Source organism: Pipistrellus kuhlii, unplaced genomic scaffold (assembly GCF_014108245.1).
Source record: "Pipistrellus kuhlii isolate mPipKuh1 unplaced genomic scaffold, mPipKuh1.p scaffold_m20_p_17, whole genome shotgun sequence".
NCBI classification, from domain to species: Eukaryota; Metazoa; Chordata; class Mammalia; order Chiroptera; family Vespertilionidae; genus Pipistrellus; species Pipistrellus kuhlii.
The window spans coordinates 21,175,741-21,317,761 of NW_023425482.1; the positions used below are offsets into that span (position 1 = coordinate 21,175,741).

A 142,021-nucleotide genomic window follows, 5' to 3' on the forward strand; every position below is an offset into this window, starting at 1 on the left:
GATGCCATATTTTACAGTTTGGACTTTATCCCAAGGTCAGTGAGAAGTCTTTTAAAGGATTTCAGGAATGGAGGCCAGACAGCTGGTGAGGATGGAGAGAGAGAGAGAAGCCCAGGCTGGGCCAGTAGTAGCAGAGATGGAGGGAAGGGATGGACACAGAGTTGTTTTGGACAAAGGATAACGGGCCTGGTGGCAATGGAGAAGGAGTGAGGTGAGAGAGGACTCCAGAGTTTCTGCTTTGCAGTTGGATTAAAGGTGAGGCTTCTGCTGAAATGCGGGCGGGCCTCGAGGAGGCGAAGTGCTTGCTCTGTTTGGAACAAGTTGGGCATGATTTTCCTGTAGAACATCCAGGGAGAGTCTAAGGACAGCTTTAGTTTTGAGTTCAGCAGACGGTCAAGGCTAAAGATGCACCGATGGACAGAGCAGAGTGAGTAGGATGGCCCGGGGGAGGCCCTGATGGCCACTGACCAGGAAAGGAGCGGCCCCAAGAGCAAGGAGAAAAACTAGAGTTGGAAGTCAGGGGGATACCCCTGCTGTGAATACCCGGAGGCTGCGGATCAGTCAAGGACAAGGCTCCTGGGTGGGAGGCATTTCTAGGAGAGCCTGAAGCCAGATCTCAGCGGGGTTGGGAGGTGAGGCGGTGGGAACAGAAACAGAATAGCAGGCACCTGAGATGCCTTGATCAGGAAAGTGAGGCTCAGGAGGGAGGGTTTGCTTTTGAAGGGAGAACGTTGGTGGTAAGTTGTCAGGAGCAGGCATAGCCATTGGAAGGAGGATGGTGCTGGGTATTGGTGCTGGTTTCCATAGCCTGTCCTCAGACTTTGGAGCAGAGTGGGTTGGGGTGGGGAGGACTCTGCTCGAGGCTCCTCTGGGACTGAGTTCCAGGAAGAGGGAGCTGGCAGCAGAGCTAGGCAAGGACTGGGCCCTCAGTCTCCACAGTACCTCTCTGCCCACCTGGGCCCCAGATCAAACCCTTTGCTCACTGGCCTACTTCAGGAACTCCCCAACCTGGCCCGCAGAGGCCCAGGCTTGGTTATTTCTACCTGGAGGTTATGCTGGCCTGGGGCGTTAGGGACCTGGGGACTCAGAATTGCCTCTGAAGAGACAGTGCTCACCTGTGAAATTAATGGGTGAAACACAAACACACACACAGGGTTGGCCTGTGTTTTTTTAAAAATATATATTTTATTGATTTTTACAGAGAGGAAGGGGGAGAGATAGTCAGAAACATCAATGAGAGAGAGTCATCGATCAGCTGCCTCTTGCACACCCCCTACTGGGGATATGCCCGCAACCAAGGTACACGCCCCTGACCGAATCGAACCCGGGACCTTTCAGTCCCAAAGCCAACGCTCTATCCATTGAGCCAAACCGGTTTAGGCTAGCCTGTGTTTTTAATAAATTAATTTCACAAGTGAGCACTTAAGTCTGTCTCTTCAGAGGCAATGTGTTTCCAGGATGGATGGGGAGAGAGGCAAGGGAAGACAGAGTCCTGGACTGAATGCCAAAAGACCAGAGGCTGCCTTTTCCTGCCCCCGCTCCCTGAAAAGCAGATTTGGGGATTTTATATCCAGACCAGAACCCACCTCTCCGGGAATTCTCAGAGTTGCTTGCTAGGATCCCTCTCTGAGACTAGTCCCCACTCCGAGACGGCACTTCCCGAGTCGCCTGGGTGGAGCTGAACTCCAGCTGTCCGCGCGCACAGCTGGAGGGTCACGTGGCAGCAGCCCCAGCCCCCCCTCCTGCCAACGCTGCAGCTGGCCCATGGCCGCCCTCGGGACCCTGAGCTGAGCCCGGGAGGCCCCGGCGTCCGGGGCCCTGCCGCTCCCAAGGGCCAAGCGTGTGAGTGTCCGGATCACAAGGACCGACGTGGTGAGTAGAGAGAAGGGAAAGGGATTTGGCCTCAGCGCGGGGAAGGCGGGTGGGGGAGGCTGAGGCTGTCTCTCCCGGCCCGGCCTCGGCGCACCGTCCAGGACTGAAGCTGAGGGTGGGAGCCGGCTGCTTGGATGTCTCCTTGCCCTTTGGGGGTGGGGGGTGGGGGAGATGAGGGGAGTAACGGCGCCCAGAGGAGGGGGAGGAACCGCCGGTAGTTGGGGAAGCTCGGCGGGTGGCCTCCCGCCTGCCCCCTCCCTCGGGGAGGCCGGGCCCAGAACCCAGACAGTCTCTCCGCAGGGGGCGCGGGCGCCGGCCACGCGGACATGCGGCGGAGGCTGCGCCTACGCGGGGACGCGCTGCTCACGCTGGTCCTGGGCGCCGCCCTCAGCCTCCTGCTCTACGCGCAGCGCGAGGGCCGAGCGCCCACCACCCGGGCGCCGCGGGCGCAGGGGCGGGCGGCTCGGGGGCCCCCCGCCCGGCTCCGGGTGTTCCAGGCGCCGCACGCGGGCGCGGCCCTGCCGGCCTACGAGGCGGACACGCCGGAGCCGCCCACGCCCACGCCCACGGGGCCCTTTGACTTTCGCGGATACCTGCGTGCCAAGGACCAGCGCCGCTTCCCCCTGCTCATCAACCAGCCGCACAAGTGCCGGGGCGACGGCGCGCCGGGCGCGGGACCCGACCTGCTCATCGCCGTCAAGTCGGCGGCGGCCGACTTCGAGCGGCGACAGGCCGTGCGCCAGACGTGGGGGGCCGAGGGGCGCGTGCGCGGGGCGCTGGTGCGCCGCGTGTTCCTGCTGGGCGTGCCCCAGGGCGCGGGCTCAGGCCCCGCCGGAGCCGAGGGGGCCGGCTCCCCAGCGCGCTGGCGCGCCCTGCTGCGTGCGGAGAGCCGCACCTACGCGGACATCCTGCTCTGGGCCTTCGACGACACGTTCTTCAACCTGACGCTCAAGGAGATCCACTTCCTGGCCTGGGCCTCGGCCTACTGCCCCAACGTGCGCTTCGTTTTTAAGGGCGACGCCGACGTGTTCATGCACGTGGGGAACCTTCTGGAGTTCCTGGCGGCGAGGGACCCGGCGCAGGACCTGCTGGTGGGCGATGTGATCGTGCAGGCGCGGCCCATCCGGGCGCGAGCCAGCAAGTACTACATCCCGGAGGCTGTGTACGGCCTGCCCGCCTACCCGGCCTACGCGGGCGGCGGCGGCTTCGTGCTTTCGGGGGCCACGCTGCGCCGCCTGGCCGGCGCCTGCGCCCAGGTGGAGCTCTTCCCCATAGACGACGTCTTCCTGGGGATGTGTCTGCAGCGCCTGCGGCTCACACCGGAGCCTCATCCTGCTTTCCGCACCTTTGGCATACCCCAACCTTCTGCCGCGCCACACCTGCGCACCTTTGACCCCTGCTTTTACCGGGAGCTGGTTGTAGTGCATGGACTCTCGGCCGCTGACATCTGGCTCATGTGGCACCTACTGCATGGATCGCCTGGGCCGGCCTGTGCGCACCAGCGGCCTGTAGCCGCTGGCCCCTTCCAGTGGGGCCCGTAGTAACCTATCACAGACCCCAGCCCCACTCATTCAGATGCCCCTACTTGGGAGCTGATCTGGAACCATGCAATGACAAACCTTTGGGAGTAAGGGGGATGGTGTGTGTGGAAGTGGCAGGGACTCGTGGACTCTGACAACACAACTTGGTTTAAAACCCCGAGGATGCACACACAGGCCTTTCTCATAGCTAGATCCCACAAGGAGGGAAGCTGGCAGGCATGCTGTTAAAACTCAATCTGAAAGTAGGCATTTTGCTTCCAATCTGTCCCTCCAGATTGTATTTTCAGCCTTGTCAAGGTTGTTAGATCTCCTTTTGAGGAGACACCCACTTCCTGGGCCCTGGTTTGGTTGCAACAGCAGGGGCCGAGGCACACAGGGTCAACTAAGTCTTTCCCCACCTCCAACTACCCTGGGCACAAGGACCTATACCCACACAACTAGGGCAATCTCCTGGAGGCTGGATTTTTTTTTTTTTTTTAAGGCTGTATTGCCCCTTCAGAGGAGCCAAGGAACCTCTTCTAAGATGACTCCGCTATTCATTTTCCCACATTCTAAAAAAAGAGAAAGTCAATGACCCCACACTTATTTTAGTACAAACATCCCGGCAACAGCACGTGGTGAGCCATTGCTGAGGGCATAGGTCTTTATTGGAGGTGTGGGCCGGACATGAGGAAGGTTCCCCCATTCCAGGAGGATGAGATCAGTCCTGGCTGACCCAATAGTGGGGCTATGTGGACTGGGGGTGGGGGTGATGTCTCTGGCCAGGCTACAGTCCAAATGGGAAGACACCAGTCAGTCACAAAGTCATGAGAACGCCACACAAGCCTGGATGGAGGCCCAGGAATCATACAGGAACCTGGGGCAGGTCCCCTGCACATTCATCGTTAAACTATACAGGATGAGGCTGTACATGAGTTAATTACAAAAGTCGTATTTACAAAAATCTGTACACACATTTGAAAAACTCACAAAATTGTCATCTATGTATCACAAGTTGCTAGACCAAAATATTAAAAATGGGATAAAATTATACATTTCTCTTCTCAATTCTTTTCAAAAGGTTAATATTTTTAAAGCACATACGCTACTTTCCTTAGTAAGACCCATGGAGCGGCTGAACAGCTCAGCCCTCCTGGAGTCCCCAGAAGCCTTGAGCCATGAATGGGCCCAGCCAGGGGACACTGCCCAGGGTTGGGGCAGGGGAGCCAGCCCACAGTGCAGAACAGAATGCTGAAACACAACGAAGGAGGAAGATGTCTTTGGCTAAAACTTTGGCATTAAATAAAAGAGGCAAAAAGGATGGAAACATGCAGCCCTGCCAGCCAGGCTGGGGCATAGCGGGGCAGAGGCAACGTCAAAGGCTGGCTCCAAGGATGGGAACCAGGCCTGGGCACGTACCTGGATGGAAGAAAAGCTGTGTTTCAACCAGTTGGGTGTGCCTACTGGGCCTGGCAGGGATCGCGTGAAAGAAAGGAAGAAGGAAGGGCAGGTGGGCCACCTTGGCAACAGCCAGCTCATCAAGTAACTAAAGTGGATGTAGTGCAAAAGTTGCAACCAAGTCCTATGGATGTGCTACCTGCTTGCCTTAAGGGTCATGTGGCAATGTTGGGCCAAACACAGGGCCTTGTCCTCGTCCTGGGTGCCTGCGTCCTCAGCCACAGAGTCCCAAGTTTTCCCACATGTATGGGACAGAGGAGACAGAACCCTGCCTCCGTACGTGTTAGCCAAAAGCTTCTGGGTTCAGGTATCAAGGCTCAGAGTTTGTGCTTCTTTTTGCAGTCCGTGTCCCCTGTTGGCACCAGCAGGCTGAGGACGGACAGAAGAATATCTGGGTCTCTCCTCTCATGGCAGAGCACCCAGCCTGAGCCTCATCTCAGAACATCACAACAGCCCTTCAACACTGGCAAGGTGTCCAAGAAAACCCACAGGTGGCACACGAAGACCCGCTGAGGAGGATGTGACACACAGTTCGACGGGGGAGAGGGGCACGGGTGGTGATGTCCCTAGGGGAGCTCTGCTGTTTTCAGATGGGCACCGGGCCTGGGGGGGCCATACAGGGTCACCGAGGCAATGTGGTTATTCTGCATGACCTGATGTGAGAAGAGGACAGCAGTCAAGGGGACGGAGCAGAGCAAGCAATCAGACCCACAAAAACCACCGGTGGGATTAGCACTGGGGCTGAGAAAGGACCCAAAGAAGGCCCTGTACATGGTCATGGAGGTTGTGTGTACAACACAACTGCACAGGACTGGGCCAATCCCTCCACATCCCTTATCTCATGCTAGGCATCATTTCTGCCCTAGTGTCTGCCTGTGCCTCCTGGGATACATGAACCCACCACACCTATTTGTCCAGTTCTTCTGGAACTCCTCGGGAGCCTGCTGAAGGTTGTGACTCCAGAGGAGAAAACAGGGCAGCCCATTCTTCTCCGAAGCCAATGGGGCCTCAACAGCCACTTGAGCCCCACTTGCCCTGTGGTTTCTTACCCTGATGTACTGGTTTTAGGTATTGGGATTCCTGTTACCGCTCATCTTACAGGATCCAGAGCACTGCTTTAGCTTACCTGACCCTGAATTTCTCTAGCGAAATTTCTGAACCCTCATTGGAGAGGCTAAGTTCTCAGCAGAGTTGTTGGGAAGGATTAACCTGCCCAGCAGGGCCGTTAGGTCCTCCCCGATCTCTCTTCAGGACTTGCCTCTCCCTGCCAGAACAGCGGCCCCAGTCCCCAGGGCTTACCTCAAAGATCATCCGCTGAAGACCAAAGCAGAATGTGGAGCCAAATGGATTGGTGTTGTTTGGGGAGGAGGACCTGAGGCCGGGGAAGCCAGAATTAGAGGGGCAGGCCAAGGCCAGGCCAGCAGTCCCTTTTGGGAGTGGGAGCTATTGGCAGGTGGTCTGTAAGTCCCACACAGGCCCTTGGGGTCTTAGAGGGAGCAACAGGCCTCCCTCAGCCTAACATGGCACAGAAAGTTACTATGGAAATGAACTAGGTTGTGAGAAGTCAGGAGGCAGAGAGCTTCAGACAACCAGGTACTGGGGTTGGGCTGTGGACTATGGCTAGTAGCAGCTTTGATGGAAATAAGATCCTAGGGCAGTTGGTCACGACTGCCTCCCTTTCTGAGTAACTAGAGGTGAAAAGGCTCTCATATCTGGAGGTAGGTGGAGGAGGGGAGAAGCTATTCCCATTAGGCAACCTCTCTTGAACAGGCAAACATGCAAAAGTAGGCCCTGTATTAATGCACAGAGTTGGGGAAAGAAGTATAAACATGTCTGTAATTTATTTCTAAGCAATATCCACCGCTAGGCTTCCCTAGGCCTTCTGACAGGGTGGCCAGAGATAGTAACCTTCTCACTCACCTGTGAAGGACAACAGGCTTCTCCACAGGGTGACCCAGGAGCTCTTGGATGTTGTCCCACTGCAAGAGGCATAGAGGCGGCAGGGAGTTAGCAGGGCCTGACCACACCTGTGACCAATGACAGGCCCAGAGAACATGCCGGCATGTTCATGACCACCTCATTTTTAGGCTGCACCAGGTGGGAAAATAGGAGCTCACCTTGCTATAGGTTGTGCATGTTTCTGTCTGACCATCTGCATTTTCTGAAAAGAGAATAATACAGAGTGGTTGGCAGCTGGCCCAGCCCACCCATGACCTAGCCCTAGACAGAATCCAGATCTGGCCTCCCTTCGAACTGGGGATGGAGTATGGAGGGAGGAGAGACAGACGGTTTTATTCCTGAATGGAAGAAAAATAGAGGGTTGCAGGGAGGTCAGTCAGGTGTGAACCAGCAGTGGACAACAATCACAAGGCAGGGTGGGGAGCACCTGGATGACCATTGTAGCTAGGAAAACCTCCCTTCCAGAGACCAGCACTCCAGTTACAGGAAAAGCCCTGGAAGGCCTCCACGAGACTACAGACCAACCACTGTACAGAGAGCTTAGCCCAGAGTCGTCGAGGCTGTGGGCAGGATCAGGTGGCCAAGACTACATTAACCCACCTGTTACCATCCTCTCTACTTGGATCACTTGTCCCTTCTCATCGTGACTGAACCCAAAAGCCTTTTCTTATCCGGAGGACACTCACTACTCACCTTTCTTTATGGCTATTGGGATCTTGAACTCACAACGGTGATAACTAAGAGAGAAAAGGAAAATGGTTAAAGGCTTACCCACATCTTTACCTTGCACTCCAGGAAAACAGAACCAAGCACAACTATCCCAAGCCCAGCACTGGGCTTGACTCGGAATTCACTGGGGAAGGCCAGCTTTAGGAATTAAGAGTTCAACAGAAAAGGGTACAGCTCTGGAGTCTGAAGACTACCACCCTGGTTAAGACACCAAGCTTTCTGAACTTATTTCCATGTTTGTAAGCTGGGTACAGAGGGAGAGATGTAAGGTGTTGGACACTATACCAGGAACAGAATGAACACTCAGAAAATGTTCACTTCCCATGAGCCAGCAAGAATTGAGGTGTAGATAAATTAGTAAACTCTAAAGCCATAGGCTCTCTTTCCTGGGGATGTTTAGTCCAAGGCCCACTGCTCAGAGGGGCAGGTACAGGTATACTCACATATTGAAATTATAATGCCCAGGGTAATTGGTGTGAAGGACAAACTTCTTCACTTTGTGAGTGTTCGCATCAAAGAGGATGTCCTGGGATAGAAAACAAGGATGCCTGAGTCAGAAGTTACTAAGGCAGGGCAGCAGCCTTTCCCAGGACATGTCCAACTCAGAGACATCTATTCCACAATGAGGGTGCCTGCAGGCAGGAGCTTTCTCTCCAGCAATTATCAAGGGGACAGATGAGACCAAGCAGCCTTAACTGGACATTTTCGGGGAGGGGGTACCCAACATCTATAGGCCTCCCTATTCCAAATATGTGCCAGCAGTCCTGGCCAGCACAGGTGGCTGCTTGGGAACTCAAACACATCAGATCTTTTCTGTTAAGGACCAGGATAAAAAAATATGAGCATAGCCCTAACTGGTTTGGCTCGGTGGATAGAGCATCAGCCTGCGGATGAAAGGTCCCAGGTTCAATTCCGGTCAAAGGCATGTACCTTGGTTGCCAGTACATCCCCAGTAGGGGGTGTGCAAGAGGTAGCTAATTCATGTTTCTCCTCTCATCAATGTTTCTAACTCTCTATCCCTCTCCCTTCGTCTTTGTAAAAAAAATCAGTATATTTTTTTAAAAAGTTTAGCTTATAATAGTGCCATGCCCTCCTGGCACAGCCTAGCCCCAACAGTTTATGATCCCATTGCTCTCCCACAACTCCGGGCTCCTGTTTGGTCTTTCCCACATAGGCAAACCCACATCTCTCCTTTCACCTTCTCTGGAATCTACCCCAGGCCCTAGAGCGCTCAGAGGTTGGAAGATCCAAGGTCCAGGTTAGCCCTGCCTTCTGAGATGTATCCTGCTGGTGCAGTGTTTACACCATCATTTCTTACACACAAAACCCATCTACTAGCTGGACTGTCAGCACCCCGAGGTCCAGAGCATAGGGCTACAATGGGATGATCCCTTAAATACACAAACAGACTCCCACTGTTTTTGAAACTTTTTAATCTTCTAGTTTTGTGACTCCAGAACTCTAATTCCCAAAACATCTTAACCTGAATGATTCCCAGACTCCACGCATGGAGCATGCTTCTATCGGAGAAGACATACCAGGGAACTCAGTATCTCAGCAATCTTGGTGGCAGGAAAGTCTGACATACACAATAGTGGGCAAAGCCAGCTGGGGCTAGGTTCCCTGCTGCTAGGCCCAGTTTCGGCTGTATATGTGTACACAGGTGTGCCAAGGTACATTGCCCATGCCTGCAGAAATTAAACACTTTAAGAAATCATAACTTACCACTCCAAGAGTGAAATAGTTAAAAAAGTAGTCATTGCACTTGGATGGGACTTGTTTATGGGGGGAAGGAGAATGAATTTTCATCTGTTGGAGAAAAAAATAATGAATTAAAATCCACCCCCTTAATACAATCCTTGGATTAAATGATGCTATAAATTGTGTTTTTTTTTCTCTGACATTAAGCTGTTGGGTAGGCAAGAGTCTAGGAGTCCCAGCTGCTGGTGCCTACCAAGCCAGCCAGCTGTGGTTGACTATAAACTGGCCCTGGTCTCCAAGGAAAGGCAGCATAATCTGACCAACAAGTGTCAGAAAAGAGCTTTCAATTTACTTCTCCATCTGCTTTAACAGAACAGGTTCTATGAGAAAATAGCAAAAAGTTTATATTTACTCAATATTAAGTTAATGGTTTAAAAACATTAAGAGACCACTATTCCACTATTCACTTTATGAACACATTTCCCTTACCTTATCTTCTGATTTATAGAAGACTTTGTGTGGAGAACCAAGCATGCTAAGAACATCTTGGCAAGAATCACCAAAATATACAGAACGTTCAAATACCCGCATCTTGGCATCTGCTAACAGGCCAGGTCCACAACCTGCAGAGAACAAGGGAAAGGTATAATCAGTTCCAGGGGAGGGCCTGAGACTCTGGAGCCCAGGGCCTTGGGGGCTCCAGAGGCCACTGACTGCACACTGCATTATCAGGTCTGCTGAGAGGCAAAACTGCGTGCAAGGGCTTGAGATGCTACTAGAGATCATTACCTTATCTAAATAATGCCAGAGACTCATTCGATTCCACAAAAATGACACAAAGCTCTGGAAACACTATACACTCACTCACCAAGTATTTACTATTGACCATTAAAGGCTAGGGAATAGTTGGCTAGATATTGAGGAAACAATTGTGAGCAAAACAGGTGCCTACATGGAGTTTATGGTGTGATAAAGATCCTAATCAGGTCAGCACACAACTGAGGGACAATAAATAGCTCACAGGTGCTATTAAGTATATAGTAAAGTACTATGATTTCTTGACACTTTGCAGGTCCTGACAAGATAAAGGGTACTTACTGCTAGGAGGTACTTCTCAATGGTAACACCCAACAAGAGATTGGGCCTAAAGATCACTCAATAAAAGCCATGAGTGAAGCACACATTAACTCACTCCCTAATTCCACAAACACCTGACACACACTAGTACTCCAAGAGAAAACCAGGAAAGTAAAAAAATGAAAAAAATAAATTTAAAAAAATCCCGATTTGTCAAAAGTTTCTTCTTTGGGAAGAATATTTAACTCTTTGTCTAATACAGATTTCAGAAATGGCTCCAATTAAACACACACATAGTTGGGGAATAGCAATAGATATACCATTAGTAAAATTTCCCCCCATTTTGTGGATGGGAAGACAAAGTATTTTGGGGGGAAAAAGAAAAAAGGCCAAGATTGAGGTGGACTGCAATTCCTGGTACCATAATAATCACCAACATCACCTTACTCTGCACGGGGTTTTAGAGTTGACCAAACTCTTTTCATGGATAACAATCCATCTGTTACATACAGAAGACTTGAGGGATCCCAAATTTGAAATACTAGGTGCTGAGTTCTGCGATTAACCGGAGTCTTTATTCACAGCACATATACACTGAATAGCAAAATAAAACTTTGTTTAGGCAAACCTGGAACCCACCAAAAATGCTGTCAGGCTGGACTGTCTGCCCAAAGTCTCCAGGTACCAGGTTCTTATGATGCCCAGATGGGGCTATAGGGAAGGCATCCTGACAGGTAAGCTTTCTTTTTCTTCCTGAAACCTACCCAGGTGAAATGACCTTTAGTTTTAGGAGCTTTTCAGTTTCTGATTCCCAAGTAAGTCTTTCTATAAATTACTGCGGGGACCAAAACAGTTGAACTGTTTTTCCCTGTTAAAAGTATCACTGTAGGCCCTGGCTGCATAGCTCAGTTGGTTAGTGTTGTCCCCATCGTATGCCAGGAATCAACCAGAGAATGCATGAACAAGTGAAACAAAATGATCTCTCTCTCTCTCTCTCTCTCTCTCTCTCTCAAACAAACAGGCAACAACAAAAAAAAGCATCACTATAGCCATAAGAAAACAGAAGGAAGAAATAGGACAGTTGAGACAAGCTACCCTTCCACTTGCCAAAGAAAACTTTCAAAGAGTAAACTGGATTGGACAATAACTCAAGCCCTGAGATGTGACTGCTAGGGGTATGCTGTACAGGGTGGCAGTCAGAATTAACTGCGACACCACCCACTTCCAACAGGCTCCTCCTCCTGTCATCTGGGATAGCTGTGCCACCCTTGACTATTCTGCTGTTTCAAGCAGCAATCCTCTGGAGAAGACAGACCCTAAATCATTCAACTATGCTGCCGCATCACAATTCCTTCAACTCTCTCAAAAGCTATAGCTCAGGTGCAACATTCCTTTAAGGAGCTGTTATTCTGCCTTGGCTAGAAAATCACATTTTAAGAAATTTCTAATCTGGAGGTTGTGAATGTCTAATTTGTTCAGGGCAGTAGTTCAGTTTACGTATCAGATTTTTTAAAAAAATCTTTATTGTTGAAAGTATTATATATGCCCCGGCACCCCTCCTAGCCCACCGTCATCCCTCTACATACAAGACTCTTAACAGTTAAGAACCAATGCCCAGAGACTGCAAGACTCCAATTATGAACAAATACTAGCTAGACTATGAGTTCTGTGAAGGTACAATCTCTGTGTTGGCTTCCAGGCTGTATTTATGGAGGCAAGCTCCAACTAGAGATCCCTGTCCTACTAAGCCCCATCCAAGGTCCAATGTACCCGAGATTGGCCTGGCATAAGAACCACAAAATGAGGCGTGGATCCTAGAGAGACCAACTACTGAAGACAGCCACTCTTTTTGTTGTTGTTCAAAGCCAGCAAAATCTCAGCAGGGTGTGGCCAAACCACAATCCAACAAGCCCCTCCTGCCAGCCCACTCTAAGAACTGGGCTTAAAGGGCGGAGAACAGCCAGCACCGGAGCTCACAACATTCACCTCCAATAAACAGCTTGGAGACGCAAAACTACATATGCTGACAGAAGGCTTACGTCCATGCTGAGGAAAGCAGTGCCTTTGTTATTTAAGATATGCTAACGGTAAGACTATCTCTTGTCCCTGCACAAATTCAAATGAAAGCTTTAATCATAAGCATCTTTGGTTAGAGCGTGGTGCTAATAATCATAAGCATCTTCATCATTTGTCTTCTACCAACTATCCCTAAGCACGTGGGATTTTAGACTGTCTCAACACGAACAAGAGGGAATCCACCACCCCACAGCCAGTAACTGACCTGCAGCAAGTAGGCGAAGTCGTAAACCTGAGGGTCCAGTTCCATCTCGAAGAACGTCTACACTCTCAGCATACACGTTGCCCAGGAAACAGCTCAGGGGCATCACGGGAGCCCTGGGGGCAGGCACAAAGTAAGCACAGGCTTTGCCTTACCTACCGGGCCTTAGCATGAAGCTTGTGCTCCCTGTCACATACTTGGTATCCTGAAGGCTGTTTCCACTGTAGATGTACATTCGTTTCACAGTTGCTCCATGGGGTATCTGGAGAGAAGCTAGACCATGAGCAAAATTGGGCTGCAAACACAGAACAATCGTTTTACTAAGGGCGCACTGCAGGCCATGTGACTCAGGCTCTGGCATTTCCCCAGTACTCATGGTCTTCGTGAACCGGCTGGATCAAAGTAGCACATACTAGTTAAATATGGCTCTAGGTCAATAAGCTCACCCCAACCAGGCAAGTTCATGTTTAATTTTACTTTGTTTTTCTTCCCTTACTTTCATCAGTGAAGAAATGCAGGAATACCCCCTTTAATAAAATCTAAGCCTTAGGAAAAGCTATCATTTCATAACCCTAAGGAAGAATGAAACATTTTGCTGAAGCAATAGATAGCTAGAGGATATCTATCTAATCTGCCTGAATAGCACTGTCTGCTGACCTACATGACCTGGGGATTGGGCAGCAAACACTCGGGGAAAGGAAGGGCTAACCTCGTACTTGGGAGCTTCTGTCCACGAGTCCAACTGGAAAGAAAAAGACAGTCCTCTGAAGTTGAGGTGGAAGAGCTGCTCAGCAGAGTTGTATACTGTAGGAATGAGAAGGAAATGGCACGGTTGAAGTTGCAAACACAAACCAGCCTGGCAGGAAGTAATGACTGGCAACACTTCCCTGTGTCTCATTCTGAACTGACCTACTAGGCTGAAAACAAGGGGGAGGAGCTTTCCTTCACACTCCAGTACCTACCCCCATATACTACAGGAACTGGGCTTCAGGAGGTTGTGGTGGGGATGGTCCCACTTGCCAGATTTATCACTATGGGCTGCCAGAGAACCAGAGGAATCAAATGGACTTGGCTTACCACCAGGATGGGTTGCACCGAAAGATTGGTCAATCTGCTCAATGGTGGGAGCTATGGCCTGAGAGTTAAAATGGACTCCACTGAAAAACAAAGACATTTTTTAATACCAGGCTTCCCTGGTTGGGCTCATAGATCACTGGAGATGGTGGCTAAAAGAGTTATTCTTCAAAACACAGGTGGGTGAGTCTACAATTATGTCAAAATAAAAGTTTAATTAAAAAACTTTAAAATAAGAGACAATTAAAGAGGTCAGGACAAGTCAATTCTCCCGAGGCTTATACACAGAATTGGTCCTCTAGGGCCTCCCAAGACATCTGTTCAGAAGGAAATAAATCCAGTCTCAGCTCCAGGTATCCAAACTTAAAGAGTGACCTCAATTTATACAATGCAAATGTGTTTTCCTAGGATGCCTACAAATAGTTTGCTTGAAAAGGAACTTTCTTAAAAAGGGATAAACATCTTAAAAGAAGGGTGTAGCCAAGCAAGGCAGCTAATTTTCTAAAAAGCAGATTAATTGGGTGACTTGGCAGATGGGTGGGGGAGGGGTGGATCCCTCCTGGGAGATGGGCTTGGGAGTAGGGGAGCATAGGATTTCAGATGATGAGCATGAAGATAAGGCATTTATGACTTTCAGGAGAATGCTTAAAGGTTAAGAAATTTTTTTTGGAAAATTAGTATCATTTATAGAATACCTCTTAGTTAACCAGGCTCTGTGCTCTATGCTTTATTTTCCAGTATCATCTCATGCAATCTTCCTAACCCAGCAGCCACATTATTGGTTTCATTTATTTGATGAGGAAACAAAAGAGGTGAAGTGACTTGCCCAAGGTCACAGAGATTAATAAAATGATGAAGTCATAACTCAGGCCCAGGAGAGCCAGACCTTGGAAGCTTACTGAACAGAGCACTCTAGATGCTGGAATACCCTCTTGCCAAATGGGGGCCAAATATTTGTGCACCATACAGATATCATCCTAAAAAGCAGACTCGGGACCCCAAATAGTGGCCCGTTGGACATTTTCTTTAGCATAGGTTTTGGAGTCAGACCTATCTGTACTGTCCCAATTCTGTTGCTCATGAAAGCATAAAGAGGTGCCAAAAAAGACAAAGTGCAGAGGACAGCTGTGACCCAAGAAACAGTTATAATCACCTCTTAGCTGAGGTCCTGCTTTATTTGACATATATTCACAGCATATTCTAGCCCACTTGTACCAAGCTTGTGACATATACCAGCAAGGGAAAAAACTCACCAATATTTTAACTTTACTTTAGTCAAGTCATATACTTCAATCACCTAAAAAGAAAAAAAGAAAAAATTAAGAGTTGTTAATGCTCTGTAGTTGAAGAAGATTAAGAAGATGTTTAAAGAATAGCAAAGAAAAAAATAATCTATCACTAGCTGAAATTCTCTGGAAGCACTGCACAGTACCTGCAGCTCTCAGTGTTAAATCTGGGGGGGACCCGTACCACACACAGCAGAACCTCTCCTTCCCCCTCTTACAGTGGACTGAACAGCTGTTTGTGGATGCTCTGGGTCAAGATTCTTGTACCTCATCTACTGTCATATCATAGAGAAGACTGTACATACCATCCCTACAGGACAGCGAATCGCTCCACAGAAACAAATCCATGGGTTTGTTAAGGTTGTAACCTCAGAGCCCTGGCCACTGTGAGTCAGTTGGTTGAGTGTCAACCATGGACTGAAAGGTTGCTGGTTTCAATTCCCAGTCAGGGCACATACCTCCCTTCCTTTCTCTCTAAAAAAATTGATGAAAACATATTTTTCTTAAAAAAAGGTTGTATCCGCCGAAATCTGTTTCGCTCAGTGGACAGAGCATTGACCTGTGGACTGAAAGGTCCCAGGTTCGGTTCTGGTCAAGGGTATGTTATGTAGTGGGTGTGCAAGAGGCAGCTGATGGATGATTCTAACTCTCTATCCCTCTCTCTTCTTCTCTGTAAAAATAAAATAAAATAAAAAATCAATATATATATATATAAATTTTTTAAAGGTTGTATTCTTGGATATGGAGACTACTTCCTCATATAAAAACCCAAATCAAGTCAATTTCAAAAATAGCTTCAAAATACTGTGTTTACAGAACAAAAGAAATGGAGGGGGGGGTCTATCCTGCTAGAAAAAAAATACATTAGCTTAGGACAACTGTGACAATATTCAGATATATCCTTAATCCAGGGCATCTGGCTAAACCTGGAGAACCTCAGAACGCTGAAGCTCAAAGGAAATGTCCAGAATTCAGGGCAGAGCCAAAGGAAAAGTTATTGAACACACAGCCACTATTGGTACCAAGTAATAAGCACTATGAAGTCCTCTATGACAATGATGTCTAGGGACTGGCAGCCAGCAGAACATCCACCATTCTCCTGCTGGGAGGTCTTGGGGCTTGTTTTACTTTTTAAAATATATATATTTTTTATTTCAAAGAGGAAGGGAGAGGGAGAGGGAGAGGGAGAGAGGGAGAGGGAGAGAGGGAGAGAAAGAGAAACATCAATGATAAGAATGATTGGCTGCCTCCTGCACGCCCCACAATGGGACTGAGCCAACAACCCAGGCGTGTATCCTGGTCAGTAATCGAACAGTGACCTCCTGATTCCTAAGTTGATGCTCAGCCACTGAACCAGCCGGACGGACATTGGGCCTCATTTTAGAGGCCAAACAAGAGCTGGTTCAATGTCTGTTTGCCCTGACAATCTGGGTTTGATTCTGGAAGGGAAATTAGGTATAGGAGCATCTGCCTTTGTTACAGAAACTGAGACCTAATAGGCAATTCACTTTTGGCCAGACCTTGCCCGTAGTTTCAGAGATCACAACACAGAATTTACAACTTAGACATCTCTTAACTATAATGTGGCTATTTTGATCCTATCTGCTTCTAAGGATCACTTCCTCTGCTGGCCATCACAGCACTTCAATCAACCCTTTCCTACACTACTTGTGAATGCTGTCCACTGGTCCCACTAAGTTAAGGTCCCTAAGGTCTGGCTTATTAGTGTGCAAAGGGGGAGTACCCAACATATCAGGTCAGTGAGCCTGTTAAGAAGCTAGCTAAAGGCAACATGTAGCTCAAAAGCATGAAAAGAAATGCCAAGAGAAGTCATGCAAGGAAGGAAAGGGAAATAGCTATGATTCATAAGACACTAGTGTCCCCTTCAGGAAGCCTGGGCATGGCAGTCTATCTTGCCAAATTGGTATGCCATTTGACAGAGGCCAGGGCCCCAGGTTATATAGGAGAGCCCTGCTTATATAGTAGAAGCAGGCACTCTGCCTCTGATTACAACAGCTGAAAACCGCATCTCAAGGGCTGGTGGAACACTTAGCATGGGAGTGAGCCTCCAGAATGTTCCTCCTATGTCACTGTCATCCACCTGCTGCATTCAGACAAACACTTGGAGGTGGTTCAACCCTGCCTGCCCAGTGAACCAGTTAATGGCAGGGGGGCACTTGTGGCAAGGAACCCAGAGTGCTGACCATATGGGAATCCTTCATGTCACCAGTAGACTCTACCAGCAGCTTTTAGTTTATGGAGCTTGCTGGACCATAGGAACAGCAGCTGAGGAAATCTAAAGCCCATGATTTCCTAGCCTTGGGGCTGGAAAAGTCCTTGATTTCACCAGAGAGAAAAGGATGCATGCCAGCAGCCAAAATAGGAAAGGAAAAGACAGGTGGCTGTAAAGGTTGTGACTTGTGAAGCCTCATTCCACAGAGTTCACTCATAGGCAGCAAGTGAGAGACAGGGAAACTGCAGAAGACAGCATGAGAGAGAGATTCTAAAGCCCTTGGATGGAAGGGCAGGCAGATGGGTCAGATCAGACCGGATGCCAAGCAAGGGCACCTGACTGATTGCTTCCTCAGTTTCCAGAGGCTCAGGCAGCTCCCAGCCCCTCCTCCTCCTTCATACCGACCACACAGAGGCAGAAGGCTTTACCTTTTTACCCATCTAATGTACTTCCTGTTCTCACATTCTGCATAATATACTCACACTGTTTTCTTCAGCTTTTATCACTTCTATTTCCCATACCCAACAACAGAGCTTAAGCCACTGGTAATATAGGATTAAAAACTCCGTCAGGCAAGTCACTATCCTCTCCTCAAGCTGACTGGTAAACAGTACCTCACAAGTTTATTAGGATTAAATTGAGAAATGCATGGGAAGCACTCAGCCCTGAACCTAATATGGACCAAGTGCTCCCCAAAAATGTATATACACTTTTTAAAAAATATATATTTTACTGATTTTTTACAGAAAGAAAGGGAGAAAGATAAAGAGTTAGATGTCGATCAGCTGCCTCCTGCACACCCTCTACTGGGATGTGCCCACAACCAAGGTACATGCCCTTGACCAGGATCGAACATGGGACCCTTGAGTTCCCAGGCTGACCCTCTGTCCACTGAGCCAAACCGGTTAGGGCTGAAATGTATTGTATTTTAATAAACACCCTATACATGATTTTATCTTTACCATGCTGTGACTCTGTAATGGGCTGTCTAGCCACCCCCTTTTGTTGTCCACTTAGGTTACTTCCAGCTTTTTGTTACTATGAAAAGCCCTACTATAAATACCTGGCAATATTACCCTCCCCACAACCTTTTAAAGTTATGTTTCCTAAAGTGGCTTTACCAAGTAAAAGGCAAGTGACTCTCCGTAAAGGTGTTTCCAGATTAATATTCCCCAATTTGCGATGAAGCCACACCGAAGGCCATCCTCTCCCTTTTCCCAGTGTGAAACTTCGGGCAGTGAGGACAGGACAATTAAGTCCACAAGGAGAGGCAAGGAAGATGTGGGGCTAAGAATGTTCACATCAAACCCTGCTTTTGAAAAATCATTATAAATGAGGAATTCTCATTTCATGTAAAGATTCTTTTTCCATATTCTGTCTTATCTCCTCAGCAGCTCACCTGTGACGGGATGTCTAGAACTAGGAAGTATCTTAAGTCTTTTGGAAAGACAACTCCATATCATCACCAGGATGATGTCTTTGGCATGCCACTGCCCAGAGCCACATTCAACTTTGTGACTCTGGGGCATGAGACTGATGTCACATGACTAACCTGTAAAGCCCAAGCATTTGTAAATAGTATATTAAAAACATCCTGGACTTGAAGCAGGTGTTAGTAAATTGCACTTGAGCGCTAATTAAGACAACCCTGCACACCAGCAAGTTGTTTGTTTACATTTCCTCAAACTCATTGAGCCTTAGTCTCAGCATTTTAGGAAGAACTGCTCTAATTTTCAACTTCTAAGTCATGTTATTTGACCAAAGAATGAAATAAAGTAAGATATATAAACCTGACAAAAATCTTGTGGTCCTATCCTGCCATTAGGCCTTATCGTTAGCACCCCCTCCCCTTTTTTTTAAGGCGGTCCTTTGTGACTGTTTATTTCACTTAATTCTTTTGCATAATGTTTTTGAGATCTATCTATGTTGAGGCAGGAGTAAATTGTTCATTTTTTTGTCATATTATACTTCACTGCATGAACATAGTTCACTTTGCTCATCCACTCACCCACTGATGAACACTGGTTTGTTTTTCATCTTGTGTCTATTATGCTTAAATCTGTTAGAATCACTTATGTTTATGCTAAGTATATTTCTGTACAAATTTAAATTTTTATTTTATTTTATGGATGTGTTTTCATTTCTTGGGTAGACACCTAGGATCTGAATTGCTGAGTTTTAGAAGCTTTTTAAAGACTCAGGAGTATCTATGCCATATATTTAGCTCCTATTTAATATAAAAGCCCACTCCCCATACCACGTTACCCAAATCCTCAATACTTTCCCTTTCACCTCCAGAGCCTAGGAGTAGAGTCCTTCCCAGAATATTTCCAACTACCAGACCTTTACCTTTTTAGGGAAACAGGCAAGGCTACCTCCTTGCGGTCTCTGAACCAAGGAAGTTTATTCCCACTTTGGAGTTTCAGAAACATCTCACAACAGCGCATATTAATCAGACTGACATGAAACTTTAGTTACCTTAAGTCTCTGATTGAAAGCATCAAACAGTAGTTTGATCCCGTCCTGAGTCAGGTTAAGGATGAGGTCATGGCTTAGAGGAGACTACAAAATAAGAAAACACAATCCAAACAATTAATTTACTTACCAGCACCTGCTGAAAGCATTACAATATAAACGTAATACACAGGAAATATCTAAGTGCAGACTCCCTCCCCCAACTAACAAGGTTTGGAAGCCAGAAACAAACTATTGCATGAATGCAGTGTGCTCTATTTCCAGCCTACAGCTGCTACTTTATACTACTAGCTTGAAAAGAGCCTCTCTTTTCCAAAGCCTGTATTATTATAGGTTTTGAGTGATGATACTTTGGGGAAAAGGGCTAAAATTATGTGAGTATTTAGGGCACTTTCTTTTGAGGATACAGGGTACAAATCTATAGCATGGGTTTACTGCTGTCAAAAATACAGAACAGCCAAAACCGGTTTAGCTCAGTGAATAGAGCGTCAGCCTGCAGACCTGAAAGGTCCCAGGTTGAATTCCGGTCAAGGGCATGTACCTTGGTTGCAGGCATATCCGCAGTAGGGAGTGTGCAAGAGGCAGCTGATCGATGATTCTCTCTCATAGATGTTTCTAACTCTCTATCCCTCTCTCTTCTCTTATGTGAAAAATCAATAAAATATATATTTTTTAAAAAGTTAATACTGTTCTTCCCATTCCTTTCCAAGAAGAGATAGACTCTCCATGGCCCTAACCAGATTGGCCAGCAAAAGAAAAATAGGACCATCCAAAACGCTGCCCTTTCTTAAAATTGACACACAGTTCTCAAAAGGATTTAGAGAAGTTTCTTTTCTAAAAAAATATATTTTATTGATTTTTTAGAGGAAGGGAGAGAGATAAGAGTTAGAAACATCGCCGAAACGAGTTTGGCTCAGTGGTAGAGCGTCAGTCTGCGGACTGAGCGGTCCTACGTTAGATTCCGGTCAAGGGCATGTACATTGGTTGCAGGCACATCCCCGGTAGGGGGTGTGCAGGAGGCAGCTGGTCAATGTTTCTAACTCTCTCCCCCTCTCCCTTCCTCTCTGTAAAAAAATCAATAAAACATAAAAAAAAAAAAGTTAGCAACATCGATGAGAGAGAAACATCAATCAGCTGCCTCCTGTACATTCCTACTGGGGATGTGCCCGCAATCCAAGATACACGCCCTTGACTGGAAGAACCTGGGACCCTTCAGTCTGCAGGCTCACGCTCTATCCACTGAGCCAAACCGGTCAGGGTTAGATAAGTTTCTTTATAAAGCGTCTCAAAGTAGGCAGTGAATGACAGAAGTGTGGCTGTCTGAGAGAGAAAGACTGTGCCACTGCTGGTATAGGTCTCAGCAGAAAAATTATCTCCCAAGAGCCTTCTGTGATCAGCACAGACTGCTCCCGCCCACCCCGTTGATCTTTACAAATAGGACATGGTGGCACCATCATGCCTGGCAAACATTAGAAGAATGCTGTATGAATGCCTAAACCATTAGGTCTCAAGCAAGACAAGATAATGGACTTATGAATCCTGACCTTGTTCTGAACCTAGAACACACAGTTCCATTTCTGAGAGGGCCAGTCCATAGGGGAAGCAGGATGAAGCAACATTTTAGCATCTTTCAAGATCCATGATTAGAGGAAGAATGCTGGGAGGATCTGGATTTTCTTATACTATCCCAAGAACTGATCATTTTCTTCCTGGCATTATTACAACGCAGGACATAACTAAGCAAAATAAATAAATAAAAATGTAAAAAGAGTTGTTCGTGCAACTGAGCAATTTTTTAAAGGAAGCAAACAATTCATCTTCACAATGTTTTATTAGTACTTTATATCTCCAGAACAAAAAAAGCACGCACGCTATGTGGTGCTTAAGCAGGCACTATGCAGTCCTCCATATGAAACAGTTCAGTAAAGCTGTCTGTTGCAAGTTGATAACATCCTCTCTCTCTCTAAGAAAAATGGGGCTACTTGATATGCACATTAAATTTCCAAGGTGTGCCCTAGCCGGTTTGGCTCAGTGGATAGAGCGTCGGCCTGCAGACTGAAGGGTCCCAGGATCGATTTTGGTCAAGGACATATGCCTTGGTTTCGGGCACATCCCCAGTGGGAGGTGCGCAGGAGACAGCTGATTGATGTTTCTCTCTCATCGATATTTCTGACTCTCTCCCCCACTCTCTTCCTCTCTGTAAAAAAAATCAATTAAAAAAAATCAATAGGAGGAGGGCAGAAGAGGAAAGGACCACATGCAAGAAGCACTATATCAGAGCTCTGAGAGATCACTCCTCTTGATCCTCATCAAAAGATTATTCCATCATAAGGAAACTATATCCACTTCACAGAAGGAAAACCAGACTAATTATTAAATCCAAGTTTTCTGATTCTAGATGGTTAGGCAATATTGGGGAAAATTAGTTAAATGCTAAAACTACTATTTGTACTCCAAAAATGGACTGACAATAAAGTTAGTGATAAAAGAAATAGAACACACCCGGCCATCGTGGCTCAGTGGTTGAGCCCTATGGTCTGACCTATGAATCAGAGGGTCATGGTTTGATTCCCAGTCAAGGCATATGCCTAGGTCTAGGTTTCGGGCTTGATCCCCAGTGGGAGGCATGCAGGATGCAGCTAATCGATGTTTTCTTCTCTCTCAAATAATAATAATAAAATAATAAAAAGAAAGAAAGCCTATTTTCAAATGCATCTAATCTTGGGGTGCCCAAAATCTGATTAAACTAAGTCTGCAAATTACTTATAAGTTCAAGAAGCCAATTTCCTTTTCACACCCCCCCCCGCCCGCTAAATATATTTTTATTGATTTCAGAGAGGAAGAGGGAAAGAGAGATAGAAATATCAATGATGAGAGAGAATCATTGATCAGCTGCCTCCTGCATGCCCCTCACTGGGGAGCAAGCTCGAAACCTGGGCATGAGCCCTTGACCAGAATCGAACTCGGGACCCTTCAGTCTCCAGGCTAAGGCTATATCCACTGAGCCAAACCAGCTAAGGCAAGCCAATTTTCTCAAGCTGCTTCCCATTTTGATGCCTGCCACTTGTAATTCCCTCATGGTCTAACACTGAAAGTCAGATTAGGTTATGAATGACCTGGAACAAAGAGGAAAAGCTACTATTCTTCACTTTATAAATGACAGGTCACTTTGACTCTGTTGTTCCAAGAGCCTCTGTCCCCTCCTACAAGTCCCTTGTCCTGTGGTAATACCATAAGAATGTCCAAGCGCTTGCTTGAAGATGCAGAGGGGTACAAACAGTGTGAACATAATTTCTCAGTATAGGCGACAGGCTCACCTCTGACACTAAAGTAAAACTGAGAAACCTCACAGAAATCGTACCCACTTCTAATCCTTCATGCCAAAAATAATCTGTCACTTGCTTTAGGATCTGAAACTAATTGGGGGAAAAAATGCAACTAAAATAATCAAATTGGTACTTAAATGGCCTCAGAAAAGCCACTTAAGGACAACCTGTAGCCTGTATAGGAGCAAAACTATTCCCTGAGGTTTGTGACACATCACCACAAAGGTTGCTGCACATGGTCTGTCATAGAAGAATCACAGATTTCAAAAAAGTCAGTGGAAGGGAAATTGTAACTTTGGAGAGATGGGAAAATCCTATTTCTAAAGGCCTATGAAAAATAGCTTCTAAGTTTACATACCTAAAAAAATCAAATATTTTAAAAATTCTGATGTTCAAAAAATTCTTCTTTGGTGCTAACTTAAGCATACTCTTACTGGAAACTAAAAAAATTGTTTTGTTTGTTTTAAAAATATTTTTAGTGATTTTAGAGAGGAAGTGAGAAACATCCTATATAATCCTATCCTATATAATAAAAGGCTAATATGCAACTTGACCGAACAGCAGAACTATTAAGATGTGCACCGACCACCACCGAGTGCACAAATTCCGTGAACTAGGCCAGACTCCAGTCAATGATAAGAAAGAATCAGTGATAGGTTGCCTCCTGCACATATCACACTGGGGATCAAGCCCACGCATGTGCCCTGACCGGGAATGGAACTGTGATTTCCTGGTTCATAGGACAAGGTTCAACCACTGAGCCATGCCAATTGGGCTAAAAATGTCTTTGTAGGTACATGCAACATTATACTATAGGGGTTAATTCCTGGCACAATTGACCAACACTTAATAGAGACTACAATAAATTGGACAAGAAATAATAAATGGAAAGCAAGTACCCCAGAAGACCAGATAGTCTGAGGTGACCTCCCACTGAAAAGTCTCTGTTTAGGATAGATGGACACACACACACACACACACACACACATTCAATTATTGCTGCTCCTCAAAACCTGGCAGCACCAAGTTATCAAAACCAAAAGTTTTAGAATTAAAAAAAGTGCTTGGTAACTGACTAGTGCTGAAGAGTCTCCTATTCGCATACACCGCCCCAACAATCCCTGCGAGTCAGCCCCTCCCAAATCACCAAACTCTGGGGATGACTCACTGATTAGGGATGCTATTTCAGTAAACAAATCAGCTACTACTCACCTGATCACTGTAGAGAACCTGGACATTTTTGATGATGCGACAGTGCTTCTGAAGAATGGCTACTGCCTGAGCCAGAGGCATTCCTGAAATGAAGCAAGGACACCTGTGTGGGTCACTTGGTCTGTCCATTTACTAACACTGGTGCCTGCAGTAAAGACTGGGATTGGTATCACTAAGGTTTACAGAAATAAGACTAAGTTCCAAGTTCAGTAAGCAATAAGAGCTTGAATAAAGTTAGCAGCGAGCACTAAGGGAATAGTTGAATTGTATAAAGGGGGTTAGTACATAAATGGGGACTTTTGTGCTGATCCCAAGCAAAGAGCTTTCTTTGAGAAGGCAAAGTCAGCATGAACCCAGAGTGAGAAAGCACTGTCTGTATAACTCTGGAGACTGGGGCCTGGTTCTCACTGTGCCATGGACTACGTCTACCTAGGAAAGTTCCTTCCTCTCTTCCTTTGTGGCATCTGACTCATTTCTCAAATGAGAAGTGTCTGCAGAAACACATTGCTTGTAGGGGCTCATTAAGAGTTAAAAAATCACACACTTACCAGAATCAACTTATTTTACTAAGGATTTTTACTGGATCCTAATTTACCTACTCACAAATATCTTCTAAATCTTTTTTTTTTTTAATATATATCTTATTGATTTTTTATAGAGAGAAAGAGAGAGAGAGTTTGAAACATCGATGAGAGTCATCGATCAGCTGCCTCTTGCATACCCCCTACTGGGGATGAGCCCACAACCAAGGTACATGCCCTTGACCAGAATCAACCTGGGACCCTTCAGTCCGTAGGTTGACACTCTATCCACTGAGCCAAACCGATTTTGGCAATATCTTCTAAATCTTAACACTTGATTTGTGAACTGAAATTGATGGCCCATTATATATAAATACTTATATATGCTCCTGTTAAAAAAAACCAATAATAAAAAAAAAAATCCCAATTCCAATGGCCTCTTAAAAGTTCCAGGAACTTGCTGAAATCGGTTTGGCTCAGTGGATAGAGCGTCAGCCTGCAGACTAAAAGGTCCCAGATTCCGGTCAAGGGCATGTTACCTTGGTTGCAGGCACATCCCCATCTCATCAATGTTTCTAACAATCTCTCTCCCTTCCTCTCTGTAAAAAAATCAATAAAATATATTTTAAAAAAAGTTTCAGGAACTTGCAGGGAACACAAAAAAAGTATGTTTTCAAACAAAAAGACACATTATATTTCAAACAAGATACACACACACACAGGCAATTTAAAACAAAGTCCCAGACAATCCAGAAACAAAGACATAGCTTTATGAGTGCAAGGACAGTATGTGTGTTATTCAACTCTCTGATATCTGGCTTCTCTTCTACATTCTGACCTCTACATCTATCGTCATTCAAACCAGAACCTCTAGAATCCTCATCCTTCTCCATATTTCAAAATCTAGTCTCTAAACCCATCCCATAACAAACTTTACTCCAGGTATCTATCCTCTTTTCCAGCGAACCCAGAGACTCCTTGGTAGTGTCCCAGGCAGCTACTACCAAAGAGAACTGGGAATCTAGGGAACCTATTTTCTTCCAGTTATACATCGTGCTCTAATTATAATATCCAATTGCTTATGGTTCCTTACATACCATCTACCTTTCCCATTGTGTTTTTTTAAACATATTTTTATTGACTTTAGAGAGAAAGGGAGAGATAAAAATATCAATGATGAGAAAGAATCATTGATTGACTGCCTCCTGTACACCCCCTACTGGGGATAGAGCCCACAACGCTGGCATGTACCCTGACCAGAATTGATCTGTGGCACCTCCTGGTTCATAGGTTGATGCTCAATCACTGAAACACATGGGTCAGGCCCATTGTTTTTGTGTTAACTTGGTTGGAAGATTTATACGTATGGACAGTTTGGATAAGAAATCTGGCAGTAGCCTTCTGCTAGGGTTCTCCTGATGTTAGCTGCTCCAGGAATAGTACTGGCTCCTGTAATGTTTTTTTGTATGTGTGTGTTGTTTTAAAAAATAATAATAATAATAATAAATATATATATATATATATATATATATATATATATATATATAAATTTCAGAGAGGAAGGGAGAGGGAGACAGAAACATCAAATGATGAGATAGAATTATTAATCAGCTGACTCCTGAACACCCACACTGGGGAATCAAGCTCGCAACCCGGGCATGTGCCCTGATAGAGAATCAAGCTGGGATCTCTTGGTTCCTAGGTCAATACTCAAATCACTGAGCCACACTGGCCGGGCTCCTGTTGATTTTTTACAGGAAGCCTCCGCCCTGAACTTCGCAGATCAAGTGTCTTCTTTCCTTCCATAGCAACCTGTACAACTTCTACCCCATTACAATAAAACACACTATTTCTGTAATCTTTCCTTCCCACTAGACTAAGCTATTCAGAGTATATGTCCATTTCTTATTCAAGTTTCAATGTTTGTAAGCAGAGTCCAGAGGTACATGCTGCCTTCAACGAAGTGAGCATTCAGTCCCCCTGGAACAAGATAATCTCAGAGAAGGCTATTCTCTAGTGACCCTTTAAATCTACCCTCTTTGGGCATTTTCAACACTTATTTAAAAAATTTAAATTATTGATTTGAGAGGAAGGAAAGAGAGAGAGGGAGAGAGAGAAAGATACACACATTGACATTGACTTGTTGTTCCACTTATTTATGTGCCCTAACCAGAGATCCAGACAGCAATTTTGGCTTATGGGGACGACACTCTAACCAACTGAGCTACTTGGCCAGGGCTTTAACACAAATTTAAAAAACAAATTCAGACATGCCTCCACACCAATGCATTCTGCAAATGTCACTGAAAGCATCTCAAATTTGCACTGCCTTTACTCCACCACTGATCAAGCCACCAGTGGCATTCTCAGAGATTCCTCGTGGCCTAGGTTTTCCTGTCCCTGTGATGTTGGCATTTCTCTAATCTCCCATCAAACAAAGGCCAGGAAAGCAGCCAAGAAGTTGGATGCAGCTCCCCATTATGCCAGGCAGATAATGGCAAGGTCTAGATACATTTGCATTAGCACAGAGTCCAAAAAGAAACCTAGAAATAAAACTGAGCCTATCCTCAGAAGGTTAGAGCAGTGGGAGCAAAAAATCTTTTTTATCATCTCTACCTTTCCGAGCCTCAGCTGTCAAATGGAGATTACATTTCAAGGTTGTGGAGACTTGAATTAAGAATTGCCTGGTTCGGCCAAAACCAGTTTGGCTCAGTGGATAGAGTGTGGGCCTGCGGACTGGAGGGTCCCGGGTTCGATTCCAGTCAGGGGCATGTGCCTTGGTTGCGGGCACATACCCGGTGGGGGTTGTGCAGGGGGCAGCTGATCGATGATTCTCTCTCATTGATGTTTCTAGCTCTCTGTCCCTCTCTCTTCCTCCCCGTAAAAAAAAAAAAATCAATAAAACAAAAAAATAAAAAAACTGGCTCCTACAATCCAGAGGTTTGTAGTTCACACCAGCAGGGCCCTACCAGTTTCTCATGTACCCTGTGTCTCCACAGATGTGTCTTCCAGATTCAAGGATAAGTTATAGCCCAACAGAGCAGCTGACTCAGTCCAGCAGCTCAAATTAGTGTGACAAAAGTTCAGGCCTGCACAAACAAACAGCACCAGCACCTGCTCCCCACCCCTTTTCCTAGTGCTGGAACATCAAAGTAAACACATCCTGGGGTTACTGGATGCAAATATTTGTACACATAAAGGCAGTGGCACTGGGCATGAGGAAAACTGGGTCAAAAAAAACAACAACAAAAACACACACACACACACACACACACACAACAATCCCAGAACGACCAGATTGAATGTTCTACAAACTAAATGTTACTTTTCCTGAACTCCTATTTTTCATTCTCAGCGGAGGTCTGGGTTTAGAATTACCTCGCCACATCGACCACATTTAAAAAAAAAGAGAAGGAAACAAGTCAGAAAAGTTCCTTTAACACACAGACTCTCCTCAACCAACTCCTTTGACCAGATTCCCAACACCAGATTAAGGGATTGGGGGAGGGTGGGCTAGTTTTCCCCTTTCGAAGAGGGGAGTCACAGACCAGAAAAGCAAAGGGAGACACGCAGTTGTGGCATTTAGGAGTGTCAGTCACTTCTCAAACTATTTCATCAGTAAATAGCGACTAGGAATAACACCAGTAGCGACCCTTAGGCCCCCAGAAGGCCGACTGGAGATAATTACGCATCACAAGACAGAGCTAGTCTTCAGTGTTTGGGGCGTGTCGGTCATTGTTATTATTATTACTATCGCACCACCGTCCCGGGAGGGGCCCGGTTAGGGCCTGAGGCGAGGGCGTCTGGGCCCAGCCGAGCCAAAGACGGGCGGGTCGGGCCGGTCGGAGCGGGTATCTAGTGCCTGGAGCCCCAAAAGCCAAGAGGACGGAAGAGGCGACAGACGAGCCGCGGGCACTAGGCAGTGAGGGGCAGAGACCAGAGGCGGGAAGGGCCCCGGAGGGAAATAAGAACCAAGAGAACAGGGTCCTGAGGGAGGACCCCACACTTACCCAGCGTGAATTCCCATTGCTCGTTCCCCAGAGAGCGCTCAGGCACCACCTCCAGATCCAGCATTGGTTCGGCTCGCCGGGCCGGGGCGGCCTCCCTGCGGCAGCGCAGACGGGACCGGAGCTGAGGACAAAGCAGCAGCTAACCCGTCGTCCCGGCCGTCCCTCGGCCGTCCTGCTCCCCAACTCCTCCCCGGCCGCCGGCGACACCGGCCCAACACAGCACCTCACCTCACTTCACCAGCAGCAGCCGCGGTAATAGGGGCAGCGGCAACAGCGGCAGCGTCTGCCGTAAAAGTGGCGTGCGCGGCCGTAAAGTGCGGGGAGGGCGGGGCTACGCGGCAGGGGCGGAGTCTAAGGTGGAGTTGCGCATGCGTACACTCCGGATTAGCTGCTGGGACGGGCTGGGGGCCTGGCGGCACCGTCTGGAAGGGCTGGGACGGGGAGACACGTATTCCGTGAACCCCCACATCTGTGCGCCGGGACGCACACGTTTCACACGTCTAAACAAGAATGTGTACTCTACTCAGCACATGCATGTGACAGGGTTATACAATCCCCATCTGCTCTCTACACACGCATCCGATTCCCTTTCAGGGGGAGCAAAAAGCGCGTTCTGAGGGTGCACAGTCTGCGGCCCGGCAGGGAGGGAGGATGCGGGGTTCCGGAGTCCCACGGCCCGCGAGCGCCCTCCCACCTCCGGTTGGGCCGAGACTGACGCCGGCAGTAGCTGCCTCTAGTATGCAGGGATGACTCCCTCCCCACCCAGCTGCTCAGGGGCTGAGGTGGAATCAAAGCGAGTGAAGAATGTGCTCAAGTGTGTGTGTGTGACTTGTTGTGTTGACTGTCAATTATCCTCTAAGTAAGTGTCTATCATTTTAGCTCTGGCTAGAAGACCAAACTTCTGGTGCTCTTTGTGCCTCCGTTTCTTCATCTACAAGTCCAGTGAGAGGCTTCTCAAACCTGTTCATCCCGAGCTTTTGGCCGGTGCCCGGAAGCACGCTAAAACTAAAAAGCCTCTTCCTTTACGGAAGCGACTCTCACGACCACTTGGAGAGGAAAGCTTATACCTCACTTTACAGGTGAAAAAAGGAAGCTCAGAAAAGTTAGATCTGTGGTCCTAGGTGACAGAACACAAGTTCTTTCTTTTGCATTGTTTTTTTATACTAAATTTTCAAACTGGCTTAGTAGAAATGTAACTTGGAGGGCTTTATCAAAATCTGTAGCCACTACTGAGTTAAAACAAACAATGTGAAGGATGTCCATTGCGGCACTGAATGCCCAAACAACTAAAACTAAAATCCCATAAATAATAGGATATGTTTTAAAAATGAAGTTGTTGCCGAAACCCGTTTGGCTCAGTGGATAGAACGTCGGCCTGCGGACTGAAAGGTTCCAGGTTCGATTCCTGTCAAGGGCATGTACCGTGGTTGCGGCAGATCCCCAGTAGGGGGTGTGCAAGAGGCAGCTGGTCCATGATTCTCTCTCATTGATATTTCTAGCTCTCTGTCCCTCTCTCTTCCTCTCTGTAAAAAAATCAATAAAATATATTTAAAAATAAATAAAATAAAAATAAAAATAAAGTTGTTAACATAAAAACATTTAAACCTCTAGCCCTGACCAGGTTGGTTCAGTGGATAGAGCGTCAGCCTGTGGACTGAAAGGTCTCAGGTTTGATTCCAGTCAAGGGCATGTACCTTGGTTGCGGGCACTTTCCTGGTAGGAGGTGTGCAGGAGGCAGCTGATTGATGATTCTTTCTCACTGATGTTTCTAACTCTCTATTCCTCTCCCTTCTTCTCTGTAAAAAAATCAATATTTTTAAAAAACAAAACATTTAAACCTCTAAAGAATTGTTGTGAGTTTGAGCCAAACTTGATAACTGCCAGGAAGCAGAATTTCAATGGATTAGAATAATGCTGCAGAAAATGGCAGTTTTTCATCTATTTTTATATATTACTATCAAAGGAGGAGACACAGGTAGATTACATGAAATCCATTGGTGATAGAGAGGCAGGAAAGCCGAAGCCGGTTTGGCTCAGTGGATAGGGTGTCCGCCTGTGAACTGAAAGGTCCGGGTCAGATTCTGGTCAAGGGCATGTACCTTGGTTTGGGGCACATCCCCAGTGGGGGTTGTGCAGAAGGCAGCTGGTCGATGTTTCTTTCTCATCGACGTTTCTAGCTCTCTATCCCTCTCCCACTCCGTGGAAAATCAAGAAAATATTTATTTTTTTAAAAAGAGAGAGACAGGAGAAAGCAAGGTTGGGAAACCTCTGGGGTTGGATAAAGAGTAAAATGATAGACACTTACTTAGAGGATAATTAATAGTCAACACAACAATAACAGATAACAATCACAATGCCTGAGGCCCTGGCACTTTAAGTTGTGCACAAGGGGTTTGGAAAAAGGGAAGTTACAAATTACTCAGACATTTCAAGGATATGTTATCATAGATGCTAAAAGACAGGATAGGGTCAGTTAAGGTAAAGGTTGACCTTGTCAGTGAAGACACCGGCCTAGGACATAACTACCCACCATAACTGCTTTTAGTTCAAGTTTCATTTCAGGCCATGATTTGTGGTTACTTTAGGTCTTTGAGTTTGCAAGACTGACATGCAGATCTTCTCTGAGCTTGTCAGGTCAGCATGTGGCCCTTTTAGTCCACAAAGCTTATCCCTATATGCTAATGTGGAATGAGTGCTGAGAAAAAATCCAGGCGCAAAATTGTCTATTATGACCCCTTTTTTCTGTAAAAACAGAAATAAAAGAAACTGTCTATATCTAAAAGGGAGAAAGATAAAAAAAAACTTATCAATAATACCTAATATTGATGACATAGGCCAGTAAGTCAGGACTAGTGGAATAAGGAAACGGAAAGCAATAAATAGCAATTTGCAGCCATCTAATAAATACAATATTCCCTAAACCAGGACACTTAAGAGTAAATGGCCCACCCGGTGTGACTTGGTGGTTGAGGGTCAACCTATGAACCAAGAGGTCATGGTTTGATTCCCAGTCAGGGCACATGGCCAGAGTTACGGCTCAATCCCTAGAGTGGGACTTACAGGAGGCAGGTGATCAATGATTTTCTCTCATCATTGATGTTTCTCTCTCTCTCCCTTTCCCTTCCTCTCTGAATCAATAAAAAATATATACTTAAAAATAAATAAAAATCAATGGGAAAATATCCTCTGCTAGGATTTAAAAATAAAAATAAATAGAACCCCTCAAAATGAAGGTCTAGTGTGCTCTCCTTCCCAAGAGCACTCCCACACCCCCCATCCCTTCCTTCCCTCACAGGCATGCATCTCCTAAACTTTACAGGACCCCAGGATGCTTGTAACCCAGGCAATAATGGACAGCAGCAGTTCGTCCCGGAAAACCCCCTGAACCAGGCCCCCTTTTCTCTGACTTCTTCGTGAGCCAAAGCAGACTAGCCTAGACTTATTTCCCCAGCCCTTTCTTGTTTCTCTTTATGCAGCTTTAATAAATGTCCTCTAAAATTCACCTGGACTCATGTTGTGAAATTTTTCCTGCACAAAGTCAAGAACCCATACACTGTCGGCTGGCCCTAGGCAGACCCATTCATAGCCAGGTCCACTTCTCAGTAATACTGGGAGTATGACAGGGTCAGGGATTAGCGGCACATTACCTTTTACTCTGCATGACAAGCATTCAAGGTGTTTAGAAATAGTTGGACAGTTGGCTTAGATGGCATGCTAAGACCTGAAAAAAACACACACACAAAAAAACCCCTCCTACTGGGGGAAAAAAAACCTTCTAAGGTTGCCTGGCCGGTGTTGTTCAATGATTGAGCATTGACCTATGAACCAGGCAGGGGGTCATGGTTTGATTCCTGATCAGGGGTCAGGGCACATGCCCAGGTTATAGGCTCAATCCCCAGAAAGGGGTGCAAGAAGGCAGCCGATCTGATAATTGTCTCATCATTGATGTTTCTCACTCTCCCTCCCTTTCTCTTCCTTTTTGAAATCAAGAGAAAAAAAATTTCTTAAAAGAAATATTGAACTGCCTGCTGGTGCACTGATAAGAGTGTATTCAGGAAGTACAGGTATTCATCATGGCAGTCCAAACAAATTCCAGGGACTGGTTCAGGTCAGAGTATACTTGGTTTAAGTACATGAACTAGGAATTTTAATCCCAGTTCTGCCATTTAATAGTTTTGTGCCTTGAGCAAGTTGCTTCAGTTCTCTATGCTTTTGTTTCTTCATCTGTGAAATATTTCAAAGACATGTTAGGACTGCACTTACACACAAAGGCAAAACGCTTTGTGTGTTACAAAATTTTTAAAAAATCTAATAGTGACAGAATTAATGGAATTCATTGGTAAGATCTACAGATTGGATTTATGGGAATTGAGAGAGAAAAGGAGTCAAGAATTAGCCAAAACTGGTTTGGCTCAGTGGATAGAGTGTCGGCCTGCGGACTGAGAGGTCCCACGTTCCATTCCGGTCAAGGGCATGTACATTGGTTGCGGGCACATCCCCAGTAGGCGGTGTGCAGGAGGCAGCTGGTTGATGTTCCTCTCTCATCGATGTTTCTAGCTCTCTATTCCTATCCCTTCCTCTCTGTAAAAAAAATCAATAAAATATATATTAAAAAAAAAAAAAGAATCAAAACACAAGTTGTTATTTAGACAGGAAAGAGCCTGGGGGAACTGAAGTTGGAGCCTAGAAGGATGCTAATACTTCTGTTAAAACTGTCACTTGTGATAACTTAGAAGGCAGGAAATGTACTAAGTTTGAAGCCCTCGGTGAAAAGCTTAGAAAATAGAATCTTAGTACCACGGTTACTACTGGTTGCATTTGTCAAGGTTAAAAAAAATAAAAGTCAGTTTGAAAGCAGAAGTAAAAGGTAACTGCATCAGCAAATCAGGGGTGGGGTGAAGGTCAAGAAAAACAATGGATTTGTGAGTCCCTCCCCATCAACCTTACGAAGATGACTTCCCTCTCTTAGGGGAAGGGCCCTCAGACGGTGGCCCCAATGACATTTCATAATTGTTAGGCCATGACTTTATTCTTCCCTTTCTGAATGGAAATGTCTCCTGCAGTTTTCCTGTTCTAATTTCACCACCGTATACTGGCCGTGTAGAGTGCAGATAACCAATAGTTTAGAATTTTAGCTCAGTGCTTGACCAGCGGGGACTTTGAGGTTGTCTCCCAAGGTAAATATATTTTCTTGAGTAAAGGAAAACTTAAATATTTTATAATTGAAAGGGTGGCTGTGGCGTGCATATTAAGTCTTAATTTAAAAAAATAAAACAGAGTAGTTGACCCCACATCAGACATACTAAAAAAAAAGAAGACAAAAGAAAAAGAGTGGCCTGTGATAATCATTACAGCAATTCACAAATATTCTGACTCTTTCTTGGGCAAAAGGTAGGATAGCAGTTCCCTGTCTAGGTGAAGTTAGCTCTGTGAATTTCCAAGTTCAATAAAATGTAAACAGAAGTCATGTGTGTCAATTTCAGGTTTTAAAAGCCAGTGCTCTGCACTGACTGGTATTGTAAAATGGTTAGAGCACGAGGGTCATGGGTTGGATTCCTGATCAAGGGCGTGTATCTGGGTTGTAGGCTCAAACCAACAGGGGCATGTGTGGGAGGCAATCAATAGATGTCTCTCTCTTTCCGTTCCCCTCCCTCCCTTCTACTCTAACAATCAATAGAAAAAATGTCCTTGGTGAGGATTAACAGAAAACAAAACCAAGCCAGTGCCTTTCTCATTATACTATTCTCGGCTTTGTCACACGGTCGGCAATGTTCCAGGGACTGCTCTGTGAGCTTAGGCCAACCTCTGACGGGTATCTAGCAAATAAGAGTTGTCTTTAAGCCAGTAAAAATGTAGGAGTGTTAAGGCAACACAACTAGTCTATCATGATAAGAAAAACTGGGAAAATGGTCAATTATGCCTCCTGTACCTGCTTCTCGGCTCTAAAATGTTCATTAAGCTACCCTTAATCTACTGGGTGACCCTATGATCCATGGGACTTTCAACTAGTTTTTTTCTTTCCAATCAACCACCACTGCCAACTTTACATCAAGTAACTCCCTCAAACCCAACCAACCCAATGGCTTTGTGTCTGCCCTTGGAAACAGCCCCAACCGTTTAGCATGGCTGGAAAAGTCCACCCGGACTGCGCAGGACTCTCATGCTAGCCCCGGCAGACCCTTTCAGATTCTTCTCACTGCTACAGCCCCCTCCATTCCATGTTCTAATCATACTCAACTGCTTGGTTGCTCAATTTTGCCATGCTTTTGGCCTGGCTTCCTGTAATACTTTTGTCAGCTTATCTTTACTGGCACAGTGTCTACCATCCTTCAGATTTCACCTCAAATGTCTCAAGAAAGCCTTTTTTTGATCACCCAGACCAGGTTAGATGTACCCTGAGGGCAGAGACCAGTCTATTTTGGGCACTGAATATACAACCCCCACAAATGACCCTAGGGGATAAAATAATATTTTCTTTTCCTTTTAATATTTTTATTGATTTTAGAGAGAGAGATATAGAAACATTGTCTGCCTCCTGTGCATCCCTAACTGGGGCTTGAGCCCACAACCCAGGCATGTGTCCTTGACCAGAATCGAACCCGGGACCCTTTAGTCCAATGCTCTATCCACTGAGCCAAACTGGCTAGAGCTTGTTTTAATCTTAAAAACACACACACAAAAACAAAACAAAAAAACCAGCCCTGACTGGTTTAGCTCATGGGTAGAGCGTGGGCCTGGGGACTGAAGGGTCCCAGGTTCAATTCTGGTCAGGGGCATGTACCTTGGTTGTGGGCACATACCCAGTGGGAAGTGTGTAGGAAGCAGCTGATCAATGTTTCTCTCTCATGGATGTTTCTAACTCTCTATCCTATCCCTCTCCCTTCCTCTGTAAAAATAAATAAATAAATAAATAAATAAATAAATAAATAAAATATATTTTTTAAAAAAACAAAACCCAGTCATAGCACTGACTGATGTGGCTAAGCGGTTATAGCATAGCCCGGAGCACTAAGGGTCGCAGGTTAGATTCCTGATCAAAGGCACATACCTGGGTTGCAGATTTGATCCCTAAGCCCTGGTAGAGGTATGTGCAGGAGGCAACTAATAAATGTTTCTCTCCGCCTCCCTGCTCCCTAAAAATCAATGGAAAAAATATCCTTGAGTGAGGATTAACAAAACCCAGTAATAGTAAGCCTCAGTCTTCCAAAACTTTTCTCTTTTGATTGTATCATCTATACTTTGACCACTTAAAATTTTAATATTGATGTGAGCCAATATATGTAAATTTTTTCTAGTAGCCTCATTAAAAAGGTAAAATTTAAATATTTTATTTAACCAAATACATCAAATAATATAACTCAGTATACAAAAATATTTATATGTAATCAAAATAAAGTGACATTTTCTATATTCCTTTTTGGGGGGTACTAGATCTTTGCTCTCTGATATTTTACACTAGTAGTGCATCTCAACTCGAACACTAAATTTTCGAAGGCTAAAGTGAAAGGAAATTGATGTTATCTAGCGGGAATCGTGCCTTGAAATCTGCCTGCAAAATAAAATCTCTCTAAAGATGTTTGGGAGATCAAAACACCAGTGTTGTCTTGCATATGCACATAGATGTGGCAAAATGGCTGTGGTCGGTTTAAAATGTGTCCACAAACTCTGACATGCCTTCCTTCAGGAGATGAAGATTACTATTCCTTTGAGCGTGGGCCTGACCCAGTGACTCACTCTAACATACAGACTATTGCAACCCAAAGAATAAATTAAGAAGACTGTGGCTTTCGTCATGGGCATACACTTTTTCTTGGGTCACTTGCGCTGGGAGAAGCCAGCTGCTGAGCTGTGAGCTGCCTTATGGAGACACTCATGTGGAGGAGGTCTCCATTCCAACACCTTGCTAGGAATCAAGGGTTTTTTTGTTTGTTTGTTTTTTAAATATATTTTATTGATTTTTACAGAGAGGAAGGGAGAGAGATAGAGAGCTAGAAACGTCGATGAGAGAGAAACATCGACCAGCTGCCTCTTGCACACTCCCCACTGGGGATGTGCCCGCAACCAACATACATGCCCCTGACCGGAATCGAACCGGGGACCTTTCAGTCTGCAGACCTCCGCTCTACTACTGAGCCAAACCGGTTTCGGCGGAATCAAAGGTTTTCAACCAATGGTCTGTGAGAAACTGAGGCCAGTCAATGACCACATGAGAGAGCTTGGAAGGGAGCTTTAAGATGACCAAGCTACTAGACTGACAATTTGACTCTAACCTCAGGAGAGACCTTTGACCAGAACACCAAACTTAAGCTTCTTCCATTATGACCCACAGAATCTATAAAATAATGTTTATTTTATGCTAAGTTTTGGGGGCAATGTGTTATGCAGCAATGGAAAATCCATACAATGGCTTATGGCTTGAAAAAGCTCATTGCTTGCTGAAACCGAAGCGTCAGTGTGGGATCCCTTAACACGACCCGCGTGGTTCAGGGCCCACTCAGGGTCCGGTTTCTGGAGAAGGCCGCACACTAAAATGAAGAGAGAGACTGGAAAAGAGTTAATTTGGGAAAATGGGGGCCAGGCGGGAAGTCTACCTCTAGTGGGAAGACTAACCGCTCTCTAGCCTTTTACCATTCCTTTTATTGAGATTCTGAAACAAAGACATTTCTTAAGGAGGAAGTTCCAACAGCAGAAAATCAACTTACATTTACATATGATTAACAAATTAAAGTTGCCTCAAGCACCACTATCTCAACTATACAATGAGTTAATACCTCTGATCATTCAGAGCCATCAAGGTCAGCTAGCTCTTTTTACATTTTATCTCCAGTGACAATGCTAGGTTTTGGTTCCCTGTTCCTGGTTCCCGGCAAGTCAGTCTGCGGACTGAAAGGTCCCAGGTTCGATTCTGGTCAAGGGCATGTACATTGGTTGTGGGCACATCCCCAGTAGGGGGTGTGCAAGAGGCAGCTGGTGGATGTTTCTCTTTCATCGAGGTTTCTAGCTCTCTATCCCTCTCTCCTCCTCTCTGTAAAAAAAAAATCAATAAAATATATTAAAAAAAGAAAAGAAAAAGCTCATTGCTAAATGAAGCATAATCAAGTAAGATACTTCTCTTCCCAAGCGGCCCCAAATGAGCATATCTTGAATACATGATATAACAACTTTTGAAATTAACCCTGAGTATGAATCTTATTCTTTGGAATGTTGCTTAATGGTCCCAATTCAGCATTTAAAATTATCTGTCATTTACAGTTAAGTCTGGTGGTGAATAAATATTTTCACATGGAGCAAGCTTCAAGACTGCTTCTAAAATAAAAAAGGCTTAATTTTCAGGTACTAGCTTGAAAGATGATACTAATTTGGATATGTAATTTTTAAAATTCTTCCTTCCCTCCAAAATGACATCATTACTTTATAGTCATATCTCATTGGATGGGTAAATTAAGCCAGACTTTTGAAAACCACAATATACATAGGGAAATTAGTATTCTTTGTGATGTTTCATTAAACATTTTCTTTGGAATTAAGAGAAATGACCACTAGATGACACTGTTGTTTTTTTAAGGTTATAAAACAGGATGAAAGAACAGTTCAGAATAACAAAATCAATTTTCACATCATAATGAACACTAGAAGAGAAACTGTTGGACTATGTCCAATAAAAGAGCCAAGACCTTGTTTTCACTACAGAACTTTATTGTGAAAGTAAATTAAACATACAAACACACAGTATGGCTAATAGTGGCAAAAGCAATCTGGTAGGTTAAGGCAAGTTTTAATGGAGATGAATTTAGAAAAGATGATGCAATGGTGTAATTTTGTTTAAATATAAATTTTGAAAAAATATCAGATTGCATCAATAACTTAATAAAAGTAGTTTTCAAAGTCTGCACTATTGGAGAAAAAGGGCTCATGATCTTAATGCCAGCATTAAGACAGACAAAAGCAGCACAATGCTAAATGACAGGGGAAATTCAGTATTTACAGAAGAATGGCAACATGAACACTTAATAGCTTTTGATCATAATTACTGGTGGACTAAAAGCAATAGAGAATAATGTACCAACATCATCATTGTTATTAAAAAAAAATTTTTAAGTGCAGAAGTCAAAAACCAAGGAGCTTTGTGATAAAGTAACCTTAAAACACCACTGTAAGGACCACTTAAAAGGCGATTCCCTCAGGGGAAATTAGGGCACTGAGTGTGTAAACATGTGAGCTGTACAACATCAAATAACAACCAAATTCATTCATAGTACTTAGTTACACAAGATTAGCATGGTCTTTTATGATGTATTATTGTTTATAACAATTTAAACACACTCCTTTACCATGCATGAATTCAAATATAAAACAAACATTTTTATTCTGAGATACTGGATATGTTTATGAATTATAAGACCTATGTACAATGAAAGTCATACCTCCCTCATCAATCAAGTATATATATGAATATATATATCTATACTAGTGTATACATATATATATGTTTTAAATGCAATGACCTCATTCAGAATTCAGTTCATTTTCTGAACTGACCATGTCAGTTTTTCAAATTCTTTAAAATAATGCCATTCTATTATGATAAAATACATTTTTGCAAAAAATTCAGAAATGTAGTAACATTTAATGAATGTAACCATGAAAAATATTTGTAAGGAGTTGCCAAATGACTTAGCACTTTTTTCCAGTCTTGTATTAAAAACAAAACAAAACAAAAACAAGTTGCATTCACTTTGACAGTGAGCCTATTTAAAAAATATTCCCATACTAATTCATCTCAAAAGGTTCTACTAATAGTCCTTTTGGAAAATACCATATATATAACCTGTTAATTTCCCCCCCATAATAATTAATGGAAGAAAATGTATCCTTTGCACAGATGAACATTTTCTCTCTAAGACTAATGTTTTATCATCCAGCATTGTTTTTACAAAAGCATGCATTATAAAATACACATAAAAGCAGCTATCTTAAACATGATTTTAATACAATATTACCTTTGTAGCTGATTCATCACTGTCTCCAGTTTAATATGTTGTTACATACATGAAGAAGCTCCAGTATCCCTTTTTTGATTGACGTAAAAAAAAGAAAATCCCTGAATAAAACAGAAGCCAGCCTGCGACTTCTTTAGGCATTTCAGTAGAATATTATTATTTAAGGAGAATATCTCCACACAAACTCATGATTATAGAACAGAACCTACAATAAATCTGGGGAAGATGAGAGTCAATGCCAATTAAAAAATTTTATATTTAAGAAGGAAAGAAAAGGAGCTGATTATCAACATTTAAAAGGATACTGCAACTTTAACTGTAAACTTTGTTAGAAGGCTGTGGCAGACAGCTCTATGCTACTAGGGTTTTAGCTTGTAAATAATGCTAACACATCAGCAGTTTTAAAATGCCATAGACAAAATGCCAAAACACAAAAGAAAATGGGGAAACAAAACAAAAAAATAAGAATGCCTAGCTAAAATGCAGCTGTATAACACACCTAAAATCACAAAAAAGAAAAATTAGAGTAACTGATTAGGAATAAAACCCTCTGATAAAAATTTCAATTTCTTGACTTGTTTTTAAATGACATGAACTTTTAAATTAAGATGGAGGACAAATAAGAGCTTTACAAGTAGATAGTTTCAACTCACTAAAATAATGCCATCAAGGTAAGTTTGCATAGAAAAAATGTAAAATCATTACTGGCTACATGCATACAAAATTAGAAATTCAGGTATTATAATCATAGTGCAAAACCATGGCAGTTTGTGATGTCTTGTTACTGCCTAAGGTTGAGAGATAGGCTGTATGTAGTACCTCCAGTTATCACAGTTTCTGGTCTTTTAATCAATTATTTTTGTCGACTAGAAACAATGTACACGAAACGATTTGGGGGGCACATCTGCTGTGCTCCTAATTAACGAAGTTTGAAGTCATCACCACCTAGATTGGCACCAGGACTAGGGTCTTGTTGTCTTCTTGCCTGCAATGACAAAAACCATAGTTGGGGGTCAAAATGTGTTTGAAAATCCAAGTGCTAGATAAATAAGACAGTAGCACATAAGAAAAGTTTGCAAGTTAAATGTTTTCAGCCAATATGTATGAGGAAAATAACAATTTAAATTATGTATGAAATATTTGGCTAAAGTTTCCTTAAATACCAAGAATAAAAATATTGTTATATTTAAAAGAACATAACTGAAACATGTACCATGTATAAAAGAACAACAAATCTACATTTACTCTTTTGGAACTAAAGGGTTTAACTTACAACATAGTTGCTATTATTTCTCCATTTTACAGCTACAGAAAAATGGTTGAAAATGTAATGAATTTCATCTCTTATTGAATTTCTTCTCTGCCACCTGAACTTGAACTAAAAATCCCCCATCTCAAGAAATAAAATCCAGAATTACTATGGATAAAATATTGTCTTCCAAAAGCAAAAATAGGAATGTACAATTAGAGTTCTTGGCGCACTGTGTACCCGGAAGTAGCTTTACAACAACACTTCACAACTAAGGGGCTCGACAATTATAAACACTGAGGATTTTAAGTTTTACTTTATAATAAAGATTTCCTAGTTAAACTATTTATGGCAAGTTATAGAGAACATCTAACAGCTAACATACTGTGTATGATACTCTGATAATATAACATAGTGACCCTTTGGTCCACACACAATCTTTCAATCTATTTCAGTGCACACTTCCTCATAAGCTTTCTTTCTTTTTTTTTCTTTTTTTTTAAATATATTTTATTGATTTTTCACAGAGAGGAAGAGAGAGGGATAGAGAGTTAGAAACATCGATGAGAATCATCGATCAGCTGCCTCTTGCACACCCCCTACTGGGGATGCAACCGCAACCAAGGTACATGCCCTTGACCGGAATCGAACCCGGGACCTTTCAGTTCCCAGGCCGACGCTCTATCCACTGAGCCAAACAAGTCCCGGCCTCATAAGCTTTCTTTAGTGACTACAATGTCAGCCAGACTTAAACATCTGTTGGTATACAGAACGTGGCTCCTTCCACAACAGTTTTCCTATGTTAAATAAGGGCAACTCATTTTACCAGTTGTTTAAGCAAAAAACCTTGAGGTCACTCAAAATATCTTCCTCTCTCAACATCAAATTATGACAGTTCTACCTTTAATAAATAAATATACCCTGAATATGACTACTTCTGACTATCTTTACCATACTCACCCTAGTCCAAGCCACCATCTTTTTTCATCTAGATCTTGTTTTTAGCCCCCTATGTTACATACCAACAATAGGGATTAACTGCAATTATCCATGCAATCTTTTTTAAAAAAATATATTTTATTGATTTTTTACAGAGAGGAAGGGAGAAGGATACAGAGCCAGAAACACTGATGAGAGAAACATCGACCAGCTTTCTCCTGCACACCCCCCACAGGAGATGTGCCTGCAACCAATGCACATGCCCTTGACCAGAATCAAACCCGGGACCCCTCATTCTGCAGGCCGACGCTCTATCCACTGAGACAAACCGGTCTTGGCATATCCATGCAATCTTTAGCTAAATGAAATCATGTATCAATATCACAAGTGAATCTCCACTGTCTGTCAATTTTTAAAAACAAATTTAATAAAAAAATCAAAATATTTCAATTCTTAATATTAAAAAGTGATTAGAGCATTCTTGACATTCAAAGAACCATCTTAACAAGTCACACTTATACTGTTAAGATCAAGTTTAGTCAGAAATTCCAGCTAAGTCATCATTTCTCAAGAAGGTTATGTTATTTAGGCAAACACTATACTGCCTTATTCACTTTAAATAGAATCCAATACTAACTTATATAGTCTTTCTTATAAATTTTTATATTTCTCAAGCAGACTTTATTTTTTATTTTTGTCTTCCCTGAGGATGTTTACTAATTTGAGGGAGGGAAGGAAGTGAGAGTGAGAGGGAGGGAGGAAAGAAAGGGGGGGCAAGGGGCATCGCTAGGTTGCCTCCCAAACATGTCCCAGAACTGAGATCATACCTTGCAACCTGGGCATGTGCCCTGACCAACCTTTTGGTGCCTGGGACGATGCTCAACCAAATGAGCCACACAGGCCAGGGCAGACTTTACTGTTTTTATTAGCAGGCTGCACACTAACTTTTAGGGCATTCCTTTCATTGAACTAATCAGATTCAAGTTATGCTGCATGGTTACAGATTGCAAGGGCTATGGAATATACATGGGTCAGAAAAACAATTTATGTTCCATATGGAATCAATGTAAATGTAATATAAGGACAGATCAATTCTGCAAAATCAGAGATGATATAAATATCGGGTTTCAGTCAATGAAGGGTAGAAAGAGGCTGAGCAATGAAGAAACACTGAGAAAAAGCAATCCTAATTATCATATCTAATAAAGAGGTAACATGCAAATTGACTGTCACTCCAACACACAAGATGGCCACCCCCATGTGGACACAAGATGACCGCAACAAGATGGCCAGCAGAGGAGGGCAGTTGGGGGGTGGACCCAGGCCTGCAGGGAAGGGCAGCTAGGGGTGACCAGGCCTGTAGGAGAGGGCAGTTGGGGGGGGTTACCAGGCCTGTAGGGGAGGGCAATGGGGGGGGATCAGGCCTGCAGAGAAGGGCAGTAGAGTGGGGGGGGGGGGGGAACAGGCCTGCAGGAAAGGGCATTTGGGGGTGACCATGCTGGCAGGGAAGGGCAATCAGGCCGGTAGGGGAGCAGTTAGGTGTCGATCAGACTGGCAGAGAAGTAGTTAGGGGGTGATCAGGCTGTTAGGCAGAAGTGGTTAGGGGCAATCAGGCAGCCAGGCAGGCAAGCAGTTGGGAGCCAGCAGTCCTGAATTGTGAGCGGGATCTCAGATTGGAGATGGTGCAGGTTGGGCTGAGGGACACACAACCCCGTGCACAAATACAGTGCACGGGGCCTCTAGTATATTTATAAAGCACTACAAACCTACCAATAGCAATCTTATCTCACGACAAAAGCACATTTCAGCTTTTGTCTTAAGATAAGAGTCATTTTCAAATTATCTTAATAATAAAGGGATGAGCCCTAGCAGGTTTGGCTCAGTGGATAGAGCACTGGCCTATGGACTAATGGGTCCCAGGTTTGATTCCGGTCAAGAAAACATGCCCAGGTTGCAGGCTCTATCCCCAGTGTGGGGAGTGCAGGAGGCAGCCAATCAATGACTCTTTCTCATCATTGGTGTTCTCTTTCTCTCAGAAATCAATAAAAAATATTTTAAAAATAATTATTAAAATAATAATAAAGGGATGACTCCAAAGGAGTACAAAGAATCAGCAGCAGCAGCAGCAGCAGCAGCGGGAGTTCTCCCTGATCATGGCTATGCAGAGGTTACCATAGGTTTGTTTATATTTTGCTATTTATTTATGATTTTAGTTTCTATTTACATTGTTAAGAAGAAATGAGATAGATATGTCATGTGAAGGAGGGTCAATAGGAAAATTAAAAGAGAAATCTGGTAGTGTATGAATGAGAGCAGAAGAGGAGAGCTGGGAGCCTGGGAGGAAATTTAATGCTTGAAGAGATGTATGGGCTGCCACAAGGAGACAAATATAAAAACAGATTTAGGTTCAGTGAAATTGCTTCCACAGGACAAATTTAACAAATGTATGTGCTGTCTTAAGAAGCAATGCTTTCTACTACGGCAGTTTTCTAATGGAGGGTGGATGTTTTAGAATAGGGTTCTAATGTACATCAGATATGAAGCTGTTCAGAATACAGTGTCTTTAATATTTATAAATAAATACAGATAACTTTACTACAGATCTTTCTGTCAGTTGTCCTTGTTTTCTTTCTTTCTCCCTAATATATTTTTATTGATTTCAGAAAGGAAGGAAGAGGGAGAGATAGAAACATTGATGAACATCATTGATCAGCTGCCTCCTGCACACCCCCTTACTGGGGATCAAGCCTGCAACCCAGGCATGTGCCCTTGACCAAACCAAACCTGAGACCCTTCAGTCGGCAAGCTGACGCTGTATTCACTGGGCCAAACCAGCTAGCTGGGGCTTGTTTTCTTTCTTTTAAATCAGTGTTTCCCAAATTTTTGACATACGTGTACCCCTTCTATAATTTTCGTTACGCTGAGTACCCCTTGTACTCATGAGAACGTAGAATTAGGCGCAGCTAAGCACGGTGCAGTGCATATCCCCACCAAACTCCGGTGCAACGCATACCCCCACCAAACTCTTCCCCTACCCCTGGGGGTACGCGGACCACACTTTGGGAAACACTGCGAAATCATCAAATTAGTGAGTACTCTTCTTGAGAAAATGCCCTAATAATTAAAAATAGTTAAACAGGGGACTCTTTCCCCCTCTCCACATGGGAGTCTGTGTTTGTTTCTCAGTAAATTTCTATCTTTGCTATATAAAAAAAGTTAAACATTGTTGGGGGTGTGCAGGATAGGAGCAGTCTATTAATGATTCTCTCTCACCACTGATGTCCACCGCCCCTTCCTTTCTCTCTGAAATCAATAGAAGTATATTTTTTTTAAAAGTATACCATAAATATTTTAACTATAAAGTAAAAATAATCCACATTTCTGGGCTTGGATAGGGATGGCTCTACCATCTTAGCTATATGATCTTAGACAAGCTTCTTATCCTCTCTCAGACTCAGTTCTTCAAAATAGAGACACACTTTATAAGAGAATTTAAGAATCAAGGGTAAAGCAAATATTGTAGTGTATCCAGCTGTGTCATCATTTCTCATGTGTGGCATATACTTAGCATTCATGCTGCTGTTATTAGAACTAAGCTGCTCATCATGTCTCAATTTATCTATATGAACTTTTCAAAAGTTAAAAAAAAACCTGAATCCTACGATTAAGGGCAATTTTACGAACTAAAACAAGATTAAAACAAAATAAATTTTTAAAAATATATATTTTATTGATTTTTTGCAGAGAGGAGGAGAGAGGGATAGAGAGCTAAAAACGTTGATGAGAGAGAAACATCAACCAGCTGCCTCTTGCACAACCCCACTGGGGATGTGCCCGCAACCAATGTACATGCCCTTGACGGGAATCAAACCTGGGACCTTTCAGTCCGCAGACCGACACTCTACCACTGAGCCAAATCGGTTTTGGCAAAACAAAATAAATTTTAATAAAGTCTACATTTCCTACACCAGACAGCAAACTGAGATGCTCTCTCAGTGTGGGAGAAGACAGATTTAGTATCCTCTTCCTCACAAATCCTTTTTTTAGTCTCATTCTTAGTCCCAGTTCATAGTTCATATTCACTGTTTACTCTCATCTAATGCCTTTAAGCCAACACACACCTCAAAAAGGCCAGTAAAGACAGATGTTAATTGGTCCCTTCTTACCCAAATATGAGTGTTAGTAGAATTAAATGATTTGAAAACTGAAGTCTGTGGGAATTTAAAATGAGTAAGGTTGGGATTTTTTTTTTTTTTTGGACCACACAGAATAGAAGGCTCCAAAAACATACAAAACACAAATACAAAAAAACCACATAAAGCCTTTTGCCTGTTTTTACTTCCAAATAGTTTCCACATAAAATTCTTCTATGATTTGCTGAATTGCATTAAAATTGCCTAAAGTGGGACAAGCAATAATTATTTACCCATTCTGACATTAAAGATAACAACTTAGACGAAGCCAGTTTGGCTCAGTGGATAGAGCGTCAGCCCACGGACTGGGAGGTCCCAGGTTCAATTCTGGTCAAGGGCATGTACCTTGGTTGCGGGCACATCTCCAGTGGGGGAGGAGGGGGAGGATGTGTGTGCAGGAGGCAGCTGATTGATGTTTCTCTCTCATCGATGTTTCCAGCTCTCTATCCTTCTCTCTTCCCCTTTTTAAAATGTATTTTAAAAAAAGATAACAACTTATTTGCTAACACTTTATAACCTAACCAATACCATTTTCTAGATACTAGAGAAAATGTCATTCAGCACTGTCACTTTGCAGCTGAATTAATACAGGAGCATATTACAGTTTTATGTTAAGAGACCAATCAAGAAAGCTGTTTCTAGTCACAGGGTGCATACAAACCGCTATCAAACTGATGAGAGGTATATTTCCCATTTATCTATGACCAGAGCATGTAGCCTGTCCCTTATTAACCTCAATCTCCCTCAACAAAAGCCAAAAGTAAGGTATTTGAATTATAGTTACAGAGATATGTAACCTGAAGAGAACTGTCATAGGTAGCATGTCAACATTTTCAAATTAGGGGAGAAAAGGCACAGGGCTTCTTCTATGAGGCAACAGGCATTAAATGGCAGGCGAATTTCATAGAATAAATGTCTGTGATTATTTTATTTATTTATTAAAATATATATATATATATATATATATATATATATATATATATATATATATATATATATATATATTTCCTGTTTTCAGAGAGTAAGGGAGAGGAAGAGAGAAAGAGAAACATCAATGATGAGACAGAATCATAGATCGGCTACCTCCTGCACGCCCTCTACTGGGGATCAAACCTGCAACCCAAGCTTGTGCCCTTGACTGGAATTGAACCTGGGACCCTTCAGTCTGTAGGTCGATGCTCTATCCACTGAGCCAACCATCCAGAGCTATTTTTTCTTTTAAAAAGTCTACATTTTTTAAAGTCTACAGAAGAGTGCACAAATCATAAATATGTATCTTGGTGAGTTTTCTCTAAGTGAACACACCCATGTAACCATCCAGATCAAGAAATGTAACATTACCAAAACGTGGGAAGTTCTCCTTAAACCTTCTCCTCCAGGTAACTGCTATTTTGATCTCCAAAGAATCATGAAAAGTACAAAATCTTTTATTGTTTGAGAAATACACAAACAACCCTGGCCAGTGTGGCTTAGCTGGTTGGGTGTTAATCCCATGTGTCAGAAGGTCACTGGTTCAAATTGAGGTCGGGGCCCATGCCCAGGTTGCAGACTCAATCCCTGGGGGGTGTACAGATGGCTGATTCATGCATTGATGTTTCATTCCCTCTCCCTTCCTCTGTCTCTAAATATCAATTTAAAAAAATACACAAACCAAAAAACAAACACAAAACCAGAATCTAAAGTAGCTTTGCAAAATAATATCTGAAGTGAGGATATGCCTACTTTTATTGAGAGTCCATATATGTTGTGAATCAAGGTACACAGAATGAGGTGAAGAAACTAGCTTGCACTGAGCCCCAATAGAAGTGTTAGATACTGAGCAACCCATGAGGAAAGGTTTTAGCCCTGTTTTACGGATGAGGCTCAAGAAAATAAGCAGCTTTCCCAATATCATATGGTAACAAGTAGTGGGGCTAAGATTTAAAACCGAGGAAATCTATTACAAACCTCTTGTTCATTCTTCTATATCAAAGATTCTCAAGTTACATGCTGCCAACTACTGGGTTCCATGAAAATACCCTACAGACTCTAGAGGGAGACCGGGATAATCTCTATCTCTGATTCACTGAGCAGTGCTCCTGTATTTATTTTATCTATTGGGGTTCTGTATAAAATTTCAAATGGAGAAAGAATCTTACATTTTTTAAAGCAACCTATATGTCAGAGAATACAGATAGCAAGTTTTAAAGTCTTCAATTTTCATCATTCTGTGTTAACATTAAAGACAAATTTTATTTCTTTTCTAAATAGGTAATATGCACATGATATAAGATTCAAAAGATAAAAAAAACACAAATAGTGAAAAGTAATCCTCCTCCTGTGTGGCCCCTAGATACCAGATTCCCTCTGTAATTTCCAGATCCAGTTTCTTACTGTATCCATACTAGAGAGACTATGCACAAACAAATATGTGTTTGTATTCCTTTAAAAAAAAATACCCACAGGGTAGCCAAAACCAGTTTGACTCAGTGGATAGAGCGTTGGCCTGTGGACTGAAGGGTCCCGGGTTTGATTCTGGTCAAGGGCATGTACCTTGGTTGCGGGTACATCCCCAGTAGGGGGTGTGCAGGAGGCAGCTGATCGATGATTCTCTCTCATCAATGTTTCTAACTCTCTATCCCTTTCTGTAAAAAAAAAAGATCAATAAAATATATATTTTTAAAAATCCCCACAGGGTAATATTATTACCTTTAAAAGATAAAGAAAATATCAGACTACTAAAATACCCTTTTCCAGAAAAATCAGAAAAAGAAAATGCTGTATCCTACCATGGATAATGGATTTAAAAACTTTCTAAATTTTACAGATGGTAAAACAGAAACATGTCCAATGAATTTTTTAAACTGATTTCAGGTTAAAAGACTGGTGAAAATCAAACCCACTGGGCTGTTAACCACGTGGGGTTCCGCTTCTTGCTGTCAGAAACCTCAATCTTACACATATATTAAATGCTCATGAGCACCACAGTTACAAGTTTAGCATAGCAGGGCCAGAGGTCACAGAATTATCCACCAGGGGTGGGACATCCCTAAGCCTCTGTGCTACCAGGATCTCAAGCTTCCAAGGACTATCTACTGCTAGGTTACTGCCACCCATGAATTACCATTGCTCCTTGGACCCCACTCTCACATCAGGACCACCCATTGGAACTATTATAATTCTCTTCTGTGTAGATTTTATTTTTTAACTTACTAATCATCTTTATGGGTGATATGGAAATTCATTTCCCAGTGCTAGCCTGTACTTGTGGAGAACTTTTGGTTAGGAAACTGATTTAAGCCTTTTTTCTTATTTCTATTAACCCACTATTTAAAAGAAAGTCAATTAATTTTTGTTTCTTCAACTATAATAAGAACGTTAAGCTGAAGGTAAAAAAACAAATTGTTTTAAAATAAAATTGTGATAAAAAAATCAAAACAAAAACAAAAGAAAAGTTTGTTCCATTATATAAGGCCTTTTACAGATATTTTAATTACAAAAAGAAAACATTTTTAAAATATTTTATTGATTTTTAAAAATATATATATATTTTATTGATTTTTTACAGAGAGGAAGAGAGAGGGATAGAGAGTTAGAAACATCGATGAGAGAGAAACATCGACCAGCTGCCTCTTGCACACCCCCTACTGGGGATGTGCCTGCAACCAAGGTACATGCCCTTGACTGGAATCGAACCTGGGACCTTTGAGTCCGTAGGCCCACGCTCTATCCACAGAGCCAAACCGGTCTAGGCTTTTATTGATTTTTTACAGAGAGCAAGAGAGAGGGACAGAGAGCTAGAAACATCGATGAGAAACATCGACCAGCGGCCTCCTGCACACCCCCCTCCTACCAGGGATGTGCCCACAACCAAGGTACATGCTCTCAACTGGAATTGAACACAGGACCCTTCAGTCCGCAGGCTGATGCTCTATCTACTGAGCCAAACTGGTTTCAGCATTAAGAAAATGTTTTTAATGTTCTCTTTTTGAGGAAAAAGGAGGTAAACTACAAGAAAACAAGCTGACATAAGGAATTTGTTATAGATTTTTTTTAAAAGGGAAGCAAAAGCACAAATTGGTAGTTACAAATACCGTATTTTTCGGACCATAAGACGCACTTTTTCACCCCCAGAAGTGGGGGGGGAAAGTCCCTGCGTCTTATGGTCCAAATATAGCCTACACATATACTTAAACAAAAAAAAGTTTTTTTACTTGCCCGGCTCTGTGTGGTCTCTGTGTGCTTGCCCGGCTCTAAAATGGTTCTAAATGCTGCTGTTTACTTTACAGGGTTGATTACATGTGTTTATGACTGTGATGTTGGGTTTTAATGCACATAAAATATTTTAGGACACTATTTGTTTCAGAATCTTTTTTTCTTCATTTCCCTTCTCTAAAAACTGGTGCGTCTTATGGTCCGGAGCGTCTTATGGTCCGAAAAATACGGTAGTTACAGAATAGTTATAGAGACATAAATTACAACATAGGGAATATATTGTATAGTCAATAATATAACTAGAGGCCAAGTGCACGCGAGGAGGGTCCCTCAGCCAGGCCTGCACCTCTCATAACCTGGGACCCCTTGGGGGATGTCCACCTGCTGAAGGTATCATGCCTAGGCTGGCAGTCAGACATCCCCTGCAGTCCAGGGTGGGGCTCTTGCAGTTCAGGATCCCTTGCTCCTTTGCCACCTGCCTGCAGCAGAGGCACTGCAGCTATGCTTGCTGTGAGTACAGCTTCTGGCTGAGCAGCACTCCCCCTTTGGGAGAGCACTAACTACCAGGGGGCAGCTCCTGCATTGAGTGTCTGCCCCCTAGTGGTCAGTGAGTGTCAAAGTGACCGGTTGTCCTGTTCAGTCAATTTGCATAACGTGTTTCCCCGAAAATAAAACATCCTCCGAAAATAAGACCTACTTACAGGTTTCCTTCTGAGTGAAATATAAGGCATCCCCCTGAAAATAAAGCCCCCCCCCCCCCCGGATAAATATGAGAGATTTGGTCCACTGATTCTGAAAGAAATGGAGTCACAAGAAATTCACCAGGAAATTCAGGAATTGAATTGCTATAATGATGTTTCAGAAGATGATGACATGATTGTCATTGAATAAATGAGTAAATTCTTGATACTGTAGGATTCACAGTTTGTCTGGTTTGTGTTGACAACTACCGTACTACCGTACCATATACAGGTAATAAATTTCCTTTATTTTCATTTAACAATAAATGTATACCGTATTCTTCTTCATGGGAAAATAAGACATCCCCTGAAAATAAGACCTAGCACATCTTGGAAGCAAAAATTAATATAAGACATTGTCTTATTTTCGGGGAAACAGGGTATTAGGCTTTTATTATATATGTAAATAATAAAAAGGGAAGCAAAATATACATCTGCAAAGTGCTAAAAGACATACATACCCCAAACTCCCTTAAGTGACTGGCAGTGCAAACTCTGGAGTCTGATTGAATTCCATCAATTTTCTAGATGACAGTTCTCTACAAGAACTGATGTTTTAAATTATTGCCATAAAGACCTACAAGATCTTAAATTATTGATGAAAATCTAATAACTTTTTTCTATGCTCTAGGCCATAATGCAAGGAAAGTGCCCTGATATACTTAAGAGAACTAAAAGGATATTCTTATTAGCCATATAATTCAATTAACTGGAACCATCACTGGTAGAGCTTTTAGTGCGAAATGCTTTAAATCTATTATTTATTGTAGGCATACACATACCAAGCACCATACTAAGTGCTTTACAAGCATTTTCCCATTTAATTCTCACAACATTTTCTATGAGAAATCTCTTAAGGGAGATTGGCAAGTGATGGAGCAGGAGTCTTATCTAGGTCTGACTGTGAAGCCCATGCTCTCACATCACTGACAGAAAACCAACTGGAAACTATCCGCACAATAATTATTTGACACCCCCCATCAACAGACTGCATTTTTCTTTAAACAAATATAAACACACACATATGGGCTTCACATGTCAAAATGTTTTCCTTCAAGTAAAATTGTTTATAAGAATAATCAAACTAATCCTGGCTGGGTTTCTCAGTGGCTAAAATATTGCCCTGAAGACCAGAGGGTTCGATTCCTGGTTCAATCCCCAGCCCTGGTCAGGGCAATGTCTCTCTCTCATGTGGATGTTTCTTTTTTTCTCTCTCCCCCTACCTCTCTAGAAAAATAAATAAATGAAAAAAAGTATCTTCACTCTTCAGGTGAGGATTAAAAAAAAAGAAGAAGAAATAAACATTTTGGGAAGATAATTTTTATTTTCAAATAATCTAGATTTTTATTTAAAGTAAAATATATACAACTTCCTAAATAACTGTTCCATTAATTGGTATTCTTTAAATGGAATGTAGCTGAAGGACACGTTTTACAAAATAATTCTTATATTCATTTATAGCCATGTTAGCTAGTTCCAGAAAGATTGACCAATCATATTCTCGGACATAACAAGATCTTTTACTCCTTCTGCCCAGAATGTTCGCTCTAGTTTGTTGAACTGGCAAATTTATAATCTTCCTTCAAATCCCTGTAAGCGTGTTCTCTTGTGAATCCGCCATGCAGAGGCAGACGTAAGTATTCTGCCTCCCCACTGCCACTGTTCTCCTTCTGAACCTCCACTGTCTATGGCTGCTGCCAAAACAGATGCAGTTATCTTTGTATCATCTATTTCTCTCAAGACTGATAGTTGCTCAAGGACAGAAACCATACATCTATTTCCTAGTTTCTAATGTAGAATCCAGCCCAACACAGTTGGGATTCATTACTTAACAAATAACCTAATTTATATAAACCAATAAATTATAAACATTCTAAATTTCTTTAGAGACCACTAACGTGTATGTTTCTACTTTAACTAACTAGAGGCTAACCTGTAATTCTAGTTTTCAAAGAGGTAGGATAGGAGCTGTTTTGTTTTTTTTTTTCCAAACTGATGCAAAATATTTATTCCAAGTTAGTTATTTTATGCAGTAGTTTCCCCCTCAAGACCTGTGATAACCACATCTTTTAAATCTGTAAATAATGTTATCAAAATAATCTTAATCTTTGAAATCTCACAAAAATTTATATTTTACAATCCACCCTGAATATCAAGGCCGCAAGAATAACACATTTCCTATATCAAAATATTTTACAGCTGTACCCAAAAAGGAAAAAAGAAAGAAACAAACAAAAAACCCCCCACATATTCTTGGTTAAGGGCTAACGTTACCCGAGCAGCCAAAAATAAAATAATATATCCAAATTATTGGCATTAATTTAATACAATTGTAGCTTCAATAGTCACTTTGTCATTGACAATGATTGCTTGAGCACAGGGGTGAGTGCCCCAAGGGCTGGTGGAAGCTGTTGCTGCAACCAGTGTCTAGGAGCTGTTTTTTTACAATCTCCATTTAACAACTAAACACCATGTACAAAACACTGTGGTGGGTAGTGTGGAAGTTAAAAAATCAGAATCCCCTTCTCACTGGGAATCACAATTGAGTGGAAAACAGACACCTTCATAATTTTTCAACATATGTTCAGTAAGAACAATAATAGAAATAAGAAGTGCCTTGGAAACCACAAAATAGTAGAGCTAATTATGATTAAGAAGACTAGAGAAGGGATTGACAGATAACACTTAAGCTGGGCCTCGATGAATGGGTAGAAAAGTACATCCTTAGCCAGGGAACAAACAGCATCATGGGCAAAAAGGTTCAGAAGTAAAGACAACAAGTGCGTGTTATACATGTAAGCATTATATCCTTCCTGTCTTTTCTCCTAGCTTATAAGTATTCTTGGGGACATCATCAGCTGCTATCAGCCTATTAAATCAATTTACTCATTGACAAAGGGAACTATCAATCATTAAAAGGTAACTTATTTAATACACTAACTACTTAGTAGATTTGAATTTTTCCTTTATTCTAAAAAAAATTATAATATAGTAGAAAAAATATATGACATAATATTGATAATAGTCAGTGTTAGGTACTCTAAAAGTGCCTTCACGTGTATTCATTTAATTCTCACAATGACCCTATAAATAGACACGACTATTAACCCTATTTTATAAATGAGGAAACTCAGTCACAGAAAGGTGAAATACATTGTCCGAAGCAACCAAAGTAAATGGCAGAGCCAGATTCACACCTCGAAGTCTAGCTCTAGAGCACATGTGTCAAACACAAGGCCCGCGGGCCAAATCCGTCCCGCCAGGCCTTGCAATGTGGCCGGCACTGCGCTGTCATCACTGCACTCCACTGCGTTTCCATCACAATGACAGTTTATGACTGTTCAGGCCTTGCAATTCGGCCCGCGATTTAGGCTGGATTTTAGATTTTGGCCCCTTCTCTGATTGAGTTCGACACCCCTACTCTAGAGTCTGGGCTCATTACCACTGTCTTTGTATACATACAAACATACACACTTTTATTTTTTTTTAAAGAACACATTGGTTATTATCTTGAATATTTTTATTTTGAGTATATTTTTTATAGAATTTAGATTTCTGAATAATTTGCAGATACTTTATTTTTATAATGAGTTCGCTTAAAGCAGGGTACAATTCTATGCAGAAAAAAAGTAAATATCCATGTCAATTAAAAGTAATATTAAATTTAGACAGTGGGCAAAACTAAACTTGAATGTCTAAGATTAAAGTAGACATGAATAATGAAACTATAAAAAGACACAAAGTGATTACTATAAAAACTGAGGTAATGCTTACTTTGAGGGGAAGAAAAGGGTCATAATTAGAAGCACATATGGAGGGGGCTACAGGTAGCTGTCAAAGTTTTATTTTTTGACCTGGATGGTAGTTAGAAAGGTGTTAGCCATATAATAATTAAGCTACTTTTTTTTTTTGGTGTAGATTTCTGTATCTGTAGTTTATTTTACCATAAAAAGATTAAAAGAAAAAAAGTACTTTGAAATATTAAAATTTTCTCTAGTAGAGAGAATACAGAAAATTACCAAAAATTATACTGTTACAAAATCAAGACAAATATTCAGACAAATTAAATATAATATTGCAAAAATGTTTAATAATGTTTTAAAATATGTTTTCTATAACAAGGTATTTTAAAACAGAGAATATGAAATAAGAAAAAATAGGTAAAAATTTGGATCGACAAATTGAGAGAAAATACACATTATGATAAATGCTTTTTATAAAAACCAGTAAGTGAAGAATTCATGTACAACCTTAAAATTAAGACAAATTTTCTTTATACCAATTACATTTAATAAGCACAAAATCATGGAATATAACTATTGAAAATGAAAGCTAAAATTAAACTTAAACTATTTTAAAATATCATGCACAAACATCACAAATAGAGCCTCAGAGTTTGGGGGAAGTACTAACCAGATACTGCCAGCAGCTGTGAAACTCTCACCTCCATTTCCTCCCGATGGGACCTGTCTCTGTCCTCGAATTCACGCGTCCTTCTCCGAGCCTCCTCAGAGGCATGGCGTGCTAACGCATCCTCCTGCTACCAGAAGAATACAAGAAATAGGTATTTCAATTTTGGTTTATAGTGAAAACTCAAAATTTGAGGGTGCTTTATTTGTGGAAGGAAAAAACAGCAGACTATTCCTTAAAACATCAAAACCATAAAAAATTAATGTCAGAGTTACTTTAAAAAGAAAACTTCAGTATTTTCATGCTTTATACCACACTTTGAAAATAACTGAAAATGCTCTTCCCTTTTATGTCCCTATCTTAGTCACCAAAATAAAATCATTTAAGCTGAAACTGGTTTGGCTCAATGGTAGAGCATTGGTCTGCAGACTGAAAGGTCCCAGGTTCGATTCCGGTCAGGGGCATGTACATTGGTTGTGGGCACATCCCCGGTACGGGGTGTGCAAGAGGCAGCTGATCAATGTTTCTCTCTCATCGACGTTTCTAGCTCTCTATCCCTCTCTCCTCCTCTCTGTAAAAAAATCAATAAAATATATATATTTAAAAATAATAAAAATAAGAAGCCATTTAAGAGACATTTAATCTGGAGAGGGAACCAAGATAGCCGTAGGTAAAACATCTGTACTCACTGCACCCCAAAAACCACATAAAAATTACAGCTAAAGTACAGGACGGCCGAAACTGGTTTGGCTCAGTGAATAGAGCGTCAGCCCACGGACTGAAGGGTCCCAGGTTTGATTCCGGTCAAGGGCATGTACATTGGTTGTGGGCACATCCCTGGTGCTTAAGTACACTCTTAGTTAAGTCTTAGCTATTATTTTGCATTTATAAATATATAAAATGTATACATTTGTCAAAACATAATTACACATACGTGCTGTATTCTCAGAATGTACTACATAAGCCAGAAGCACCTGCAAAGTAACACTGTCCTCAACTCCCAGAGGATTTCTATTATTTAGCTAGGTATCAATTAGTACACACCTGCTGATAACAGTATACCCCTTCTATCCTGTGCATTCACTCATTCACTTTTTCATTTTTCCACAAATGTTTAGTGAGTCTTTATTATGTCAAAATCACTGTCCTAGGTGTCATGGATATAATGTGAGGGAACAAATGGTGCTTTTCTTTACAATTTCTGGCCTAGTGAGGCACGTGCACAGTGAACAAATAATTACAAAAATCAATATGTAATTATCAACTGTGATTTAGTCCAGTACAGGAAAATTACACGATGAAATGAGAGCATGAAGCACGAGATGTGATCTAATTCCCTAAGGAAATTATTAGCATCTAATGTGTATTCCAGCAATGGTCAGAAATTTTTTTTTAACCTAACATTAAGATTTTTTTTTAAATGATTTTTTAGAGAGGGAAAAGGAAAGACAAACATTGATGTGCAAGAAAAACATCGGTTGGTTGCCTCCCATACACTCCCTGACTGGGAATTGAAACTACAACCTTTTGGTGTATGGAACAATGCTTCAACCAACTGAGTCACCTGGCCAGAGCGGTCAGAGATTTTTATTTCATTAAAAAACTCACACACACACACACACACACACACACCCAAGTATTATTATTAATAGTTGTAATAAAGTAATAGATTTGGTATCCCTCCACTTTCTAATTCCAGCTGTGTCTTGGTCTCTCCTAGAGAGAAGTAAAATATGTGTGCAGTAAAAAATGTGCATTTTAGCCGAAACTAGTTTGGCTCAGTGGATAGAGCGTTGGCCTACGGACTGAAAGGACCCGGGTTCAATTCCGGTTAAGGGCATGTGCCTTAGTTGCAGGCACATAGCCCGTGGTGGGTGTGCAGGAGGCCGCTGGTTGATGTCTCTCTCTCATCGATGTTTCTAGCTATCTCTCTCCCTTCCTCCTGTAAAAAAATCAATAAGATATATATATTTTAAAATGTGCACTTTAATAAATGGTTAAATCTGAAAGACAATCAACAATTACCAATGTTATCCTGGTCCTTTCCTGTTGCAACCTTAAGCAATACTTCCCTTTCAAGGTCAGCATAAAGGGCACTCGCTGATAAAACTACACGCTCATCCAGTAAAGTACGTTCAAATGGCCTTGGACAATTAACTACCCTGTTTCCCCAAAAATAAGACAGTGTCTTATATTAATTTTTGCTCCCAAAGATGCGCTAGGTCTTATTTTCAGGGGATGTCTTATTTTTTCCATGAAGAAGAATATAGTACACATTTATTGTTAAATGAAAATAAAGGAAATTTATTACCTGTATATGGTACGGTAGTACGGTAGTTGTCAACACAAACCAGACAAACTGTGAATCCTACAGTATCAAGAATTTACTAATTTATTCAATGACAATCATGTCATCATCTTCTGGAACATCATCATAATAATCCAATTCCTGAATTTCCTGGTGAATTTCTTGTGACTCCATTTCTTTCAGAATCAGTGGACCAAATCTCTCATGTTTAGCCTGGGGGGGGGGCCTTATTTTCAGGGAGATGCCTTATATTTCACTCAGAAGGAAACCTGTAAGTAGGTCTTATTTTCAGAGGATATCTTATTTTCGGGGAAACACGGTATCAATCTCAAGTGGTAGCCAAAAAGGTTTTCATCACTCATTGTCTACCAGCTACTTATTCTACTAGTCTATTACTCCATAGTCTATACCACAATCTGTACTAAGTAGTCAGATAGGGTCATCATAAAAGGTGGTTGGTTGGGTATATGTGAAATCCATCTGTGAAATAAAGGTCCAGCAGAGCTTTCATAGAGAATATATAGAATACTCTGATCATTCTTGATGCAGTTAGTTTATCTATATTATATTGCATAAGTCTATAATTATATTTATCTTACAGTTTGGTGATACTTACCTTTCTGCAGCAATGAATTTTAAAATGCAAGTGCATGTTTAATGAAAAAATAAGAATCAAATTCATTTCCAAGAATGTCAATGATAAATGTAAAATTTGCATAAAATAAAGACATTTAACGTTCTGTGTGGACCAGAATTATCACTGATCACACGAAAACCAAAAGATAAATCTGCTGAAGAAACCTCATCATATACTTTAAAGACTACAATATAACAAGTGTACTTGTACATGGTACATTTAACATCATTCTGCAGAACATAACTTTTCATTTAAAACAAATGACCCGCCCAAGCCAGTGTACCTCAGTAACTGAGAGTCAACCTATGAACCAGGTCATGGTTGATTCCCGGTCAGGGCACATGCCTGGGATCCGGGCTCGATCCCCATTGTGGGGTGTGCTGGAGGCAGCTGATCAATGATTCTCTCATCATTGATGTTTCCCTCTCTCCTTCTTCTTTCCTCTCTGAAATCAATAAAGACACATTTAAAAAAAAAAGAAATAAAAAAATAAAACATATGACTATCCTAAGTTAATTTCACTCACATTCCCAAGTGCATACAAAAGCAAAACTGTTTATATGTTGGCTTCATTAACAGAAAAACTAGCTAAAAGACACGAGTTTTACACCAATGTCATCAAGTACCTCAAATACAAAATCTATAAATTTCAACAATGGTTCAATTTTTCTAACCAGATCATAGAATCAAAATGCAGGCATACCTCACCAATTTTGTTTCATTTTACTGCACTTTTTACAAATTGAAGGTTTGTGGATACCCTGCCACAAAAAAATGACAACTTGCTAAAGGCTCAGATAATGGTTAGCATTTTTTAAAACAACAAAGTATTTTAAAAATAGGGCCTGGCCGTCGTAGCTCAGGGCTTGAGTGTCAATCTGGGAACCAGGAGGTCATAGTTCGATTCCCAGTTGGGGCACATGCCTAGGTTGCAGGCTTGGTACCCGGTGGTGGGCATTGTGCGTGTAGGAGGCAGCAATCAATGATTCTCTTTCATCATTGATGTTCCAATGTCTCTCTCTCCCTTCCTCTCTGAAATCAATAAACAACAAAACCCCATAAATATTAAAATTAGGGTATGTACATATGTACATACATTCTTTTTTAGACATAATGTTGTTGTATACTTACTAGACTACAGTATAGTGTAAACATAACTTTTATGTGTACTGGGAACCCAAAAATTGGTATGACTTGCTTTATTCCAATAGTTGCTTTATTGAAGTGGTCTAGAACCAAACCTACCATATTGCCAAGGTATGCATGTAAAACTTTTTTTTTTTTTTAATATTTTTTACAGGAATTTTTTTTAAAAGGCAGAGAAAAACTTGAAATATCAACATTCTGGAAAAAAATAAAAAATAAATCAGTTTTATGAAGAGTGAGAATGGGACCTGGGATGCAGGAACAAGAGAAGTAAATGTTGGGCAAACATTTCTGTGGGAGCTCCCTTCGCTGTTGTGCAGCAGAAACAGATTCTCAGTTCATTTTTACTCCCACTGCATTATAATTTAACAGAAATTGTTTATATCCTGGAAAAACTTTCTGTTTAAAAAATAAACAAGTGAATGTTGGAAATTAGTCCGTTAATGTTCTTAATAAAGTGTTCTTGGAGTTTAAAATTGTAAATATTTGTTTATTCTCCCTCTGATAGGAGAGTAAGAGCTGCCAGCCCTCATGCCTCGCCCTGCTTGCCAAAGGTGGAACTTGAAGGACCAAAGAGCTGAGGGGAAAGTTGGGTGCAGCTCGTAATTAAACTGCCAGGCTATTACTGTTATTAGTGAAATTCAGGTAGCTTTGTTTAATAAATGCCTCTCAATTCATGCCCTTTGGTTAATGTCAGACATTAAATGGTTTTATTTTTTTAAACCATTTTATCCAGTGTTTGGGGAGAGGATTTGCCAAGCTCCTCCTGCTACATTTTATTATGAACTATTTTTTTCTTCCTCATGATGTTCTAAAGATCAGGAACAAATATTAAAGAGAACCATTTACTGGACTCTAAAGTAGCCCACTGAGCAGATCAGGGTAATCAAATGAAATTTTACAACCACTGAAGGAAAAACTTACCTAAAACTAGGACCAGAATTTGTATTTCAACATCTTCAGGATTCCTCAATATTATTTAAACATGAGGCTTTTTATACTTACTCTTTTTAAAAAAAAATACATATTTTTATTGACTTCAGAGAGGAAGGGAGAGGAGAGAGAGAGAAACATCTATGATGAAAGAGAATGGGTGATGGGCTGCCTCCTGCACACCCTCTACTGGGGATCAAGCCCGCAACCCAGGCATGTGTCCTTGGCTGGAATAGAACCTGGGGCCCTTCAGTCCGCAGCCTGACGCTCTATCCACTGAACCAAACTGGTAAGGACAATACTTACTCTTTTTTTTTTTTTTAATTAAAAAAAAATTTTTTTTAATACTTACTCTTAAAGATGGGGTAAAATAGATCCCCAGACACAGGCAACATTAGGGGCCTATAAAGGGACCACACTCAGTAAAGTCTGAAGTTTCCCTACCTGGGCTCGCTCCTCATCAAATTCCAGGCAGCCCATACCATCCAGTCTCTGGAGATCAATCCAACCTTTCCAGATGACACAGACTCCATTCAGAATCATTGGAGCCTTCAAATAGACCTAAGACACAGAAAAGGGTGAAAACAAATCAGACACATGAAAAACAAAGGTCAAAGTTACTTATGAAAACTGTGATTTGATTTTCTTAGGAAATAAAAAATAAATAAATACTATCATAAAATCAAGAATTATAAGTACTAGTATATAAACTATAGCCTCTGACCATATTCTATACATTAAGTTAATCTGGTTTACCAGAATTTTATTTCTAGTTACAATTCTTCCAGATTACTTAAAAAAAAAAAAAAGTTTTACAAATTTTATAAAAACTATAGTAAGATGGTTTTTTTAGGTAGACATCATTGCTCCTCCAGCTGTAGCTGGGACAATAAAGTACTTTGCCTTGGTTTTTGAATCTTAAGTAGAAAGATATAAAGATGGAAAACAACTGGAATTCATCAGCCCCTAAAAAGTGTGCAACTGCTTCCATTTATTTGGATCCCTGGAGCTACCCAGGGTCAGGCTCTTTTACACTTTTCTTCAGTTTTATAAGCAACTTCATAGCTATCTGATAATGCTGCTTTTTAAATTGAATTTATTGGTGTGACAATGATTAATAAAATTATATAGGTTTCAGATGTACAATTCTATATCACCTGTATGTTGAATTGTGTGTTCACTACTCAAGTCAAGTAGGTAATGCTGCCTTTATTTTATCTTTTTTATATTTTTGTTGATTTTGGAGAGGAAGGGAGAGGGAGAGAGAAACATCAATGATGAAACAGAATCATTGACTGGCTGTCTTCTGCACGCCCCCTACTGGATCCTGCAACCTGAGCATGTGCCCTTGACCGGATCGAACCTGGGATCCTGCAGTCGGCAGGCCAATGCTCTATCCACTGAGCAAAACTAGCCATGGCAATGCTGCCTTTTAAAAAACACACAAAAACTTAAGTTAGCCGTAGTTGATTTTTCCTGCTTATAAGTAAAAACCTTAATAAGACATTTATTTATTCCAATCTCCCTCACCCTCATACCATACTATTCTAATAGTAACATTAAAATTTTTCATTTTAGATTAAAAAAAACTTATTTTATTTTAGATCTTCACTTCCTCAGTTAAAGAAAGCTTCTAAACAAAATTCAACATAGACTTTTTATTTTTATTTCACTTATTTTTAAAACACATACTTTATAAAAAAAACAATACATTTTTATTGATTTCAGAGAGGAAGGAAGAGGGAGAGACAGAAACCTCAATGGTAAGAGAGAATCACTGACTGGCTGTCTCCTGCATGCCCCACACTGGGGATAAGGCCCACAACCCGGGCATATGCCCTGACCAAAAATCGAACCATGACCCTTTGGTTCATAGGTCAGCATTCAACCACTGAGCCATGCTGGCTGGGCTCAACATAGACTTTTAAATCATTAAATGCCTTATGATTTATAAGTCCTACATAGGAAGCAGGACTTCAACGAATTTTCAAAACTCAGTTACCAAATATCTTTTTTTTTTAAATGAATACTTGCACATCATTTACTACATGCCAGGATTTGCTCTAATATCTCCCACTCCAATATATTTTTATTGATTTCAAAGAGAGGAGGAGGGAGATAGAAACATCAATGATGAGAATCACTGATTGGCTGCCTCCTACATGCCCCTTACTGAGGATCTAGCCTGTAACCCTGGGCATGTGCCTTGATGGGAAATCGAACCATAACTTTCTGAGCCACACCAGCCAGCGCCCAAATATCCTATATAATAAAGAGGTAATATGCAAATTGACCCTTACACTCTTGCATCACAAGATGTCCTTCCCTACATTGTCACAAGACAGCCACCTCCACATAGTCACAAGATAGCCAGCAGGGGAGGGGAGCTGGGGGAGACCAAGTCTGTAAAGGAGGGCATTTGGGGGTGATTGAGCCGGTAGGCAGAGTGGTTAGGGGCAATCAGGCAGCCAGGCAGGCGAGTGGTTAGGAGCCAGCAGTCCTGGATTGTGAGAGGGATGTCTGACTGCCAGTTTAGGCACGATCTCCCAAGGGGTCCCAGATTGGAGAGGGTACAAGCTGGACTGAGGACCCACCCCACCGTGCACACATTTCATGCACTGGGCCTCTAGTTTTTTTTATAAATAAGGTTCTTTACTCGTCTATACTGAATGTTTTCTATGAATAATCTCAGTGCTTTTGTAAGCTAAAATTTGCATTATTTATTACCTATTCTATATAATAAAGAATTGATATGCAAATGGTCGTCCTCACTCCATAAAGGCTCAGACACTCAACACTGGGGAGAGAAAAATGGGGACCAGCCAGGCAAAAATGAGCTCATGAGAGAAGAATGGGACAAGCCAGGGTGCAGCCGGAAGAGGGACAAGCCGCCTGCCCTGGGGTCCCAGGCACCAGTGAGAGGGACAAGCTGCACACCTCTGTGGTCCCAGGCACCAGTGGCTGGGGCTGCAGCGTGGGAGAGGGACAAGCTGCCTGCCCCATGGTCCTGGGCGCCTGCAGCTGCAGCCCAGGCGAAGTGCCCACCCACAGTCCCCTGAAGCTGTGGCTGGCCTGAGTGAATCCGGCCCAGGTCTTGGGTGCCTGCAGTCAGCCAGAAGGAAGGAAGCCCAGGTCCTGTGTGTCTGCAACGGCCAAAGGAGGGAATCCTGGGTCCCAGGTGTGGGGCGAGGCAGAGGCGGTTAGGGGCGATCAGGCTGGTAGGGGAGCAGTTAGGGGCAATCAAGCAGGCAGGCAGACAGGTGAGCGGTTAGGAGCCAGCAATCCCAGATTGTGAGAGGCAGTCAGACATCCCCCGAGGGGTCCAGGGTTGGAGGGTGCAGGCCTGGCTGAGGGGACCTGCCCTTCCGTGCACAAATTTCATGCACTGGGCCTTTGTAATGACATAACATCACTAAGACAGCTCATTTTGAGAAAAAAGCTAGAAACATTAACTTTTCCTTTACTCAATTTAGCAGTTTCTTCAACAAAGAATCTTGGTGCATTCTTGTTTTTAAGGAGACTTAGTAAGAATAAATGACTGTCAGTAATTATAAATATGCTAGAGAAATTACAAGACACCTGTAAAAACCCATAGGATTTATACCTTTTTAATATATATTCATGTCATTCCCCTTGACTATTTTAAAAAATATATATATATATATTTTATTGATTCTTTACAGAGAGGAAGGGAGAGGGATAGAGAGCTAGAAATGTCGATGAGAGAGAAACATCAACCAGCTGCCTCCTGTACACCCCCCACCGGGGATGTGCCCACAACCAATGTATATTCCTTTGACCGGAATCGAACCTGGGACCCTCCAGTCCATAGACCGATTTTCTATCCACTGAGCCAAACCGGTTTCGGCTCCCCTTCACTATTAAACAGAACCATTTTTCTTGTTAAAGACTCCAATCAGACGAAACCGCTTTGGCTCAGTGGTAGAGCGTTGGTCTGTGGACTGAAAGGTCCCGGGTTCGATTCCGGTCAGGGGCATGTACCTTGGTTGCAGGCACATCCCCAGTAGGGGGTGTGCAAGAGGCAGCTGGTCGATGTTTCTCTCTCATCGACATTTCTAGCTCTCTATCCCTCTCCCTTCCTCTCTGTAAAAAATCAATAAAATATATATTTTTTAAAAAAGACTCTAATCAATCCTGCTGAACTAATTTCTACTTATATTGGAAAAAAGCTAAAAACATAAAGTTCCATTTCTCCTCCCATTCGGACCAAGGGAAATAGTCTACAGTTATAGCTAAAACCGTTTAACCACACATTTCCTTCTGTTCTGATAAGTGCTCATTCTCTTCCACATAGTAAATTCAAAACACCACTGATATATACCTAAGTCTAACAAGTGACTCTGACCTCATATTTGACACATCACAAAACCTAAAAAAAACAATACCCTTCTATACTGCCTATTAATATAACGACTTACTATATCTTCTAATCAAGATTTCCACCTACTCTTTCTAATGGGGGGGCTGAAGGGAGTGCCACACCAGGGAGGAGTATAACATTTCACTTCTCAATGTGCCTCATTATTTTAACTTCCCATTTATACTAATAAAAGGGTAATATGCTGCCAAAACCGGTTGGCTCAGTGGATAGAGCATTGTCTGTGGACTGAAGGGTCCCAGGTTTGATTCCAGTCAGGGGCATGTACATTGGTTGCGGGCATATTCCCAGTAGAGGGTGTGCAGGAGACAGCTGGTCGATGTTTCTCTCTCATCGACGTTTCTAGCTCTCTATCCCTCTCTGTGGAAAATCAATAAAATATATTTAAAAAATAAAAATAAAAAATAAATTTAAAAAAAGGATAATATGCTAATTAGACTGGGAGACCTTCTGGTCAAAGCTATTGGGATGGGACTGAGGCGGAGGAACAGTTTGAGGTGAGCAAGGTGGCGGGGGGGGGGGGGGGGGGGGGGGGGAGCTGTTGGGGGCAAGCAGGCAGGGTGGTTAAGGGCAACCAGGCAGGTGAGCAGTTAGGAGCCAGCGGTCCCAGACTGTGAGAGGGATGTAGGCTAGGCTGAGGAACCCCCCATCCCGTGCACAAATTTCATGCACCAGGTCACTAGTACTAATTATAAAGATAATTCTTTTAATGGCAGAGAAAGGTCAACTTCATAATCAGATTCTACATTCACCAATGAGTTTATATCTTTTAGAATCAAAGATTCCATAAATGTAGTTTATTTATATCCACAGCCAAAATATTCCTTAAAAAAAATTACTAAAATTTTTTAAAGCCTATTTCTTCTTCTTTCTTCTTCTTTTTTTAAATATATTTTTTATTGATTTTGTACAGAGAAGAAGGGAGAGAGATAGTTAGAAACATCGATGAGAGTCATCGATCAGCTGCCTCTTGCACACCCCCTACTGGGGATATGCCCGCAACCAAGGTACATGCTCTTGACCGGAATCGAACCAGGGACCCTTCAGTCCCCAAGCCGACACTCTATCCATTGAGCCAAGCCAGTCTCGGCTTCTTCTTCTTTTTTGGTTGTCAAATGATCTTTAATTGGAATATATTCTTTTGTAGTTCTTAACTAGCTGGGCATTCCACTGCACCACTGATGATGTCATCTAGATGTCATGAGGGTGGCAGCCATTAACAATGCAGCCCACAGCCAAAACCGGTTTGGCTCAATGGATAGAGCGTCGGCTTGGGGACTGAAGGGTCCTGGGTTCGATTCCGGTCAAGGGCATGTACCTTGGTTGCGGTCTCATCCCCAGTAGGTGTGCAGGAGGCAGCTGATTGATATTTCTAGCTCTCTATCCTTCTTTCCTTGCTGTGAAAATTCAATAAAATATATTTAAAAAAAAGAAAGAAAAGAAAAAGTTGTACCTATGCCTCCACCCAGCCAAAAGCTGAATGAAGTCTGTTACTTCTTTATAAAAATTCTCATGACAAAGAAAACCACTGGTGTGTTTTGTGAAATTCTTAAATGGGTTCAGAAAATGGCTATAGTTCTTCATCAAGGCTAATGCAGTGAGTGAAATTATAATTTTAAATGATATTTAGATGATTCTGGTGATTTATTTAATGTTCACATTCAAATAAATAGTTTTATGTGTAGATCTTCAAAGTAAATGTTTGCCACTTTCACATATTCATGAATACCAAACCTCAAAGTACAAAGAAAATAAAATGTTGTCTCTTACCAGTTTGGCATTTTGTAATATAATTCAATAATGTCGTTTAAACACTAAGACATTTTTCACTGAAAATGATGCCCTATTTCAAACTATGAAAAGAAAATTTATTAAAATATGACTTAGGGATTAAACCCATTGTCCTAAGAACAATTAACTATTTTATACAAAATGCATTCTATAGCCCTAGCTGGTTTGGCTCAGTGGACAGAGCACCAAACTGCAGAGCGAAGGGTCCTTGGTACAATTCCGGTCAAGGGTACGTACTTGGGTTAGAAGTTCCTTCCCGGCCAAACCCCTAGTCAGGGCTTGTGCAGGAGGCAGCCAACTGATGTGCTTCTTTCACATCAATATTTCTCTCTTTCTCTCTTCCACTTTCTCGAAAAATCAATGAAAAAATATCCTTGGGTGAAGATTGGGGGGAAAAAAGAAAAAGGATTCTAAAGCCTTTAAAATGGGTAAACAGATTAAACTAAGTATATACAAAAACAACAAAAAGGCCTGCTTATCTTTCCAAAAGTAAAATGACAGAGAATGTTTGAGACTTCACAGAAAGTTAAAAGTGACTATAGTCTCATATTTGTATTCTTTCAGAAATAAGGTAGAAGTTAGTATACACAATAAACCAAAATTCTAAATATCAGTATTTGTGATGTTATACTCAATCTAAACCACACACACTATCACTTAATATTCAAACTCTGTAGGTTTAAATTCAACATCACTGTAGCAGTAGCACTTCAGAAAAACATCAGCTGTGGCATTAGCCATATAATGAAATATTTGACCATAAAAAATGAAGTATTCATACATGCTACAACATGGATGAATAGTGAAAACATATGCTAAGAAACCAGAAAAGGCCATGTTTTATGATTCCATTTATATAAAACTAGAGGCCCGGTGCACAAAATTAGTGCACAGGGTATGTGTCATTCAGCCCAGTCTGCACCCTCTCCAATCTGGGACATCCCTCTCACAATCCAGGACTGCTGGCTCCCAAATGCTTGCCTGATTGCCCCTAACCACTTCTGCCTGATTGCCCCTATCCACTTCTAACTGCTCCTCTGCAAGCCTGGTCACCCTTAACTGTCCTCCTCGGCTGGCCTGTGTCCCTCCCAACTGCCCTGCCGACCCAGCAACCCCTAACTACCCACCCTTGCCAGCCTGATTGTCCCCAACTGCCCTACCCACCCCCTGCAGGCCTGGTCCCCTCCAACTGCCCTCCCCTGCTGGTCTGGTCTCCTCCAACTGTCCTCCTCTGCTGGCCTGGTCACCCCTAACTGTCCTCCCCAACAGGCCTGATTGCCCACAACTACCCTCCCCTGCAGGCCATCTTGTGGCAGCCATCTTGTGTCCATATGGGGGAAGCCATCTTTGACCAATAGGGGTGGCCATCTTGTGTGTTGGAGTGACAGTCATTTTGCATATTACTCTTTATTAGATAGGCTGTCCAGAACATGCAAATAGAGATAGAAAGGAGATTAATGGTTGCCAGGGACTCAGAGCAGGGAGAAATGAAGAGTGACTACTAGCAGGTACAGGATTTCTTTTGGGGTAATAAAAATGTTTTGAAATTAGAGTGGTGATGGTTGCACAACTCTGTGAATATACTAAAACCCCTAAATTGTAGACTCTATAGGGGTCAATTTTGTGTATGTAAATTTTATCTCAACAAAGCTATTATTAAAAATTTTGCAACATAAATGACACCTATGAGATATGTAAATGGAGATTTTTGAATAGGCAGTTGCAAATGGGATTCTAGCAGGCTGATGATTTTAGATCTGGCAACTATCAACAATATTAATACAATGCCATTTAACTCTAGAAGAAAGAGATTCCCAAGTAAGTAGGAGAAAAAAGGGAGAGCCCAGGAAGAACTAAGAAGAAATCCAACTTTTAGATGCTGGGTAGCAGAAAAGAATCCAGCAAGCATGCTATAAATAGCCAGTGAGAAAAAGAGAGAAACATGTAAGGAGCCTAGGAGCAAAAGGTTAAGTTATAGATCCCCAAATAAAAATTTCCCCTTTGGCCAAAACTGGTTTGGTTCAGTGGATAGAGCGTCGGTCTGCAGACTGAGGGGTCCCAGGTTCAATTCCGGTCAAGGATATGCACACTGATTGCGGGCACATCCCCGGTGGGGGCTGTGCGGGAGGTGGCTGGATGATGTTTCTCTCTCATTGATGTTTCTGGCTCTCTATCCCTCTTCCCCTCCTCTCTGTAAAAAAAATCAATAAAATATTTATTTTTTTAAAAAAATTTTCCCCTTTGTTGGATGCCTTTAGATATCTAAGGGCACTTGTAATTTTTAGCAATGCTTTTATTTAAGGCAATAGTTGTTAGTCTAGAGTTCAAAGAGCCTACAGAAATTTAGGTTTATGGTAAGTTTCAAAAAGACCTACTGAAATTCTGTGTAAAACTATGTGTGTAAAATGTACTGGGTTTAAATTGTAGCTCTATCAGTGTATCTGATATAAATTATTATTATTATTTTTTTAAGTTTTTGTGTTTTAAAAAATATATATTTTATTGATTTTTTTACAGAGAGGGAGAGGGATAGAAAGTTAGAAACATTGATGAGAGAGGAATATTGATCAGTTGCCCCCTGCATATCCCCCACTGGGGATGTGCCCACAACCAAGGTACATGCCCTTGACCAGAATCGAACCTGGAACCCTTCAGCCTGCAGGCTGACACTCTATCCACTGAGCCAAACCGGTTTCGGCCTGATATAAATTATTTAAGTTTATAATAAGCCTCAGATTCCTCACATATAAAATCCCTAAATAATGCCTTGCATAGGTAATAAAAATTAACTCAATGCACATAAAATTTATGAAACAATAGTTGTTCCCACCAATAAACCAGCAAACAGTGACACTGGGATGGCCATGGGCACTCAGGAAAACAAGATATTCCTTTAAGGAAGAATATATCCTGCCTTTCGTTATAATCATTTCTGTAGTCTATTTTAACAGATTCCTTTAGAAGAACTTGCTTCTGACTCATCCTCCTTTAGCCACATGCCCCACCGGTTCATAAATGCACAGTCATCTGCTCGCCTGTTGGATAATCACTAGTCAAGTCATTCAATCTTGTTTGCCTCTGAATCATAATTGGGTTGCATGTAAGTGTAAAAAATAGCTTCTATAGTGATTTAATGTAACTGACCAATCTACTCCCTACAGTTAAAAAATCACAAACTTACTGTGTGTGTAACTACATATACACACCTACTCAATAAAATGTGTTAACCAAACAGAAAAACCCATCCTAAATTTCATATGGAATCTCAAGGGACCTTGAATAGCCAAAACAATTTTTAAAAAGAACAAAACTTGAGGACTCACACTTCCTGACTTCAAAACTTACTATGCTTCCATGCTGATAGCGCTCTTGCAAACATGGTGAATGTTTCTAAAACCTGCCGGACTTTCTGTAAGAAGTGTGGCAAGCATCAGTCCCACAAAGTAACACAGTACAATGATAAGGGTTCTCTGTATGTGCAGGGAAAGCGGTGTTATGACAGGAAGCAGAGTGGTTATGGTGGGCAGATTAAGCTTATTTTCCACAAAAAGGCTAAAACTACAAAGGGGGAACCAGGAGGCAGACACTCAACGCAAGAGCTGCCATGACAAGGACTGGTCATTAATAGAGAAACAGCACCATGGACCTGGCACCCAAAAAGCAACACTTGGCTTCCCCCAAATGGTACACAGCCCTGCAACCACCCAGGAGGGACAGCCCATCAAATTGCAGCCAATGCTGCAGAAACCCCATGGAGCAAAATGCGGCCCACAGCCCAGCCCAGCCCAGAAACGGTCGCTGTGGGCACTGGGTAATAACATCACATAGCAACGCCTGGGTTCCTCTCCCTAGCGACTAGCATCCTTGGACTTTTTTCAGCCTAGGAACACCACTTGTTTTATAGCCAGGTAAAAACATTTTACACTTTAATCAAATGTCTATGAAGTATTTTCATGTGCCTCATCTCATTTATCCTCACAGAACTCCTGGAGTAGATAGATAGGAGACTCGATGAAATCTTATTTTCTTTTCAGTAGTGGGAAAACGGAGATTTAGAAAGCTTAGAAACTTGACCTGACTGAACAGAATTAAGAAATGGTGGACCTTGAATATGACTTCAGGGTTTCTCACTGTGCAGAATATAGTCAAACACTGCTGCAGTTTAGTATTTTACCCTTTGTTCTCCCTGCGTGATATACAATAAAATCTGCTTCATGTTGATATTTACTGCTATGTTGCTGACAATTACCTGAAAGAGAAGTTGGGGTGCTTTACTGGGCTGAAAACAGTTTAGCTAAATCAGAAAGCAGGCCTAATTGAGCAAAGCTCTCGCTGGTGCCAATCACAGGCATGTGTTTCTATCTATCATTGTCGATCATGAATTTGATTGACACTTCTATTATAAAGAAAGGGCGAATAGCGATATTAAAGTATTTCTTCTAATTAATTTCCTTCCAATGTGCATGAATTCATGCACCAGGGCACTAGTAGAAATATAATGTGAACCACAAATGCAGTCACATATGTGACATATAAATCTATCAGCCATAATTAAAAAATTAAAATAAAATAAACAGGTGAAATTATTTAATTTCAAATATATTTATATGATTATTTCAATATATAATCAATTAAATATTGAGATACTATACATACTTTTTGTACCTTGTTTTCAAAATCTTATGTACATTTTTACATACATCACATCAATTCAGACTACTGGCACATGTGTTTAATCACAGTTCTAATATAGTAGAAATGCTGTATCTTAAGTAGCAGGTACAGGGATATTCCTTTTATTACTATTCATAAAATTATACTTACATTTTTATCTACTCTTTATTTGTAAGATATATTTAATAAGCAAAAAGATGCCTAGCATTTCAGGAGGAAATGAATATACTAAAAAAGTAAAATATGTAGAACCAGCCCACTTAATTTGGGACATCTTACAGGGTATTGTAAAAGACTTAACAAAAATCATATTGGAGTAAGATTTAAACACAAAAAGTATGCTGAGCCCTGACCAATTGGTTGGAGCAGTGTCCCTTGTACCAAAAGATTGTGGGTTTGATTGCATACTAAGGTTGCAGGTTTGATCCCTGGTCAGGGCATACACGGGTAGTGACCAATGTTTCTCTCAAACCAATGTTTCTCTCTCTCTAAAAATGAATAAGAACATATCCTTGGGTGAGAATTGAAAAATATAAAAGCCCTAGATGGTGTTCTCAGTGGTTAGAGCATTGACCTGTGTGTGTACCGAAGGGTCTCCGGTTCAATTCTTGGTCAAGGGCAGGTTCCTGGGTTACAGGTTTGATCCCCTGCCCCAGTCAGGGAACGTGTAACCAACGGATGTATCTCTCACATCGATGGTTCTCTTCTCCCCCTCCTCCCTCCCTTCCACTCTCACTCTAAAAAAAAAAAAAAACACCAATGGGGGAAAAATATCCTGGGGTGAGGATTAACAAACAAACAAAAATGCTGAAATATATTGGTTTTATTGTACAGTCCCACACAAAGTTAATGTCATATGTTGTAAATTAAATCATTTTAACTAAACTTCATTTTTCAAAAGACTGCTACATACAGAAACTCTAATGACCCATTGTCTGGAAAAGCCATTCCTTCTGTGAGTCATCTGATCATACTCTAAGATATACATGGTTTTAAGTAGAAAACATTCTTAGTCTAATATAAAATTCTGTAATATGTAATGTGATTTATATTCTTTTGCTGTTGTTGTTAATTCTCACCAGAGGATATTTTTCCATCGACTTTTAGGGAGAGTGGAAGGGAAGGGGAGACAGAGAGAGAGAAACATCAATGTGAGAAAGACACATCGACTGGTTGCCTCCTGCACAGGTCCTGGAATTGAGCCTGCAACCTAGGTACACGCCCTTGACAGGAATCAAACCATGTCAAACCAGCTAGGGCTGACATCTTAATTTTTAAATATATATTTTATTGATTTTTTACAGAGAGGAGGAGAGAGTGATAGAGAGCTAGAAACATCGATGAGAGAGAAACATCGACCAGCTGCCTCTTGCACACCCCCTACCGGGGATGTGCCCGCAACCAATGTACATGCCCTTGACCGGAATAGAACCTGGGACCTTTCAGTCCGCAGACCGACGCTCTACCACTGAGCCAAACCTGTTTCGGCTGACATCTTAATTTTTAAACATTCTTATTTGTTCATGAAGCCAGTCAACTCTCCCTCTTGGATTTAAAAATTATTGAAATAAAAGCTTTTCTTAAAAAAATATAAACATGACTTCCAGTGCTAAATTTTATAATTCTAATTCAGTTATTATAGTATACTTAAAACATTTTTAAAAACCAGATTACTTATTTTAATGCACTAAACTGATAACTAAGTGCTGGAAAATATACTTCATATTTTAGCTGAATTGAAACGAAATCTAGATCTGACAAGCTAGCTGTAAAGTTGCTTCAGTTTCTCTAGGGGAAAGTCACATTCCAAAGCTTTACCACAGATATCTTTTATTTGGAGAGACTGGGCTGCTGAAGGAGAAGGAACTTGTTGAGCTTGAATAGGATTTCTCAAAGCTAACATCAAGGAGTCCTCTAAGCCCTGCCAAATTGTGGATGGTATATAAACAGACACAATATTTATTTTGGGACAAAGATCCTGCAGTCAAGTAAGCAAAATGCTCCAGAAGAAGCAGTCACAGGCCTCTGAGAATCCATTTAAAACAAGAGTCTCTCCTCATTCCTTAACTCAAATGCTATTAAATTTTGCTTTGCAACTTGATACTAATACAAAAGAACGATAAAGATTAAATATAAAAGTTCAGAAAGGAAAAACATAGCTTATCAAAAACATTTGTTTAAAAAGTACCTATTCTAGCCCTAGGCAGTTTGGCTCAGTGGATATAGCACTGGCTTGTGGACTGAAGGGTCCTAGGTTCAATTCTGGTCAAGGCACATACCCAGACTTGCGGGCTCAATCCCTGGTAGTGGGGTGTGCAGGAAGCAGTTGATCAATGATTTTCTCTCATCATTGATGTTTCTCTTTTCCTCTCTGAAATCAACAAAAATGTATTATAAATAAATAAATAATAAATAAATAGGAAGTACCTATTCTAACATATCCATTGACCAAAACCAGCTCAGGCTAGAGTAGGTATTCTAATCATATATACTTTTTTATTTTTTGAAATACTTTATTGATTTTTTACAGAGAGGAAGAGAGAGGAATAGAATTAGAAACATCGATGAGAGAGAATCATCCATCAGCTGCCTCCTGTACACCCCCTACAGGGGATGTGCCCTCAACCAAGGTACATGCCCTTGACCGGAATCGAACCTGGGACCCTTCAGTCCGCAGGCTGACGCTCTATCCACTGAGCCAAACCAGTTTCGGCTAATCATGTGTACTTTTTTTTTTTTTTTTAAACATAAACTGTGATTCCTTTTTTTAAAAAAAAATATATATTTTTTTTATTGATTTTTTACAGAGAGGAAGGGAGAGAGATAGAGAGCTAGAAACGTTAATGAGAGAGAAACACCGACCAGCTGCCTCTTGCACACCCCCCACGGGGGATGTGCCCGCAACCAATGTACATGCCCCTGACCGGAATTGAACCCGGGACCTTTTAGTCCACAGACCCACGCTCTACCACTGAGCCAAACCTGTTTCGGCAAATCATGTATACTTTTAACTATTTCTGTGTCTGGTACATGTTTGACTACCAATTAAAATAAGTTATAAAACAGGAATGCAACAACTATTGCCAATGTAGTAACACTAGACAGTATATTCAATTTCCATAGAAAAAAATATTAAAGTGTAAAGTTCATTTTTTCCAGTTTATATTTTTCATACCCTTTATTTTTACACTTAAAAACTAAATTATGTAGAAAGGACACACAATCATTAATTTGAAATCCCAAATGAGACTTTATAAAACACAGAATGCATGCAAAAACCATTAATCTTACCACTCAAGATTAACAAGTTTTGGTCAACCATAATAATTTGATTTGTTTGAAATAAAAATTACAAATGGGTCCTAAGAGGAAAGATCAAAGGAACTGGAGTTGTCTGGTCTATAAAAATTTATTTATTTATTTATTAAAATATATTTTATTGATTTTTTACAGAGAGGAAGAGAGAGAGAGTTAGAAACATCGATGAGAAACATCGATCAGCTGCCTCCTGCACACCCTCCACTGGGGATGTGCCCATAACCAAGGTACATGTCCTTGACGGGAATTGAACCTGGGACCCTTCAGTCCGCAGGCCGATGCTCTATCCACTGAGCCAAACCGGTTTTGGCTGGTCTATAAAAATTTAATGTAAGAATGATTTAAATTCCGATCAGTTGCTTTGCTTGTCCTATGACAGCTAAATTAGAGAAAAGCAGTTTAGATTAAGGGAGAATTAAGAACATTTTTGCTTTAGGGTTTTATTAAGGCACCAAAATGGACCACTTGGGAAAGATGTGGTGTTCCAACACTGCACAGCTACGCACAGTGAAGCTTGACCTAAGGCATGCTACACCACCAACACTCCATGATTGTCTACAACCTCACCCTGTGAAACCATCAAATAGCCTAACTTTGGATAGAGCATCACAACTTAAAAAGCATTTTCATATATTCTGGCATCTCACTTAATCCTTATATACATGAGATATATGAATAAGGCATTTTGATTCCCATCCTATATAATAAAGAAGGAATATGCTAATTTGTCCCTTAAGGTGTCCAAGTCACAACCCAGTCAAAGGTGAGCGTGCATAGGAACTGAGGGGTGGGGATGGGAGCAGGGATTGCGCCACCAGGATGGGAAGCTGCTGCCATGGGCAGCCCCCAGGGTAAGTGGGTGCAGGCCCACAGCGCCACCTGGCTAGGAAGAGGGGTGTCAGGACAGGCCATGGGCTCCCTCTCCTGCCCCCCATGGAAGCACAAGCATGTGAAGGCCCTCCAGGGTGCCTGGCCCAAAAGGAGAGTGAGTCAGGATGGGGGCAGGGCCTCAGCGAGAGAGCTCTCAGCACTCCTGCACTGGGGTCTGAAGGTGCAGAAAGGGAGAGCACATAGGCAGTTGGGGGGTTTAGGACAGGAGGGGAGAGCAGTTAGGGCCATCAGGTTGGCAGGGGAGCAATTAGGGCCATCAGGTAGCAGGCAAGCACTCAGGAGCCAGTGGTTCTGGATTGTGAGAGGGTGCAGGCCAGGCTGAGCCCCCCCCCATGCATGAATTTTGTGTACCAGGCCACTAGTCTATAATAATAAGAGCATAATATGGACATTGGAACAACCTTCTGGATGAACTTCAGGATGAAGCCAGGGCTACAAGGGTGGAGGCAAGTCGCTGCAGCTGCCAGCACCGAGCCCCTTGCACGAATTTTGTCAATCAGGCCTCTAGTTTACAGATAAGGAAAATGGTTATGATTGCCTTTTGACTCAAATCCAGAGCTCTTTCCATTACACTGTATTATTTTAAAAGTTCTGAAAAAGACCCTTATTAAGAGTCAATGCAGACAGCTCACTAGACACCAGGGTACAAAAGTTCCAACTATATTTGATAGACAAATTATAAAACTGTGCTCTGACTTGACTGAACACAAAGTACCTATTTATAGCCAATTATCCATGAATAAACCTTCCTTATTAAAGACCCTTGCTTTGAAAATATTCAAATAAAAGTGATTTTGCTGAACCTATTTTCTTAGATTATGAAGCTGTATTTCGAATCAGAGAGAACATGAAACTTGTTTCCTATTAGCATTCAAATTTTTTTCTGAATTCACTATATCTAAGTGAATATTGTAGTAGCCAGTCAAGATGGCCCCAATGATCCCAGCCTCCTGGTATTCACACCCAAGTATGTGAATAAATCTCCGGCCTCCTTGCTGAGTGTGAGCTAGTGTGTGGGCTACACTTAGTGACTCGCTTCTAATGAACAGAGTTAAGACACAAATGCTGGAACAGATCATAAAGCAGAGTGACTTCATTTCCCCCTCTGTATGGAGCAGAACACATGACAACACACTGAAGCCACCTACTAAAAGTCACATGAGTTGAGCTTGGAAGTAGATGCTTCAGCTCTTAGTCAAATTTTCAGAGACGGCACAGCCTCAGCCCTGAGCCAGAGCCATCCAGCCAAGCCACTCCTAGATTCCTGTAAAGGGCATGAGGAAACTTTTGGGAATGACTGAAACATTATCTTGATTGTGGGTGGTTTTCACATGGGTGTGTACATTTGTTAAAACTCAAAGTATACACTTAAAATTGGTGCATTTTATTGTATGTAAATTATACTTCAATAGTCGATTTTTTATTTTTTTATTTATATTTTTTATTGATTTCAGAGAGGAAGGAAGAGGGAGAGAGAGATAGAAACATCCATAATGAGAGAGAATCATGGTGGATCGGCTGCCTCTTCCAAGTCCCCCACTGGGGATCGAGCCTACAAACGGGCTTGTGCCCTTGACCAGAATCAAACCTGGGACCTTTCCGTTCACAGGCCAAGACTCTATCCACTGAGCAAAACTGGCTTGGGAGAGTAATTCTTTTTAAAAGGCCATTGAATTCTTGAGCTAAGCAGACAAAAAAGCAGTGCTACCAAAACCGGTTTGGCTCAGTGGATAGAATGTTGGTCTGCGGACTGAAAGGTCCCAGGTTTGATTCCGGTCAAGGGCATGTACATTGGTTGAGGCTGGTCGATGTTTCTCTCTCATAGATGTTTTTGGCTCTCTATCCATCTCTCTTCCTCTCTGTAAAATATCAATAACAATATATTTTTAAAAAGCAGTGCCATGACTTAAGGGTAGAGAAAAGATAAGTTGTAATAATCTACCACCAAACTCACATGTTCTAAACTGCTCCTCAAAATTGTTCCACCCACAGCTTTTCCTATCTCAAATGACAGCAATCCCATACTCCCAGTTGCTCTAGCCAAAAATGTTGGGAGCCTTTCTTGACTCTCACACCCCACATCCAATCCAGAAGCAAACACTGTTGGCTCTAACTCAAAATACATGCATACTATGACAACTTCTCACCACCTCCACTGCTACTACCATAACAGTAAATTGATCTCCCTGCCTCACTCTTATCCCCTGTAGCCTATCATGAACTCAGCAGTTAGAGCGATCCTTTCAAAATTTCTGGCAGATCATTTCATTCATCTCCTCAAAATCCTGAAACATCTCCCCATTTCACTCAAAGTCCATCTCATTACAATGGCTACCATGGTCACACAAACTGGCTTCTTCTTTAAAAAAAAAAAATATATATATATATATATATTTTCTTGATTTTTTACAGAGGAAGAGAGAGGGATAGAAAGTTAAAAACATCCATGAGAGAGAACCATTGATCAGCTGCCTCTTGCACACCCCCCACTGGAGATGTGCCCACAACCAAGGTACATGCCCCCGACAGGAATCGAACCTGGGACCTTTCAGTCCACAGGCGGACACTCTATCCACTGAGCCAAACAGGCTTTGGCTAAACTGGCTTCTTGTTATCTCCCAAATCTCATCTCCTACTATTCTCCTTGCTCAGTCCACTCCAGTCACTGTGGCCTGCTTGCCGTTTATCCAGCACGCAGTGTATGCTTCCACTCTAGAGCCTTACAATGGAGGTCTTCTCTGTCTAGAACACCTTCTCCCATACAAAATGGCTCATCATTTCTTAACCTCCTTCAGGTCACTGATCAAATATGATCTTATTTCCCAAATCATCTTATTGGTAAGTGCAAACATTCCTGCTCATCCTTATTTTACTCTACTTTTTCTTCTTCCCAGAGCACTTATCACTTTGCAACATAATGTATAATTTATTTATTATGTATACTGTCTACTCCTCCACTCCTGCCATAAAACAACCTCTAAGGCAGAATCTTTTTGTGTGTGTGTGTTTACTGATGTACCACAAGTACCTAGGACAGTGCTCAGTATATAACAGGTGTTCAACGAATACATTCTGAATGAACTTTTTATAACTGTGTCAGGTACTGGGCTAAGCACTTTATATTCACTATTTCAATAACTAGGGCAATCCTAGAAAGTATTCATTAACCTCATTTACAATGAAAACCATAGATTAAATAATTTGCCCAAAGTTACTTACTAGTAAATGAAACCAGGATTTAATTCTGCCTAATCCTAAAGCATTGTTAACCACTAGTTTTCTCAAAGTTGGGTATGAATGGGAAGAAAACTAAGCTACTTCAGGAAGTAACCTGGTTGAGAGTATGTGGAAGACATTGATTTGTGATCCAATATAAGGAGCAGAGGTAAATAATTACCATTTGGGAAAATTTCCTTCAGTTTTTACTTGCTTCTAGTCTTAGCCCCATTGAGATAGAAATATATATTATAGAAGCTGCCGGGACCGGTTTGGCTCAATGGATAGAGCGTCGGCTTGGGGCCTGAAGGGTCCCGGGTTCGATTCCGGTCAAGGGCATGTACCTTGGTTGCGGGCATATCCCCAGTAGGGGGTGTGCAAGAGGCAGCTGATCGATGACTCTCTCTCATCGATGTTTCTAACTCTCTATCTCTCTCCCTTCCTCTCTGTACAAAATCAATAAAATATATTAAAAAAAAAAAAAAAAATATATATATATATATATATATATATATTATAGAAGCTAATGGTTACCAGAAAGAGACCATAAAAAAAGAGGACGAGCCCTAGCTGGCTTGGCGCAGTGGACAGAGCATTGGCCTGCGGACTGAGGAGTCTCAGGTTTGGTTCCGGTCAGGATCACATGCCCAAGTTGTGGGCTCAGTCCCAAGTGGGAGGCGTCAGGAGGGCAGTTGGTCTATGATTCCCTCTCATCATTGATGTTTTTCTCTCTCTCCCTCTCTAAAATCAATAAAATAAATAAATAAATAAATATATATAAATATATATATATATTTTTTTTTTTTTTTTATTTATTTTTTATTTTTTTTTCCCCCCACCAAACAGGAGAAAGAGAAAAAGACCCATGAACTCTACAGATGAAAAAACATTGGTCAGTACTTTTTATCCAAATTCTCTGGCATACTTCATCCCAGTAGTATGGTGTAATATGAGCAGTTGTTTTCTTGTTTGCTTTAAAATGCTTTTTCCCCCTGTAGATTCTACTAGTGTAGTACAGGTGTTGGCAAAATTATATTTGAGAAATATATGAACCTACACATAAACATTTACAGATTTAAATCTAAAGATACTGATTTTTTTGGCCAGTGTTACCATTCTTGGAACACAGCCACACTCATCTGTTTACACATTGTCTATGGCCTCTTTTACACTCTTACAGCTGAAATGAGTAGTTGCAACAGAGAGCAAAATAACAATATTTAGTATATGGCCCTTTACAGAAAAAACCTTCTAAAACAAACATTAATGAAATGCAAGTTTCCTGATATCTTACATTGTTTTTTTATCACTTTTCCTGAAATATTTGAAAACACATACTAAATACTAGAATATGCCATTAAAACATTTTTGGTATTGTTGGTCATATAACTAAAAACATCTCAGAGGCTTAAGTCCAAAAATAACATGGTCTTCAATCCAGTAAACCTATGTCATTAAATTAATTCAAGCAAATATACTTCCTAGTAGCGTAAACACCATTTAATAGTTATTAAACACTTAAGACTTCAGTAACATTGGGATGTCAATTTTTTAAAATGTATTTTTATTGATTTCAAAGAGGGAGAGAAAGATATAGAAACATTGATGAAAAAGAATCATTAATTGGTTGTCTCCTGGGCGCTCCCTACTGGAGACTAAGTTTAAAACCCAGGCATGTGCCCTGACTGGGAATCAAATTGTGACCTCCTGGTTCCTAGGTCTATGCTCAATCACTGAGCCACACCAGCCAAGTGAGATATCAATTTTGAAATCAAAATAGTTTAGCATTAAAGTTGAAAGAAAAGGATTTATTTTGGTCTGGGTGTGCTGTATCTGAGCTACCATGTTCAACACACTTTAAGAATTCTGAACAAGGAAAACAGTAATTTCTTCAATTTAGTTATACATACATATGCCAAATAGACCCCCCACTCAACCCAAGGAAAAAGCAAAAATCATATAATGGCTTCAAAACTTTTGCCCTTAACCTCAGCTGGTTTTGCTCAGTGGATAGAGCTTCGGCCTTAGGACTAAAAGGTCCAGATTCCATTCTGGTCATGGCCATGTACCTTGGTTGCAAGCTCAATCCTCAGCCCAATCAACGTGTCTTTCTCACATCAATATTTCTCGCATGCTGCTGTGCACCTCTCCCTGCCCTACACACACTGCCAGTGCTTTCCCTCCAGCAGCTGCAGCTGCCTTGCTTTCCACTTTCCCTCCCTCTTCCTTCTATGCTGTTTTCAGCCTTCACTCCTCCCTCCTCGCATGACATCTTTGTTGGGTTAATTTGCATGGTCACTCTGATTGGCTGGTGGGCGTGGCTTGTGTGACAGTAATGGTTAATTTGCATATTACTCTATTATTAAGATAGATTCGTAGGTTAGATTTTTTACATTCTGTACCTATTTTCTCCTCTCTCTTTCCAAATTAATTTATCACTGACAAAAGATCAAACCTTATTTCATAAAATTAAAGAAAACAAAGAAGTCTTCGTTATATATATATACAGAAGTTAGAAATCCTTTTCCTACCTAATACAATTTTTTTTTTTTAGTTCCTCAAAGGAATATTCAGATATTTTTTATGTTTTACAAATAAAGTGATAAGTTATGCTATTCATGACAGAAAAGTAATTTAGCAATTTGATGGAAACACTGCAGAGGAAACAGGAGAAAAGTTAAATATAAAATAAGGTTAAAATATTCTTTTTAAAAATATTATCTTGAAGTTGACTTCTACATAAAAAGATGAACCAATCCAAAATATTCATTAAAATTTCACCAAAATCATAATATACATACATTAATATACATTAACTTAGTTTTTATCATATTAAAAATCACATAGCATTTTCTCAAGTTAAACAATTCTACTTATATTTTTAATCTTCAACATAAACTTCCAACATAAAAATTTTATGACATCTGTTTTTTCAGAAGCATTTTCTCAAAACAAATAAATTATTTCCAAGTTAAAATTTTCATGCTGCTTTTTTTCAAAATTAAATTACTAACAGAAGCAGAAAGCTACCCAGGAGCTATTTCTAACTATTATTAAATTTAAAGCCTAGCCTACAAAGCCTTTTCTCATTTTTCTCTTAATTTTTTTTTTACAGCACTGTACTCACAAATATTTTAGTTTAAAAAAAAAAAAAGATTATTTCCTGCCAAACATTTAAAGAAATTAAGTTTTGAATGTTCCGTGTAAGAAAAGCACACTACTCTCTTTAAATGCTAGAACTTTCTAAGATGAATGTTAATACACATGAAATCAGCAATGGAATGATATAAAAGTTTGAGTGATTTTTAAAAATTTTGTATCCTTATAATATGAAAACATATCCCTTTATAATCAGAACTACAACCTCTTTATTAATGTAAATCATCAGGTAATTTCTAATAAAACAACCTATAGTATTTCAAATTACAAAGAAATGTTTCCTACCTTGCCTGCTTCTCTTTCTAAGTCGACATATTCCCGGCTAGGTGTTTGTCGCTGTTCTCCCTGCCAGCTGGCCGGAAAAAACTGGAGAGACAGATTGGTTCCTGTGGCCACAAAAGCCTTTTAGAAAAATCAATACAAACAGGATCAGGAGCAGGACATTACATAAATTATGCAGACAGTCATTTATTTTTACATCAGTTTCTGTCTTAAGCCAGGCAGCACCGAGAATACTTAAAAGTAAAAAACATGCACTCATCATTTTTCTTAAGTATTAAGTTACAAACATCTGATTCCATTTTGAGGACATTTGCCATTGGCTGCTTAAATTTAAAATCAAGCCATGGAAATCAATACTTTCTTTCAAGTCAGTTTTTGCTGACGTTAGGATTGTGCATTGCTAATGTCTAACCAGAAGCTACCATCCCTGAATTTAAAAACTTTATTTTTTAAGTGTGAAAATCATTGAAGATTTAAACATTTTGAATTCTAAAATATATAATTTGAAGTTGTATAAATGGAACATTTTAATTTTTCTTGCTAGCCCTTGCTTTAAAGCACATGTTAAAAATGCACAGGACTGTCCACTTGTGATAAACCATACATTAGCATGTGCCCTGATAGCACTTCCCATTCTCTCTAAAATCTTGGATTAGATTAAAAATCACACAGCATTTTCTAAAATCTGACTTCAGGATAACTGGATCTGACTTTAACAAGAGTATTCATCTAATATTTATAAAAGATTAGGATAGCTCAACAGACAGAACAATCTAAATCCATTTCAATAAAGTGTCAATCTGTATAATCCCTGAGCAATTTAACTGTATTTCCCCCAAGTAAAAAAATGGAACACTGTCCCTTTTCCCCAAGGGAAATTAAGAAGTAAAAAGCATTTTGAAAAAACACACACACATTTTTCATCATCTAAATGTAAACTTTTCTTTGTTGGAATTTTTTCTTTTATTAAAATAGAATGTTTTTGTTTTATTATAACAATTAAAGTTGTAAAGCATCAAGTTTTCAAGCAGAGTCTTCATCTGAAAGTAAGGGTTCACATTTTGGCGATTTGTTCAAAGCCTTTAGCTGATTCAACTATCCTCTAGTTCCCCTGATGTTTAACAGCTTAGATTTTTCTTTTTAGAGGTAAAAATTATACTTCCTATTTTTATTACTGGTACCGTACATACAATTATCAACCTAACTGCTCAATTTCTACAGTTGTGATAGCATTTCCCTAATCAACTGAGATACCCTTTCTTCTGAACAGCCATCATTACAATATTAACTTTAAAAAATCTTATCCCGCCGAAACTGGTTTGGCTCAGTGGTAGAGCGTTGGCCTGGGGACTGAAAGGTCCCGGGTTCGATTCCGGTCAGGGGCATGTACGTTGGTTGCGGGCACATCCCCGGTGGGGGGTGTGCAAGAGGCAGCTGGTAGATGTTTCTCTTTCATAGATGTTTCTAGCTCTCTCTCTCTTCCTCTCTGTAAAAAATCAATAAAATATATTTTAAAAAATCTTATCCCACTATTAGCATAAGTTTAAAAAATAATCAAGTGAAATTAAATAAACAGTTTAAATTAAAAGCAGACTGCTAGCTGTTTCCTTAGGCAAGTTACTTAACTCTACCTCAGTTTCCTCACAAATTAATATTTGTAAAGAGCTTAGAACAGATCAAGTAAATGATATATAAGTACCTGCTAAATAAAATAAGAGAAATAATTTTGAGCTAACTTTTTCCACCCTCAGATAATTAAATTCTCAGAGCAGAGTGGTGGCAAATAAGAGATTCACCAATGACATGAAGCCTTGTATCAAAATCTCCCAGGTAAGTTTCTTCAGTACTCAATAACAAATCCTTCCACCCACTGTACCCCAAATCAGCTCTATGCTCAGTAAAAACAGTCTACAGATCTTATTACCTCATCTCCTGTCTGAAAGCCAACCTCAGAAGAGATTTCCTGCTTCCTCACTTTATGCCCATTATCTCATCAAGATCCCTCTCTCTGAGATAGAAATGATTAAAAAAAAAACACACAGATCATGCTAGAATAACACTTCCCAAATTTATTTGACCACAGAACTCTTTAATGGAATACCTATACATACATGAGCTCAGGAAATTATATTTGAAAACATAAAAATGCTACACCAGTATCCCTGTCTATATTAAGATTTCCAGATTGCCCTATTTGTTATAGATTTCATAAATTATAAAACAGCACACATTGTGCAAATCCAACATACCTTTTATCCTTCCATTTTCAGGATTAAAAATATACGGTTTTGTCCTGGCCAGGTAGCTCAGTCAGTTACAGCATTGTTCTGACACCCCAAGGTTATCAGTTCAATCTCCAATAAGGGCATATACCCAATGAATGCATAAATAAGTGGAACAACAAATCAATCTCTCACCACCCCATCTCTTTCTCTCAAAACAATAAATTTTTAAAAACATACATATGGTATTCACTGCTCTCCCAGTAGAGTCACCATACCTATCATAAGTATTTTTATTTATTTATTAATCATTAGTGTTGAAGACATCTCCAACACTTTTACTACAGTAAGAACTTACCGGAGGAATAAATCAGTTTATCAAATAGATTTTATCCCTCACTCATGATCACTTTTATTCATACTACCTTATAGTTAAGAAGAGATGAGCATCACAGAACTTAGATTAGGAATAATTGTGGAAAACATGAATATTTTTACAATATATAACTGCTGTCAAAATAGAGGCCAAAGAATACCTTTTCCACATCTATTTTTCATAACCAAATAGGTAAAAGCTACTGCCTATTTATAAGTCAAAAGACAAATTTTAGGCATTACATTAAGTAACATCTAAACTGAATTAATCACGTATCTATGATGCAAAAGGCATTGTGCAAAGTACCTGCAGAGAGGGGAGTATATTAATGAATATAACCACAAGGTCTCCACCCTTTGGAGATAAGAATACTGTAATTTACATGTGGAAGACATGGAATTAAAGGGGGAAACTAGAGAGGGTAATGTGAAATCCCTTACCAAATGCAAATAGTTACATTATTCAACAAATTAAGACACATATGCCATCTTCAGAGCAAATCTTTCAATGCACCTTCAACTTTCAATACTTGTCGGATATTAAGAACTTATTAAAACTTGCAGGATGAAATATTTGGAAGAGAGGAAGAACTAGAATATCTGTCTGATTTATCCCTGGAAAGAAATTTATGACAAATACATGCCACCTATAAATATCACAGCAACATTATAGTACAGTAATTCAGATACACTTCGGGTTGAATTATATTCCCAGTTCATAAATACATGCAGTAAAGTCTGATATGAGAGAAAAACTGTTAATAGCTATTCTTCATTTGGTTTAAAAAAAAACCAAAAACCCTCAGCTTTAAAAAAGTCCTGACAATAGTTTGTATCTCAACTTTTACATCAATTACCTCCAGGAAACCCACTGGTTAGGTATACCTTTTGCAAAAGGAAGCACATGCAAAGGATGATACAATTACGTGACCGACTAATAAATGATTCTTTTACCACTCAATAACAAAACCAAAAAATATTTGTCTTACACATTATATCATATGATTACAACTACTCAAAAAATTTGGCAGTGGGCTGAAAGCAGGAGCTTTTCTTTCATAACATGCAATAATCATCAACTATTCTAGAGCTCCTGGTAAATTTAGCCAGTATCTTCTCATTTTCTGTAATATGATTCTAAAAAACTTTCATTTTAAATATGGAAATAACCTTTAGAAATAAATTTAATTTTGGTGAAGAGAGAGAATTTAATGGTATGTAAATTACATCTCAATAAAAATAAATACGTAGATGCTTTATAAAGGAGGTGGTGAAGTAAATGTGCCAATATGTCCTCCTATTGTTAACCCGAACTGCATAGTAGCTTCAAGTCTCTTCAAATGCAATGGGCCCAATCACGGAGTAATTATTGAATTCCATCACATAATATTTCAACTTTTTTTTTTTTTTTTTTTTTAAATAATCAACCTTTCCTTTTCTTCCTATCCATTCTCTGGCTTCTTCATTCCCCCCTTCCTTAGCATCGGACAAATCAAAAGATCAGGGACACTAGAACACTTTAATTTTTTTTCTCCTTTTAACATTAGGTTTGATGGAGGCAATGCACTAAATCTACCACTTACAATACGGCCTCAAGATCAACTGTGGTTTTTGAAAATCCATGCAGCACAAACGGGGTGTGCTTTTTAGCTTTGGAAAAAAAAGAAAAAAAAAAGACGATAATGGTTTCTCTCTGATTCTCCTAGGGCTTAACATTCTAAGAAAAGATCGCGGCATGTTCCTTGGGTCATTTCTTCTTCTCCTTCTCTCTAAGGACAATAGATAACTGGCGTCAAGATTTATTCTTCTTAGTTCTCCTGGGCAATGAAAGCGCTTCACCTACAGACTTACCAACTAACTCTATCGTCCTGGAGCCAGATCCTTGAATGAAGCCCGGTTCTTTTTTTTCCCGAATGGGGTGTTTTCTTGCTTAGAAACACCCTTTCCCTGACCCGAGAGCCTACACCTAACCTTCCCCGGGGTTCGTCTGCCTCCGGTTTGTTCGCGCGGACGGCAGTTTACCGAGTCGCGCGTCTGCGAGGCAGACCCGCCGCCGCCGCCGCCGCGGGCCCCGGGGAAGCGTCTCCGCGCGAGGAGGACGCGCGGCCGCCGGGCTCCGCTTTCGCAGTTTGAATCCCGAGTAGGAAGTAAGACGCCGCCGCGCTCAGTTCCGGGGCCCGCGGCGTCCGGAACCGACCTGGGCCGCGGCGGCCCCCGCGCAACAAGTGACCCGCGCGCGCCCCGGCGCCCCGGGGACCCCGAGCCCCCCGCCCCCCGCCGACTTACGATCTCCGAGCGGCCGTCGCGGCAGGCGTTCTGGAAGCGCGCCTGGCGCTCCTCGTGGGGCCGGTCCCTGAAGCCCGTGTACTTAATCTGCAAGGCGGACACACACAGCCCGAAATCAGGAGCCAAATCCGCGGCGGCGGCGCCGCCCGCGCGCCCGCCCTCCCGCCCGCCGCCCCGCGCGACGCCGATAAGGACAAGCAGAGCCTGCGGGCAGACGGCGGCCCCGGCGAGATTGCCCCTCGCCGCGGGAGCCGGCGCCGCGGGGTCCCGGGGAGGGGTCCCGGGGGCCTCCCGGAGGGCCGTGCCGCCCAAACTTTTCTCCGCCCGGGCCCACTCGGGGCGCGCGCCGCGGCCTCCGCGCCGTCCCGCCCGCCCGCCCGCCTCACCTCGCATTCGCGGCTCAGCTTCCTGAAGAACTCCTCGTTCTCGAACTTGCTTCTCTGGTCGGGCACGACGCGCGGCATCTTCCCGCCCTTTGGGTCAGACCGCGTCAGGCCGGTCGGGCTCCGGGGCTTAGCGCGGGCCACCCGCTGGCCGGCTCCGCGTGGACCGACTGACTGACCGCTGCCCGCGGAGCCCTTTGTTTGAGGCGCCCGCGCGCGTGGGCTCTGGCTCCCGGGGTCTGAGGTGGTGGTGGTGCCGCCGCCGCCGCCGCCTCAGCCGTTGCCTGCCGCCCGCGCGGACCCAGCACCCGCCGCCCCCGACCGCCGCGCCGCCGCCGCCGCCACTTCCTCTCACCGCCCACCTCGCTGGCCCGCCGGCCCCGCCCCCGCCGGCCCCACCCCGCCCCTCGCGCGCCCGCCCGCCCGCCCGCCCCAAACTCCGGCAAACAAAACGTACCATTCACAACTCCGCGGCCCGCGCCGCGCATGCGCCGCCCCGGCCTGCGGGCCGCTAGGTGGCGGGGAGCCTAGCTCCTCCCTCCGCGCGGCCCTCCTCCCCGGGGCTGACCCCGCGGGCCACTCATGGTGGGACCGCCCCGTGGGGATCCGCCCGGTCCGTGGAGATGGAGCGGTTCCTTTCTTTTCGACCGGCTGGGACTTTTGGACTTCCGAGTCGCGAGGAAATTTAAGTCTTTGGGGGACATTACGCCTCCAAACCGAAGGGGATGGGTGGGTGTGAAACGTGCAATGCAAAGACGAAAGGTGGAATCAGACCAGAGCATCCCCACTTGAACCCAGGTCATGATGGAAAGATCGGAGCTGTGAGTGTCAGTCAGAAGGTCCTAGGTGAGATCTTACTGGACTCCCTTGCCTGCTGACTGGAGCTTTAGATGAGACTTTGGGCCGCTCAGCCTGTTTGCTCATTTCCAAAATCCAGACTTGAACAAGTTCACAGTATTAGAGAGCTTTGATGTAGGTCTAACACATAATGAGCACTCGATTAAGTTACGTTTTTAAAGGATAGCAAGCTGGATTTATAAATGTATCCTAATGCCAGTCCATACCTTTACTCAAATGTGCAAACAAATCCCAAAAAATTCACAACTTCTAGGAGTCATTGAGCCCGAGCTGTAGAGAGTCTGACTTGAGGTTTATGACAGACCTTGACTCCAAGTTGATCCTCAATAAATTCTGATCCTTGCCCTACCCGGTTTGACTCCAAGTTGATCCTCAATAAATTCTGATCCTTGCCCTACCCGGTTTGACTCAGTGGATAGAGCATTGGCCTGCGGGCTGAAGGGTCCTGAGTTAATTCCAGTCAAGGGCACTTGCCAGGGTTTCAAGCTGGGTCCCCATTAGGGGGCATGCAGGAAGAAGCCAATGATTCTCTCTCATCATTGATGTTTCTATCTCTCTCCTCCCTTCCTCTCTGAAATTAATAAAAAAATATATATATATATTAAAAATTCCGATTATTGCCCTAGCTGGTTTGGCTCAGGGGATAGAGCTTCGGCCTGCGAACCAAAGGGTCCGGGTTTAATTCAGGTCAAGGGCACATGCCTGGGGTTGCAGGCTCAATCCCAGATTGGAGGGATGCAGGAGGCGGCCAATCAATGATTCTCTCTCCTCATTGATGTTTCTATCTCTCTCTCCCTCTCGCTTCCTCTCTGAAATCAATAAAAAATATTTTTAAAAAATTCTGATCCTTGAAATTCCAACTTGTCAAAAACTGAGTCCAAGGATGGCAAGTGGTGCCAACTCTGATTGACAGTAACTGGCCATATTGCAAAGGATTGTGAAGAGACACCTAAAGTCATGGGAATTAGTGCCCAGAGCAATTTGTAATGTCTGCGTGAACACAGTTTGGCTGAATTTCCCACCCTTGTCTAGCCCTATCTCATGTTTATAGATATAGTACTGAGTTTGAGTGACCAACTGTCCTGGTTTTCCTGAGACTGTCCTATTTTAGCAATGAAACACCCATGTCCCAGGAAATCACCCACTCCCAAGCAAAATGGGATGGTTGGTAACCCTAACTGAGGTCCAGAAAGTGATCCATCACCCAAGTTCAGGGAGGGAATTGTCAGCAAAGTCAGACCTGTAGGCTGATGGTTTTAACAAACACACTCTTTCTGAATAGTAAATAGAGAGTCTATTCCTTCCCAGGGCATGCTTCTCTGTCCATACCAAGCATGTGTGAATGAATGTATGTTTGTACACAAATAGAATAGATATGGATGTCAACAACCACTATTGTTGGGCCTCCCTCTTTCTCAGAATCTTCCTCTCAGGTCTTCTTCAATTGCAAGTGACAGAAACCCAATTCAAGCAAATAGAGCTAAAAAGGGATCTGTTGCTGGGACCGGTTTGGCTCAATGGATAGAGCGTCGGCTTGGGGACTGAAGGGTCCCGGGTTCGATTCCGGTCAAGGGCATGTACCTTGGTTGCGGGCATATCCCCAGTAGGGGGTGTGCAAGAGGCAGCTGATCGATGACTCTCTCTCATCGATGTTTCTAACTCTCTATCTCTCTCCCTTCCTCTCTGTATAAAATCAATAAAATATATTTAAAAAAAAAAAAAAAAAAAAAAAAAGGGATCTGTTTTATTTTAAGTAAATAAATCACAGAGAGAGTCTCTTTTTTTATTCCTCCATTTCTTCTGACTCCTTAGTGCTCTCAAGTTCTCTTGATGGCATTAATTTCTTGGCAAAGGATGGGAACAGCCATTTTTCCATTGCCAAGTCATAAAATTCCTGGGAAGGTCTTTGATTAGCCCAGGTCAGATACTCTCCCCTCTGCCAAATCATTATATCCAGGCTGATGTGATGACACTGACCAGTTTATGTCATATTTGCTTCCATCTAGACTTGGGAGTCTGGGTTTGACATCCTCAGAGAGAACCTGATGGTTGAAAGAAGGAAAGAGCAATTTTACCCAAAGGAAGGAGTGGGAGTGCCTGTGGGTCCACTGAACAGTTTGTATCAGCTACATCTGGCAAAGGATGTCGTTTTTATTTTGCTGCCTAAAGGCTCTGATGAAACTGGAGGGGGAAACTCCACATCAGCACAGGCAAAGTGCAGACAAAACCAGCCTTCAAACATCTGCAACTTATTTTGAGAGGTGAGTGAGGCAGCTTCGTTCCCAAGGCACCGAGGCAGAACTAAGTCACTCACAGTAACAGAAGCTTTCATTCATCTGCTGCCTCTGTCTCAAGTCTTCCCATTTCAGCTAAGCCCTTTGGACGCCAGGGCAACACAACCATTGTTCAGTGTTTCTCAAACTTTTGACATAGTATGTGTACCCCTTCTATAATTTTCATAACGCTGAGTACCTCTCATACTCATGAGAACGTAGAATTAGGTGCAGCTAAGCCCGGTGCAGTGCATATCCCCACCAAACTCCGGTGCAACACGTACCCCCACCAAACTCTTCCCATACCCCTGGGGGGACGCGTACCACACTTTGGGAAACACTGGGAGAGGCAGGCAATGGCTTTGCTTCCAGTCAACAAAGCCTGTCTGAGGCCAGTGGCCAGGGGAGCAGTTTCTGCTGTTGACTTCCAGGTGATACCACTCAGCACCACCATATTCTGTTTAGGTAGACGGCTGTATAAAACTCTCCATTTCTGTCTCTAAAAAATGACCCAGAAGCTGAAACTGGTTTGGCTCAGTGGATAAAGCATCAGGCTGCGGACTGAAAGGTCCCGGGTTCTATTCCAGTCAAGGGCATGTACCTTAGTTTCGGGCACATTCCCAATAGGGGGTGTGCAAGAGGCAGCTGATCGATGATTCTCTCTCATTGATGTTTCTAACTCTCTATCCCTCTCCCTTGCTCTCTGTAAAAAATCAATAAAATATATATATTTAAAAATAAAAATAAATTTAAAAAAAGGACCCAGAAAGCAGCACTTTTAATCCACAGTGGGTCCAGGTGGGGCTCCCAGACCTGCTGTTGATTCTGGTCTTCGGACTCCAGTATTAATTGTTTCTGCCATGGGAAATGTGGAATAAATAGAAGGTGAAATGACCCTAGAGTGGCTAAGATGCCCAGGCAGATACCATGAGCTCTGACAAGGAAAAGCGCAAGGTCAAGGCAAATTTTTTTAGGTTCAAGGGAGCTGGAGGGGAACCATGAGAGTGCAGAGCAGGGCAGAGTCCTCCGTCAGCCTCATGGGGGTGGGAAATGATGTCCTGAGGGAAAGGGATGAAAAAGCCTGCCAGGCCAACCCAGAACAGCAACACCACAGACAGCCTTTGGCAACTCCAAGCCACAGGGTAACCCACACTCGGCATTGTCTGGCATCCAACCAGCCAGGATGACCGGAAAACTAGCCACAGGCTGAAGGAAGTCATTGCCTCAGCTGACCTTTACATACCTTTTTTTTTTTTTTAATTAAAATTTTCACTTATTTTTAAAACGGATTTAAAGGAAATTAATACATGAAAGTTTCACCCAGGTTAGCTATATTTAGCTCTGTGCTTCTGACCATCTGGGTTTGGATTAGCAAACCCCTCCACGGCACCCTGCAATCCCAATCAGCTCTGGGAGGGCCACCAGATGGATGCCTGAGGGCATTTGTACCTAGAAACACCCTCCTCCTTCCCAAGTCTGGCTGAAATCTCTGAAGCTCCGCTGCTTGGAGCCTTCCTTTCCTAAGGATTCAGCCAGCCCAGGGCCTCCTTTGCCTCACCTTCTTGGGTGGGCAGCTGCTCCCGCCCAAGGACTTCCAGACTGATCTGGAGTGGGTGGGTGGGAATGCACTGAACAGGGGATGGGAACCCTCAATTGTCTGGTCCAACCACGAAGATCTGAGCTGGGTGCTTACATGTCCCTTATCTCAGTTAATTCAAGCAACCACCTTCTAAGACAGGTCTTTTTTTTTTAATTTTATTTATTTATTTTAAAAAATATATTTTATTGATTTTTCACAGAGCGGAAGAGAGAGGGATAGAGAGTCAGAAACATTGATGAGAGAGAATCATCAATCAGCTGCCCACTGGGGATGTGCCCGCAACCAAGGTACATACCCTTGACTGGAATCGAACGCTCTATCCACTGAGCCAAACCAGGTCTTCTTGCCCCCATTTGACAAATGAGGAAACTGAGACTCTGAAAAGGTAAATAAGTAACCATAAGACTGTGATAAGATCCTGTCTCATTAGTGATAACAAAATGCCTTGGCATCTTTGTTCACTCCTCATCATAACACTACAAGTTTGGTATTCTTCTTTTTCACCCTATTCTACAGATGAAATTGAGGCTCCCAGGAGCTGATGGTCCCAGGGTCATGCTCTTAACCATTCCACTCTGAGGTCTCTGCTGGTGGAGATGCCACAGTTCTTGCTTTTCTCCCTAAATGAACTGTGAACTCATGGAGAGCTGTGGCTGGGGTCAGTCCTCCTGGAGCACCCAAAACATGCCCCCAAAGGGTCCCCAGTAGGTTGAATGAAGGGGTCCTATTGTGGGCTTTGTGGCTCTTGCACTTTTTTTTTTTTTAATATATTTTATTGATTTTCCACAGAGAGAAAAGAAGAGGGATAGAGAGCTAGAAACATCGATGAGAGAGATATATCGACCAGCTGCCTCCTGCACACCCCCTGCCGAGGATGTGCCCATAACCAATGTACATGCCCTTGACCGGAATCGAACCTGGGACCTTTCTGTCCACAGACCGACACTCTATCCACTGAGCCAAACTGGTTTCGGCTGGCTCTTGCCCTTGATGGTGATGCATTCCTGTCCCCCATCCCAATTGTTTGTCCCTCTTTGACTTGGAAGGTCAAGGCCTAGATGTCCTGCTTCCCCAAATCCAGCAGAAAGATTGGCTTTATCTAGCTCTGGTGTCAGCAGCTACTTACATCTTCCTCTCCTTGAAGAGAGAGTGAAGTCCTCCTAGGTCCCCGAGTCTCTGGTGCATTTTTTCTAAGGAAACCCTTTCCCTTCAGTTACTGAGAAAATACTATACCATCTTGCAGTTGAAACAGGATCTGAAACCACAAATGAGACCTGAAGGGGGTGGGAGAGAAGGGAAATTAGTGGCTGGCACAGTGCCTAAAGCCCTACCTCTACCCAGCTTCTAGTTTCTGGATGGAGATAGGCCCAAGTCCAGGGTGAGGGTGTCATCTGTCTGAATAAGGCATTTTCCTGAGCCTTAAAGAATTCTTTTCTGAGATATAATTTACATTCCATAAAATTCACTCTTAGACCCTTAAGAATTTCCCCTCCAAGAGGTTCTCCCCCCACTCTTAGCTCCCCTGCTACCCTCCCCCACAAGCACAGAGGGAGAGGAAAGCAGAAAAGAAGCAAGTTTCCCCAGAATAGCATTTCTTCAGTGTTGGGATCAATAAACCCGTTTGCTTAAAAGGAACCAGATGATTTCATCCTTGTAATTACAAGTTTGACGTTTGCAAATCTTGCCCTGGCTCCACACGAGCCTCTTTGTCATGGGAAGTGAGAGGTTTGTCTGGGAGCCTGGGGGTGGGGGGGCTGGGCCTGGTGCGGTGGGAAGAGGCCAGGCTGGGTCAGGAGGCCTGTCTGGCCATCTTGGAGGGCTACTTTAATTTTAAAATATATATATATTATTGATTTTTCACAGAGAGGAAGGGAGAGGGATAGAGAGCTAGAAACATCGATGAAAGAGATACATCGACCAGCTGCCTCCTGCACACCTCCCACCGGGGATGTGCCCGCAACCAATGTACATGCCCTTGACCGGAATCGAACCCGGGACCCTTCAGTCCACTGAGCCAAACCGGCCCTGGCTTGGAGGGATACTTTAGACTTGCTCCCCTTTCCCTTAACTTTCTGGTGGGTGATGAGAAACAGACTAGACTAGGAGACTAGTAGTGAGCTCTAACCACACTGCTCTCCTGCCTAAGCCCCCTCCCTCAAGCCTCTGATTTGTCTGTGGCAGGAAGGCAAAGGTGCTCAGCTTAGCATTCATGGACCCCCTAACAGTCTTTCCTTTCCTTTCTAATCCCATCTCCCGCCATTTCTCCCCGTGGCACCCTGCAATCCAGTCACACTCACCTGCTTGCTTTTCCCACATGCTTCAGCGCCTTTGCTTTTACTGCTCTCTATCGAGCATGACTTTTTCCTGTTTCTCAGCTGGGAAAACTCATACTTTTTCTTTAAATATGAGGCCAGGGGCCTTTGATTGTCCTCCACAGAGTGATGCCCCACAGCATGCCTCATTCTAGCATTTGGGTCCATACCATGTACCAGGGAGAGGGTCAACACACCTAGGTCACTGCAACACCCTGGGTTCTGGGAGGACCTTGCTCCCCATTGATTTGTGACCTATAAACCAGAAGGTCACAGTTTGATTCCCAATCAGGGCACATGCCCAGGTTGCAGGCTGGATCCCCAATGTGGGGCATGCAGGAGGCAGCTGATCAATGATGCTCTATCATCATTGATGTTCTATCTTTCTCTGTCCCTTCCTCTCTGAAATCAATGAAAATGTATATTTTAAACACTGTACAGCCTTCATAGTGTTTCTTAAGTTGTTTTAATTATTTAAAACTTGTGGTGTCTTTTGGTAGAAAATTTAGGAAATATAGGAAAAGGAGAGAGTTCTACCACCTCCAAACAATCATTGCTAACATTTCAGTATATTTTCCTTGGCCTCCTTTCATTCACATTTTCTCACATAGTTCTGACATACTATAGATACAGTTTTAAAAAAATTTTTTAAATTGATTTTTTACAGAGAGGAAGGGAGAGGGATAGAGAGTTAGAAACATCAGTCAGCTGCCTCCTGCACACTCCCTACTGGGGATGTACCCATAACCAAGGTGCATGCATGCCCTTGAACAGAATCGAACCTGGGACCCTTCGATCTGCAGGCCAACAATCCATCCACTGAGCCAAACCGGTTTTGGCTAGATACAGTTTTGAATGCTCCATTATCCTAACCCTATGGCATAAATATTTTCCCATGTAATTATATGAAACTTCTAATGGCACCTTGGCCAATTGCCTATTGTTGGGGATTTATTTTTGTTGCTTCCTATTATTCACTGCTACAAAATAAGCTTCTGTGAACATCATGATGCTTAAAGCTTTTTCTTTTAAAAAATATTTTATTGATTTAGAGAGGAAGGGAGAGGGAGAGAGAGAGATAGAAACACCAGTGATGAGAATCATTGATCGGCTGCCTCCTGCACGCCCCATACTGGGGATTGAGCCCGCAACCCAGGCATGTGCCCTTGGCCAGAATCGAACCTGGGACCCCCTCAGTCCGAAGGCTGACACTCTATCCACTGAGCCAAATCAGCTAGGGCTTAAAAGCTTTTTCTTAAAAGTTTTGGATAGTGGTTTCAGAAGTATAATAGAACCACCGTGTCAAAAGGTATGGGCATTTTAAGATTCCTGATACGTGTGAACAAATTTGTCTCTTCTTGAGTCTTAAAAATCAGTTCCCTCCTCCCTACATTTCTCTTCTCAGCATCTCAAACACAGGAAATGCCAACCAAGAATAAACCAAGACCTGCAGATAGAGATCAATAGATCAATAAAAGAGGCTGAATAATTCAACACTCACTTCTAGCTCATTATCAACTCTGGAATCCAAATGCATTCTTTTTATTTCCTTTTGTGTCCCTCTTGATGATACCTCGACACCTTGCCCTGTTCCTGGAGTTTTCAAATTTCCTTAGCCCTAAACCATCCTGGCAGGCCAGGTTTCCCATCAGGCTGTAATATTGGCTTGTAAATAGGCCATCAGAATTACTAGTCATGGTCGAAACCGGTTTGGTTCAGTGGATAGAGCGTCGGGCCTGAGGACTGGAGGGTCCCAGGTTCAATTCCGGTCAAGGGCAGTTACATTGGTTGCGGGCACATCCCCAGTACGGGGTGTGCAAGAGGCAGCTGATCGATGATTCTCATCCATGTTTCTAGCTCTCTGTTAAAAAAATCAATAAAAAATATATATATATTTAAAATCAATAAAATATATATTTAAAAAAAAAGAATTACTAGCCATGGCCACCTCACCCGCCTGCTTTCCCTCTAGATATACAAGCACAATTAATAAAGCAAACAATAAGCAGTTGAGATTTTGCTTTCCAGCAATGTTATCAGTTTGTCTCAAATAAACTCTTATGAGAAGTTTAAAAAAATAAAGCAAACATAATTTCCTTCCTCTAGATCAGGGGTGGGGAACCTTTTTTTTCTGCCAAGGGCCATTTGGATATTTATAACGAAATTATCAACTTAAAAAATGAGCCGAAACCAGTTTGGCTCAGTGGTAGAGCATCGATCTGTGGACTGAAAAGTCCCGGGTTCAATTCCGGTCAAGGGCATGTACCTGGGTTGAGGGCACATCCCAGTAGGGGGTGTGCAAGAGGCAGCTGGTAGATGTTTCTCTCTCATCGACGTTTCTAGCTCTCTATCTCTCTCCCTTCCTGTCTGTAAAATATCAATAAAATATATTTTAAAAAAAAGAAAAGAAAATTGGCTATATTTAAAAAAAAAATGATCCTGCTCTATTTGGTCAAATATTGAATTAACTCACCCCTCATGCTTTGGCAGGGCCAGGCCAAATGATTTATTGGGCCTTATACAGCCCACGGGCCAATGTTCCCCATCCCTGCTCTAGATGATACTTCTGAGTGAATGGACAAGGAGTTCCTTTTCAGGCTTGGCTAACTTCCTCTATCTAGCTTGCTCCTTTCCTCTTTCTCAGCCCAACAAATTCATACTCTTTCATTAAGTGTGGGCCCAGAAGCCTCTGAGAATCGTTTTTCCACTGCACTGGGCAGACCGATTGGCCCCCAGAATCCCCTCACCAATGCCTGCCCTAGAGACGGAACCCCACCTCCTCAATGCACCCCACAGTCTTGATAGCTTCCCTGGCCTCACCTTATGCTAAGGTCATCTTGCTCCCTCCTGCCCAAGGGGAGCTCCCAGCATGCCTTACAATCAAAGTAGTATTGGAGATTGCGATGGACACAAAGATGCCATGGATAGGCTGGAGGGAGTACATTGGACTGATAAAACTGCCCATTGTGGATGTTTTGGGTTAGGTGGTGACGGAACAATCACCCAATCACAGCCTTTTCTGAGGCACGTGTGGTATAAGCGTGTGTAGGTGGCAAGCCCAGAGGAGGCAGGCATGGAGTTCACCTTATATCCAGAAGCTCATTCACATTGTAAACCGGATAAGTGGTGCCCCCTGGAGGTGTGTGCTGCAAAATTCTTCTGCCATACCCATGTGCTAGGAGAGGGATAACGGATCTCCTATCCAGGCTGTTTCCCTGCTTTTCCCATTAGACTCCACTACCCAAGTTTGTTTGGGTTTGGTTATATCCTCATTCTTGGGGAAACTATTCTTTTTTTCCAGATCTGCTGAGTTTTGTGAAATATATTAGTTACCTAGAAACCAGGCAAGGTCACGATTTCTCCTGCCAGAGAGGATCAGAGAGACCAACTGAGTGTCTGAGATCACACAGCAGGGTGAACAGTTGTATTTGAACCCATGATCCCTGCCCATCGGCAGGCAGTCTTTACTAGCAATGCAGAATCCCATGATGCAGGCGTCTTCAAACTACGGCCCACGGGCCACATGCGGCCCGCAGAGGAGTCTGATCCGGCCCGCCAGATTTTTTGGACAGTGAGCGCAGCGGAGGTGTTACAGTAGGAATTAGTAGTTCATATAGTCCGGCCCTCCAGCTCTCTGAGGGACCGTGATCTGGCCCCCACTTTAAAAAGTTTGAGGACCCCTGTAACAGAGCAACAAATCAATGGTGGCACCTCTGGCAGGTGCCGAAAGGCCCAGCAACAGGGCCAGGGTTTTGGAGCCGTGGGTTTGGGGGTGTTTCTAGAACAGCCTTGGAATCTACCAGTCCTTGCCCGAGGCTAGAAGAGCTGCTCCTTAGGAAAGACATTATAATCAGCCAGAGGCACCTCTATCAGCTTTTTTTTTTTTTAAATATATTTTTATTGATTTTTTACAGAGAGGAAGGGAGAGGGATAGAGAGTCAGAAACATCGATCAGCTGCCTCCTGCACACCCCCTACTGGGGATGTGCCCACAACCAAGGTACATGCCCTTGGCCAGAATTGAACCTGGGACTTTTCAGTCTGCAGGCCAACACTCTATCCACTGAGCCAAACCGGTTTCGGCCTCTATCAGCTTTTGATGAATGTTCCTGTCACTGGTGCTAATTTCCTGAAAGGCTTTTCTTCCACCTTCCGGCTCCCCATGAAAAGGGTTCTTGCTCCTTCCCTGCAGGAGATCCATCATGGCCACCCAGGGGCTCCTTGGTGAGGTCCCAGGCACGCTCTCCCACAATGCCTGTGGCTAAACGGGAGTGAACAGGAGTCCTGGACAACAGATGGAGGAGACTGGGTTGGAGCAGTGTCCCCCGCACAGTCACTGTTACAGCACACGGCTGAGGAGAACCAGGCCCGGAGAGGCAAAGGGCCAGGAGGGACAGGCCCAGACAGGAACTCACTCAGAGGGACAGGCCTAGACAAGAACACACGGCTCCCAAATTCTGCCTAAAGGAGGCATGCTGAAGTCTGCTCCGTGAGGTCATCTGATCCCAGCCTCTGAGTTCTTTCAGGGCTCAGATGGGCCTTCCTCCCCTTCTGATTTGCTCAGACACATGGGCACAACCCAATTCCTTGTGGCCATGGAGCTATCATTGTGATTACAGAGGGCCCGTGGTGAGAGGCTGGAGTGCTGTCTTGATTGGCTTTCTCTGGGGGCGAAGGGGGGAAAGGGGAGTCCCCAGCCAACACCTAGCCTGTCTTTAGAGAAGTGATCCCCTCTTCCTCACAGAAAGTCTGATCCAGGAGGGCTTGAGGTCAGTTCTACAGCCCCCAGCGAGCCCCCAGCCCTTCCCTACCAAGGCCAGACCTGAAAGAGGTGGGGAAAGAAAAAAAGAAAAAGAAAAAGTGAAAGAAAAAGAAGAAAAAAGGCCATCCTCAACCCCATTCCACTGCACCCAGGACCTCTAACCCAGCCCCTGGTTGGCACTGTTGGCAGAAACAAACATTGTACAGCAGATTTCTTTGGGATCTTCTCTGCCAGCTTCTTCCCTTCTAGAAACGTCAGCCTCACTCAGAGCGTGTCCTCGGTACAGGTCCACCTTGTTCCCCACTGTAAGGTCCCGTCGAGTCCCGCTTGGGCCGGAAAGAGGCCAGTGGGGAAGGGGAAGCCTTGAAGTGGTGGTGGCTGCACCCCCCTGCACCCCTCTTTCATTTACCGAATGCCTCCTTGGACCTCGCTCTTTCTCTCCGCTTAAGGTCCCCGCCAAGCCCCTGGAGCCTCTGCCAGGAGGTCTGTGGGCTCCCGGAGGCCAGAACGGATCCCTCTGGGTCTCCCAGCGCCCACAGGTGAGCGAGTGAGGCTGGGCAGGGCAGGGACCTGGGAAGGAGTCCATGCATGCATTCTCTGGTCAGTGATGGGCACCTAGGGCCCTACACTGCCCACCCACCCTGCTGCCCACCTCCCAGCCGAGGGTGTCTAAGGCCAGGCCCTGCCATGGCCACCCGGAGGGCACGGCTCTGGGCGTGGCCAGCTCAAGTCTAGCCTTGGAGGTCCTGAAGCCAGGAGGACCAGGAGGCCATCAGAGGACTTGGGCCGGGGGCCCTCCTAGGGAGGGAGGCCCCACCCCGCTGGCCCCCACCTCCCGGCGTGGCGTTTAAGCTCCTCCCGGCGCCCCGAATCCGCCAGGGCTCTGGCCCCGCGCCAGGCAGGCAGCCGGATCCATGGCCGCAGCTGGCGGGAGGCGGACGGCGTCCCCCGGGGCTGCGGGCGGAGGGGCTCCGCGCAGGGGCCGCAGCTCCCGCACTGATTGGGCCTCCCCGCCGCCTCGCCGGTAATTGCTGCCGGAGCGGGGCCTGGGGCCGGCGGGGGTGTCGGAGGAGAGGAAGGGGCGCTGCTTCCGGAGCGGGGGATCCGGCTCTGCAGGAGCTGAGCCGCAGAGGCCCCCAGGAGACGCGTTTGCATGCTGTTCCTCCGCCAGCTCGGCCCGGGGAGAGGGATGGAGAGGAGGAATGGGGGGAGGATGGACCGTAGGAGGGGCTTCATCCACGTGGAGGCCCTGGGAGCCGGTAAAAAAAAGGGGGAAGGTGCCCTGACCGGTTTGGCTCAGTGGATAGAGCATAGAGCATCGGCCTGCGGACTGAAAGGTCCCGGGTTAGATTCCGGTCAAGGGCATGTACCTTGGTTGCGGGCACATCCCCAGTAGGGGGCGTGCAGGAGGCGGCTGATGGATGTTTGTAAGTCTCTATCCCTCTCCCTTCCTCTCTGTAAAAAAAAAAAAAAAAAAAAAAAAAAAAAAAAAATATATATATATATATATATATATATATATAATGTATTTATATATAATATATATAAAGGGAAAGGCGACAAAGAGGTGTGTGTGTGTGTGTGTGTGTGTGTGTGTGTGTGTTGTGTGTTGTGGGCAGGGCTTCACCAAGATCCAACCAGTTCTGGTGGGGGTAGGGGGGTCGTGGTGGTGGCTTTAGGATTGGGACTGGAAGGCGGGAAGGAGAGGGTAGGAACCGGGGCTGTGACCAGTCTGCCCATCCGAGTTGGAATGTCTAGAGGAGGGCCTAGGCCTGAGTCCATTCTGATCCTGGCATCTGCTGCAACCTGGTTGGGTCCTGAGTGAGGCCCAGCTCGTGGGCTCATTTCAATGTCCAGGCCTGAAGCACAGAGGGGACTTGTGTCAGCATCTGAGTGAACAGCACTGATTCCTGAGGGAGAGGATGGATGTCAAGGCCCCTGGAACCAGAAGAGGCTCTCGCTCAGGGACAGTAGGGAGGGGCAACTGCACATCAGGAGACACTCAAGTGGGTAATGATGCCCTTAAGGCATGAGGGGTCTGGGCATGAGGGGTCCGGGGCTGATGGGCAGGGAGAAGGAAGAGGGATGTGCGGGGACCACTATTCCCAAGTGGAAGAGCTGCTGTCCCCTGCCAAGTTTCTTTCTGTTCTTGCAATAGTCTCTCAGGGCCTGGACAAGATGGACAGGGAACTGAGGTTGAGAGGGAGTGGGTTTAAAATCCAAGAGGAGGGGCTGCAGGCAGAGTAGGAGAGGGGCTTGGAGGATGGCTTCCCTGAGAGTCTAAGAGGGCCAGCTTGCTGAGAGGGCACCCAGACTGTCATTCAAAACATCATGGGGCTCCATCTGGTACCACTTCTGGGCAGACACAGGCCCAAGTGTTAAAGTGGAAGAGGCCCTTAACAAAGTTAGGAAGACACCCCCCAAAATCCCTAATTTGTCGATCTTTAAGTTGTAGTCAGGGAACCATATGTTGGTTTTTTTTTTCAGTCAGTGTGGTTAAGTTTGCGTTACCTATACCAGGAAGCATTTCTTAAAAAAATATATATTTTGTTGATTTTTTTACAGAGAAGAAGGGAGAGGGATAGAGTGTTAGAAACATCTATGAGAAAGGATCAGCTGCCTCTTGCACAGCCCCTACCGGGGATGTGCCCGCAACCAAAGTACATGCCCTTGACCGGAATCGAACCTGGGACCCTTCAGTCCGCAGGCTGACGCTCTATCCACTGAGCCAAACCGGTTTTTCGGCCAGGAAGCATTTTTAGAGCATTTTCTGTGTGTAAGACACTGTTCTAGACAATGTACAGTTAATGATCATTCAATGCTCACAGCGGATCTGTGAAGGGGAGCACTATCATTGTTCCCATTTAACAGATAGGAAAACTAAGGAACAAAGAAGATAAAAACTTGTTCAAAAATACACATCCAGTACATTGTGGAACGTGATGGAACCCTATTTGTGTGTGTGTGTGTGTGTGTGTGTGTGTGTGTGTGTGTGTGTGTGTATGTAAAACTAAGTTTGGCCTGGGTATGGACACTAGTCTGTCTACTGGGAGGAGCTGCCAGCACCTTGTCTCACTGGGTCCACGTGTGCACACCTGATCCTGCAGTACCCCCTGGTGGTCACATACTCACACTGCTCACAGCGCCCTACTTGTGATCGCACCAGAGAGAGGCTACTCTGGGTTCACCAATCTCTGCCCTGCAGGCCCTGACCCATCTGGGTTTGTGGGTTCCCCTTGGCTTGCTCCCCTTAGTTCTGCATGGCCGCTGGGTTCTCAAGGCAGGGCCATCAGTCGGTTCAGGGTATAAGTTGGGGATGACCTTCTCCTGGAGGCCCACTCTCTTTGAGGATTCTCAAGTGACCGGGCAGAAGCAGGGCGCTGCCCTGCAGGCAGATTCCAACGCAAATCCCCTCTGTGGGGAAGATGTGACTTATGAGCCAGACTTCCTGAGTTCAAATCCTGGCTCTGCCAAGTTCTGGCTGTGTGACCTTGTACAAGTTACTTTACAACTCTGGGCCTAGTTTCCATCCATAAAACAGTGATGATAACTGGAAACACCTCACTTGGGTGGAAGATGAGTATTTTGTTTTTAAAAAATATATATATTTTATTGATTTTTTACAGAGAGGAGGAGAGAGGGATAGAGAGCTAGAAATGTCGATGAGAGAGAAACATTGATCAGCTGCCTCCTGCACACCCCCTACCGGAAGGTATATGCCCTTGACAGGAATCGAACCTGGGACCTTTCAGTCCGCAGACCGACGCTCTACCACTGAGCCAAACCGGTTTCGGCTGGAAGATGAGTTTTATGTGTGAAAACAGGAGGCATGGAACCAAAGCCAAGGAAAGTCTGTTCTTAGGGCAAGTGTCTGTCAGAGTATCTGTCTCCCTGCTGGCTTGGGAGATTGCTCACTCCAAGGAAAGGCAGGTCTAGTTTCTGAGTCTCGGTGTCAGGAACATTGCTGGCTGGGAGCAGAGGGTGGGAGGATGGGTGGACAGAGTGAGACACGAGTAAACATTTGCTAATTCAAACAGCTGGGAGTACTGGCTGAGGGACAGGGCAAAGGTCATGGCTAGACAACATGCCAGGTCCACTCTTGGCATCTGGGGCTGGAGAGCTTTCGGATCATACTTCTCTCCTGCCAGGAATAACGAGGCAGCTTTCTGAATCTGCTCCTTTAACCTGATCCTTGGGGTGGAGGTGGGGGTGTGGAGAGAGCAACAGGGAACCAATCACAATAAGATACCACTACACCCATTAAAATTAATCAAATGTAAAAGAGATAAGACCAAGTTTGGCAAGGGTACAGAGCATTTAGAATCCTTATCTGTGGCCGGTAGAGATGCAAAATGGCAGTCATTTTGGATAACAGCTTGGCATTTGTTTAAAAATTTTGTTAGTAGGCTTTCTTTTTTTCCCTTTTTAATATATTTTTATTGATTTTAGAGAGGAAGGGAGAGACAGAAACATAAATGATGAGAGAGAATCATGGACCATTGCCTCCTGCATGCCCTCTACTGGGGATGGAGCCCTCAACCTGGGCATGTGTCCTTGACCAGAATCGAACCTGGGACTCTGCAGTCCACTGGCTGACACTCTATCCACCGAGCCAAACTGGCTAGGGCAACAGTTTGGCACTTTTATTTAAAAGTTAAACATACACTCACCATATGACCCAGCAATTCCACTCTTAGCTATTTACTTCAAAGAAATGAAAGCATATTTTTGTACAAACACTCATCTGAAAATGTTCATAGCAACTTTGAGTGGATAAAATGTGGCATATTGTATATGGAATACTACTCAGCAAAGAGGACTGGTTGGTTGAATCTCAAAAACATTATACTAAGTGACAGAAGTCAGTAAAAAAATGATTCCTTTTCTATGACATCCAAGGAAAGGCAAACTATAATAACAGAAAGCAATTCGGTGGTTGCACGGGATCAGGGTCAGGACAGTGACTGACTGCAAAGGGGCATGAAACAACTTTTTGAGCAATAAAGGCATTTTAAAACTTGATGTGATGGTGCTTGTGTGTCTTATACATTTACCCAAATTTATCAAATTGTACACCTAAAATGGGCGAATTTATTTGTATGTACAATAAATTAGTCTATAAAAAAACTTAAAAAAAAAAAAAGATTACTGAGACAAGTCCTAAAAACTAGCCCTGGGAACCCACTATTATTATTATTTTTTTATTGATTTCAGAGAAGGGAGAGGGAGAGATAGAAACATCAATAATGAGAACCATTGATTGCATGGCCCCACACTGTGGTTGGGGGGACGAGGAATCAAACCGTGTCTTCCTGGTTCACAGGTTTACACTCAAAACCACGGAGCCATGTCAGACAGGTTTTGAAAAGTATATTATGCATCTGCAAGACTGAAAAATGTACCAATAAATGCAAACCACAGGTGCTCAATATATGCTGCCAGGATGCAGGGGAAGCCTTATGCACCAGTCAGTGTTTCCGCGATAAGGAAAGCTCTTTGCAAAGTTTAAGTTAGCCTAGGCTCAAAGTTATTCTTGTCTGCCGCCAGGTGGCCACACTGGGTAGTGCAGAAATCTTCATTCTTTAGCCCAATTTCAAGAAGCTGTATGGTTGGGGCTTGCTAGTAAATGCAGTAAAGGGAAAGAAGGCTTTCCTCCTGTGAAATCTAGTGCATGGAGAGGGTAAGTTGATCAGAAGTAGGAGCATGGAGGGAGTCCTGGGTCTATGAGAAGAGAGATAGAGCCTCTTACTGACAGAGGGAAAGTGCTTTGGTGGAACAGAGAAGCCAAATGAACACAATTTGCACATTGAAATAAACCATGAGAGAGGGTGTATTTTGTGTGTGTGTGTGTGTGGGGGAGTTTAGGGAAAATAATAAGTAGGAAAAGTAATCATGTAGATGCACACAGTGAGTTGGGGAATGCTCGGCAGAGGGGGGCGATGGGTGGGGGTAGCAGACTCGGAGAATTCCAAAAGGCAAGAGGAGACCTCCCTGGATGGAGTGGCACTTTGGGGGTCAGGGGCCAGTGTCTCCTAGACATGCCTGGACCATCTGGGTCCTCAACCTTTACTTCCAGGAAATATCCCACAGATAAACATCTCGGACGTGCTACGACCATCTAAGTTTTGGGCCCAATTGTGTCTGCAGAGCCAGTAAGAATAAAGGCAAAATTCAGAAGGCAGGAGACAGAGGAACCCATCTGGTTATCCTGGCCACCATGCAGCGGGCTCAGGCTCCCAGGGCTGATGACAAGCTCATTCCTGCTTCTTACAAAAAACGGAGTTGGTCACCTCTATGAGACACAGGTAAGTGAGTGAGTGTGTATGTGTGTGTTTGTTTAAATTTAATGACACATGACACTAATCTAGGGGAACACTGGGTGGGGGACAGGGACTTTACATTCTCAGTAGTTGGTAGACTCTGTGGCTGAGACCTCAGAACTCCCAGACTCCTGGTGTCTGGATTTTCTACTGGCCACTTACAGGTATGAGAACATGCTGGACATTCCCAAAAAGGCTCCCTTCCTAGGGACAGGAGAGAGTGGGCTGGGGTGGATGTGAGGAACGGAGGATGGGGCCTCAGCCCAGTGGGGTGATGGCGTCTGCCCTTCCACAGCTTTGCAGCAGGAACGAATGCCCTCTGAGTGCCAAGCTCACTTAAAGGGAGAGTAACTTCTCCCTTTCAAATCTCAGCGGGCTCACCAGAAAAACACATATGGAACCCATAAACTTAGAGGGAAATCTGGCTGTAAGGGTTTATGACAAATGTAGCTGCGCTCAGAACCCTCCACCCCAGGATCTGGAGTTCCCAGGTCCCCTTCAAGACAGGAGGCTCAAGGGGTGCAAATGACAGCACCCCTAGCGGCGGTTTGGCAAAGGAGATTTCCAGAAAGATGTGGACCCCATGTCAGTGCCCTGCACATGGATGGGGCTCCCCTGCACCTGCACGGTGTGAGGGGTCCAGATGGGACTGGCAGAGTGCTAGCCCATGGGCAGAGGGATGGACATAAGGATTGGGTTTACACAATAAGTTGTCCTTGCATTAATTTTTTAAAAATTTATTGATTTGAGAGAGAAAGAGATCGATTTGAGAGAGATCGATTGTTCTATTTAATCATGCAGTCATTGGTTGTTGCTTGTATGTGCCCTGACCAGGGATTGAACCTGCAACCTTGGCATATAGGGATGACACTATAACCGCCTGAGCTAAGCGGCCAGGGCCCTTGCAGAATACCGATGTTGTTGCCTCCTTCCCATTCTCAGCTCAGCTCAAAGAACCCTGATCTATAAACACTTGATTTATACACTTCTGGCCTATAGCCCTGCCCCCACTTCCACCTCCTACTGCTTTCACTGGGTCCAGCCCAGCCTTTTCCACCACACTCAGCTCCGTGGGGCTTGGCACTATGGTTTAGTGCCAGGAGTTACAAGCTAATGGTCACATGAGCTTGATGGGGTGAGAGCGTCCTTTCCACTGACTGTGCCAGGTCATGTGAGGAGCAGAACTGTGCGAGTTGGACATACAAGGTTGCTGTCCTAGCGATCGCATGCTCTAGGTGGCATAAAGGAAGCATCCTCCAAACAAGGAGCGACATTATGAGAACTATAAAAGATAAGTATGGCTGTGTCTAGAAGCGCAGCCTTCCTGCTATGGCAATCAGGGAGGGAAGGAGTGATTGAAAGTCATCTAACAGAAAAAGAGCTGAAATGTATATTTAAAAAAAATTTTTTTTTTATTGATTTCAGAGTGGAAGGGAGAGGGAGAGAGAGATAAAAACATCAACGATGAGAGAGAACCACTGATCGGCTGCCTCTTGCATGCTCCTTACTGAGGATCGAGCCTGCAACCTGGGTATGTGTCCTTGACCGGAATTGAACCTGGGGCCCTTTAGTCTGCAGGCTGACGCTCTATCCACTGAGCAAAACCAGACAGGGCAAGAGCTGACATTCTTAGATAAAAAAAATTCTACACATAAGTAAGAAACATGCCAGCTGTGCATATTTGGCGAAAGAATCTGAAATGGTTCAGACAATAAGGAATACACACAAAAGACTCTTACACAAATAAAGAGATGTTTACCTCACTGGTGCTAAGAGAAATGCACATTGAAATCTGTGAGGTCAACAACTTGTTTTGTCACAAAAAATCAAAACGATCAAACATTGCATGCTTTCCATTAGAAGTCCACAACACCACACATGAAGTAGTCTTGCTCCCAAACAAAACGAAGCAAAACCTAAAAAACAGGCTCCGTGGTGGAGCATGGACCTATGAGCCAGCTCGGAAGGGGCCAGGAGGTTTCTGCAATACTCAGAACCAACTCTCCTCACACCCGAGTTCACTGTTCCTATAATCACAGGCCTGGCAAGGGTGTTCCTGGGAATAGAGAGGGTGCAGCAAGCCAGAAGGAAAGGGAAGGGAATAAGCCAGGAATCCAGGAGAGCTTCCTTGAGGAGGTGCAAGAATAATATTTCCTGGAAATGAGAACGACCTTCGTTCAGGGTGAAGGGAGACATAAGACAAGCATGTCAAACTTGCAGGCTCCATGTGTCCCACAACAAATATTTTTAGCCTGCATGTGTCCCCCTCCAAAAAAAAAATAAAAAAAAAATAAATATATATATATATATATATATATATATATATATATTGATATATATATTTTTGCTGCCCAGCCAATATAACCGTATGTAAGAAATGTTTTAATAAAAATTTCTTAACTAGATTTTTATAATATCCTGTCATACATAATTATTAATAATGAACTACAATGTTCCCTAATGACTGATTACTATAATCCTGTTGCATTCATTTCCCTTATGAACCTTATGCAGGCTTACCATTTCTCTCCACTAATACTAGCAGCGAATATTTAGCAGCCAATTGCCACCTCATTAGTCTTGGACTGATTTGTTTGGTGTGTGAAACAGAAAATATTTCGCTTTCAGAGAACAAGAAAAATAGGTTTATTTGTATTACGCATATTAATTTTTGCAGTTATTTGGTGTCTGGTAAGTTAATGTTCAAGAAAAATATTAATTTTTATTAAAACATGCTATTATGTTAACGATTACTCATTTATTTCAGCCCTTTGTATTCAGCATGTCTCTATCGAAATAAACCTATGTTTCTATGAAAATTGAAGTTTTTGTGTTTGTTTTCTTTTGCGGCCCACAATCACTTAAACCTTGTTTATTTGGCCCGTGTTAGCCTGAGTTTGACATGCTTGTATGCAGGGAAGTGTGACTGCCCTCCATCCTAAAATCCCTCCTTGCTTTCAGGGATGTCTCTTGGGTCAGCCTCCAAGGTTTTTTTTTTTTTTTTAAATATATTTTTTATTGATTTTTACAGAGAGGTAGAAAGAGGGATAGAGAGTTAGAAACACTGATGAGAGAGTACATCGATCAGCTGCCTCTTGCACACCCCCACTGGGGATGTGCCTGCAACCAAAGTACATGCCCTTGACCGGAATCGAACCCGGGACCTTTGAGTCTACTCGGCCATGGTCAGCCTTTTGAAATGCACACGAGACAGTGGCACTTAACATCCCACCACCACCACCACCGGCTGGCTTTCCCTTCCTCCACCTCCTGCCAAGATCTAGTCCATAGTCATTCATTCATAACAAACATTTAAAGAACGCCTTCTCGCCCGCGCTACGGGCAACCGGCAGGGCATTCCCGGGGCCCAGGTGTAGTGGGGGAGGCAGGCGCGTGCCCTGGAGGTTCCGAAACGCAGAGAGCGGAGCCAGGGACAGAGGCAGCAACTCTGAGCCCGCGGGCGCCCGCAGGGCCTAGGGAGCGGCCTTCCCGGAGGAAGGGATGCGTGAGAGACGCCGGGCCGTTTCAGGCCGGTCTTCGGCTTCCCCGAGACCCGCGCGGCATCGCTTTCTCGGTGCCTTTGCAGGAACGGTCGCGCCTTACCGGGTCCACGCGGAGAGAGCGCGGAGGCCACGGCCGAGGACCGGCTGGGCTGCGTGTCCCTCGGGCGACCCCGTCGCTCCGCCCCGCCCCTCCCGGAAGTGCGCCACGAGAAGCGGAAGTGCCCCGACCGCGGCCCCCAGCGGTTCAGCGATGGTGGGCGGCGGCGGCGGCGGCGGCGCGGGGGGCGGCCTCCTGGAGAACGCGAACCCCCTCATCTACGAGCGCTCCGGGGAGCGGCCGGTGACCGCGGTCGAGGAGGACGAGCAGGTCGCGGACAGCATCGACGCGCGCGAGATCTTCGATATCCGCCGCTGCGGGGCGCGGGCGGGCTCGCGGGGGCCGGGGAGGGGGACGAAGTGATGCCCGGTGGTCGGTGGAGCTGGGTCCGGCCCAGGCATCCCTGGCGGAGGGTGCGGAGTGGGGACAAGGCGCGGAGTCCCCTTTCCTTCACTTGCCACATCTGATCCGCTCCATCAATGACCCGGAGCACCCACTGACACTGGAAGAATTGAACGTAGTAGAGCAAGTTCGGGTTCAGGTGAGTCAGTGCAGCGTCCAAGGGGAGCGACTTGTTCAGGAGTCAGAAAGGTTCAACTATTCACCAAACGGCTGTCATTCTCTCAGCTCAGGGGATCTTTGTTGGGGGTGGGGATGGGGACGGTGGTTGTGCCCATTTTATGGATGAGGAAACTGAGGCCCATAGAAGTTAGGCGACTTGCCCCAAGCAACAAAGGAAGAAGAGGAACTCTAGGTTGAAAGGGCCCAAGACTTCTGACAGCCCACCCCCATCCAGGTGAGCGACCCCGAGAGCACAGTGGCTGTGGCCTTCACACCCACCATTCCTCACTGCAGCATGGCTACCCTCATTGGCCTGTCCATCAAAGTCAAGCTCCTGCGATCTCTCCCCCAGCGTTTCAAAGTAAGTTGGAACTGAGTGCAGGGGGATGGGGCAAGTGTAATTATCTACTACCGAGGAGGACACCAAGAGCAGAAACATGGACCTGGAAAGGATGCCGGCTAACCGAGATGAACCTGGGAGGAGAACAAGAATAAAGGCCTGAGCTGGAAAACGCAAAAGCATAGTGAGGAGCGGGTCAGGAAGGACAGTAGGGAGCTAACGATAGGTTTGGAGCAGGAATGGGGCACAGGTAGAATGCTTTTAGGTCAACAGCAGTTGGCCTGCCCTTTGGGGAGAAATGGAGTGGCTCCAGGTGGATTTGGGGTATACGGGAAGGGCCAGAATTCAGAGGCATGATTAGGATTAGGAGGGGGTGGATGGGGGAGAGTAAAGAAGGGATAGATAGGTGGTTGAGTGCTCAGGCTCTACCCATCTCCTTCCCAGATGGACGTGCACATTACGCCAGGGACCCATGCCTCAGAGCATGCAGGTAAGTGTGGGGTGTTGAGGCATTGGCCCTGAAGCTTCCCCCTTGCCATGGCAGTTTGTGGGGCAAGGGGAGAGTGCTGGGTGGGTGACTCCTCAGTGGAGGTGGCAGCCTAGACTGAAGCTGGACTGACTAGAGTCTCCCGTACTTGCTGTGTTCCCCCCTCCTGTCCTCTCCCTCTCCTAACCACCCAGGACCAGGGCGTGTCAGGCTTTGTAGGAGGCAGACTTGAGCAGCTGGGTGGCAGGGGTCCCAGGTGCGGACTCAGGTGGTTGCAGTAGCCTGATTGAGGCTTGGGGTCCTGGGAAGGAGATAAGGGGTGGGGGGCTTTGTTGGTGGGGGTATGTACATATGTTACCACTCCCTCCTTCCCATCCAGTGAATAAGCAGCTTGCAGATAAGGAGCGGGTGGCAGCTGCCCTGGAGAACGCCCACCTGCTGGAGGTTGTGAACCAGTGCCTCTCGGCCCGCTCCTGAGCCTGGCTTTTCGCCTCCAGCCTCACCCAGGGCTCACGACCTTGTCTTCTTGAGTCTCTGACAATAAGAAACTCACACTTTGCATTTTGTAATAAACCCTTAATTTATATTCATTTTCCTGTGTGCCTTTGTGTCTTTCATCTTGGTGGGGTTACTTGAGGTTGTGGGAGGGTGGTCATAGTAAGTGCCTATACAGGGCAGGTCAATGAGATTCAGTTCATTAAAAAAATTTCTCTCAATGGTTTGATTAGGAATAGTTGCAAACATACAAAGAAATTGGAAAGAGCCCTAGCTGGTTTGGCTCAGTGGATAGAGTGTGGGCCCCGGACTGAAGGGTCCAAGGTTCGATTCTGGTTAAGGTCACATGTATGGGTTGCGGGCTTAATCCCCGGTAGAGGGCATGCAAGAGGCAGCTGATCAATGATTCTCTCTCATCATTGATGTCTCTCTCTCTCCCTCTCTGAAATCAATAAAACTATATTTTTTTTAAAAAAATTGGGCCCTGGCCTGTTTGGCTTAATGGCTAGAGCATTGTGGCCTGCGGACTGAAGGGTCCTGGGTTCAATTCCAGTGAGGGACACATGTCCAGGTTGCAGGCTCAATCACCAGTAGGGGTTTGCAGGAGGCAGCAGATCAATGGTTCTCTCTCATTGATGTTTCTATCTCTCTATCCCTCTCCCTTCCTCTCTAAAGTCAATAAAAACATATTTTTAAAAAATTGGAAAGAGTAGTGTAGAAAACACATTTGTTTGCCACCTGGATTCAACAGTATTTTGCACCGTTAGCTTTATGTGTGTCTGTATAATCTATCTATCTATCTATCTATATATATAGCTAATTGACCATCTGGCTGGCCGTCTGGACTGGCCGTCCAACTGATTGATCGGTACATATGATGCACAATGGCAATTTAAAGATAAACATTGACTCATGCATGTGTGATACATCTGAAAATATTTCATTTTAATTTTATATTATATATACTATTTTGATGTAATTTTTTGCAGTAACATAATTACTGCACAAATCTTCTAATGAATTTCCTCTCAATGTGCACAAATCTGTGCACTGGGCCACTAGTATAAATATATTTAACAGTAACCTGCAGACATAACCCTTCACATCTAAGTACTACTTTATCCTGTGTTTCCTAAGAGTAAGCCTGTATCACCATAATGCTATTATCTGGCAAAAGTGAACAATTTCCTAGCACCATTAATATCCTGTCATATGTGAATTTCTCTAAAACATTCATAGTTTTTTAAATCAGTATCTAGTCGAGTTTCATGTATTTGCATTTGGTTGTTATCTCTCTTCTTCCCAACCCCCTCTTTTTATCTTCCTTAGCACTGACTTTTTTGAAAAGTCCAGGTGAGTTGTCTTGGAGAAGTACCACAGTTTGATTTGTTCCTTTGTCTGCTGTGTTTCCTGTAAACCCAAAGTTGAGTGAGTTCAGGTTTGAGTTTTTCCATAAGAACGTTGACCAGGGGTGCTGTAGCTGTGCCTGGCTGAGACTCAGACGTGACTGCGGGCAGAGACCTCCAGAGGCCTCAGCAGGGAGTCAGCATTTGGCAAATCTGTTCTCCAGAGCCGGTTGATAACAGTAAGTTTGGACATGATGGGAACTATACATATACTACCTGGTCAGGCAATTCTTGATCCAGGTTTCAGTGGCAGTTACTACTCTCTATTATCCCTATTTTGCAGGTGAGAAAATGAGCTGCTAGAATAAGTAATTACTCCCCAAGACCTCTAGGGAGTAAGGAGGAACCTAAGCAGTTTAGCAGGTACAGATCAGCTGGCAGGGGGCGCTGTTGCCTGAATGGAAGGGTCTATGCCCACCCCACCCGGATTCCAGGAGGGCGCAGCTTCGTCCCCTGGAGACCCAAGATCTGGCTGCCCAAACTCAGGTGAAGCCTCAGCACAGGCCGCCAGTTGCTTCACATGTTACCAGGGGACAGTCATGACAATCACTTGGGACTGCTCTGTGGAGATTTGAAATGGATCTGGGCCCAGGTCAGATGATCTTCCAGGCATTGTACCCCCCTTCCCCCATTTACACAGACAGAAGCTTAGCACTCCAGAGAGGGAGGGTGACCAGCCAGGGTCCCTCAGTCCCCAGGGAGCCTTCCCGACCGCCAGTACCTGGCTGTAAGCTTCCCCACCCCCATGCACACTGACAGCCCTGATCTCTCAAAGGTGTCGGTGGTGTCTGATCAGCCGGGTGTGGAAAGTCATAGGGGAGGCAGGTGTCACTGAGTCATTCCACTGGCCCTCCTGGCAGCCAGGCCGTGGTGGGCAAGGGATATTCAGCTGATCATGTCACAGCAGGCACATCGGGCAGTCCCTTTGTCAGTCTTCACTCATGTGTCTGGCCCCTGGCTGCCTGCACGGACACCATCTGTGAATCCTGGGCTAGTGCCCGGGGAACTTTCTGGAACCCAGGTGCTGTGTGAGGACAGGGTACAGGATTAGAAGGGGGGTGTTGAGGTTTTAGGTCTCTAAAGCCGCCTACCAGGTGTGTCTGGCTCTTCCATTTCTGGCCTATGACTTCTCAGGCCTCAGTTACCATGTCTGCAAAATGGGAATGACAGATCATAGCTAAGTGAGATTTGACCCAAGGACTAGATGACATGTAGAACATGCCCAGCTATGTGGTCTTTTGCTTATCATCATGCCTACAGTGCAAGGGTCTGAGGGCACACAGTAGGTAGTACTTAGTAGTAAGTCAGTGGAATGAATGAATGAATTGGACTTTAGATCAGAGCAGAGGAACTGAGGTGTGGGGGCTGTTGTGTGGGGAGAGCTAAAGATACTGAAGCCTAGCCAAGTCCCCCTTGCAGCATTTAAAAAATATATATATTTATATATATATATATATATATATATATATATATATATAAATTATTGATTTTTTTACAGAGAGGAAGGAAGAGAGGGATAGAGAGTTAGTAACATCGATGAGAGAGAATTATTGATCAGCTGCTTCTTGACAACCCCTGCTGGGGATGTGCCCGCAACCAAGGTACATGCTCTTGACCGGAATCGAACCCGGGACCTTTTAGTCCACAGGCCGACGCTCTATCCATTGAGCCAAACCGGTTTCGGCCCCTTGCAGCATTTACTACCGGAGGGAGAAGGATGTGGGGGTCCCACAGAGGAAAGGTGGGTATGGGGGAGAGAGAAGAGGGATCTACCTCTCTCCATAGGTCACTGTTCTGGGGAGAACAGAGCAGGAGCAGGAAAGAAGAAACAGGACAGAGCCCACGGATTCACTCAACCTGCCCTTGCCCAAGCAAGCATGAAAAAGAAAGTGTTCTATGGAGATCCTACTATATGCCAGACACGTGCCAACTAGTTTACTGATATCTTCTAACAACCCCCTCCAAGACAATATCCCTATTCTACACAGGAGGAAACAGGCTCAGCCAAGATAAATGGGCAGAGGTGAGGCAACTAGTGAGGGACAGAGCTGGGATTGGAAGGTCGGGCTGTTCAGAATGCCGGGAGGACCCGGAGGTGGGAGTGGAGGTGTCTGAAGGTCATGTCCTGGTCTTGGCTCCTGGGGCTCCCGACCATACCTAAGCTTGAAGTGAGTGTGTCTGGCCCGTTGGGGAATGCCTGGGGCCTGAGTGGCCCAATGTGGATGCAGTTCCCTTGGCAATGAAGAAACACTGCTGAGGTCAAGAGCTCAGATTACCAGAGGGGAAACCCAGCCCTGATTCCTTGCATGGCTGCCTGCTGGCAAGGGCCACAGATACCATCCCCCCTCTTGCCCACCCTCTGCTGGACATGCAGAAGCTCTCTTCAGTGGCATAGTCATGTGAGCGGTGGGTAGGAGGGGCCATAAGCAGCCCAGCCAGGATTCTGATGGGAAGTGGTTTGCTGGCCCTTGAGACTTGTGTCTGCTGACATGAGCCTGGACCCACAACTCCCTCTTCCCGTTAGTTAGACCTGGCCCAGGAAGTTAGAGCCAGTATAAGGTCGTCCAGGCCCCCAAGACCCTTCAGGCCATGTGAAGAACACGTCCTATGGGCTACCCTATAGTCCAGCCCTTGCTTACTTTGGGGACCTTAAGAACGACAGGGGACTGCATGAACCCACTAACACTTACCCGGGCCCTCCTTACTCCAGGGCCCTTTCTGATGTTGCCAAGGAAACTGACGCAGAAGCCAGAGAGCCCTACCGGGTCTCCATGGCAACCTATAACAGCACCCCAGGATGCATCATCTGTGATGTCACCTGAGCCCTGAATGGGTGTTTCCACTCCTGCCACATTTGTTACAACTAAACGTCAAAGTCTTCTAGCAGGGCTCTGTCACAAAGCACATCACAGCCTGCCTGCCCCCCAACCCTCACATAACCCCAGATATATGAGTAAGGAGGATTAGCTCATGTTCAATTTATAGCAAGGTACCCAGAGACTGGGATGGAGGCAAGACCCAGGAAGCCGGAGGGAGAACAAGGACTAGAAACCAACCCTCTTCATTACATCTCCCCACCCTAGGTCTAAAGAAAGGATGGGCTCTGAGCAGTGGTGACACCACGTGGTGGCTAAGATCTCCCGCCCTCCCCCCCCCCCCCCCAAGTCCCCCTGCATCTGTGCTCCTCCTGGATGGGTGTCTGAGCCTCCAGATCTTGCATGTGTCCTGAACAAGCATGCCCGCACCAGGAATAGGGCGAAGGAGGGAGACATTGCAGGCTCTTAAAGTGGCTAGATCCAGCCCTGATCCAGTTCCTGGTCCAGTTCCACCACTTTCTGCTTCTGCTGGCATCTGACACCTGCCTGCCAGGATTTCCCCAACTTTGGGCAACCTCCAGCCCAGAAACAGAATGACCAGGGCTGGGGCCAGGGCCAGGTATTTTTAGCAGAGTTGCTGGCAGCTGTCTGGAGGGTGCTGGGGGTTGAGGTGGTACTGAGTTCATCCTTTCCCCTGCTCTGGGCCTGTGTTCCCTCCCCAGGATTCAAGCTTAAACCTCTAGCTGCACACACGGCCAGAGGCCTCCCTTCCTCATCCCCTCCCCCAAGTAGCTCTCGGAGGCCCCCCCCCCCCAGGGGTTTGTGGGGTGACACTCACCCTCACCCTGAAGGGGCAAGCTCATCAGGCAGAAACTTCAACTTCCCAGGCAGGGAGGAGTGGGGGGAACTTGGGTGGAGGCTAGAAGTCGGATTAAGGACCCTACATTCCAGCTCAGACCTGAGACGGTGGGGAGGGGATGTCCATGGGCAGTGAAGGGTGAAATCTGTCCAGTCTGTAAATGTTCTGCTTTGCTTGGGCCACGGGCCAGGACTGGGCAAGAGGGAGGGTGGTGGTGAAGTTACTTTTAAAGGGCCAGCCCTAATTCTTCCCCCAGAGAGGAGTGGGCACACTTGGTTGGTCCTTGCCTCCTCCACCCATCACGGCACCCTCCCTCCCCTACACCATTCACATCCCCTCCCTCCTTCTTCTCTCCCTTCCTTGCCTCCCACATCACACACACACACACACACACACACACGCACACACACACACACACACACACACGCACGCACACGCACACACACTCAGACCCGGGCTTTGTCTGCCAGCCTGCCCTGCTCCGCCCCGGCGGGTGGGGCGGGGTCTCGGTGGGTGTGAGGTCCCGGGAGGAGGGTGTGGGATCCCTCCTGGGGAGAGGGGGACAGACACGTCAGCCCCAGTCCCGGCCTCGGCGCGGACGGGGGCGAGCGCGGGGGCGGGCGGAGGCTTAAATAGGCTGCTCCCGGGGCCGGACCCAGTGCGGACCGAGGAGCACCGGCGGCGACAGCATTGAGCGCGCGAGCCCGGGGCTGCGATCGGAGCGCGGGACCGTGTCCGGACCGAGTCTGTGCGCCAGCGAGCGAGCGAGGGGGTGAGTGTCCCGGCGGATCGCGGTGTGTGTGTGTGTGTGTGTGTGTGTGTGTGTGTGTGGGTGTGTTGGGGGGGGGTCGCAGCGTCAGGAGGATGGGTCGCCAGGCAGGGCGCATGGACCTCCGCGCCTGGGGATGGGACCCCGCGGGACGTCGGTAGCGAGCATCTCGCCAGATCCCCGGGGTCGAGCAGGCGCGCCGGGTGGGGTCCAGCCTCCCTCTCCATCGCCGCCGCCGTGGCTTACCAGGCCGCCCCGATTCTTTCTTCCCCAGACGGCGTCCGACGTGATGACCCTGAACGGCGGCGGCGGCGGCGCGGCGGGCGGGAGCCGCGGCGGCGGGTGCCGGGAGCGCGAGCGCCGTCGGGGCAGCACGCCCTGGGGCCCCGCGCCGCCGCTGCACCGCCGCAGCATGCCGGTGGACGAGCGCGACCTGCAGGCGGCGCTGGCTCCCGGCGCGCTGGCCGCGGCCGGCGCGGGCCCCCGGCCCCGAGGCCCGAGGCTGGACTGGCCCGAGAGCTCCTCCGACTCGCTCAGCTCCGGGGGCAGCGACTCCGAGGAGAGTGTGTACAAGGTGCTGCTGCTGGGCGCGCCCGGCGTGGGCAAGAGCGCCCTGGCGCGCATCTTCGGCGGCTTAGAGGACGGGCCGGAAGCCGAGGCCGCAGGTGAGGCGCCGGACTCTTCAAAGGAGGGGAGATCCCAGGGTTACAGGGCTAGGGACCTGAATAAAAGTGGCACCACACAACAAGGAATTGGAAGACCCTTTCAAGAATCATGCCTCTGCCCTACCCAGCTCCCAGGGTCGGAGAAACGAAGGGAGAAGGGACCCTCGGTAGAAGAAGAAATGCTGAGGGAAGGCCCGGGGCAGACACAGGACCGCTCTAGGATGAGGCAGGACAGCCCTTCCTGCCTGATGGACAGAAACACAGCCAGAGGGAGTTTCAAGGAGAGGCGTCTTAGGTGACCAAGGCCCCCGGAGGATGTGACTAGCGTTATTCTAACTCAGGCCACTGTGGTCAGAACCACCCAGGCGACAGGTGGGCAGGGAGCAGAGGAATTGCTCGCTTGGGGAAAGGGTGTCTAGGTCAGGGTCAGGTACAGCATGCTTCCCCCCGCCCCACCAAACCCCACTTCTGTTGCCACATAACAGCCATCAGTGGACAGGAAGGTTGGGAGGGGGACTCTGAGGAGGAGTTGGGGTGGGAGTGGCCAGAATAGGAAGCTGGGCCCCTGTGGGTTGGGGGGGTGGGGGAGAGGCTTTCGGCAGCCAGCAAGTAACCTGACTACTGGCCTCCTCTCTAGGGCACACGTACGATCGCTCCATCATGGTGGATGGAGAAGAGGCGTCGCTCATGGTCTATGACATTTGGGATCAGGTAGGATGCAGGCTGAGACCCCGGGCAGGGTGGGAGGGGTGAGCTGTGGGTAGGGGCCTGCTGAGGGCACCAGTTTGTAGCTGGGGCCTGAGGACTGTTGGGTAAATGTGTGTGTGTATATATATCTTCTTCAGGATGGGGGCCACTGGCTACCCGGCCACTGCATGGCCATGGGGGACGCATACGTCATTGTCTATTCCGTGACGGACAAGGGCAGCTTCGAGAAGGCCTCAGAGCTGCGGGTCCAGCTGCGGCGGGCGCGGCAGACAGACGACGTGCCCATCATCCTGGTGGGCAACAAGAGCGACCTGGTGCGCTCCCGGGAGGTCTCCTTGGACGGTGAGCAGGGTGGGGGTCAGAAAGGGAGGGAGATCTTGGCTGGGATGTGGTCCACTCAGGCTTGACTCAGCTTGAGTCCCCGGGGATCGTCAGTGGCTAAAAATGTTCAGGAAGAAAACTTGTGGGAGGGGGGGAGGGGGAGAAGGAGAGAGCTGCTGCCCTCCCACAGGACTCCCCAAAACCTGAGAGTGCTGGGGAAAGGACCAAGGGTCACCCCAGGGCCCTTCTCTCCTGTCCTCTGAGGCCCTGGCCTGCCAGACGAGGAGTGAGGAGAGTGCATGGAAGCAGGCCAGGAGGTCAGAGCCTGGACCCCAGGCCTGGGCCAGTCTGCAAGTAGGGCTTGCCCCTGGGGAGGACCCCGCCCTCTTGGGCTGAGTACCCTCCTTTGCGGTCCCCAGAACTGAGCCCCTCAGAGGAACCTGGCAGTGACTGGGTTACATACCCACCATTCCACTGCTCGTTCATCATGGCCTAAAACACTAAGCTCTCCAACAAAGTTCTCATTCTCCCGCGCTGACTCCTGCAGCACTTCCATTTACGTATCAGACTTCAGATTATTTTCAACAGACGAGTCTCCTTTTGTGGGCCTTTCTGAGCTCCTTCAACCCAGACACCCCTTTGGGTGACCCGCAGTCCCTGAGACCCTCCCTACAGGGTTGGGGAGTAGGAGGGGCTCCGTTTCTGAGGACCCAGGTCTCCCCTGTCCCTTTACCCATAGATTCCCGAGCGGTAGCTGCCATGGGGTGCCCAGGGTTGGAGGGGGCTCCTCACGCACCCACCCTTTGTTGACTGGCTTGTGCCTGTCCCCCACCTACGCCAGAGGGCCGGGCCTGCGCGGTGGTCTTCGACTGCAAGTTCATTGAGACCTCGGCGGCTCTGCACCACAACGTCCAGGCGCTGTTCGAGGGCGTCGTGCGCCAGATACGCCTGCGCAGGGACAGCAAAGAGGCCAACGCCCGCCGGCAAGCGGGCACCAGGCGGAGGGAGAGCCTGGGCAAGAAGGCGAAGCGCTTCCTGGGCCGCATCGTGGCGCGCAACAGCCGCAAGATGGCCTTCCGGGCCAAGTCCAAGTCTTGCCACGACCTCTCGGTGCTCTAGGCCTCAAGGCCGCTCGCTGCGTTGTGCAGGCCATTGGACAGACTTGGTGGGCTGGCCCAGCACACTGCCCTCGGTGCCTCAGGGCTGGCCCAGACTCCGGTGTCCCCCACCTCGTGGCCATGGACGGACAGTGCTGCCCGCGGAGGCGGCTTCCACGGGCCATCGAGGGCTGGGCCCAGAGAGGTGCTTGGCCAGGCCCACCCACGCGTGTCCCGAGCAGCAGCCGGGCCCAGCTCCCGGGACAGCTCTGTGTGTGGGGAGAGGACGCTGCCTCTCTCTCCACCCGGTGTGCATGTATGCCCTGCAGGGTGGCTGTTCAGTGCGGTGGCTATTTGTTTACAGGCAGATTTTTTTGTAATAAAGACTATTTCCTGAGAGTTGGAGGCTGTGGACTCTTGTGTTTCCTCCTGGGAGGGGAGGGGCCGCAGGAACAGGCAGGCAGGGCTCCCAAAGAGTGTGGCCTTGATTATCCTACTAAGGTTTGGGTCCAGCTGAGTCAGAGGGGGCAGGTGTGAGTGGGGCCTGCTCTGGGGTCCCAGCAGCAGGAGGCGACATGAATCCCTCCCACGTGTTATCCAGATGCTTCTCTTGTGCTGGGGCCTGGCATTGCCCATTGGTTGAGGGTTCAATTACTCCCTGTGTATAAGGGAAACCGAAGCTGCCCAAGAGACCTCACCCTGTCCCAAGTCTCATGGCCAAATTAGACCCTGGGTTTGGCCCTCCAGCTGGTGTCTCTACCCTGCTCCCTCCAGAGGGGCTGGAAATGCACCAGGCCCGGGGTGGGGGAGTAGGGGTTGGGGTGCTGGTGGTGGTGGCTGTGAGAGACTTCAAGACTCCCTGGCTTGTTAAGGGTGAGGTGAGGAAGGCACATCTTGTGGACTTGACTCTGAATAGATCCCGCCTCCTGGCTGAGGCTGGGCTACGGAGGGGCCTCACTGTTCCCTCCACTGTGAGTGGCCCGGCCAGAACATCCCCTGCTTATGGCATTGGCAGGAACAGGTCCCTGGAGCCCTCCCAGCCTGGAACGTCTGTGTGGGAATGTGCGTACGATCACAGAGAGAAATGAGCCTGTCCCTGCCCCCCTCCCCCCATTCACACCCACGAAGGGGAGCTCTTAGGGGCACAGGTGCCTGCAGTGATGTAGGTCGCTTCAGGAACAAGCTGAACGGACTGGCATTTGGAATGGGGTGTCCGGGTTTCCAGAGCTTGGAGGCAGCCTGGGGCAAGGCTGGGAGTTTCTGAGAAGGTCCCGGGCCAGAGACCATCCATCCTTCATTAGTTCAGGTTGTTCGGCTGCCCTTGTCCAATGGCAGGAGGAAGTTTAAAGGCTGCTCCTCAGAGTATGGGACCTCTGTGACTCACCCACATGCCCCCCGCCCCCCCCAGGGCAATGATAACCGATAAAAGTTTCTGCTGCTCTCCCCTCCCCCAGCTCACCTCGAGGCATGTGGAAGGTATGGATTTCTCAGGCAGGTAAAGGTCTTGACCTGAAGAAGAATCCAGACCTTCCTGCTTCTGGCACTTATTGGCTGTGTGACCCTCGGCAAGCCACTCAGCTTCTCTGTGCCCCAGGGTGTGACATGGGGATGATGTCCTTCTTCAGAACACAGCGAGTGGAATAATGAAGCCATGTGCTGAGAGCAGGCTCATTGTAGGAGCTTAACACATGTGAGACCCCCCTTAACACCCCCACATTGCACTGCTCCAGGCTGGGGTGCTCGGGGTGACCCCGAGGCAGGCACACAGCTTGTGACAGGCAAGACTGGGTGCAGTTGAGGGGTCCTGGCCCAGCCTCCAGCCGGAGAGGAATTAACCAGATATGGAGTGGGCAGGACCCGGGGGAGACCATGGGAAGCTCCGAGGACAAGGAAAGATTAGAGACCTTAGGACTTTTCCCACCCTCCCCCCTGGTTCTGGACTCCCAGGCCCCAGAAGCTCCTCTCGGCTCTGCTTGGCTGCCTCCCTGGGGGAAGGGCCCCTGGGCAGCCCTGCAATTCTCTCAAGGTCACCTGAGCTGGCTCAGTCCTCTCTTTCCGCCTCAGAGGCACGCGACAGTCTGTTGTCTCAGCTTTTTCAGTGTCCAGGGATTAGTGCAAGCACTTAAGGAGTATCAGGGGATCTCCCAGGCCATTGTGCCCTCACCCATTCCCCACTGTGGGTGGTCTGGAGCCCTGAACGCTCAGTTCAGGTGGTGCACTGCTCCTCTCTCCTTCGCGTACAAACCTCAGCGCCTTGTCTTGGTTCCACAGGACCAGTCACAGCGGGGTCCCTGCAGGCTGTTCTGGAGGCAGGCTCTCCGTCAGACGGAAGAGACAGACAGTAACAATCTGGTGCCCTCTCTGCATTGGTAGAGATAGTTCATGGCATGGGGTGGGGGTGTTCTCAGAGAAGCCTGAACACACCTGGGAGCGCAGGGAAGGTTTCCTGGAGAAGGGAATAGGAGCCGAGTACCGGCGCCTGAGCAGGTGCTCACCGGACAAATTAAGTGGTGGGAAGGGCATCCAAAAGAAAGGAACAGAGTGGGCCAAGGTGGAGCTGCAGAAGGTGCGTGAGGGAGAAGTGGGACTGAATCTGGAGCCATAGAAAAAGTTGCCGAGGCCGGTTTGGCTCAATGGATAGAGCGTCTGCTTGGGGACTGAAGGGTCCCGGGTTCGATTCCGGTCAGGGACATGTATCTTGGTTGTGGGCATATCCCCAGTGGGGGGTGTGCAAGAGGCAGCTGATGGATAACTCTCTCTCATCGATGTTTCTAGCTCTCTGTCTCTCTCCCTTCTCTGTAAAAATCAATAAAACATATTTTAAAAAAAGAAGAAAATAAAAGAAAAAGTAGTCGTCTCTCCATTCCCATGGGAGATTGGTTCCAGAACTCCCCAGGATACCAAACCCCAAGGATGCTCAAGTCCCTTATATAAATAAATGCTGCAGCATTTGCATATAACCTATGCACATCCTCCTGTCTACTTTATTTATTTCTTTTTATATATCTTATTGATTTTTTTTTACAGAGAGGAAGGGAGAGAGATAGTTAGAAACATCGATGAAAGAGAAACATGCATCAGCTGCTTCCTGCACACCCCCTACTGGGGAGGTGCCCGCAACCAAGGTACATGCCCTTGACTGGAATCGAACCTTCAGTCCACAGGCTGATGCTCTATCCACTGAGCCAAACCGCTTAGGGCCTCTCCTATTAAGTCATCTCTATCATCTCTAATATATTTTATTTTATAGTCATCTTGCAATACCTAATCTTATAATACCTAATGCTTAAATCATCTTGCAAAACCTAACACAATAGAAGTGCTATGTGAATAGTTGTTATACTGTATTGTTCAGGGAATAATGAGAAGGAAAAAATGTCTGTACTTGTTTAGTAAGATGTAACCATTGTAGGCCTAACTACACATCAACAACATCATTTCTTTTTAAAAATATTTTTGACCTATGTTTTGTTGAATCTGCGGATGGGAAACCCACAGACGGTACTGTCCAGGCCCAGAGGGCTAAGAAGTGCCCGCTGGGCTGTGTAGGGGTGAGAGGAGGGCCAGGCCGAAGATCTCCCCACCTCCTGGGGCTGGCAGTGATGGATGCTGAGCAGCCCCCAGCTTTGAAAAGTCAATGAGTAACCTGGGAGGCTGGGCAAGGCTGGACCTATCCACTGAGCCAAACCAGTCAGTTTTCCATTCCCGAGCAAGCGTGGCGTGGCAGGACCGCCTACCTGCTCAAGTGTACGCCCTGCCTGCTCAAGTGTCTGCCCTGCCCTGCTCCACCCAGCCAGGTCCAGCCTGCACTCCTTGGAGGAAAACCTGCTCACCTGGCAGCTGGACCCAGGGAGCCAGCTTTGGGCACCAGCAGGTGAAAGGCCTGGGCGCTGGGGGTGGGGGTGGGCAGGGCAGAGGTGGGGTTGGGGTGCGGGGGAGAAACACTGCCTTGTCCTCCCGCCATCCAGGGGAGACCGGCGTGGTTGTCCGCGCTCCGTGTGCCCAGAGCCACGCGGAGTGCTGGGAAATGCCAAGAGGAGGGCAGGGTTCCTCCCCCGAGGGGACTCGGAGTGTGCATGATGGCAGTGGAAGGAAGAATGGTCCCGGAGACCCTGAACCAAGAGTCCTCTCTCTGTTCCAGGAGGAATTCTCCTGTGGTTCATTAATCCTCTGTGACCTTGGCCAGGCCCTGTCCTTCAGGCCTTGCCTGCAACATGAGGCAATTGCTGGCATCAGGGTCTTTCCAAACGTGTGTGATTTTTCAGGGCTGCTGGGAAATTGCCACTCTGGGGTCTGCGATGTGGGAGGCTAAGGCGGGAAGGAGACAAAGGTCTGGAGATGAAAGTCCCATGGTTCCTGTGGGGCAGGGCAGCTGGGCCTGGGGGGCCTTGGTGTGTCTGACTGAGTGTCTGGACACTACTCTGCCAGCAACGGGGAGCCACGGGCCCTTCTAAGGGAGGAAGAGGAGGCCAGTCTGTCCCTCTGTCGATGTATTTGAAATAAGCTGAGGCAGGGGACGCGGGTGGTGGCAGTGTTCACGTGGATGGGCCGGGGAGGGCAGCTTTGAGAGTGGCTGGTACAGCATGGAAAGACAGGGGCCAGGAGGAGGCCTGCCTGCTTGCCCCACGGTGATCAGCTAGGAGGAGGTTCAGCTGAAGGAGAGACAGTCACAACCCATGGCCCTTGGGGAAGCCACGGCCTGGAGCTGAGTGGGGATGATGGGAGGAATACTTGCTAGGGGAAAGGGGCGGGAGGGGCCTCCTGCCCACCCATCTGGGCTGGATCCTCACTGCCGCGTCCCTCAGGCCCGTCCTGACCATGGTCCCTGCCTGGCTGTGGCTGCTTTGGCTGTTCATCCCCCAGGTGAGCTGAGCCCTGCTCCCTTCCTTCCGATCCTGGCTTTGGGGTGGGCACCCTTGCTCCGCACTCCATCTGGACCAGTTACACCTGCCACCGATGGTAGTAGTTGGGGGCAGGGGGTCAGAGCTAGCTATCGGGATCGTGAGGGTGGGTATGGCCAGGTCCAGGGAAGAGGCAGAAATTCCCCGTCCCTATTAGGTCCCCAGGGCCATGGCAGGAAGACAGAGCCTGGTGACAAGGTGAGAATCCTCCCACAGGCTCTCCCCGAGGCCCAGCCTGCAGAGCTGCGTGTGGAAGTCCCAGAAAACTATGGCGGAAATTTCCCCCTGTACCTGACCAAGGTGAGCTTGGCCAAGGTGTGCCTGACCACGATGGCTGCCCTCCCCCAAACCCCGCTTGCTTCCCTTCCTCCAGTACTCCTTTCCCTTCCTGCTCTGGCTTACTTTTAAACTGGGTTCCCTGGAGAATATGCAATAGAGCATGTATGACTAGCAAGATTTTAATTCCAGGAGAAAGTAGATCTTTAAGTTAAAGAATGAAGTATTGGGCCGAAACTGGTTTAGCTCAGTTGATAGAGCGTCAGCCTGTGGACTGAAGGGTCCCAGGTTCGATTCCGGTCAAGGACATATACCTTGGTTGTGGGCACATCTCCGATAGGGGGTGTGCAGGAGGCAACTGATCGATGTTTCTCTCTCATGGATGTTTCTAACTATCCCTTTCCCTTCCTATCTGTAAAAAAGTTAATAATATATATATATATATATATATATATATATATATATATATATATATATTAAAAAGAATGAAGTATTGGAAGATGAGTTTCAGGCTTTAGAAAGAAGGGCAGGGAGTATCAGGGAGCATCAGGTACAGGAGTGAATCTCAGTCCTGTTCCTGGCTGTGTGGCCTCAGTCTTCCCACCTATACAATGGGGCCATTGGGTGAGGGAGCATCCCCCAGGCCTGGCCTCCACCCCCTTCACCTCTGTTCCCCCTCACCAGCTGCCACTACCCCGTGGGGAGACTGAGGGCCAGATCGTGCTGTTAGGAAACTCAGGCACGGCAGCTGGGAGCCCCTTTGCTGTGGATGCCGAGACCAGCTTCCTGCAGGTGACCAGAGCCCTGGACCGAGAGGAACAGTCGGAGTACCAGCTACAGGTAGGGCTGGGTCAGGCGTAGGGGGGGCGAGCAGCGAAAGTAGGGCGGGGCACTAACTACCCTCCTCCCTGCAGGTTACCCTGGAGACTGAGGATGGACGTGTCTTGTGGGGCCCACAGCTTGTGCTTGTGCATGTGAAGGATGAAAATGACCAGGTGCCCCGTTTCTCCCAGGCCATCTACAGCGTCCAGCTGAGCCAGGGCACCAGGCCTGGTGAGTGAGTGGTCAGGGCAGCCAGCTCACGGCAAAGTCAGGTGAGCGTTGATGGGAGAGCAGAGGGTAAAGAGATGGTCAGAGGCAGCGTACAAACTGGGCAGCCACGGTCCAAGCGCACTTCTCCCATTTCTGTCCCATCCTGTACCCACCCCTCTGTCACACGGATGGTCCTCAGGTGAGTCCCATCTACCTTGGCCTCAGTTTGCTCACCTGTGAAGTGGGGTGAAAAGCTGTGATGTCCTGAGATGATGATGGCTATGGAAGGAAGGACCAGGAAGAGAAGGGGAGGCCTGGGAGACTCTCCCATCCTCCACATCCCTTAGGGTCTGCCCTCTCCACCATACCAGGCACTCCCTTCCTCTTCCTGGAGGCTTCGGATGAGGATGAGCCGGGAACAGCCAACTCAGATCTCCGGTTCCACATCCTGAGCCAGGCCCCGGCTCAGCCTTTCCCAGACATGTTCCAGCTGGAGCCTCAGCTGGGGGCGCTGGCCCTCAGCCCTAAGGGTGAGCCTCAGCCGGGTGTGATGGGGAGGGAGATTTGGGGACAGCTGGGGAAGGACGTGTCGGGGCTTGAGAAATAAAGGAGGAGGAAAGAACATTCTAGATGGAGAGTTTCAAGGCAAGAAGGCCATGCTCGAACCATGTAGGGGGGCAGGATCAGGCATGGAGAGTTAAGAAATGGTGTGGATGGAGGGCTTCAGCCTTACGCTCTGGAGACCTGGGCCTGAGGGACAAAGATAAGAGAGACCTCAGGGGCTGTAGCCTAGGACATTGCTCAGAATGACAGCCAGAGAGGCCTGTACTGTGGAGCTCAGACCAAAGGCATGGTCGGGGGATAGGAAGAAAGCCAGTCATATACCCACCCACCTGGCCACCCATTCACTCATCTACCACTCAACCGCATATGCAGTCCATTTATCCAAACATCCATCTAAACGAACTCACCCACACACCCAAACCCCCATTCATCTTACTGCTCCCCAAACTCCAATCCATTCACCCACCTAGTCAACCCATCCATTCATCCAACTGGTCATCTACTCATCTACTCATTCACGCATGTACTCTTCCCACTACTGTCCTGGTGATCCACCCATCCAGCCCATCAATCTTTCATTGTGTGGATAATTATGGAAGTGACTTTGCAAACTTCAGGTCCTAGTTGGATGCTCACAATAGTGCTCAAAATCCTTCCCTTCTCTTGGTCAAGAGAGTATCCTGAACAGATGCTGTACGTTTGGCTTTGGGTTTGGTACCTTGCCGAGAAGATGCCCTGAATCCCTGCTCCCTAGTCCCCTGCTCCGCTGACCACACCCTTTCTCCTCTAGGAAGCGCCAGTCTAGACCAGGCTCCAGAGGGATCCTACCAGCTGTTGGTACAGGTCAAGGATATGGGTGACCAGGCCTCAGGTCACCAGGCCACAGCTACTGTAAATATCTCCGTAGTAGAGAGCACCTGGCTGCCCCTAGATCCTATCCACCTGGCAGAAAACCTCAAAGTTCCGTACCCACATCCTATTTCCCAGGTGAGTACATGGTCTTCAGTGGCTGAAGTAGCCCCATGGATGGTGCAGCTGGACCTGAGCCCCATGGAGATTTTGGGGGTGGATCGGGGGCCCAGCTTGACCCCACATCCTCTCCTACCTGTGCTCTTCCCTCCACTATCCCCATCAGTTCTCATTCAAGGCCCTGGGACCCTCTGGCAGGTGTGGCTCTGTGCTGGGATGTCCTGAGCTTGCCTCAGGGAGAACAGCTGCCACCACCCCCCTGCTGTGCCTTACTGCCCTGGGGATTGTCACTCAGGCCAGGAATGTCTCAGGCCTCCTCGAGGAATGCCCTAGGGTCAGGCACTGCCTGAGGCAAGAGAGTCAAACAACCAGGTCATTCAGGCACTTTGGGCCAGGGCAAAGCCACCATGGGACTGCAACAACCACAAGTGCCCCAAACGGAAGTGCCCTACCTGGATTCAGGGATGACAGCAACTTGCCTTGGATCACACAGGAATCGGGTCACACAGGAATGATTGGAAAATAAGGGCCAGCTCACGCTGTTCCTGCCTCTCACCCTGGGGTGCCCTCATGCTGTGTCCCCCTCCCAGGTACACTGGAGTGGTGAGAATGTCCATTATTACCTGGAGAGCCAGCCCCCTGGACCCTTCGATGTGGATACAAAAGGGAAACTCTACGTGACCATGGAGCTGGACCGAGAATCCCAGGCTGAGGTGAGGTGAGGTGAGGTGAGGGGGAAGCCAGCAGGGCAGGCTAAAGGGTGCTTGGTCATTGTCTGGTTGGCTTCTGGGGGTGTCTCTCCCCACCCCCCGCACACACAGGCACTGAGGCAGTGAGAGAGCACCAAGGAGAGCTGGGGCTGGCCACCAGAAGGAAACCCAGACCCGGGCTGGAGCTGCCCTTAGCTTTCAACTGAAGCCCCCACCCCCCCCCAACTGCCCACTTAGTACCTGCTCCAGGTGCGGGCTCAGAATACCCACGGAGAGGACTACACGGAACCTCTGAAGCTGCAGGTGGTGGTGATGGATGAGAACGACAATGCGCCTGTTTGCCCCCCACGTGGCCCCCCAATCAGCATCCCTGAGCTCAGTCCCGCAGGTGGGTATAGGCCTTGTTGGGGGCTGGAGGAGGGGTGAAGTATCTATGAACCATCCCATCATGCTCTTCTTTGGGATGGGGCCAGCCTCAATGACCTCCACCACACACACACACACACACACACACACACATACTCACGAGCTCAGGTTCAGTCCAGCACAAAAGAGGAATGGGTTTATGGATAATAAAGAACATTATAAACTGATGAACCAAAAGATAGATATAGAGACAGTCAAAGCAACAAGCAGACCGTCAAATTACAGCAGGGAGGGGAGGGAGATCTGGGGGAGATAAGAGATCAACCGAAGGACTTGTATACATGCGTATAAGTACAATCGATGGACACAAAACCCTGGGGAGGGAGGGCATGTCTGGGAGGGGGGAAGGGCAATGGTAAGATATGTACACAGATAATAATGTAATAAATAAATAAGAGGAATGGGTGACGTGAGGCCTCCAGGCTGGGCCCTGGTCCCACCCATGTGGGTGCTGTCTTTGCAGGCACCAAGGTGACAACGGTGCTGGCAGAGGACCTGGATGCCCCTGGTTCCCCCAATTCCCATGTTGTGTATCGGCTGCTGAGCCCTGAGCCTGAGGAGGGAACAGAGGGCAGAGCCTTCGAGCTAGACTCTACCTCAGGCAGTGTGACGCTCGGAGCTCTCCCGCTCCGTGCTGGCCAGGACATCCCTCTTCAGGTACTAGCTGTTGACCTAGGAGGAGCAGAGGGCGGTAAGTGCTCTGACAGTGACCCCGATGATGACCCAGGCTCCCTGCCCCCCTTTGTTCCTATCCTGGCCTCCCCAACATGCCCTCCCCTGCCTCAGGTCTCAGCAGCACATGTGAGGTCACGGTCACCATCACGGACGTCAATGACCATGCTCCAGAGTTCACCGCATCCCAGGTGAGCAGGGGCAGGGGAGGAGACTTTGGGGAGGTGCTGATGGGGGGACTCACGGCCCATCCAAATGTCTCCAGATTGGCCGAAACCAGTTTGGCTCAGTGGATAGAGCATTGGCCTGCGGACTGAAAGGTCCCGGGTTCGATTCCGGTCAAGGGCATGTACCTTGGTTGCGTGCACATCCCCAGTAGAGGGTGTGCAGGAGGCAGCTGATCAATGACTCTCTCATCGATGTTTCTAACTCTCTATCCCTCTCTCTTCCTCTCTGTAAAAAATCAATAAAATATATTTTAAAAAAACAAACAAACAAACAAACAAAAAAAACCAAATGTCTCCAGATGGAGCCCATCAGCCTCCCTGAGGACACAGAGCCTGGGACTCTGGTGGCCACACTCATGGCTACCGATGGCGACCTTGAGCCTGCCTTCCGCCGCATGGACTTTGCCATTGAGGCAGGGAATGTGCACGAGACCTTCGGCCTGAAATGGGAGCCCGATTCTGGCCATGTCCGACTACTCCTTCTCAAGGTGAAGGGCTTGGGGTCGGGAAAGGGCACACACCTACGCATATGCATGCATATGTGAGCCCCACCCCAGCCCACACAGTGACCCAGGCCCCGCTGGTTCCAGAACCTCAGCTATGAGACGGCTCCGAGTTACCAGCTGGTGGTGGTGGTGCGGAGCGAGGCGGAACTGGTGGGGCCGGGCCCAGGCCCTGGAGCCACAGCCACGGTGACAGTGCTGGTGGAGAAGGTGGTGCCGCTCCCCAAGTTCAACCGGGAGAGCTACGAGGCCAGCGTCCCAGTCAGCACCCCGGCCGGCTCCCTCCTGCTGACCCTCCGGCCCTCAGACCCCATGAGCAGTCCCCTCAGGTGAGTCAGAAGCCCAGCCCCTCCCTTGGGCTGGAGCTCCCCTCCCCCTGCTCCCCAGGGCTTCAGAGGCAACTCAAAACTCCTCAGACCTGCCAAAACTGGTTTGGCTCAGTGGATAGAGCGTCAGCCTGCGGACTGAAAGGTCCCAGGTTCGATTCCAGTCAAGGGCATGTACTTTGGTTGCGGGGCACATCCCCAGTGGGGCGTGTGCAGGAGGCAGCTGATCGATGATTCTCTCTCATCGATGTTTCTAACTCTCTATCCCTCTTTCTACCTCTCTGTAAAAAATCAATAAAATATATTAAAAAAATAAAAGACAAAAACTCCTCAGACCTGGCTAATGCCCAGGTGGTGTCTCCTTGGGGAGGATCAGGGCTGGATGAGCTGGACAGGACACGAAGTGGGGGGGGGGGTTATTTGGACCCCATGAGAGCTCAGACGGTGCCTCCTCCCGCTGCCGGACTGGGCCTCCTCCAGCATTCTTGTCGAGTCTGCTGCCCAATCCTGGTCCCTTCATGGCGAACCTGGGACTGGCAGTGTTGAGTTAGGTACCCCTCAGGCTCTGAGAGTCCCTCTCCTACCAACAATACCTGTGGTTCAAGCCCTGCCCCCCAATAAGTCCCTGAAGCTGGAGAGACGAGGTACCCCAGGGAACTGCTGCCACCCCCAAGTCACAGAGAGGGTATGGAACTTGAACAGGCCACACGGCCCTGGAGGTCTCTCAGCAAGATCCCCCATCTATGATCCCAGGGCCTCCCCCCAACCCCCGTCTTCTCTGGGCCTCAGGTTCTCCCTGGTCAACGACTCAGAGGGCTGGCTCTGCATCAAGGAGGGCTCCGGGGAGGTGCACACGGCCCGGCCCTTGCAGGGCGCCCGGCCCGGGGACATGTACACGGTGCTCGTGGAGGCCCAGGATGCAGGTACGCACAGGCAGGGATGGGGCCTCTGGGAGGGATATGAGCCTCAGACCAACAGGTGGATAGGTAGGACAGAACTGGCCCCCCGGGGTGCTTGCTGGCATATACTCTGCCCCAGGCAGGTGGGAGGGAGGAGGGGCTGGGTCCAGCGTCCCTCTCTGAGAATGCGTGGCCTCTGCCCCCCTCTCACACCACCCTCTTGCTATCCGCCCCCCCCCCCCCCCCAACCAGGGCTTCTCAGGCATACTGGCTTCAGACGCAGGCTGGGAGCAGAGGGAGGGGCTGGGCGGATGGAAAGAGGACAGGGGAGCTCTCCTGGGGCAGAGAAGCTGAGGCCAGGTGTGGCGGGCTCTGAGTGACGTTGCTGGGCCCTGGCACCAGCCGTGGGGCTGGCGGTGAGTGGGGCAGCGAGCACAAGCCTGGCATCCAGAAAAGCACAGAAAGCAAGGCGTGGCGGCTGTTCGGATAGTGACTCGAGTGAAGTACCTTGTGAGGAAGAGACCGGTGTGGGAGGATGATGATGGGGATGGAGAGGAGGGGATGGAATGGAGGGACGGACGGTGGCGGGGGAATCAACAGGGTGAGTCTGATGGGGACTCCGGACTCGAGCCCGGGCCAGCCCGGCCATCACCGCCTCCTCTGCAGATGAGCCGACACGGAGGGCCGTGGTGAGCCTCGTGATCCACTTCCTGAAGGCCCCGTCTGCTTCCGCCCCAACGCTGCCCCTGGTGCCCACCCGCCACCTCTGTACACCCCGCAAGAACCATGGAGTGGTTGTCAGCGGAGCCAGGGAGGACGCGGACCTGGCTGATGGGCACGGTCCCTACCATTTTGCCCTTGGTCCCAACCCCACGGTGCAGCGGGACTGGCGCATCCAGCCTCTCAACGGTGTGTGGAGGGGGTGGGGGTGGGGGGAGCGGGGCCCAGGCAGGGAGGGGGTGACGCTTGAAGTGAGATGCCCTTCCTTGGTGGGGCTGGGGCGGGGCTTTGGGGCAGCGGCCCCCGGAGGGCCTGGACGGGCCAGTGATTCTGATCCCTGTTTATGGTTCCAACAGGTTCCCATGCCTACCTCACCTTGGCCCTGCACTGGGTGGAGCCACGTGAATACTCTATCCCCGTGGTTGTCAGCCACAATGACCGGATGTGGCAGCTTCTGGTCCGAGGTGAGGCCAGGGCTCTGGTGGAGCTGCAGTTCCGGAGGGAACTCCTGGAGGCGGGAGGGGGTGGGGGGGGGGGGGGGGGGGGGGAGGCTGGGTACACGTGTTTGCGTGCTCACCTGGGCAGCATGTGCCTGAGCACACCAGCTCATCTGTGGCTGGGCGTACAGACTCCCGCATGCAGGCACCCGCACAGAGGAGCAGGCACGCTCCCCACGCACAAATACATGCATGTCCACAAACACACACACACCAGCCAGCTGGGCCAGGTGGGGAGCTCCAAACAGCTGCGGAGACCCCACTACCACCCAGCACTTTTAACGCTCTCCTCTCTTGCCCGCCTGCAGTGATTGTGTGCCGGTGCAACGTGGAGGGGCAGTGCATGCGCAAGGTGGGCCGCATGCAGGGCATGCCCACGAAGCTGTCGGCAGTGGGCATCCTCGGGGGCACCCTGTTAGCAATAGGTAATGGCAGAGGGGGTGGTGGTGATGGATAGCTGGAGCCACAGCCTCCGGATAAGCAGTGTCTGTGTCCCCCTGGTGCTCTGCCCGCTGGAGAAATCCCCCCAACTCTCCTAGTCATCATGCTTTTGCCTCCCGTTATCACCTCGCCCCGTCATCGTTGATAACAGCATTTACTGCTATATTATTACACAGTGACTGTGTGTCTGGCCCTTTGCCAAGCATAGCGTTGTCCCATTGAATCATTCCCACAGCTCTGTGAGGTAGATCCTGGCATCTCCCCATTCCCCAGATAAAGTCTATGAGGCTCAGAGAAGTTAAGTAGCTTGTCCGAGGTTACACAGCCGGGCTGTGGCCCAGCCCGGGTCTTTTTAGCTTAATTCCTTCAGACCAAGCCTCCCTCTCAATGCCCCCCTTTTTTATTTAATATTTATTTTTTATTTCAGAGAGGAAGGGAGATGGAGAGAGAAACATCAATGATGAGAGAGAATCACGTAACAGCTGCCTCCTGCATGCCCCCTTACTGGGGATTGAGCCCCCAACCCTGGCACGTGCCCTTGGCTGGAATCGAACCCGGGACCCTTCAGTCCACAGGCCAGTGCTCTATCCACTGAGCCAAACCAGCTGGGGCTACAGTGTGCTTTCCTCTCAGAGGTCCATGGGAACAACCCATTGGCTTTCAGATGACTCCCACCCAAGCTGTTCCGAAGAGGAAGGGACCTTGGCGGCTGGGGAGCTCTGGGTGGCCTCTGGGGGGTGTGGCCTGGTGAGAGCCGAGCAGGCTGAGCAGCCAGGCTTCCTCAGGCACCAGGACCACAGGGTCCTGCCAGCCCAGCCTCAGGGATGCTGGCTGGGGAATGCTGATCCTCATGAAACCAATACCAATGGCCGGGAGTCCCTATGGACAAGTCCCATGGCCCCTTCTGAAGGCTGATCCATCCCATTCGGGCCCCTCAGGCATCTTCCTCGCCCTCATCTTCACCCACTTGGCTCTGGCGAGGAAGAAGGACCTGGACCAGCCGGCGGACAGTGTGCCCCTGAAGACGGCGGTTTGAGTGGTCCAGGCCGTCCCGGCTGCGAGGCTGGCCTCTGACTCCATCTGAATCTCCCGGGAGAGGGCCCAGCACTACAGCCCCCTGGGGCCCGGTCAGACCAGGAGCCCTTCGCCTGCCCTGGGGTGGAGGCAACGTCACCAGACGTGTCTGCGCACGGACTTTGTGGGCTGCCTGTGGGAGCGCTCCGAATGGCGGCGTGTTTTTCCAGTAATAAAACCTCAGAGAACGGGCATGGGCCCTACGAGACACAGGTGTCCGTGTGTGTGTGTGTGTGTGTGTGTGTGTGTGTGTGTGTTATCTGTGTCCATCTGCCCCTTTATCTCTTCCCCACACCCGGCTGTTCAGAAAGGGCCTGGGGGCTCTCCCTCTCAGGAAAGTCGCAGCAGTGAGGTCTTGAAAAGGTGGGTCATTGTCACGGGCATTCGGAGACCACTGGCTGCATCAACTCCATCCCCGCGATGGCTGGGAAGGGAGTCCTTGCACCTGTCATTCCTGGGTCTTCCTGGATGCCATCTTTGCTACAGGAGGGCACCATGTACGTCCACATCTTATGCTCATGTGCAAGCACACCCGTGTCCCAGTGCATGTGTCATCTGCACACAGGGGTGGGGAGAGGTCTCTCAATCTCAGGAGGGGTCTGGGTGGGAATCATGAAGGAGCCATGGAGCTAGGACAGGACAGGTGAGGGTGGGGATGGGTCCCTCTGCCCGAGCACTGGTCCCAGGGCACCTTTGTGCTTCACACACAGGCTGGTCAGGGCACAGGGATCCTGCAGAAAGTCAGAGAAGGGGAACCCCTGAGATGGACACCGGGGGTGAGATAGAAACCTTTCCATCAGCTCTGTCCCAGGTGAACCCTATCTGAGGGTCCAAGATTAAGCCGTGGTCCTGGTGCCCTGCTGAGCCCTGACCACACCTCCAGACTGACCTCTAATCCCTGACCCTTGACTGACCCCAGATACATGCTGCTTCCCCACCCCTCCATCCCCATGGTCTCTGGGAGCCAGAGAAGGACTTGTTGTCCTGGGCACCCTGAGCTGATGATGGTAAATCACGGGGAAGGGAGAAAAACAACCTCAGTGGGGCCCAGGCCCTATTTTTAGGAGATAATCTCTACTCGTGGCCGATTCTGTAGGATGGGGGCCAAGAGAGATGGGGCGGGCTTTTTGGCTGGCCTGGGGGAGCCTGGGAGACTCAGCCAGGATCCCCCATCGGGGGATGGACTCAGAGCTTGATCCCAGTCAAATGGAGTCTCTGCAGACTACTGTGGTCCAAGCAGGCCTCCCTCCCCTCCACCCCACCTCCCAGGATCCTCCTCTTGGCCTGCAGCATGCAGATATCTTCAGAGTACAAAGCCCTTCAGAGGCAGCCTCTCATCTCATCTATCCGACAACCTGGGAGGGCTGGAGGTCAGGACTGCAACTGGGAGTCTTGGGAGCAGGGCACAAGGTGGGATTGTCTGGCTGAGGTTTGTCGTGTTGCTTCTCCAGAAGTGTCCAGAGCCTTCAGAAGTTCTGTGCTCCCACGAGATCCTTTAGAAGGGACCTTAGCCATCACTCAGGCCAACTCTTTCTGATCAAGTTAGGGAAGTGAACCATAAAGAAGTGAATCATAATGAACCTTCCAAGTTCATTCAGCCGGTGGGATGCAGCACCTGAGCTGGAACCCTGCCGTCACCTGCTCTCTGTGTCCTTGTTCTGGATGGATAGATGGGTGGGTGGGTGGATAACAGGTGGATGTCTGGGTTAGTGAGCAGATGGGTGGGGCACCAACAAAGAAAAGAGTGGATGGCAGGATACAAGGGCAAATTAAGGCATCTTCCCCATCTTTTTGTTTTTGTTTTGTTTGTTTGTTTAAATATATTTTTATTGATTTCAGAGAGGAAGGGAGAAGGAGAGACAGAAACATCAATGATAAGAGAGAATCATTGATTGGCCACCTCCTGCACACCCCACACTGGGGACCGAGCCTGCAAACCAGGCACATGCCCTGACCGCGAATCAAACCATGACCTGCTGGTTGAGAGGTTGATGCTCAAGCCACAAACACCAGCCGGGCCGTCTGCCCCATCTTGAAGGCTTCTTTCTATTTTTTTTAAATTTATTATTGGAAGTAATAAATATGTCTCTCCCTTTTCCCCACTGACCCCCTTCTAACCTCCCCACCCCAGGCCTTCACCACCCTGTTGTCAGTGTCCATGGGTTATACATATATGCATACAAGTTCTTTGGTTGACCTCTCCCTACCCACTCACCCACCCATCCCTGCCCTCCTTCTGAGATTCGCCAGTCTGTTCCTTGCTTCTATGTCTCTGGATCTATTGTGTTCATCCGTTTATTTTGTTCATTAGATTCCACATATGAGTGAGGTGATGTGATACTTGTCTTTCTCTGACTGGCTTATCTCGCTTAGTATAATACTCTTCAATGAGGGCTTTTTTCTTGGGTCTCCAGGCTCCAGGCTGCTGTCTGATTGAGTCCACTGTGGGGCTGACCACCAGGCCCACAATCCCCAGGGTCACAGGCTCAGTTTCCTGGAGCATCTCATAAGCCTCTCTTGCGATCCTCAGTCCATCTGGAGAGGAGAGTAAGGAATGGAGAGGGACTGGCTTCTGAGTCACAGAGGGAGAGAAACAGGAAGCTAGCCCTGGTTTGTGTGTGGGCTTGGTGGTGGGTCAGCAGGTGCTTGTGGAAGTCACGCTAATGCAGGGGGCCTCACTCTGCAAGCAGCCGGGGCCTAGACCCCGCTAGGGCACGGTGGGTGATGATGGGTGGCTCAGTGTGGGCGGGAGAACTTGTGATTCATGCTCTGCCTCATCCTCGCTGTGTGTTCCCAGGTGAGTCACTTCACCTTCCTGAGCTCTGGTTTACTTGTTGATAAAATGGAGTTGTTGGGAGGACTACACGAGATAATCCCCATGAAAGACCGTTAGCACAGCGCTGGGCACACAGCAGGACGAGAACGTGAGGCCAGGCTTTTGAAAAGAGTGTAGAGAGGGGCACAATGCCAGCGCCCACATGGCCCTGCTGGGCGGACCCTGGGCAAGACACCCCCTTCTGCCTGGGCTCCTGGCCATCTCCAAGGCTCTCTCTGGTTGATGTTGAGGGGTCTTGCGGGACTCAGACTGGTCTGGGGCTAGAAGCGGGGGTCTGCCCCAGTGGGGAGCTCCTGCTCCCCCTCTCCCAGGCCCCTTCTAGGGGCACGGGGCCAGATCAAAGGGACCCAGCGCTGAGGATCAGAGGCAGGCTTGGAAAGAATGTAAACAAGAGGATATTTTTAAACTTTTTCCAGCCCTGGCGATTAGGGCTCTTGAAGCAAGTGGCCCAGAGGTCAGTCCAGCCCTCACAGAGAAAAAGTCTTGAGATCTCAGCGAGCCCCGCCCCACCCACACCCCCGTCTCCCACCCCAGGGCTCTAGCTGGGGCCTCAGGGTACAAGTTTCCCCTCCAGCCTCATCTCTGGCCATCCTGCTGCTGCAGGACAGCATGTTTTTATTTTTTTATTTTATTTCTTTATTGATTAAGGTGTTACATATGTGTCCTTATTTCCCCATTACCCCTCCCCCCCCCAACTCCCCTACTCATGCCCTTATCCCCCTGGTGTCTGTGTCCATTGGTTAGGCTTATAGGCACGCACACAAGTCATTTGGTTGATCTCTCCCCCTTCCCTCTCCCCTTCCCTCTAAGGTTTGATGGTCTGATCGCTGTTTCTCTGCCTTTGGATCTGTTTTTGTTCATCAGATTATGTTGTTCATTATATTCCACAAACGGGTGAGATCATGTGATATTTATCTTTCTCTGACTGGCTTACTTCACTTAGCATAGTGCTCTCCAGTTCCATCCATGTTGTTACAAATGGTAGGAACTCCCGTTTCCAATGAGAGGGCCTCACAGATGAGGGAGGACCCAAATAAATGATTTCAGGGTGTGGGGCCTACCCGGCAGGGCTGGCGTTGACAGACTGAGCTGGGAGACCCCTTGGCGGGCCTGTCACTTCATCAGAGGTGCGTGTGCGTGTGTGTGTGTGTGTGTGTGTGTGTGTGTGGTGTGTGCGCGCTTGTGCACGCATGTGTGTCTGTGGGTGTGTAAGTGTATGTTAAAGTCTGGCCTGCCTGGTGTTACAATGTGGAAGCATGCCAGGAGCTCACCTCAGCCCCTCCCTCCCACCCCTTCCCTAGCATTCTTGGCCTCCTGCCCCTGGGACTCCTTGGGTCAGTGGGGCACGTGGGGGAGACAGGAGGTAGGCTTGAGGGTCAAGGGGAAGAGAACAGGGGGAAGATGAGGAGAGCATCGGGGGGCGGGGGGCGAGCAGAGGGGTGAAGAGCCTGGGGGAGGGCCTGGGCCCCGCTCTGACCCACGCAGTGAGTGAGTCAGGCTGTAAGAACTGCAGGTACCACTGACGCGGGGGCTGGGGGACTGGTCACAGTGACGCAGGAACCTGAACAAAAGGCTCCTTCGGTCTCCCCACTTCCTGTCACAGCGTCGCTCACTCTGGGTTCCATGACAACAGCCTCTTCCCTGGAGGGATGCAGCCACCCTCGCACACGGATGCGACACGAGGGAACACACTCACAGCGGTGCCACAGGAAGACTTAGAGGGCTCTCAGCCACAACATCCCCCCCCCCACACACACACTGTGATCATATCCCAGGCATTCCCACACCCTTTACCCCATCCACATCCCCGCTGACTGGAAAGCCAAGGGGTCAGGGTGTACAGGGCCATTCGGAGGCCAGGCCAGGGTGCGGTTACCAGGACAACGAGGGGCCCTAGCCCCAGAGGAGGTCTTGCTGACAATCTCCCTTGCTGTAGGGAGCCCGGAGAGGGACAGGGTCCAGCTGGAGGTCACACAGCTGCTCGGTGGAGGCAGGGCGCAGGCCCCAGGCCAGATCCACTGGCTGGTGTGCTCCCTCCAGACCCCATCTGCGGAGGCGGCAGGGGCAGAAGATGAGCATGGTACTTTGTCATCGCGTTGTGGGGCTACAGGCCCGGGACAGTGGGGGGAGCCTGATGCGGCTGGAACCGATGGGGAGGGGGACCTGGAGACTTGACCTCGATCTGAGGAATGCGTTGCTATGTTGTGCCTGTATACATGCTCACTCGCTGGGGCCGCTGCTATTCTTACCTTCGTGGTGGTGGCAGCAGGGTCAGAGATAGTGGCTGGCGGGAGGGAGTCATGAGGACCAGCCCCTTATCCAACACATTCCCTGGAAACTTGGCAGGGGCTGCCAGGCTCTGGGGGCCTGGTAGGGGGAAGGGAAAGGGGTCACAGGGAATAGGGTGGGGGGATGGGCTCGCCCAGGACAAGGCCCTGCACTGCTGCCTCTCTTACAAGCCAGGCAAGGTCCCATCAGAACGGGCCTGGCGGTTTCCAGTAGGATTTCTTCCCATCAAGACTCAAGTCATGCCGAAACTGGTTTGGCTCAGTGGATGGAGTGTCGGTCTGCGGACTGAAAGGTCCCAGGTTTCATTCCTTTTCCATTGGTTGCGGGCCCATCCCCAGTAAGGGGGTGTGCAAGAGGCAGCTGATCAATGACTCTCTCTCATTGATGTTTCTGACTCTCTGTCCCTCTCTCTTCCTCTGTTTAAAAACAAACAAACAAACAAACAAAAAAAACCCTCTTTCTACCCAGAATGCTTTTGATGCCCCAGAAGGGGCTGCCTCTGTGGGGAGATCACAGTACTGCGAGCCACAGCGGCTCAGGTTGACCACTGTCCTGCCCGCTCCCAGGCCATGTGACCTCGGGCAAGTCCCTTCTCTCTGAGCTTTAGTCTCCTTGTCCCTTTCTTGGGGCTGTTGTAGGGGTGACAAAGTCCAACAGCCAGGAAAGGGGTGCCGCAAGTGTGTGTGTGTGTGCACCCGCCCATGCATGTGCTCAGGGGTGGGGGGGCGGCCAGAATGGGGAGAGGGAGGCACATGGGTGGGTCCTCCACCTCGGAGACTCCCGCCCCACGGATTTTCCATTGGCACGTCGGCACCCTCTCCCCCAAAATAGGCCCTCAGAGCCGTGTCCGACAGAGCCCAGACTGGGGGACCTTTTTTTAGCTGCCCTTTGATTGTCAGCTCTCAAACGGCGGCTATTTCGAGCCCCAACGCCTGGAGGAGGAGGGCCAAGTGGGGGCCTGGGTCAGCTCCATGGGCCTGGCTGGCTCCCCAGAGGCATCCCCGAGAGGGGCGGCCATGCCCTCCCATGCCCAGGGCTGCCGGCAGGGAGAGCACGCATGCCCTGTTTCCTGGGCCTGAGCGCTCCTCTGTCCACCTCCAGAGAATCTGCAGGCCTGGCAGAACCACTCTCACTTACAGAGCTCACCCCACAGGTGGCTGGCACCGAGAGAGAGCACGCTGTGAGGATTAACTGAGATGATACAAGCAAAGCTCTTAGTTAGCACAGGCGCTGGCACCTAACTGGCCCTTGAAAAATGGGAATAGCTGCTATTGTTATTGTCATGAGAGGCCTGGTGCATGAAAATTCATGCACTGGATGGGGGTCCCTCAGCCCGGCCTGCCCTTCTCACAGTCCGGGAGCCCTCAGGGACGGGAAGTGACCCAGCGATCAGGGAAAAGTGATGCCCCCATCACACCTCTGCTGCCGCCACTGCTGGCAGCTCAAGCCTTGGCCGGCCCTGGTTACCTGAGCCTCTAGCAGCCTTGGGTGGCTGGGCAGCCGGCATCTGAGGCTTGCTTGCGTGTTGGGCGTTGGCTGGGCAGCTGACATCTGAGGCTTACCTGCACCTCAGGCTGGCCCTGGGCGGCTGGGGGTGTGCTGAGGGCAGGTCCGGCCTTACCATGCACCTGCCACCGCCCCACACCCCTCTGGCTGGGCTAAAAGGACTGTGGGACTCCGGCAGCAGGCGCAAGGAGCACCTGACCTACCTGAGGGTGGGTCCAGCTGCACTGAGCACCTGCCACCTTCCTCGTGGGGCAGAAAGGGCTGGGGAACTCCGGTAGGGCTGAGGGGACTGGGCACCACCATCTTGTGGCCATAGGCACCATCATCTTTGTGATGGCATGATGGTCAATTTGCATATTCCCTCTTTATTAGATAGGATTACAGCTATAGCCATTCTTTTTTTTAAAATATATTTTATTGATTTTTTACAGAGAGGAAGACAGAGGGATAGAGAGTTAGAAACATCGATGAGAGAGAATGTGCCCCACTGGGGATGTGCCTGCAGCCAAGGTACATGCCCTTGCCCAGAATCGAACCCGGGACCTTTCAGTCCACAGGCCGACGCTCTATCCACTGAGCCAAACCGGTCCCGGCCATTCTTTTTTTTTTTTTTTTTTTTTTTTTTTTTTAATATATTTTATTGATATTTTACAGAGAGGAAGAAGAGAGAGACAGAGAGCTAGAAACGTTGATGAGAGAGAAACATCAACCAGCTGCCTCTTGCACATCCCCTACAGGGGATATGCCCGCAACCAATGTACATGCCCTTGACTGGAATCGAACCCGGGACCTTTCAGTCCGCAGACCGACTTTCTACCACTGAGCCAAACCGGTTTCGGCGACAGCCATTCTTGCTTCTGTTATTACAGTAACATTTTTACAGGTTTCCTTCCAGTCTTTTTTTCTATGCATTTATCTTATGTTGCTAAGTTCAGATCCCAATATTCCTCCCTTTCCCCAAACCAGGAGTCCCTCCAAGACTGCTGGGCTCCTCTATGCACCTCTGGGGCTCACCCCTGGAGATTGCCCCTCTATGAATGGTCTTTGGGGCCCATGACCCCTGAGATTATATTTGATCTTTCATGGTGTCTGGGTATCCCCACGGCTCTGTTGTTTCCTCAAATGCCACCAACCACTGTCCCATAGGACTCTAGGGCCCCAGGTTCTGAGAGCCAAGTTCTAGACCAGGGGTCTTCAAACTACGGCCCTCGGGCCACATGCGGCCCGCAGAGGAGTCTGATCCGGCCCGCCAGGTTTTTTGGGCAGTGAGCGCAGCCGAGGTGTTACAGTAGGAATTAGTATTGGATTGGCAACTAAGTAATTGCGGGGTTTTTAAAGAAAATCAAAGACAATTTTTTAATGGAACTGATTAACAGCTGAATAGCCAACTATCAAATAACAAAATGTGTTTTACATTTGTACTACGTCT

General features: G+C 46.0%; 6 protein-coding genes across 17 annotated transcripts; 4 read left to right on the top strand and 2 right to left on the bottom strand.

Moving 5' to 3' along the window:
• The first annotated feature begins 1,534 nt into the window (after window positions 1–1,534).
• On the top strand, window positions 1,535–4,443 carry B3GNT9 (UDP-GlcNAc:betaGal beta-1,3-N-acetylglucosaminyltransferase 9). Its single transcript, XM_045582809.1, has 2 exons — window positions 1,535–1,872; window positions 2,173–4,443. The coding sequence occupies exon 2, from the start codon at window positions 2,199–2,201 to the stop codon at window positions 3,411–3,413; it is 1,215 nt and encodes a 404-aa protein (XP_045438765.1). The 5' UTR covers window positions 1,535–1,872; window positions 2,173–2,198; the 3' UTR covers window positions 3,414–4,443.
• Window positions 3,996–29,019, bottom strand: PHAF1 (phagosome assembly factor 1). Of its 4 annotated transcripts, XM_036441528.2 has the most exons (16): window positions 28,732–29,019; window positions 24,201–24,283; window positions 19,666–19,749; window positions 14,922–14,965; window positions 13,672–13,751; window positions 13,304–13,398; window positions 12,792–12,889; window positions 12,598–12,710; window positions 9,729–9,862; window positions 9,264–9,347; window positions 7,982–8,064; window positions 7,503–7,546; window positions 6,968–7,011; window positions 6,771–6,829; window positions 6,150–6,222; window positions 3,996–5,503 (listed from the first exon to the last, which is right to left on the bottom strand). In XM_036441528.2, the coding sequence occupies exons 1-16, from the start codon at window positions 28,793–28,795 to the stop codon at window positions 5,417–5,419; spliced, it is 1,269 nt and encodes a 422-aa protein (XP_036297421.1). In that variant the 5' UTR covers window positions 28,796–29,019; the 3' UTR covers window positions 3,996–5,416. The 4 variants fall into 4 exon arrangements, with proteins under 4 accessions (XP_036297421.1, XP_036297423.1, XP_036297426.1 ...); XM_036441530.2 differs by lacking the exon at window positions 19,666–19,749 and having other exon boundaries at window positions 28,732–28,953; XM_036441533.2 differs by lacking the exon at window positions 6,150–6,222 and having other exon boundaries at window positions 28,732–28,953.
• A 10,555-nt stretch (window positions 29,020–39,574) lies between these two features.
• Window positions 39,575–87,820, bottom strand: CBFB (core-binding factor subunit beta). 7 transcript variants are annotated; one of them, XM_036441538.2, is made up of 6 exons: window positions 87,480–87,817; window positions 87,094–87,180; window positions 82,214–82,330; window positions 60,925–61,041; window positions 55,491–55,586; window positions 39,575–40,716 (listed from the first exon to the last, which is right to left on the bottom strand). In XM_036441538.2, exons 1-6 carry the CDS (start codon window positions 87,555–87,557, stop codon window positions 40,651–40,653), a joined length of 561 nt encoding a protein of 186 aa, XP_036297431.1. In that variant the 5' UTR covers window positions 87,558–87,817; the 3' UTR covers window positions 39,575–40,650. The 7 variants fall into 7 exon arrangements, with proteins under 7 accessions (XP_036297431.1, XP_036297432.1, XP_036297435.1 ...); XM_036441539.2 differs by having other exon boundaries at window positions 55,460–55,586; XM_036441542.2 differs by lacking the exon at window positions 82,214–82,330 and having other exon boundaries at window positions 87,480–87,820.
• Window positions 87,821–109,294: 21,474 nt separating this feature from the next.
• CIAO2B (cytosolic iron-sulfur assembly component 2B) lies at window positions 109,295–111,178 on the top strand. The gene is made up of 5 exons (XM_036440979.2): window positions 109,295–109,504; window positions 109,662–109,741; window positions 109,997–110,122; window positions 110,546–110,591; window positions 110,968–111,178. The coding sequence occupies exons 1-5, from the start codon at window positions 109,354–109,356 to the stop codon at window positions 111,063–111,065; spliced, it is 501 nt and encodes a 166-aa protein (XP_036296872.1). The 5' UTR covers window positions 109,295–109,353; the 3' UTR covers window positions 111,066–111,178.
• A 5,417-nt stretch (window positions 111,179–116,595) lies between these two features.
• On the top strand, window positions 116,596–120,121 carry RRAD (RRAD, Ras related glycolysis inhibitor and calcium channel regulator). Of its 2 annotated transcripts, XM_036440987.2 has the most exons (6): window positions 116,596–116,936; window positions 117,208–117,598; window positions 118,236–118,309; window positions 118,444–118,648; window positions 119,469–119,795; window positions 119,829–120,121. In XM_036440987.2, the coding sequence occupies exons 2-5, from the start codon at window positions 117,223–117,225 to the stop codon at window positions 119,744–119,746; spliced, it is 933 nt and encodes a 310-aa protein (XP_036296880.1). In that variant the 5' UTR covers window positions 116,596–116,936; window positions 117,208–117,222; the 3' UTR covers window positions 119,747–119,795; window positions 119,829–120,121. The 2 variants fall into 2 exon arrangements, with proteins under 2 accessions (XP_036296880.1, XP_045438769.1); XM_045582813.1 differs by having other exon boundaries at window positions 119,469–120,121.
• Window positions 120,122–123,498: 3,377 nt separating this feature from the next.
• Window positions 123,499–134,171, top strand: CDH16 (cadherin 16). Of its 2 annotated transcripts, none has more exons than XM_045582814.1 (18): window positions 123,499–123,595; window positions 124,523–124,587; window positions 124,842–124,925; window positions 125,586–125,741; window positions 125,816–125,954; window positions 126,305–126,463; window positions 127,288–127,484; window positions 128,057–128,179; window positions 128,414–128,564; window positions 129,066–129,293; window positions 129,389–129,465; window positions 129,801–129,989; window positions 130,092–130,333; window positions 131,120–131,253; window positions 131,896–132,138; window positions 132,306–132,413; window positions 132,755–132,871; window positions 133,826–134,171. In XM_045582814.1, the coding sequence occupies exons 2-18, from the start codon at window positions 124,543–124,545 to the stop codon at window positions 133,921–133,923; spliced, it is 2,490 nt and encodes an 829-aa protein (XP_045438770.1). In that variant the 5' UTR covers window positions 123,499–123,595; window positions 124,523–124,542; the 3' UTR covers window positions 133,924–134,171. The 2 variants fall into 2 exon arrangements, with proteins under 2 accessions (XP_045438770.1, XP_036296119.1); XM_036440226.2 differs by having other exon boundaries at window positions 123,502–123,598; window positions 124,530–124,587.
• Window positions 134,172–142,021: the final 7,850 nt, after the last annotated feature.

Bases quoted from the DNA above. Each gene is read 5' to 3' on its own strand.
- B3GNT9 (XM_045582809.1), top strand. From the start codon at position 2,199: ATGCGGCGGAGGCTGCGCCTACGCGGGGACGCGCTGCTCACGCTGGTC.
- PHAF1 (XM_036441528.2), bottom strand. From the start codon at position 28,795: ATGCTGGATCTGGAGGTGGTGCCTGAGCGCTCTCTGGGGAACGAGCAA. The intron at 12,890-13,303 runs GTTAGCCCTTCC...CTGTGTTTGCAG, and splicing joins CAGAAGCTCCCAAGTACGAG to CCCAATTTTGCTCATGGTCT. The intron at 9,863-12,597 runs GTCAGTTACTGG...TGTTCTCTGCAG, and splicing joins ACTTCGCCTACTTGCTGCAG to GTTGTGGACCTGGCCTGTTA.
- CBFB (XM_036441538.2), bottom strand. From the start codon at position 87,557: ATGCCGCGCGTCGTGCCCGACCAGAGAAGCAAGTTCGAGAACGAGGAG. The intron at 55,587-60,924 runs GTAGGGAAACTT...TTCTTCTGGTAG, and splicing joins TTGATGAGGAGCGAGCCCAG to CAGGAGGATGCGTTAGCACG. The intron at 40,717-55,490 runs GTGAGAGTTTCA...TTGTCATTGCAG, and splicing joins CCCATCGGGAGGAAATGGAG to GCAAGAAGACAACAAGACCC.
- CIAO2B (XM_036440979.2), top strand. From the start codon at position 109,354: ATGGTGGGCGGCGGCGGCGGCGGCGGCGCGGGGGGCGGCCTCCTGGAG. The intron at 110,123-110,545 runs GTAAGTTGGAAC...TCTCCTTCCCAG, and splicing joins CTCTCCCCCAGCGTTTCAAA to ATGGACGTGCACATTACGCC. The intron at 110,592-110,967 runs GTAAGTGTGGGG...CTTCCCATCCAG, and splicing joins CCATGCCTCAGAGCATGCAG to TGAATAAGCAGCTTGCAGAT.
- RRAD (XM_045582813.1), top strand. From the start codon at position 117,223: ATGACCCTGAACGGCGGCGGCGGCGGCGCGGCGGGCGGGAGCCGCGGC. The intron at 117,599-118,235 runs GTGAGGCGCCGG...CCTCCTCTCTAG, and splicing joins GCCGGAAGCCGAGGCCGCAG to GGCACACGTACGATCGCTCC. The intron at 118,310-118,443 runs GTAGGATGCAGG...TATCTTCTTCAG, and splicing joins TCTATGACATTTGGGATCAG to GATGGGGGCCACTGGCTACC.
- CDH16 (XM_045582814.1), top strand. From the start codon at position 124,543: ATGGTCCCTGCCTGGCTGTGGCTGCTTTGGCTGTTCATCCCCCAG. The intron at 128,180-128,413 runs GTGAGGTGAGGT...CTGCCCACTTAG, and splicing joins ACCGAGAATCCCAGGCTGAG to TACCTGCTCCAGGTGCGGGC. The intron at 129,466-129,800 runs GTGAGCAGGGGC...AAATGTCTCCAG, and splicing joins CAGAGTTCACCGCATCCCAG to ATGGAGCCCATCAGCCTCCC.